This window comes from Emys orbicularis, chromosome 1 (genome assembly GCF_028017835.1).
Source record: "Emys orbicularis isolate rEmyOrb1 chromosome 1, rEmyOrb1.hap1, whole genome shotgun sequence".
Lineage (NCBI taxonomy): Eukaryota > Metazoa > Chordata > Testudines > Emydidae > Emys > Emys orbicularis.
The window spans coordinates 98,539,733-98,679,863 of NC_088683.1; the positions used below are offsets into that span (position 1 = coordinate 98,539,733).

Sequence of the window (140,131 nt, forward strand, 5' to 3'; positions counted from 1 at the left end):
CATCTCAAGGTATTTATGTGCCAGATATGCTAAACATTCGTATGCCCCTTCATGCTTCAGCCACCATTCCAGAGGACACACTTCCATGCTGATGATACTTGTTAAAAAAATAATGCATGAATTAATTTTGTGACTGAACGTCTTGGGAGAGAATTTTATGTCTCCTGCTCTGTTTTAGCCACATTCCGCGATATATTTAATGTTCTAGCAATCTCGGATGATGACCCAGCACATGTTGTTGTTCGTTTTAAGAACACTTTCACTGCAGATTTGACAAAACACAAAGAGGATACCAATATGAGAGATCTTAAAAATAGCTACAGCAGTCCACCCAAGGTTTAAGAATCTGAAGTGCCGTCCAAAATCTGAGAGGGACGAGGTATGGAGCATGCTTTCAGAAGTCTTAACAGAACAACACTCAGATGTGGAAACTACAGAACCCAGACCACCAAAAAACTAAACCAACCTTCTGCTCGTGGCATCTGACTCAGATGATGAAAATGAACATGCATCGGTCTGCATTGCTTTGGACTGTTATCAGCATTGACACGTCCTCTGGAATGGTGATTGAAGCATGAAGGGACACATGACTCTTAGTGCATCTGGCATGTAAATACCTTGCAACGCCGGGTACAACAGTGCCATGCGAACACCTGTTCTCATTTTCACATTGTAAATAATAAGTAGGCAGCAGTATCTGTTGATGGAGGCAGCCAATGGGTAGCAGCAAAGAAAGCCAAGGTATGGTAAATGGATTCTCAGTTCTAATGTTTCCTCTCTCTGCATCCTGTGCAGCTTGACATGCAATGGCTGAGGAAGGCCTCTTTGCCTTTATGTGTGGCGCATTACCAGGAGATCTCAGTAACGTTTCTTTGGAAACTCATTTAATGGTAGTAACTAACAGTGTGAGGGAAGGAAGCTGTCAAAGGCTCAACCCCTCTGGGATGGAGTGAGGGGTCCTACGGCACATTTTGGGGGGAATGTCCACAGGTGCTCCAGGAAAAAACAGCCCAGCCCACCTCCTACACTCATTATTTTCCTAAATGTGAGCCAATTCACCCCTATATTCACACTCTATATACCATTGTAATTGTTGTAGAAAATATGCTGTGAGAGGTATCATCTGAAGACTAATAACTTGCTGGTTAATAATATCCTGGTGAAATGTATGTGGCAGCACTATATGTAAAGTTATGGATATAAACACACTTCAGTCATGATTTCAGTTTACCAGACAAGTCTGGGGAGGGGGTAAACCTGTTTTGCAGAGACAAATGACAAGCTGGTGCCTCTAGCCAGCTGTCATCGAAGCTGATGTGCAATCACCTATCAAATGGTCAGTCGTTGGCAAGGAAGTGGGGCAGCAACAAACAGATCTGCATCTTCACAAACAGCAGCATGGAATCTCTTTCATCGCCTGACTCCTGGTCTCTAGCACCACAGCAGGAATGAACTTTATCTAGGGGTAACCCTCAGAAAAATGCATTTCAAAGGGTGACTGAAGTTAAATGAGGGGTAAAACACCCCCAGTTATGTCTCCCTAGCCATCTCTCTCTTTCCTTTACCTAAGAAGAATATGGACTATGGGAGCTGAAACTTGGTCAGTAATATTGCTGGAAAGCTGTGGTAGAAATTTTATCTTGAAAAGGTCTAGTTTGTTTTTAGCGCTTAACTCTCTCTTTTTCTCTTGTAACCATTTCTGACTCTTAATTCCTTATTTTTGTACTCATTTAAAATCTGTTTCTTTGTAGATAAATATACGTGTTTTAGTCTTTAATCAAAATTAATCCAGTGTTGTGAACTGTGTGGGTAACTCCGTTAGGGGTAACAGACCTAATATATCCAGACTGTCCAGGAGAGGGCTGGGGAAAATCCAGTAGTGGGAGTACATTGAAATAATCCTGCAAGTAGTAACCAAGGTGGCTGGTAACCAGTATGTGACTGGTGGTTTGCAGATAGGCTGTTGGGATCAGGGCTGCTGGACCTAGGGTGACCAGGTGTCTGGTTTTGGTCTGGAACACCCAGTTGAAAAGGAATCCTGACGGCTCTGGTCAGCACCGCTGACTGGGCCATTGAATGTCCAGTTTGTAGCGCCACAGCGGGACTGGCAGGCTCCCTACTAGCGCCATGCCACGGCTCCCAGGTCCAGAAGCAGCCGGCGTGTCTGGCTCCTAGCCTTAGGGGCTGCCAGGGGGGCCGCATGCTGCCTTGCCTTCAGGCGCAGCTCCCATTGTCTGGGTCAGGGCAGGGGAGGAACTAGCACCACTCGCGAGCACTCAGCAGGCGGCTATTGAGAGGTCGCGTGGCACGTGCATCTCCCACTGCTGCCCGGCCTTCTTCTCCTCGCGCTCCTCGTGTGGCTGGGCTCGAGCTGCGGGGCGCGCCCTGCTGTGAACCACGGTCTGTTGCCCCATCGCCGGCACCCAGGAGTTGGAGGTATGTGTATCCCCATCTCTAAGTGCTGGAAATGGAGCTGCACCCCCATCCCCCTCACTGCATCCCTCCCTGTCCCAACCCCACGTCATTGCATCCCTCCCCATCCCAACCCCCCCGCTCCTCCATTCCTCTCACTGCATCCCTCGCTGTCCCACCCCCTGCCCTCTCCATCCCCCATCATTGCATCCATCCCATCCTGCCCCCCACACCTACCCATCCCAGCCCTGTACCCCTTGCAGCACTCTCCCTCATACCTCTGCACTCCCATTATGTCCCTATACACCCCTGTGCCCCCCCCACATCCTCATGCACCTGTAACCTTTTGCCTCCCCCAGCATCCTCATTTATCCCTCACACCCTCACCCTGCTCTTGTCCTTGGCCTCTTTCCCTCCCCATCCTCTCCCCTCCAGCCCACCCCTCCTCCCTTCCTGGCTGGGTGATGTGGGCAACCCCTGGAAAAGTGTATGAAAAAGTCTCTGTGCAGGCAAGTGTGTGCATACATGTATTGTGTGTGTAAGAGACAGGGCCATCCTTAGGCATATGCAGCTGCGTAGGGCACCATGAAACTTGGGGCACCAAATTTCATGGTGCCCTAGGCAGCTGTACGCTGCATACGCGGCAGCACCAGCCCTGGTGACTAGCCCTATCCCTCCGCCGCCCCTCCCACCCCTGCAAGGGGAAGGGCCATCCCTAGGGGGTGTGGGTCCCTGGACAACTCCCTCCGCTCTGCCTCTTACCCTTCCCCCCTGCTCCGCCCCTGGCCCGCCCCCATTCCGCCTCTTCCCCAGCGACCCCACACTCACGGGCAGGGGCGGGAAGTGGAGCAACCCGGCCCCAGCCCGCTCTACTCCGCCAGCTCCCAGCAGCGGTGCTCCACTTCCCCCCGCCGGTGAGCAAGAGGAAAGGATCGCCCCCCGCACTCACTGGTGGCAGGAAGCAGAGAGACGCGGCCCCAGTCCGCTCCGCTTCCCTTGCCTCGGCCCCAGCCATGTCACTTGGGTTAGGGAAAGGAACGCCCCCGGCTCTCACTGGCGGCGGGAAGTGGAGTGCCACAGCTGGGAGCTGACGGAGTAGAGTGGGCTGGGCTCCGCTTCCCGCCACTGCTGGTGAATATGGGGGATTCCTTCCCCCAAGCCCCTTCCCTAGAGCGACACGGCTGGGGCTGGGGTGAGGGAAGCGGAGCAGGCTGCTCCTGGACCCCCTCTAATCCTCTGGGGCTGTGGGGCCCCCAAATGTTGCCCCCCACAGCTCCTGTCTCCCCGACCGTGGGGGGGGGCCTGGGGCCCCCTGCAGCCCCCCCAAATGGCTAGGGATGGCCCTGGTAAAAGACTCTCTCTCTTTGTGTAGGGAGGTGTATGTGTGTATACCTCTGTGAATAAAATTTGCAGCCTAACTCTGACTTTTATTCCTTTTGCTGGCTTGCACACACAAAAATTGATGACATAAAATGTGTGTATTCATTTCATAACAAGTTTTTAAAAGAGAAGGGAACGCTAAAAGAAATGTGTTATTTCTTAAAAAGTGAATGTTGCTGACTAGTAATTGCAGAAGAGCCAATGTAACCTACATTTCTCCCCACCTTTGTCTAGCCACATTATAAACTCTTTGTTGTAAACTCTCTCTTTTGATGTGGAGCCCTGATCGTAGTTGGGGTCTCTAGGCACTAAACAACAACTGTAATAATAAATAATGTGGAAGTATGTGTGTTAGTGCATGCTTAGATGCATACACACATGTATTCGTGTGTATCAGCATGTAGGTGTGAGAGTCAGTTTCTACAGATTTATTTTGAGAGGTATGTGGACAAGTGTGTGTTGCTGTAGTTGTGCTCTGTGGATTTGTATTTGGGCTTCGGCAGTGGGTCTTTAATAAACCCATTGCAGCTGTGATAATGTGTAGTCCTAATTCCACATGTACAATTACAATAACTTTAGTGAACAAAAAACATGGAGCTGGTTACAAAAAATGGGAGGAAGGGAAGGAAAGAATTATAAAAACCTGTGTGAATTTTGTTTTTTAAATTACTGTTTTTGACTATTTTGCTGACCGCTCTAGCGTCCTGTAACAAATAAAACCTGGTATCAGAGGGGTAGCCGTGTTAGTCTGGATCTGTAAAAAGCAACAGAGGGTCCTGTGGCACTTTTAAGACTAACAGATGTTAGTCTTAGAAATAAAACCTGAACTTAGCATAATACATCTGTCAAAAATAATAATATCCATTGAGGTGAAAATGAGCACCTGAGAGATGGTGGGGGAAAGCAAGCACCTGAGGGAGGGGGAATGTAGGGGGGGCCTCAGTCAGGGGTGGGGCCTCAGGGAGGGGGTGGGGCAGTGGGCAGGGCAAGGGTGTTTGGCTTTCTGGAATTAGAAAGGTGGCAACCCTAGCTGGACCAGCGCTGTGGCTGTATCGGGAGGCTCAGGGTGTGATCTGCAGCCTGTGAGGAGCTGGGGTGGGTACAGCAGCAACGCAGTGTGAGGCTCCCCTGGGTGGCAGGGTAGGGGTGACCTGGCCCAGCTGCTCATGGGTCTGGGTTAAACGCTGCACTAAATAAAGAAGGTGGATTCCCTCACTCGTCCTGTGAGTGTGAACACAAACCCTTCCTGCCGCTGTTTCACCACCATCAGGGAAGGTAGGGGCCCCATTTATAAGGGACCATGGCAGAGCACCCCCCAACCTCACACAGCTACTGCTGCTCCCGCCAGCTGGGTGCTGCAGGGGGATAGTGCAGGAGAAGGGGGCGCTGCCCCTTTAAGAGCCCCTGGGTGGGGAGGTGGGGAAGAGAGCGAGGGAAAGAGGCGCTGCCCCTTTAAGGGCGCGCTGGTTATGTCATCCTTTCGCTCCTCCTCCCGGGCTGGGCGGGACCTCGCGCTCTCTCTGCGCTTGCGCCGCGTTGCCTCCCCGCGAGACCCGGCTCCCACCTTTCCCGGATCGCGGCGCAGACACAGGCACAGGCACCGCCACCGGGCAGCGCCAGGAGCGGCCGGGCAGCCGGGGACCCACCAGGGGCGCGCGGCCGCGGCATGGGCTCGTGAGGGCCCCTCCCCTCCCCTGAGCGAGTGGGACAGAGCGGCCCCGGGGGGAGAGCCCGGCCCCGCCGCACGGTGAGACTGGGCGCTGCGGGCGGGTCGCGACGCGGGCAGGCACGGGGCTGGCACGGCGCCGTGGCGCTGGCTGATATGGCGCTGGCACGGTGCGGTGGCGCTGGCTGGCATGGCACAGAGGCGCTGGCACAGAGCGGTGGCGCCGGCTGGTATGGCACAGTGGCACTGGCCGGCACAGAGCGGTTGTGCTGGCTGGTATGGCACGGTGGCACTGGCCGGCACAGAGCGGTGGCGCTGGCTGGTATGGCACGGTGGCACTGGCCGGCACGGAGCGGTTGTGCTGGCTGGTATGGCACGGTGGCGCTGGCCGGCACGGAGCGGTGGCGCTGGCTGGTATGGCACGGTGGCACTGGCCGGCACAGAGCGGTTGTGCTGGCTGGTATGGCACGGTGGCACTGGCCGGCACGGAGCGGTGGCGCTGGCTGGTATGGCACGGTGGCGCTGGCCGGCACGGAGCGGTTGTGCTGGCTGGTATGGCACGGTGGCACTGGCCGGCACAGAGCGGTGGCGCTGGCTGGTATGGCACGGTGGCACTGGCCGGCACAGAGGGGTTGTGCTGGCTGGTATGGCACAGAGGCTCTGGCACAGAGCGGTGGCGCTGGCCGGCACGGAGCGGTGGCGCCGGCTGGTATGGCACGGTGGCGCTGGCCGGCACGGAGCGGTGGCGCCGGCTGGTATGGCACGGTGGCGCTGGCCGGCACGGAGCGGTGGCGCCGGCTGGTATGGCACGGTGGCGCTGGCCGGCACGGAGCGGTGGCGCCGGCTGGTATGGCACGGTGGCGCTGGCCGGCACGGAGCGGTGGCGCCGGCTGGTATGGCACGGTGGCGCTGGCCGGCACGGAGCGGTTGTGCCGGCTGGTATGGCACGGTGGCGCTGGCCGGCACGGAGCAGTGGTGGTGGTTGGCATTGAACGGCCTGGTGCTGAGTGGTGCTGGCTGGCACGATATGGCACTGGATAGCACGGTGCTGGGCGCTAGGCTGTGGCATGGTACTGGGCAGTATAGTATAATACTGATTGGTGTGGTGCTGGGCTCTGCGGCATGGTACTTATTGGCACGGTGTAGAGTGGTGTTGCGTGGCACAATATGGTGCTGGCTAGTAAGCTTCTGGGGAGTACAGTGTGGTACTGATTGGCACAGTGCAGTGGTGCTGGGTGGCATAGCATGGTGTGGTCTGTATAGTACTGATTGGCATGGTGCTGGGTGGCATGATGTGATGCTGGATAGTATGGTGCAGGATGGCATGGTACAGAACGGTTCATGTGAAGTGGTGCTGTGTGGTATGATGTGATGCTGGATACTAAGGTGCTAGGCGGTGTGGTGTGGTGCTGGGGGGCACAGTGTGGTACTGATTGGTATGGCGCAGGGTGCTGAGTTGCAAAATGTGATGCTGGATACTAGGGGTGGTACTGGGTTGGCCCTGAGTGGTAGCGATTGGCTCATGGGGTGACCCATGGCATGGTGAAGGGTGACACTGAATTACATAGCATGGTGCTGTGTGGCACAGCTTGGTTCTGAACTGCACTGAGTGGTATATAGAGGCACGGAGCAGTGTGACATGACAATGCTGAGTGGTCTGTGGAAAACGATGTAAACTGTATTATTAGTCAGGTGTATGTTTATCTGATGAGTTGTAGATTTAGGTGTGTATTTAGAACAATAAGGGGGCTGTGTATGTGCAGCGTGTATGTATGTAGCTTATGTAATGCACACTATACAGCGTGAGATGTGCTTGTGGCATATGGGGGTGATATACAATGTGACAAACACTGAAGAATGCCTTGTATGTGTGCTGTCTGATCTATAGCATGCAGCGAGAGAAACAGTAGTATGGACCTATGGTAATGGTACTCCTGTTACCTGTTTAAATTAACCAATCTAGTGGAGCACTACTATGTTCTTAGACTTTGGTTGCTATGTAAGATGAAATTCAGTGCTGGCAGATGCAAGGTGATGTACTTGGGAAGGAATAATTTTGAAAAACTCATGGGTTAACTGTAACTCAGGAAAAGGAGCTGAGCATTGTGGACAGCTCCATAAAAACTTCTAGTATGCATGAAGGAAAACTGGGTGGGAAGAAGGGGAGCTGGGATAACTAAGGAAAACATTGAAAATGTAGTGCTGGTATAAATCCATATACGTGATCATATGGAATACTAACAAAAGGACACAGTAAAAATAGAGGGGACTCAGAGAGGAGCAATGAAAATGATGTGTGTGGAGCTGGCTGGAAAAATCAAAACACTCTGTGGAGACGGTTCAGTTTCACCAAATTTTCTGCCAGTTGGCCTGTCCAGCTACTCTGCAACTTGCCTAGGAGTGTGGGGAGCCTGGGCTTTCCAGGGACTATTGGAGCTGCTGGAGCTGCCTGCCACGCAGACTGCTACAGGGCTGGGACTTCTTTCCCTTTTGCAGAGAATTTTGAAATTTTTGGTTCCTAATCAGAATGAAACCAAATTTCAAGATACCAGTCCTCTGTGAAATGGAATTACCTTTCTCCACCCAGTTCTTCTTTGTTGGTTTAGTAAAGCACTTAACTAGCTATGCTAGTCTTAAACCAATGGCCTTTTGAGTTCTGTGATTGGGGGCCTTATTCTTCTTTCATTTCATGTCCTCATTTTAAATAGTTTTATATTCACACTGATGGATATGGAGATGGGCCCTTTTCTTTACCTGCATGCTCCTCTTAGTAGAGGTGTCTGTTTCTATTCCCCGCAGTTCAAAGGAAGTCACAAAGCTCTTGCTAGTGACAGAAATGGCTGGTAGGATAAATGAATTTTATTTAGCATTTTTATTGCTATTTAGCACTAGCTTAGTTCAGGATCCCACTGTGCTAGGTGCTGCACAAACACAGCAAGAGAGAGAGTCCCTGCCCAGAAGCGTATACAGTCTAAATAAACAAGACTGGTGAGAGGGAGTATCCCCATTTTACAGATGGGAAACTAACGTACAGCAGGGTAAGGGCTTGTCTATATGAACAGTTAGTGCATGGCAAGCTGGGGTGTAAATCTACCTCATGCTGGCCTGCCATACATTGACTGACTGCATGAACCCTGCTGCTGAACACTGAAAGTTCTCTAGTGCGCTTTGATCTACTCCAGTTTCCATACGCAGCTTGTGAAAATATTTTTTGGCAGAGGCTTCCTGCCTGCACTCCCCCACAGTAGTAGCTCCTGTCCCGCAGGGCTGGGTCCAACTCCCCGTTTCAACCCATTGGCTCTCACTGCTCACAAGTTTTGAAAGAGCCTAACACAGTGTCACTTGACATACAATGGCTTACTGACAATAGGCCTTTTCCGGGTTTTTTTTAAGGAATCTGTTTCACTTAAAGTTAGGACATTTAACTGCTGAATGTGAAGCCGCTGGAATGAGAATCAGTACCTCCAAGTCAGAGGTCTTGATCCTCTCCCGGAAGAAAGTGGACTGTTCTCTCCAGGTGAGTGGGGAGCAGGTGCCCTTAGTGGAATAGTTCAAGTATCTAGGGGTCTTGTTCACGAGGAAGCGGGAGACTGACTGGCGGATTGGTGCGGTGGCAGCAATGATGCAGGCGCTGTACCGATCTGTGGTGGTGAAGTGGGAGCTCTCAGACGAAGCTCTGTGTTTACAGGCCAATCTATGTCCCCATCCTCACCTATGGTCATGAACTTTTGGTAATGACCAAAAGGATGAGATTGCAGGTACAAACGGTGGAAATGAGGTTTCTCCACCGGGTGGCTGGGCTTATTCTCCGCGACAGGGTGAGGGGCTCGGTTATTCGAGAGAGCCTGGAGTAGAGCCGGTACTCCTCCAGCTTGAGAGGAGCCAGCTGAAGTCGTTCTGGCACCTGATAAGGAGGCTTCCTTTGGAACGCTACCGGGCATGTCCCACTGGGAGAAGGCCCCGAGGCTGACCCAGGACACGCTGGAGGGGTTATATCTCCCGGCTGGCCTGGGAACACTTGGGAATCCCCCAGGAGGAGCTGGAACCTGTTGCGGATGTAAGGGAGGTCTGTTCCTTCCTACTCTCCATGCTGTTGCTGTGACCCTCACCAGGAAAAGTGGTATAAAGAAGAAGACCTTTAAAAAAGTGAAATATGAATGCTGCTTTTCCACTCCCGCCACCCTTCAGCTCTTTTCTGACTGTTCTATGAATGTTCCATATCACTGAGAAACCTGAGGCTATGAAGCACTACAACTACATATTTCTCTTGTCTGAGGCTTCAGGTTGGTCTGTGCAAGCATGGATTATATAGCATCACCTCCATTGAGTAATTGTACTTTGCTGCTATGCTATAGAATGGGGTGGCCAAACTTACTGAGCCTTTGAGCTGCATGCAACAGTCTTCAGAAGTTCGAAACCCAGGATGCATCTGCTGGGGCTCGGAGCTTCAGCGCCGTGGGAGGCGCCTGGTGGGACTCCGGGCTTCAGCCCTGCTCCTGCTGAAGCCCCAAGCCCTGGCAGGTTTGCCCTGTGGGGCAGAAGCCCTGAGACCCCCCCCTCCCTGGTGGGCAGAGGCCCCTACCCCACCACCCTTGTGCAAAGCAGAGGTCCCAAGCTCCCCCTCCCCCATCTGGTAGGTGGAGAATGTGGGGGACATGGGGAGCTCTGTGAGCTGCATTTTAACAGTAAAAGAGTCGCATGTGTCTTGGGAGCCACAGTTTGGCCACCCCTGCTATAGAAGCTTCCTTGTGCATATGAACATTACTGACTACTCTTGTAACAAAGCTTCTGTGTGTAATTGTACATGGAGGTTTAGAAACTAAAGCCTCTTTGCCTTTTGAGGGCTATAGTGACTGCACTCTGATATCAGCGTCTTGAAGTTCTGGGTGTTCTAGGGAGCAGTGTTCTGCTGTCTTGTCCACCCATCAGTTTTACCTTTTTCTGTTGACTTTAGGTGCTACATCTCATCTCTCTTCTCTCATGACCCCTGTGCTGGAAAAGCAGCTTCCTGCCAAAGCACTTGGGACTTGGTTAAAGTAATCTGAAACTGATTATAGTCCTAACATAGTTTAAACAAAATATTTAGCTAAAATAGCCATTAAAACATAACAGCAGTTGTGACTAAAAACCATCACTTAGTAAAGCTTTTCCAGTTATAGTCTAAAAATGGGGAGGGAGAGATTGAGGCCCATATCTAGATGCTGCATGTTCCACGCCCTGAAGGTCATTGCAGCATGAACTCAGTCAGTTTAAGCAATGATAGTGGGACTTATGAAAAGTGAGCAGCGTTTCAGAACACCCACCAGTATCAGTTGGGATGAGGTTCAAGGAGAAGATCTTGTTTGGTCTCTCAGGGTGTTTTTGTTTGTTTGTTCTTTGTTATAGTGCAAGTGAAGTGGCTGAGTAGGCAACGGAGCAACCTGTATCCAGGGATGATGCATTGTGCGGACAAGTCCCTGAGAACCTCACTGCAGCTGGGCATGACAATGCCTTTATATAACCCCTGAGGTGCATAATTTACAGTAAACTTGAAAGGGGGAATAACTAACACATTCTGCCTGCAGCATCAAATGTTCTTTAAGCCACACAATGGGTGGTGCTGGATTTTTATTCTCCCTTCCTCTCCCCATCCTCCCACTCAAGGTTGTCACTGAGCAGTGACAGCAGCAATATGTGAGGGATCAGGAGTGTGGTATGTAAGACATGGAAGGTAGTTGTCCCACTCTGCTTGGCACTGGGAGGCCTCAGTGGAGTACTGTGTCCAGTTCTGAACGCCACACTTTAGGAAAGATGTGAGCAAATTGCAGAGAATTCAGAGGAGAGCAACAAAAATGATAAAAGGTTTAGAAAACCTGATCTATGAAGAAAGGTTAAAAAAACTGGACACATTCAGTCTTGACAAGAAGGCTGAGGGAGGGGGGGAACCTGATAAGTCTTCAAATATGTTAAGAGCTGTTATAAAAAGGACAGGATAAGTTGTTCTTCATATCCACAGAAGGTATTAATAGAAACAGTTGGCTTAATATTCATCAGAGTGGATAAAAATCAATTTTTTAAATTATAATTTTTTCTGTTTTAAAAGTAGACCTGTTTAAAATGAATAAAAATGAGGAGGGAAGGAATGAGATCTCTTAGTTTTAAAAGTTTGAAGGATAGCCTAAGTAATTTAGGAGACTGTCTCATTTTCAAGAGACATAGGTAAGTAGGAACTTAAACTCCAGTCAGTTTCTATGAAAATTCTCCCATGATGACCTGGAATAATCAGTTTAATTCACGGACTACAGTTAATCCCTCTGTTCCTGTAATAAATCATTTATTAGTAAATGTGGAACATGTTTTGATAAGAGAAGTGTATGTATCCAAAACATTTAAGGTTGTTTCATTTAATAAAAATAAACAAATTAAATACTGTAACATATAATATTTAATTAAATTCCAGTTACCTTCCTAATGCAGCTTGACACAAGTCATGAGCAAAAGTTATCTAGTAAATAAGCAATATATCATTCACTATTTTCTAACATACTAAAATGTACCATTAATAAGAATCTGAAAATATTAAAACTACACATTTATTTAAACAATTATATATAGTTAACCCTTCGAGATAGCAAACAGATCTACAAAATCTAGTTAAAAGGTTCTATTTAGTGTAAATCAAATGTTTTAAGGGTTATATCAACCAATGAAAATGCACCTTTCTTAGAAAATGAGTACAAATGGAAAAGTTTATTAAAATTTATTTTAACTTGAGGCTTGCCTCTTGGTGATTTAAATCAGTCCACCCTGGCAATAAGGGAGAGGTAGGTTAAATATTAGGAAAAACTTTCCAACTATAAGGATAGGTAAGTACTGGAAGAGGTTACCAAGGGAGGTTGTGGAATCTTCGTCACTGGAGGTTTTTAAGAACAGGTTAGACAAACACCTGTAAGGGATGGTCTAGGTTTACTTGGTCCTGCCTCAGCCTGTGGGGGTGAGACGGGGGAAGGTGGAATAGATGACCTCTCAGGGTCCCTTTCTATGATCAGCCAGTAGGAACTGCTGTATAATAGAGGGTGACCAAGAGCAGGGAGTGATGGGGTCATTGTCTCGCCTTCCTGATTCCAAGCTAGAGACTCCCCTCCTCCTGGGGATGTTGTGGTTATAGCATCCCCACCTGGATTTGGTGGCAAAGGGCAGTCTCCAGAGTTTAGGAATGAATGAATAATTACAGTGTGTTGTCTAGAGTTGCAGTAAAGCCTTAAGAAGGAGAAGGGGCTGACCAACATCCTAAGGACTGATGCCCCCCACGCCACTTGTGGGGTTTTAAAAACATGAAATTAGCACTATTAGAAGCTGCTGAGTTGATTGCTCAAGAGTCTACAGTAGCAGTTGTCTGTTTATCCACAGCACAGGCAGCAGTAATGTAAGCTGCGCCCATGTTGCCCCCAGCCAGTGTACCTCAAGTGGCTCTGGATGAACCATCTCCTATGACAGATGAGGCAGGTGTTTCTGACTCCATGGCTCATCCAGTCCTTGTTGATTCTATATGCCTTTGTCAACAAGGGTATTAGTTAATGCTAATTGTGAGAGTTGTTTAGACTTGTGGCCACTTGCCCTGCTACATTCGCTCAGACTATAAATGGCAATAACTTTATATGGAATTTTAGGCTGAAATTTATATGGAATTTTAGGCTGAAATTTTCAAATGTGACTTGAAACTTTGTCAACTTTGTAACTTTAGGTAGTCACTTAAATTCCTGTTTAGGTGCATTCATCAAAGGGGGTCTGATCAGGCAGCCATGTTTGAAAATGTTGGACTATAAATGGCAATAACTTTATATGGAATTTTAGGCTGAAATTTATATGGAATTTTAGGCTGAAATTTTCAAATGTGACTTGAAACTTTGTCAACTTTGTAACTTTAGGTAGTCACTTAAATTCCTGTTTAGGTGCATTCATCAAAGGGGGTCTGATCAGGCAGCCATGTTTGAAAATGTTGGTCTTACATTTTTTTAAATGTCTCCCACTCCCCCCTCCCCCCCCTTTCGCAGTATATAGTTTCTGAGGCTAGCAAATGCATTATTATTGCTTAAGTCTGGCATAGTGGGGGATGTAGAATTGCTTTGGAATATATCACTATATCTATTGGTGACTGTCAGCTTGAAAAACAATATCTTTGACTTTTTCACAGATCTGCAACCTTTCTAGTCTGCCATGCTGTGGCTGGCAGGAAAGATTAAATTGCTTCTAGCCACTCAGACAGCGCAAGTTGCCCTGGGAAGGAGGGGTTGGGCCTAGGACTTTTTGTTGAATGTTTGGCTGAGATTGGCCCACTGGTGCTGTCTTTTTCTGTTATCCTTGTTGAGATATGAGAATAGTTTCTGCCTTCAAGAGTTGCTTTCTGTTTTTGAACGTCTAAACTTAAGTATTTAAAGGATGACATCCTACAGTGACGGGCCACTGGCTTATCTTTTAACTAGCTAAAGTGTGACACCGACACATCTAGCCTTGTTCATCTCTAAGGGGAAAGAACTCCCTGTCCAAGAGCCCAGGGAGTCCTGATTTTGCTATTAGAAACTAACATCTATTATAATACAACTTGATCTTTTTCATTGTTCTTGATCAAGTGAGGGAGAGACGGAGGGGGGGGGGGAACAGGACTGAAGAAATTGATGGAGCCCGGTGTTCCCGGGAATTACCAAGGGCATGTACTCTGAGCCCTATTGTCCTAAAGTCCTCAAGAACAACCACCTCAAATGCTGTATTAGAAATAACAAGAACAAGATAATTTTATGATCAGTAATAACGTTTGTAGCTGTGTGTGTGCTAAGAAAAGGGCATTTGAATTTATTTGTAGGGATGTTTATAGCATATATCACTGTAGTATCTGAGCACCTTTGCATCAGGGAATCTCATGCCACAGAAGTCAGACGGGGTGTTCCTGCCCCTGCTCTCCTCCATGTACATCACTACACAGTTGACTAGGTGCATAATGAGGTGTCTAGCTTGTTCTGAGGCATCGGAAGCTGTTTGCTAAAATGATGGCTGGATCTCCTACGGCAGATCCAGTGTGGCAATTGGAGTAAACGCCTGCTCCAGTATGAAAAAGTTACTGCCTTGTGCAACTTGATGTGTGGCTGCCACTAGTTGCATGCTACTGAACGTTTTCACTTTTGCTAGCGTACTGGCCTGTTTAAATGCTGTTGACCGTTTTATTCAACCCTCTTCACAGTCCCTTCATCTTGCTTCTCAGAAATGAATGGGAGCAATGTGGAAGGGGATATGATGCAAGTGAAAGGGAATCTGGATTAAGTTCCTGTCACATCTTTTGTTTGTGAGAATTTGGAAAATTGAACAGAAACCTCCTGTCATGTTTTGTAAATACTCATTTCAAACACCACCCTCTTGAATTCAGTCTTCCCACCTGCTATCATGGAACCTCTACTTTGTTGTCTCCTTGTGGGGGGGAGGACAGGACTGGAGTGTATATGTGGGTTGGGTCTGGGAGGATATCCCCACCACACAAATGTGGTTTTTATCCCATTTGAAAAGAGGGACTGGAAGGCTGCGGGTATCCCCTCCTCCTCCTCTTCCTCTCTTGTTTCCTGTCTCCTTCCAAAAAAGGGACTGGTTGTGGGATGCTGACCTATTATAATGTGGGTCAGTCCACCAAAAAAAAAAGGCAGGGAGAGAGACAACAGAAATTAATAGAGCAGAAAAAACTCTGTGGGAGGATGAGAGTGCGGCTTCGGGTAAAAGGGATTTATTGTCGATCCTGAGTTTCTGAGGTGGGGGTAGTGGGAGCTCTTTTTCAGCATGACTTTGTGTATTTGATTAGTAAGAAGTGGGGGGAGATTAATAGCAGAAAGGGTAATTGAGGTACGACCAATAGGATGGGCAAAGGGGAGAGGACTTTGGTGTGTTAGGTGGAGGGAGGGAGGATTTGCTTGTTCTGAGTTTGATTAATTGAAATCAGGAAAGAAATTGTCACTCTGTGGAAGATTAAGTTGTTTGTGTACAATGAACTCTGTTTATGTGCATAGTCATGGGATCATCCCCTGAATGTGCACTTAGTGGGAATAATGCCACTACCTGAAGTCTGGCATTTAGAGGACTGAACGGTTGTATGTTCTATCTGCTAAGGTTAATGTTTTGCTCATTCGTCTCACCCTTACAGGAAAAAATAGTCATGTTCCAACCATGTTTTTTCTGTCTTTTGTTTTACTGTATGTACTGATAGCTGTTTAGAAAGGAAATGATGAATGGACAGAATCTCATGAGAATTCAGACTGTTCAGTCCTCCAGAGGGATAACAATGTAAAAAGCCACATTTGGACAGCTATTTGTTATGCAGTTAGGAACCACAGAATTCTAATATGTTTATGCAAGTTATTTATTTAAGTACATCTGCTTGGATGGAGTTCAATGTGTATGTTCGGACACTTGTGAATTACAAAGCATGTGAAATAGATGATGTGGTATGACTCTTTTATTGGCCTGAGGTTAGGATGGCTTTATTTCTTGTGAGTGGTGAATCAGTGAATGAGTTACATGGATCATCCCAATCAAACTTTTGTACCATGCGATCAAGTAGTCTGCCTAGACCATATATTTAACGGACACTGTTTTAGAGAGTTTTAAATAATATTATTGAGACTGTCTTGTATCTCACCACTTGTAAAGCCAGGTGCCTTTGTTGTGAGTCCAATTGTACAGGACTCAGAGGGAGAAAAATTAAAACTAGTACCGTAATAAGTTTAAAACTCTCTTGATTTCTTCTGCTACCTATTTGGCTGACTCTGGGCTTGTCTACATGGGACATCTGGTCAGCCTAGGTCTATTACAGGAGTGGGAGGGCGCAGTTCTGTGGCCTGCAACGTGCAGGAGGTCAGACTAGATCAGGGGTTCTCAAACTGGGGGTTGCGAGGTTATTACATGGGTGGGGTCATGAGCTGTCAACCTCCACCCCAAACCCCGCTTTGCCTCCAGGATTTATAATGGTGTTAAATATATAAAAAAGTGTGTTTAATTTATAAATGGGGGTCGCACTCAAAGGCTTGCTGTGTGAAAGGGGTCACCAGTAAAAAAAAATTTGAGAACCACTGGACTAGATGATCATGATAGTCCCTTCTGACCTTGAAGTCTATGAGGGTGAATCTACAATGCACTAGCTTGCCTTGCAGTAAACGTCCCATGTTGACACTGCTACAGCACAGTGAAAATCCCGGACGTTACTGCGTGGCAAGCAGGTATATTCACACCTTGGTTAGCAACACAGGAACTTGCCATGTAGACAAGGCCTCCACCTATGAAATGTACACACAGCTAGTTTGTATTAAAACATCCTCTTGTTGATACATTGTCCTCCCTCCTTCCGGTCTGCTCATTTGTCTGATCCACTGATTTATGTCTTGTCTTTTTAAAGTCTAAGCTGTTTGGGCCAAAGGCTGCCATTTACTATGTATTTGTACAATACGTAGCACAATGAGGCCCTGATACCCTTGGGCAACTCTAGGCACTACTATAATGAAAATAAAAATTATTTTAGGTAACTTTTAGAAGTTATTTATATAAAAACAATCTTTTTAAAGTCCAAATTCAGAGGATCATCCAGAGGTAAAAGTGGATTTGTGTGACCCACTGGCAGGGTAGATTTAAAAAAAAATTTTTTTTTTAATTTTGTGTTTTCTTTTTTAAAATAAACCTGTTTAAAATGAAATCTGAATTTAATATAAAATATATTAAGGCTAAACTTAATCTCTTAAAAAATGCTGAATCCATAAGCCTTCATCAAAAACTGAGTTAAAGGCTGTTTTTCTGTATAAAGAAAGAATCGGGGGAGGGATGCAACTAACTTTTGAGGTCAAGCGTTATACGTTTGGCACAGTAGGTCAAGCTATGTATTAAGGGTTCATTTTGTTTAATAAAAATAAATTTTGTATGTTGTTGTGTGTTTAAATTCTAGCTACCATCCTAATGCAGCTTGACACAAATCACGAGCAAAAATGATCTAGTAAATAAGCAATGCATCATTCACCATTTTCTAACATACTAAAATGTGCAGTTAATAAGAATCTGAAAATATTAAGCTGGATAATTGCTCAAATGTGTACAGTTAATGTATCCTCCTAGGTAGCAGAAAGGTGTACCATCTCTTGGGTAAAAGCTGTATTTAACTGTAAATCAACATGCTTTAACAGTTATATCAACTAATAAGAATGCACCTTTTAAAGTAACGAAGTACAAATGGCAAAGTTTATTAAAATTGATGATTTAAGTCAAGCCTTTCCACTTGGTAATTTTTAAATCAGTGATTTAAATCACCCTGATGTTAATCAATTCACCCTGCCCATTGGGAAGCTGTAAAGCGCCCTTTTCCAGTGATCAAAAGCTCTCAGTTTTAGGCTAATTGCAAGAATTCAGACCTTAGACTGGTTGCTGGTGGTGGACTGAGTGTTGTCTCTCCTGGGCCTCTGACCAGGGTAATTTTAGGGAGAAATCCCGCTAGCAGGGGAAGGAGAGAAGGAAGGAAACCTTTTTTGTGGTTGGTTAATTTAAACAAAAATTAAATATGATGGTGGTTTGAAGCTGCTTAGAAGTTTGGAATGCGGTGGAAATGGATTAGTGGGCAGAGGACAGGTGAGACAAGTGCATGAGAGGTTCTGTTTGTCCCATGTGCTTGTGAGTGTATATGCAGACATGCCCAAATTTATAATATGGGCAAGATTGAAATGTGGAATTTGACCCACAAGGAATCCCATATGGGGTTTCCAGGATGATAATATTGATGGGGTGGGAGTATCTTGTTAGATCAAGTTTCACTTGCCAGAAGGAGGCTTAGCTGGTACGATTCCCTTCTCAGGCTAGCTTTGAGTATCGCTCCTTGCTCCCTCAGCTCTTTGAGGGGAAATGCTTTAACCTCAGCTGAGACGATCTATTTTAAAAACACAGATTGCATTTGCAGATGGCAAAGAGCCACATATAATTCCCTGTTCCCTTTTTCCTAATTACTTCAGGGGCAAAGCTAGCTCTCCATGGTGATCAGAATCCGGCTACTCTTGGTACAAACTGGGTCCAGTTCAGAGCAGGGCAAATGGGACATAGATCCGAAGACAGAGTTAAGTTCTGCAGGACCCTGTGCATGCCTGGTTGGTTTGAGGAAGTCTGCTGGGTGACGTGTGTCTGAGCTCAGATTCCCCTTTCCTGTTGCACTTGTTTTGCTAGGCTGCTGCGCCAGAAGTGTGCTTTGTGTAATGAATGCAGTGCGATACACATAGATACCCCTTTTAGTTAACTGTTTTGAATTCTAAATGTGCTTTTGGTGAAAGATGCTGGTTTGACGGTGTTGGAGTGAAGGCCCCCCTGTTTCCAGAAGTGGTACGGGATTGACAGTAGCAAAGTGTACATGTTCCTAAGCCCTGACATGTTATCATGCTGTAAAATCCTAGTGTAGTCGAGGACGGGTAGTTTTACCTCAGTGTAGTTAGTCAAAGTCAACCCTTGAGCAACAAAAATGATAAAAGGTTTAAAAAAACAGACCTAGTTAAAAAAAACAAAACTGGGCATGTGTAGTCTTGAGAAAAGACGACTTGGGGGGCGGGAGGGGAGACCTGATGAGTCTTCAACTATGTTAAGGGATATTATAAATACCATGGGGATCAATTGTTCTCTCTGTCTACTGAAGGCAGAATTAATGGGCTTAATCTGCAGCAAGAAAGCTTTAGGTTAGATATTAGGAAAAACTTTTATTATAAAGGCAGATAAGCTCTGGAACAGGCTTCCAAGGGAGGTTGTGGAATTGCCATCACTGGAGGTTGTTAAGAACAGGTTGGACAAACACCTGACAGGGATGGTCTAGGTTCACTTGGTTCTACCTGAGCACAGGGGGCTGAATTTGATCACCTCTTAAGATCCCTTCTACCCTTATATTTACACACACACACAGGATTTACCTTGGTTAGCTGCATGCAGGTAAAACTACACTGCATTGTTTCCAGTAGGATTTTACAGTGAGAGAGTGATGAAAACCCACTTTTTTTTTCCCTGTAGTGAACGCATAGCCAGATATTCCCAAACTGACTTCATGTAGATGTTGGATGATAATTTCAGCCACTACCAATATGGTTTATATCTAAACCAGTGCCTGAGAAGTGAAATGGTTCCTATCCCATTGTAAAGAATAACTTAGTGGGCAGAGGGCAATGGTGTCCAGGAGAGAACATCCTACTCCTTCCCCTCCCCCGTCTCCCTTCCGCTGCTTTTGATATCCCCTGGATACAGTTATGTGGCAGAGAGTCTCAGGGTACGTCTTCACTACCCGCCGTATCGGCGGGTAGCAATCGATTTATCCGGGATCGATATATCGCGTCTCGTTAAGACGCGATATATCGATCCCCGAACACGCTCACCGTCGACTCCGGAACTCCACCAGAGCGAGCGGCGGTAGCGCAGTTGACGGGGGAGCCGCGGCCGTCGATCCCGCGCTGTGTGGACCCCAGGTAATTCGATCCAAGATACTTCGACTTCAGCTACGCTATTTGCGTAGCTGAAGTTGCGTATCTTGGATCGATTTCCCCCCCCCCCCCAGTGTAGACCAGCCCTCAGAGCAGTTGTCTGAAGAATCCTGTATGAGGGTTAGGAATTATAGATTACAGTACATCCCTTTCAGACTGAGGCCTACACACCCACCTAGATGAATTCTTGTTAAAGAAATGGGATTTTCCATTCACCAGGAAATGTACATGGTTTTTCTATAGTGTACTTCACACATTGTATTGCAAAGACCCTTTCCAGGGAGAGTGTAGTTGTGAATTGAAAATGGAGAAGGTTTTAAGGTGAGATTTAAAGAGAGGAAGTAACCTGGAGGCAGGAAATGGGGGAGAATTCCTGATAGGTGGACCAGAATATGCGAGAGCAAATCTGCCCCCCTTTACCCCAGAGAGAGGGAGAGTTACAGAAGGATGGGCAGAGAAGAGAAGGCAAGACTGGAGCAGAAGACTGAGCAGACTTAAGGAATAGTTCCAAAGTTAAGATTGCCCCCTTGTGTGTGTATATATTACAATTAAGTCTTGAATTACACGATCACCTCCTACTTCTCAAATAACACAATATAATAAACAATTCTTGCTACAAGCAAAGATGTACGTGTCAGACTGATAGTGGTTTTCTCATTCTTTTCTATTCATGCTAATGTCATTGTAACAATGAGATGGGCAAACTACAGCCCATGGGACCATCCTGCCCGGCCGGCTCACCCCCAGCCCCTCCCCTGCTGTCCCCCATCCTGACCCGGTCTCTGTGCTGCGTGCTGGCAGCGGCGGCATGGCCCGGCGCCAGCACTCCAGGCAGCGCGGTAAGGGCGCAGGGAGCGGGGGGGTTGGATAAGAGGGCAGGGGAGTTTGGGGTGGTGGTCAGGGGGCAAGGGTGTGGATAGGGGGCAGGGAACAGGGGGTTGAATGGGGGCAGGGGTCCCGGGGGGGGGGGCAGTCAGGAAAGCAGGGGGCAGGATGGGAAGGCAGGGGGCAGTCAGGGGCAGGGGTTCTGGGGGCAGTCGGGACAGGGAGAAGGGGTGGTTGGATGGGGCAGGGATCCTGGGGGGGCTGTCAGGAATGAGAGGAGGGGTTGGATGGGGTGGCGGAGGTACGGGGGCAGTCAGGGGACAGGGGGGGTTGGATGGGGCAGGAGTCCCGGGGGGGCAGATAAGAGGTGGGGGCTGGGCCACGACCCCCTCCCCTAACCAGCCCTCCATACAATTGATGAAACCCAATCTGGCCCTTAGGCCAAAAACTTTGCCCGCCCCTGCTCTATACCTTTATCCTGTCTAACTTAGTAAACGTCTTCCCTCTAAATTATGTATTCTATTAATTTTGCAAGATCCATATGCTATGTTTTCTTCTCAACCAGCAGCACAGCCTTCCTTTGGTGCATTTCAGTAGAGAGAAAGTTAACTGTGAAGCTACCTTACCTGCAAATTTTGGTGACCTATATATGCTATCAACACTGCACTATTTCTTAATCTGTAGTCAGTTCTCAGACTTACTGCACACTTTTCATATAAATGACTTTCCTGGACTCTGGTATGCAGTAGAACACACTACTCCAAAATGTTACATGTGTTTAAGGTTGTAGGGAAAAAATGAATATTACAAAATACCATTTGAAAAATGGTAACTAATCCTATAATTAGACTGTGCAGTAATGTATAATCACAAGGGGGCAGTATTAAGATTGCACATACAGCTTCAACTTGAGCATTTTCCTGACCTTTTGAGTGCTTAACTATACAACCTTTATATTCTGTTATAATAGGAAATTTGAAGGGGGGTGGGGAGAGAGATTTTCACTTACTAGGCCTTTGAAATTCTGCTGGCTTGCAAAAAATTGTAAGACGTGTGTTGCAGATCACAGAATTTATACAGTTTGGTTAGATAATAGAAACCCCTGCCCCCATTCTTGCATGCCTCACAAGGTCCACAATAGAGAAGCCCATGCCCTTTAGGAGCGCTGTAGTTTGGAAAGGTGCTTAGCATCTTCTTCATCTGCAGAGGCCCTGAGGTGCATTGGAGCAAGGATCCCTACTTTGCAACTAATGAAGTCCAAAGACCCTCCCTTGACACTTGCATGGCTTACAAGGTCTGCAAGGGTGGCAGTGGTTCTTATTGTGGTCCTAGTTTTTTGCAATTGTCCTTTTACACTAGGTGAATGTCTGAACTTCCACACTGTGGCTAACACGAGCTCAGCTGGGTCAGCATTAGCAGTGTTGGAATCCCTAGAATGGATGTGTTTAAGGCTGCCAATGTGCTTTTTAGCACCATTTTGGTTAAACTTGATCCCTGCAGGGGACGTGCGGGGGGGGGGGGTCGCGCGCAATTAAAACCCTATCTGTACTAAGATTCCCAGTGTTGCTAGTACTGGTGCAGCTGCAGTGTTAGTTAGGGTGGTAAGTTTCTTAGCATAGACTGCGCTGGTGTGCAGGAGCCCTCTTTTGACCCCTTCGCCTCTTACAAGATCTGCGGAAGTACTTCTCATGAGCCCCCTCAGTCCCTACAGCTTTGCAATATCATGGCTGACGGGACTGTTCATGGAGTTAACCGTGGATGCAGCTGCCATGAACCCTTTCTAGATAGACACCTTATGAGCTTTGTAGAAATATCTATTGCTTGTCTTAATATGGGCTTGTCAAAGGCTTAGAACACTGTCAAATCAAAACCAGTTTCCTCCAGAATCAGCAAACGTCCTGCTGCTTAATGAGGACAGCTTCCATCCAAGTTTGTGTTCAAACCTTCAGCCATTTTTTCCTGCAGGGTTGTTTGAATAAAAAGTCACAAGGATTTTTTTTTTTTAAATATAATGGGAAAAGTATGTTCTCATGCGCAAAAATAGCTGAACTGTTTTCCCTCATACTTTTTTTTATTATTAAAATCACCCTTGGGTAGTGACCAAGCATAGAAAACTTCAGTCTGAAAGGGGAATGTTTCAGAAAAAGTGCAGCAACTGGAAGAAGGAAAAAAAATTCCAATCCTTCTGCAGATCCATGTACTACGTTTTCTTCTCAGTGTTCAGTGCATTTCATTAGAGAGATTAATAAATTAAAGTTCCTTCAAATTTTGGTTACCTATATTCATGAATAAACTAGGTAAAAGGAACCCCCAGCTATTTTCCCCCAATTTACCTTTTGTTTTCCTTCTCCTTGCAAAGTGAGAAGAAAGCAGGTAGAATTATTTCCATAGGTAACAGGAACATTATTGGTCACACATGCAAGCCTCTGATTTGGAAGCAGCGTGGCCTTAGCAATGCGACTCTAGGAGTATGTGCATTTGGCATGTGTACACGCACTCCAAGTGGTGTTGGTAATTAATAAAGGACACTTGCCTTTGGAGTTGGTGCTGAACAAGTTCCCCTCTGCATTACCAGGTGTTGGGCTGCTTGTGGTGCTGTTTCAGATGAGATGTAAATCTAAGGCTCTGGCCATTCAGTGTAAAAGGACTCAGACACCTCTCTCAAGGGTTGGGGTGTTTACTGGGGTGTCCTGGCCACATTCCAGTCTGGGCAATTTAAATTCTGCCTACCTGAATTCTTCTGTAGTGCCAGATGGATACAGTATTCTTCACTTCCTGCCTAAACTGTTTTGTAGGAGGAGGGTGGTGGTGTTTGTGCTGTTAAATAGCTGCTGGGTTTCACCCTAGAGCTGGCTGTGAGTGATCCTTATATGTCCTTACCTAACCATCTCACAGGGTGCTATGAATGCTTAACTGAGTTCTGTTTGGACAGCATTCTAAGATCCCATGTGAAAAGCATGGTATAAATGCAGAATGTTCTTACCTTTGCGTCCATTCGGTTGAGATTAATCTCTGCCTTTTTGTGTATCCCCTTTGGGTTTGACAGGGCTCAGCGTGGAGGCAGCTCTGTATTAACCCTGGTGGAACTGCTTCCCAAAAGGCAAAATGATAGTGGTGACTGGAGTCATGTCAGAGCCCGAGCTGGGTTCCCCTGCCACCACCCCAGTTGCAGCCCCAAACTTCTCCTGGATGTCTGAGGACGGCAGCCCCACGGCTATGGAGCAGCCAATATTCCTAATGACCACTGCTGCTCAGGCCATCTCAGGTTTCTTTGTGTGGACAGCTTTGCTCATCACCTGCCATCAGGTAAGAATCTCGGTGTTTGATCCCTGTAACTCTGTCTGCCCCCCCCCCAACTGGGTGAATACACATGGTGTGAGGGGTGTCTCTGCCAGCTGTGGGGTTTTTTTTAGAATCATTCCTGCTGTTATCACTAGCTCAGTTTATGACTTTCACCCCTCCACTTTGAGGAGTCACTGTGTGAGCTAATCTTGCATCTTGGCAATTAATTATCTAGGCTAGCAAATTATTCACCAGCTATAACTCAGTAAAGGTAACTGTGCTCAGTACTGCACAAAACTGTACCAAGGGAATGTTTGAGAGGGGTTCTTTTGCTTCAGGTGGATCCAGGGGGTTGGTAGAAGGGCAATGAGAGTTGTGGAGATGTCTACTCCGCGTTGCTTAATGATCAGCTCTGTTCCCTGAGAGCTAATACATAAGGAGGAAGCAGCAAGAGAAACAGAACTCCACCTCCCTGGAGAGGAGCAGTGTTTGTGTGTGTTTGGGGAAGAGAAACATGCGAGTCTGAGACTTGGTGCAGATGGCACCATTCTGTACCTAAGAATGCAGTGGCCAGGTACCTGCCTATACAATGTCTCATCTTTCCCTTTGTCTTCAGGCTTGTAATAATCAAACTTTTGCCTAGCAAGGAGCCCCAGATCACAGGCAGGTGAGGAAAGGGAGGGCATTATAAAGGATGTAGAGGATCAAACACCTTTCTGCCTGGCTCTCAGTAGCGGAGGCACAAGGGGATAGCCATACCAGGTAAGGCCATTAGCCCATTCAGTCTGGTCTCCTGCTTTTAACATCAGCTAATACCTGTTGTCACAGTTACTGGGCTAGCTGCAAATCTGTCCCCTTTCTGGTCTGAGTGCACCTCTTCAGGTCTTAGGCCTCATGCCTTATTTCTCCTGGGGAGGAATTCTGCAGCTTTCCTACTCTTAGGCCTACCATTATTGCCTAGCAGGTCTCATGGAGTTCTGGCACCTGCAGTTCTTCACTTGGTGAGTCTGTGACCAGTCAGCATCTTAAAGCGAAGGTACTGTTTATTTTAACAACAAAAAAATTAGAGAACAAGGATTTAAACACTAACAGTCTACATACATCTCTTACCTACTGGCCTGCCACCCCCTGAGGGCCATCTAGGCAGGCCTAACTTCTTCAGACCCCTACAGCAGTTTGTCAGGAGTCTTAGTCTGTTTCCCCTGAAACTCCTCCCCTTTCTTGAGAGTGTTCCTTTTTAAACCTGCCAGAGTCCTGTCAATCTTCAATGTTCTGCAGGCCTTTTCCTCTCCTGGTTCAGGCCAGTTTTGTATGGTTACTTGGAGAGGAGCCAAAATCTTCAAAGCAAGTAGTCCTGGCATTGTCCCTTAACACCTCTCAAGTGTTTGCAGAGAGGTGGCTTATCCCGAGCTGCTGTTTTCCTTCCTGCCTGTTTTTCTGACAGCCTCTATTGTGTTAAGCCAATATAATCATACAGAAAACACCCCAGTTACCAGACCACCATATGGTCTTTATAAGTTATTACAGAGCTGCTCCCAATCCATCACACCTGTTCTTTCAGAGGAATGTGAACACCCACTTCCCCTTCAATAATACAGTTGGCCTGTTGAGTAGTGCTAGAAGTGGAGGTGGGGGCATGTGATGGGGGCTCTACTCACCACTGGATAGTGCCACCTCCTGGCATCTCTAGAGATTAGCTCAGTCACGCCCTTCCAGCAATTACACCCCATCCATTTCTCCTCTGCAGCTCCTCTCTTGCTCCCAGGAGCCACAGCTGTCCTCTTCCTGACTCAGCCCTCCAGTCAGGTCACTATTGTGGTTTCCCCTCCACAGGGGAAGTGTATCAAGGTTCCTGCTGTCCAGCAGGCTTAGGCAGTCTTCTGCTTCACTGCCTCATTGTGCCACTACTGCAATGGCTGGCAGGGAACCCCAGCCCACCCTCTGCTCCAGGTTCCTGCCCAGGGACCCTCTACCCAGCAGCCAAGGTCCATTCCCCGAGCCATTTCCATACCTCTTTGCCCTCCCCACTCCTCTGGGTTTGCTAGTCTCTTCACTTCCTCCTCCTAAGGAGTAACTGTGGGCAACTCATCTCTGCAACTACTCAAACACATCTCCCAGGGAATGACTGTAGCCGTCTCCCTGCTGCCTCTTTTGTCTCCATTTTCCTGTCTTTTGTAGGAACCCTGCCTGTCTCTCGCAGGTGAGCTTCTCTCTAATTAGCTGCCTCCAGCCTAAAGCTCCCCCTCCTTTGCTGCCTAATTAGCTGATTGGGCCCATCTGGTCCAATTTGGCTCTTGCAGGGCCAGTGTGGGGTGCACATCCCATCACAGGGCAGAATATGTAGGTGATGAGATTGTGCCATGATTTATGAGGCTTAATTACCCTCTATTCTTAGCTGGCCATTTTGTAGTTATGTCAGCTGTTAGTTCATTAAATGATCAGCCGTTTATTGTTTTAAATCATCCAGCCAGCAGTGCCTGCCTTGATGACCTTCCGTGCCAGTGAATTCCACTAGCTGAATTCTGCTACGGAAAGGAGTAGCAGGAAATGTTTGTTTTGCTTTTTCTCCTTTTCTTTCTGGGGCAACGCCTGGCCAACTTATCTCATCCAGTATTCTCTGGGTTCCAGCACAAGTCCAATCCAACATCCTCTTCTCTAATGTAGTCGTCATGTGGACTGTAACACAGTGGGAAATACATGCCCTGAAATGTGTCAACCTGTGTTCCTTACCTCTGTGTTGTTGGATTCCAGAGAGCTGAGTAGGAGTTGGAAAATGACAGTGTATTGCAGAGGCAAATAGTCTAGGGAGGTTTGAAAAGAGATTAGTCACTGATGAATAAGAGTAACACCTGTAGTGCCACTAGCTTAGGTAACAATAAGTGCTATCAGCCTCCTGCTTCAGGGTGCACATTGATCACCTGCTGGAAGTAGGGAAAAATTCTTCCCCTGGTACAGCATTGCATAGCTAGGGTTTTCTGCTGTTCTGTACTGCAGCGGTTCTCAAACTTTAGCAACCCAAGGAACCCCATTTTGATTTTAAAAATTTTGGGGACCCTCTCCAGCCTCACCTCCCCACTCAGCCCTGGCCACGCCCCCTTCCCTGAGGCCCTACCCCTTCTTTGGGGTCCCGCTCACTCCATCCCCCCTCCTTCCATCGCTCACTTGCTCTCCCCTACCGTCACTCACTTTCACCATGCTGGGGCAGGGGGTTGGGGTACAGGAGGGGGTGTGGCTCTGGGAGGGAGTTTGGGTGCAGGAGGGGGTGAGGGGTGCAGGCTCTGGGCGGGAGTTTGGGTGCAGGAGGGGGCTCAGGGTGCGGGCTCTGGGAGGGAGTTTGGGTGCAGGAGGGGGTGAGGGGTGCGGGCTCTGGGAGGGAGTTTGGGTGCGGGAGGGGGCCTGGGGTGCAGGCTCTGGGCGGAAATTTGGGTGCGGGCTCTGGTCTGGGAAAGGGGATTGGGGTGCAGGAGGGAGTGAGGGGTGTGAGGCGGCACTTACCTTGGGTGGCTCCTGAAAGCAACCAGCACATCTCTCTCTGGCAGCGGCTCCTAGGTGGGCGGGGGGGTGGTGGCAAGGGGTCTCCGCGCGCTGCCCCTGCCCGCAGGCACCGCCCCCACCGCTCCCATTGGCCGCAGTTCCTGGCCAATGGGAACTGCAGAGTTGGCATTCCAGGCAGGGGCAGTGCGCAGAGACCCCTTGCCCCGGAGGGACGTGCCGGCTGCTTCCAGGAGTATTGCGGAGCTGGGGCAGGTAGGGAGCCTGCCTTAGCCCTGCTGCACAGCTGGACTTTTACCGTGCAGGAGGCGCTGGGAGGGAGGGAGAGGAGTGGAGGGAGGGGAAGGAGTTGATCGGTGAGGCCCGCGGACCCCCTGGGGTACCGTCAGGGACCCCAGTTTGAGAAACGCTGCTCTTCAGAATCCAGTGTTGCTAAATGTCAGAGGCAGGGGACTGGGTTGAATGTGTCATTGGTCTGTCATATGGCATTTCCTGCCTGACATGCTCTTGTGATCGTGCACACAGTGAAAGGCTCTAGTTACATCCCTGTAACTCTGAGAGGGAAACCTGGAGACGCTCAGTGTCCCTGGGGGTGGGTAGGTATTATGTATTATTTGCATGATCATAGCGCCTAGGAGCCCCAGCCCTGGACCAGGATCCCACTGTGCCAGGCGCTGTGCAAACACAGCACAAAGAGATGGTCCCTGCCCCAAGGAGCTTACACTCTAAGTATAAGATGCGAGACGGTAGTACAAGAAACAATGAGACAATGTTGGTCAGTATGACAGGCTGTGGTCTTAGCACACCAGCTGTCTCACCATCAAGTATTTTATAGGTATCATAGCAGAGGAGAGTTTTGAGGAAGGATTTGAAGGTGGATAACAAGGTAGCTTGGTGAATGTTCACGGGCAGCTTCTGCCAAGTGTGAGGTGCACAAAGGTGCTTGTTTCAGAATTTAACAAGTGGGGGATGGAGGCTGGCGACATGGGCTGACGGCAGGCGAGAGCTGACCTTTTGATACTGAATGAGAGATGATAGGTGGGGTCGGGATAGGTCATAAAGAGCCTCGAAAGTGAATACAAATAGCTTATGTTTGATATGGTAGAAAAGAGAGGGAGCCAGTGGAGGGATTCAGGGAGAGGGGTGACGTGGTCCAAGTGACGAGCTAGGAAAATGATCTTTGCAGCAGCATTCTGAATGGATGAACAGGGGAAGATTGCATTTGTCAAGGCCAGAGAAAAGGATGTTGCAGTGATTATGAGAACGTGGAGGAGTTGTAGCCATGTGGACAGATAAGAGAGGCCGTGTCTGAGATGTTATGCAGAAAGAATCTGCATGATTTAGACCTAGCCTGGATGTGAGGATGTTGGTCTGAGAGAGGTCTGAGTCAAAGATGACAGACACCCAAGTTATGGGCTCAAGTGATGGACAGGATGGTAGTGGTGTCTGCAGTCGTCCAAAAAGGAGGTAGCAAGGAGGGATTGGGGGTGAAGATGAAGAACTCTCTTTTAGCCCTGTTGAGTTTAAACTGGCAGTTAGACTTCCATGAGGAGAGAAGCTGAGATAGGTCTGGAATAGAGAGGTAGATCTATGAATCATCTGTATGAAGGTGTTAGTTCAGTTTGAGTTTGCGGGTGAGATTGCTTATAGACAAGGTGTAAAGGGAGAAGATATGGGAACCAAGGACAGCGTCCTGTGGAATCCTCACAGAAAGCTGGAAGGGGGGATGAGGAGGAGACACTGAAGGAGAAATTAGAGAGGTAGGAGGAGAACCAGGAGGGGGGCAAGGAAGGGACACCATTTCAAGAAGAGAGTGGTTGACTGTTGAAGGTGCCTGACAGGTTAAGGAGAATAAGGATGCTGTACTGGTTTTGAGCTTTGGCTAGGAAGAGGTCTTTAAAGACTTTGGTGAAATCAGTTGAGTGCAAGGGGTGGGAGCCACGTTGGAGAGGGTCTGATATGGAATGGGAGGAGAGGAATTTGAAGGAGTGTAACTGGATTGTAAGAAGAAAAAATCATGCCAGTTGGTTGTGTGTGTTCTGGTTTTTGTTGTTTAAATTAAAACTACGTGTAAAAGACTTTGCCTCTGAAGAACATGTTCCCTGCTGGTTCAACCAAACCTGTGTTCATTGACCATCAGGACATGCTGTCAGACCTTTTTCTTTATGCAGGCTTTTGCCTGGAGTCCTTTACTTGTCCTGGCCATTAAGGAAGGTTGATTGTATATTTCAAGTTGACAAATTCAGTGTTGCCATACTGGGTGTATATTTTTTGGTAAAGGTGAACTTTGTTGTTAGAAGATGATTATTCTGGGGGAGAATTTTTTTTAAGGGTGTGACAGTTTAATTTTGAGATGATTAATGAACCCCCTGATTTTTGGAGGGAGTGGGTAGAATTGTGACATCATAGTTGTCTTAGCCCATGTTCCTGGGTAACTAGAGAATTTGCAGTTCTATTGGTTATCAGGCTGCACAAGTTTTATGACTTTATTGTGCTGTAGAGAGTCCGATTTCAGAGCTGTGAATTATACTGCTCTGGTAGGGAGGGCAAGAGGCTGGCATTTTATGGCTTTATGTTAAAGCAATAGTATGACTCTTGCCAGCAGGCAGTGGGGTTTGGGGCTTCTCCATCTACTTAAAACCTATATGAAGGAATTTTCTGGGGTTCTTTCATGAAAAAATCACGGGGAAGTATATAAAACTGCTCAGAGGTAAAGAGGGCCTTAACCATGGTGACAGCCTGATGTGCTCAGTCCTATACAGCTGAGGAAAAGAGGAGGTTGCAGGGTTGGAAATCTTAAGTGCCTGAAAGGAGATAGTCCATCCCAAGACTCTGCTATCTGGGAATTAAATATGAACAAGAGAACGTGAGGCCACACTTGGTGTTAATGAGCAAAAAATAATAAAAATGAATTTAATCCCATCTCATTAGAAACTGGACTGCAGCCCCCAATTCACTTCACACAGGCCACTGCGAGTGGCCATAAGAAAGTAACAGTTTTTTATCCCTGCTGTCTTAAGGCCGCGTTAGATCACCTGCTCCAGTGAGGAGTTCTGTGTTCCATTCTCTGTCCCCCGTGGCCATCCAGTCCCACCCTTTCCTCTGTTTGATTGTCACTGATCCTGTTCTCCATCTTCCCCCTTTCAGATCTACATGCATCTGCGCTGTTATAGCTGCCCCAATGAGCAGCGCTACATTGTCCGGATCCTCTTCATTGTGCCCATTTACGCCTTCGACTCATGGCTCAGCCTCCTTTTCTTCACCAATGACCAGTACTATGTTTACTTTGGCACTGTGCGGGACTGCTACGAAGGTAAGGCGGGGATGGCGGAGCATGGGGGCTTTCTGTTACAGACTGGAGCGCAGGGACTGGTCCTGCATGTGGACAGGAAGTGTGGAGGGGGCGTACTTCTGTCATATGGCTATGATTTGTACTGCTATCGAACTAGAACCATGGTTTGAAGCCTGGCTTAGTGACTGGGGAACAATGTCTTCTGTCCTCCTGGCTGCTGTAGGAGTGACAGTGTATATTGGGATTGCCCTAGGATACGGTTTAGAAAGACACAAAGCTTCTGAAGAGATTTTCTCACATGGCAGACTTGTATTCATTCTTTCAGAGGAGGTGTAAAACGGAAGGTCTGAACGCCCATCGATGTTAAAGATCCCAAAGGTCTCCCCAACACCTGAGCAGACTTCAGGCTGGCCAATTGTATTCTGCCCCTCCTCACATGGCCCCTAAATCCCCATTGCAGTTTCTGTTGGCAATGTTACTCTCTTCCCATCCTGTAACTGTTTGCATCATTTCCCTGGCACAGAATGGCTGCTGCATTCCACTACAGTAGCCACTGTGGTTCGGTGGTGTGTGTGAGAGAGAGCTGTAATGTGCTTTGGGATCCTACGGGCAGAAAGGTGTGAGGATCAATAGCTGTTATTTATTGCACTTTTCTAATAATGTGACCCACCCGGCTAGGAAAGGAAAACTCACCCTTGAGGCATATGAGAAAGAAACAGTCAGTCTCTGAAATAAACACTTCTAAAATCTACCCCCTCACCCCATTCAAAAAAGGAGCCTCTCCCCCCTAGCCCCACCACAGCACCCTGGGAGAGGCTGTACTCTGTGGCAGAATATCCTGTTGGACCACTATTATTGTGTGTCTGTCCTGACTAAACTGCACCTTGTTTGTAGGGTTTGTTGTTAGTGAGATCTGTGTTGCAGGGAGAGAGGCCCCTGGGTGTGTCAACAAGTTAATCTGCTCAAGGGACCAGTGACAATGCACTAAGATACAATAGCAGATGGCAAACTCATGCACACAATCCAGAGGACATTTTTTCTCTCCCTGTGTTTGTGTGTAAAGGCCTAGCAGGAAGCCTGCTACTCTGAGAAACTCCTCTCCTAGCAACGGCTATTATCCCCTCCGCCTTGCCTAGGGAGTTTGCAAACATCGCAACATCTGCTCAAGGGGTCAGCCTGCGTTCCAAAGTTCACCCGCTTGGCCCGCTTGTTGTGCTGTGTGGAGGTGCGTCCCCTGCCCCTGTGTATTCTCTGAACAGTTTCAAAACTATGCCCAGGAAAAGCAGGAGAGGGTGGGAGGGAGATCTTTCTCGCGTTCAGTGGAGATTTTTACTCTTGGGGAATAGCTCCACTTGAAAACAATAAAAACAATAAAAATAGTAACGAATAAAAAAATCCATCACTAAACTTGGAATCTGTGTTGTACCAATCATGGGTGGTTCTCTGTCCGCCGGGGGGGTGCCACCCAGGGCAGATGGATGGGCTGGGGCTCCCCACAGCAGCCCAGACTGACCTGCACTGGTCCAGGCTCCAGGGGCACTGCCCCCCACAGTTGCTGCTCCCCAAGTGCCAGAGGGCTCTGTCCGCCCCAGAGCTGGTTCCCCTACCTGGGAGGCTCTTGCCGCCTGCAAACAGCCTGCACCGCAGACTGCCCAGCTCTGGCTTCTGGTCTGCCCGGAGGGGGGAACTGTGCTGGGGGGAGGGGGGGGAGGAGAAGGGGCGGGGCCACAGAGAGAGGCGGAACCTCATGGCAAGGAAGAGGCTGGCACCACCCCCGCCATTCACGTGGCTGTTTTCAGTTGGCAATATAGTGTAGGTGTCAGCGGAGGTGAGTCTTGAAGAGGGGAGAGCATTCCTCATGTAAGGGGTGATCCAGAAGAAGCAGCAAATGTACTGCATGGGGGATGCATCCTGGTGGGTGATGTAAAGCCCTTACTCATCTCCCCAGTTAGTGAAAAATATTACACCTTTCTGTGGAGAATAATAGGCAGACTGCAGGTTCTAATTTTTGCCATAAACTGTGAAACAAAGTTTCAGTCACCAGATCACCCCTCCATTTCTTTGGGTCTCCCTGTGGGGAGCAGGGGGAGTGCCCGCAGTCAGATCACATAGGAGAGACTGTTTGCTCATCAGCTGTCCTAAGCTAAGCAGGGTAGGGCCTCATTTGTAAGGCTAAGATTTTGTCATGGATATTTTAGTAAAAATCACGGATGGGTCACGGGTAAGAAAGAAAAATTCACAGAAGCCCGTGACCTGTCCCTGACTTTTACTAAAAAATATCCATGACAAAATGTGAAGCCACTGGGCAGCTGTGGAGGCTGGCTGGGATCTCTGGGGGCCCCCACCACTCATGGGGGCTCAGAGCTCCAGGGTCCCCCTGCCGTCTGCGGTGGCAGGGAGCTGTGGGGTCCCCCCAGCCACCGGGGGCTGAAGTCATGAAGGGCTTTGGAAGTCACAGATTCCGTGATTTCCGTGACTTCTGTAACAAAATCGTAGCCTTGGTTTAGAGACCTCAAAGGTGAGTGGAGGGTGCGGAAAGAAGTGAGATGGATGATTCATTAGGGATGTTTTTCCATGTGAGTGAGTACTAGGCTAATGCCCCAGAATAGTCCTAAGGAGCGCTGTGAGTCAGGGAAGGGCATCTTACAGAGGAGATGTAAAACAGAGGCCTTGACCAGAGTGGTGGGGGCTAAAAGTCCCATGGCACTTTTGGGAAGAGTAGGGGCATTAGCCTTGGTGCCCTGCCGGGTTTCGACGCAGCGTGCCATGTAACTGCTGAAGCAGGAGGAGGAGTGCACCCTGTAAAAACAGTCTGGGATTCTCAGAATGAAAGGCGCTGCACAGATTGTCATTACTGCTGGTTTTGCTTCTCCCCTGCACCCCAGCTGCTTGTCCCCGTTCAGTGGGCGTCATGATTTTGATCTGGTTAATCTGTCTTTGCAGCCTTTGTAATCTACAACTTCCTCAGCCTCTGCTATGAGTACCTTGGGGGGGAGAGCTCCATCATGTCTGAGATCAGAGGGAAATCTATCGAGTGAGTACTCCAAGTCTATTTACAGCACTCTCGCCCATCCTTCCCTGGGGGCTTCTGTATCACAGGATTTGTTTTAACCCCTGCCACTGGAAACTGTGTGGTGCAATAAGTGTACCCTGGAACTGGATCGGATGATACCACCTAGCTCATTACACACAGGACTCAAACGGATTTACAAGCATCCACTCACGCTCGATGAGGCCATTCAGATCATCACATGTGAACTGAGCCTACCTATGTAGAGCTTTCATGTTCACCTGGCTCCCCTGTAGTTTCTTCTCCCCTCCCCCCAGTATGTGTTTCCTTTCCCTAGCCTATGCTGGTTGTGGCTGCCTGCTCTCCTTTTCTAGCGCCAGACCATGCTAGCCAACAACTTCCCTGCCAAAAATCGGTTTTGGGGGGCAGAGATAGGAGTGCAAGACCACACCTCTGTTCATGTCTGCATCTCTGAAGGAGACTAAGGCTGTTGTCGCTATGGTGATGACTAATTAGGCCTGGTGAAAGCAAGAATCTTATATTTTCATGGGGAGGAGATGGGCAGGCAAGGGCCTGCATCTCATTGCTTGCCATATCCTGAGCTCTGCCCTCTGACTTCTCTTTCTCTGGCTGTCCTGCTGTGTTGCATTTTCAGGTCCAGTTGCATGTATGGGACTTGCTGCCTGTGGGGGAAGACGTATTCCATCGGATTCCTGAGGTTCTGCAAACAGGTACGGGCTGAAGAAAGCTGGTCTGTGTGCAAGAAGCAGGAGAGGAGGCAGTAATGCCTGGCCCATGGAGTTTCTGAGATGAGGGCTCCTTTGGACCAACCTCTGTTCAGTGGATTTATGAGATCGAGCTGAGAAAGGCACGTAGCTTGGTGGGCGAGAATAAATCTGTTATCATGTTGTAATAGCGCTGAAGCAGATATACCATGTTGCTCTGCCCACCCAAAAACTAGAAAGGCGGTTAGCAAGGGAAATGACCTGTCTTCTCTACAGGATCTACTCCAAACCCCAGGAGTCCCTAGGAACTGATGTTTGTTTCCTCTTCCCCTCCTGGGATGGGCAGGTCCCAGATCCCCTATGAGAACTTGGTGCCTTCTTGGGTCCCAGACACCCCCAGTAGTTGTGTAAGTGTCTCTTGAGGTCCCAGCTTTGCCAGTGTGGTTAGGAGTGGGAGTATGGAGTCTGATCATCGTGACACACCACTTTGCAGGAGGAACTTCTCCAGCATATTGCTCACTCGGGGGGCGGGTGCATGATGAAGTGGGTATGTCAGGAAGAGAGAGAAATCTAAATGACGACAAATCCGTGTCATGTGTTCGGTCATGGGGTCCAGGAGGCTGTCACTGCTGACTGCCACAAGGTAGCAGTAAAGGTAGAGATTTGCTAAGCTACTGAGAGTGACATGCAGGATCTCTCTGTAGATAGTGACTGAAACAGGTTTGGTTAGATTGGGGCGTTGCTTTCATTCTCTGAAAAAGGGCCGAATTCCATTTTTAATTATAGCCTTTGGGTCTCATTATGAATTTAGGCCCATTTGCTGCCCTTACTCTGCACCAGAGCTCCATCTGAGCTCAATGAAAAGTTTGCATTGAGATAAAGAGTGAAAACCGCCTGACTATCGCATTCAGCATTACTCCCTGGGAAGCGTAGTGACCTTTAGGACTGTGGCTATTTCTTCGTTCCTTATCCTCCTTTATTTGTTTCTCTCCCTCTTGCCTGCCTTTATGTATTTCCATTCTTCCCTCTGTTTTTTCCTTCCCTAAGGAACTCCTAATTCCTTCCTCACCTGGGCTTCACTCCCACCCCCTTCTCCATTTCCCCCCCCTTACAATTATGAGCAATGAAATAGCTAATGTTGACATTTAAAGTGTCGTCAGCTGGCTTTCGAGTAACACCCCAGTGAGATTAACAGGGCATAGGGTGGTTCACCCCTCTCAGCGCTGTTGTTTCAGACCATCTGCAGACTTAGGCCGACATCACTACGTGGGTAACACTCAGTTCATATTTGGAAGGTTTTCTTCTCAACCAGGAGGAATAGCAACTTTTTGTTTTGGTTTAATGAAGGCTGAAATTCTGCGAACTCTGAGTATGTTGTGCAGGTTCCACAAATCGATCAAGCGGGCTGAGGGTTTGACAATTCTGTCTTAGATGGATATTTTTCTAGGCTCCCTCACTTCCCTGCATCGTGGTGACCATTCTTCCAGATGCAACTGCCCTTTGCAAACTTCTAGCACCGCTTTCTAGCCTGCCAGAGGGATGTGAGGCACTTCCCTCTCACTCCATGGAAGTTGGGCTGACAGCAGTTCAATGGGCAATCTGTGGCACCAAGCCCAGCCTCTGGGACCTCCTTGGGATTCCAGCACTGGGGAGCAGGAAAGCTTCCAGGGCCACCTGACTGCCCAGTTTATCTCCACGATGACCCACTGAGGGAAACCCTGTTAAAAGGAACACCTTGGCCATCCTCGGCCCCACCCTGAGCCTGTCTGGTAGTGGTGTCACCCTGTCGGGTCTCATCAGCCTTGTTAGTGCTGAAGGTCTCTTCAGCAAGCAACTATCCTTCCCCTCCCCTCTCTTGAACTGGGCTGTTCTCAGACAGGCGTCTGCTGTATCCGTCTGTATTGGCCATGTGTATCTTGGGCACTCAGGGTACATCTACGCTGCAATAAAAGACCCGTGGCACAGATGCAGCTGACTCGGGTTCGTGGGGCTTGGGCTGTGGGGCTAAAAACTGCAGTGTAGTCATTTGGGCTGGAGCCCAGGCTCTGAGACCCACCCCCCTTGTGGAGTTTGAGCCTGGGCTCCAGCCTGAGTCCAAATGTCTACACTGCAATTTTTAGCACCGCAGCCTGAGTCCTGTTAGTCTAAGTCAATTGACCTGGCCTCTGAGACTTGGTGCTGTGGATTTTCTGTTGCATTGTAGATCCCCTCAGAGGCCACAGCGGCGGGTGTGGTCTAAAAGCCTGGGCAGACACTTATCTCCACAGCAGGGTATTACGCAGAGGTTCTTTCCCGACTTGTGCCCAGTGACCTTCATGATGTCTGGGTCATGTGCCCTCAGTGCATTTCCCATATGTCTTAATGCTTTCTTCCCCAGGAAGTGCCTAAAAACAAAAGTGTGTGGTTTGGATTGCAGGGAAATAGTTAAACAATCCTTGGACTGGAGGGAGAGGAAGCTCAGAGTTGTTGTTTACCAATTAGCTTGACCTTATTCAATTCTCATCTTGGTGACTCACCTACTGGCTTGTGTTGGATTTTGTATCTCCTTGAAGTCTTATGACCACTAGCAAATTGTGTCTTACCAACAGCAACCTTCCCTTTGGTTTTACCTTCCTTCTACCCCCCTCAGCACCTTGCAAAACTCTTACCTGATCTGCTTTAGGGAGACTCCAGTTAAAATTTTAGGGTCTTCCCCCTCTCCCCCCACCTCTGACCTTTATGAAGTTCAGCTTCGTCTCTCTCCCCGAAGTTAAATGTTTCTTACTGCTGAGGTTTGGGGTGGGAGGGAATCGTGAGGGGGTGGAGGTTGAGGCCATGCTCAGTGCTGGGACACATGATGGAGCAGACAGAACTGCTCTCAAGTCCTAGAGAGCCTCCAGGGCGATTCTCCCTTCCAGACTGACTCTAAGCTCATGCAAGTGAAAGCAGAACGGATCTAACCTAGCTAGGCGTTTAGACAGCACTCGTCACTGTGGTATCTGAAACCACCTTACGCGGTTTCATTTGCCGAGATATCCCTTTCTAAGAAGAGTCTGGAGTTGTTTCCTCTTTTCTCCCATGTAAGGTGACCACCTGCATTGCAAGCAGACAGAGAATATGGTGATGAAAAATATGGACCAGAGTCCTTTCTTCCCCTCCCCACCCGTATCCCAGGACACCATTCCATAACATTTTGTTCATTATACAGAATTGTGTGTGTACCATGCCCCAGGGTAGGATCATGTGTGGTTATTGCCTGGAAACATGCATTTTATCTGATCAGACGTTTCTCAATAGCTCCTCACTGGACTTGGTCACAGAACATTAGGCCCCAGTTAAAGACCTTCACTTAAAATACAGGATGGGTGGTCTCCCTACCTCTACTGCAACCCAGCATCTGAACCGACTGTCATTGAGCAGTCTCTTGCCACCTCCAGCCCAGGGGTGGGCTTCGCCTCTTGTGGTGGAGGAGGGGCAGCCAGATGGACGCACACGATATGAATCTTTCTCATCTTTTACTCCCAGATAACTGCAGTTAAGGAACAGTGGGACCAGTGTAATTGTTAGGACTGGAACCACACTATGCTGTTGAACTGCTCTGATGGTGACTGATACATGGTATTGGTTGCCCCTGGATCAAAGCCTGTGTGTGTGTGTATATGGCACTTGTTCTTTCTCCTTCTCCATCTCATTCCTCTTTCCCTTAGGCCACCCTGCAGTTCTGTGTGGTGAAGCCCCTTATGGCGATCAGCACAGTCATCCTCCAGGCCTTTGGCAAGTACCGGGACGGTGACTTCGAGTAAGCAAACTGTTTAGTGTCATGGGATTTCTCCAGCAAGCAAGCCTCTCATAGGCCTGATGTTCCATGCGTTTGTGAAGGAAAGGGCCTGGCTGCCTGGGGTCTGAGTGACTGCACAGAGTCCTGGTGGGGAGAGGGAGTGTGGAGAAAGGGGGCTCTTGGGCTGTGCATGAGAAGAGGGAGGGCGGCGTGGAGGGGAAAGGAGGCATGTGAGAGCGGAGCCGATGGGTTTCATGTTACCTCAGGGAAGGGGTTGAGTGGGGGTGCCAGAGGGGAAAGGAATGTTGTACCCTTGTCTCGAAGAGGCGAGGGATGGAGGATATTTGTGAGCTGCAGAGGGTTTGTGTTTCCTCTCATTTCAGTGTCACCCGCGGCTACCTCTATGTGACGATCATCTACAATATTTCAGTCAGCCTGGCGCTCTACGCGCTCTTCCTCTTCTACTTTGCCACACGCGAGCTGCTCAGCCCCTACAGCCCTGTTCTCAAGTTCTTCATGGTCAAGTCCGTCATCTTCCTGTCCTTCTGGCAAGGTGAGGCACCTCCTCTCCCTAGCCTGCAGATCTCATTAGGGAGGCTCCGGGGAAGTAAAAGCTGATGGAACAAGTGTTGAGTAGCCACCAAGTCTCTCTCTTGTGATCCTTTAGTACGTGGTTGTTCATCCCAGGAGAAGCTCTCTCCCCCTTTGTCATCTTTATTCCTCCCCCACTGTCTTTGACACACACCTGCCTCACAAACCAGCTGCTTGTTTCATGGTGGCCTTGGGCAGCTCTGCCAGTGGCAAGATGCAGCTGGCATGAGTTTATTTGCATACTGCAATTGTATTGTTTAAAGTGACAAACCTGAAATGATGGGTCTCTTTTAAAGATTATCAACAAATCTTCAGTCACAAGCTCATATACCTTTTTGCTAAATGACACATCAACTGAAACACATGTAATGTAGCTGCAAAACCCCCAATGGATCAGGGCAAGATACATAGATATAAGGAACTACTCCATCAGAACAAACTAATAGTCTGTGTAGTCCACTATATTGCTATGGCATTAGCAACGTTGTCACATGCTACAGAGAAAGTAGAAAACTCAAATTCATGTACTTGCCCAATACTTGTGCGATTCATTTATACGTTGTGATTAGAAAAATGTTCCTATTTAAGTGCTATCTGTGCTCAAATTTGTTGCTATTTAATTTCACAAGATGCTGCTTTTCCCTTGTACTACAAAATAGGATGCAGGGGCGGCTCCAACTTTTTTGCCGCCCCAAGCACGGCAGGCAGGCTGCCTTCAGTGGCATGCCTGCGGGAGGTCCCCGGTCCCGCGGCTTTGGCGTACCCGCCACCAAATTGCCGCCGAATCCGCGGGACTGGCGGACCTCCCGCAGGCATGCCGCCAAAGGCAGCCTGACTGCCACCCTCGCAGGGACCGGCAGGGCGCCCCCCGCAGTTGCCACCCCAGGCACGCGCTTGGAACGCTGGTGCCTGGAGCCGCCGCTGACCGGATGAATGGGAGCATCCAGCTAACTTCCTGTAGCAGTCATTTTGTTAAACGAGTTTGCCTGGACATGTGCACAGACAATTGGCCATGCTCATTCTGTGGGGAGTTGTGAGGTCAACCTTTTTTTCCCCCTCACTTGTGTTTGAATCTGTTGCCCTGCTTAGGGATGCTGCTGGCTATTCTTGAGAAGTGTGGTGCCATTCCCAAGATCCATTCGGCCAACGTGTCTGTGGGCGAAGGTACTGTGGCCGCCGGCTACCAGGACTTCATCATCTGCGTGGAGATGTTCTTCGCAGCCCTTGCCCTGCGCCATGCCTTCACCTATAAGGTCTATGCAGACAAGCGACTTGACGCACAAGGTACAGGAGCCAGCCTCCATGGGAGGGCATGCGTACACTTTGGTGTAGCTGGTTTATTGGGTCCTAGGCTCCCAATCTGGATACTCAGGAAAGCGTTCTCTCTCCACTTACATTTGCACAGACACTGTGTGCAAGGGCCCTACAGGGCAGAACACAGTTTGATTTTCAATGTTTCCTTTTCAATTCCCCAGTACTCCACCCAGAACAGCTCGCTACAGACTTCAGGCCTGTAAGAATTAGTCTCCTGTCAGAGGATGGCATAGTGGCCTCTTTCCTGTGTCCCTCTGTGGGGGAACACCACATGTTCAGGTTGGGCAGCAGACACAAGGGAGTCGGGGGAGAGGTCTGAGGAAGCTCCTGTTTCCCTCAAACTGAGGGAGATGGAAGTGTGTGCCCTTGGCATGAGGGAGGGGGATCTTCCTGCAGCGGCATTCTGAGGACAGAAGGGTCAGAGACCCTGCTCTTGGGAAAAGGAAGAGCATCAGCAGAGGGACTTGGAAGCTGGCCAGTGAAGAGAGGATGTTCTTGTGCCCACCACTGTACCAGTCTGTCATGGTGTTTTTCCCTCCTTCCCTAAATAAAGGGGTGTGGCTTCCTTCCCTTTAGAGATGGGATCCGCATCATGCACAGATGGCATGTGAAGGTCATGGCACGACCACTCCATCCCAGCAAGCCTAAAGGCTCTGGAAGGACAGGTCACTCCAACAATAGGGGGCTTTGCAGTGGAAATTAGAGGGATCCTGCCCTCCCTCAGCCGTAGAGTCTGCATGTGTTAAATGGATGGTTAAATTGCTACTCAGCACTGCGGGGATGTTTTGGTGGCGGGTCTGAGAATAACTTGCTTGTTCAGCCTGTTATTTCCCATCTCTCTCTCTCTCTCTCTTTCCTTTCTTTCTTTGTCTCCCTTGCTTTGGCTACTGGTTTCTGACGCAGCCGTTCCATCGTATGGGCCATATGGTAGGTGCTGTGTTCTCTGTGTATTCTTCAGTCGCTCTTAACCAGGATACTGTCCAGACTGGTTTCCCACTTCCTAACCCTTCCCTACGAAGCACTAGCTGGCAGATTCCTGCTGCCATCCCGTGTGTGGAACTTGCCTTCCTCAATGCAGCTTCTCGAGAGTTCCCGTATCGTAGGTCGCCTAACAGGGCAGTGGCATAACTTCATAGCCTGGAGTGCCTTTGGTGGGGCTAGCAGGTTGAGAGTCTTATCAGTCGCGTTGAAACACTTAATTGTTTTAGGTCTAGCTAAAACCATGGGCCGTATGAAGAACGCCATGTGCTCTGTACACAGGTCTAAGGGTGGGAGTGGGGCCGTGTATATTGAAGCAATCAGCCTCACCTGTGAGACAGTCCCCCTTTTATCGCCAAAAATAAGCAGCATGCTTTGATGGTTTGGGGAGTTCATCCTTTGGAGCAGGGAGCAAATTCAGAAGCTCATGTGGGTACTGATGCCCCTGGCAGTTCAGAGAGGAATGGGATTCGTAGCATTCCAAGATAGGAGGCTCTGTACCTCTCTGTCTTGCACCCTGTAATTTCCCCACATCCGTCAGGCCTGACTGACTCCCATATGGAGTTGGCCCAGCTGCAGCATCCATCACTGCTGCTGTGTGAGACACACACACACATCCCTAGCCCCATGCAGAGGGCCCGTCTCTGTTGCTTTCTCCCTCCCTTCCTTCCTCGCTTCCCATCTCCCTTCTCTTTGTAAACGTTTTCTGCCGCCCATCACAGTGGTGAACCCCTCAGTCCTGTCTGCAGCCACTGTCCTTCCTAATGAATGCAAGCCCCATATTTCCCCCGAATTCCTAGAACCTTCCTCTTGCTCTTTTGTGCCTTCTCCAAATCCCTTACAGAAATGCTTCTCAATCTGTGCCTTGCGATCACACACCCTACCAGCCAGGGTGAGGATGCAGGGTGGGATTGTCAGCAATTTGTGTGCAGCCCATTCCTACTGCATGTCTCCAGTCTGCTGTTTTGAAGTGGAATTGCTTGGCCAGTTGTGACCAATCCTCTTCCAAATGCTGGGGGTGTGCCCCTGAAAGCTTGTACTATTTTTACGGCACTTCTTTTGAAGCCATTTGAAGGCAGCCTGTGAAAAAGGTGCTAGGGTGTCCGGGGCTGTGGGTCACTGTGTGAAAATTCCCTTCTCTGATTTTTAAGGCTTTGTCTTTCTCACTGCGCTCTCCCACCTTGCCTGGCAGGTCGCTGCGCCCCCATGAAGAGCATCTCCAGCAGCCTCAAGGAGACCATGAACCCTCATGACATCGTCCAAGACGCTATCCACAACTTCTCCCCCGCCTACCAGCAGTACACCCAGCAGTCAACGCTGGAGCATGGCCCACCCTGGCGCAATGGCAGCCACATCATTTCGCGCTCCCACAGCTGCTCGGGTGCCCGGGACAATGAGAAGACCCTTCTGCTGAGCTCCGACGACGAGTTCTAAGAGAGGCCCCCTCCCCAGAGTTCCTCCCTGAGGCCAATGGCTGTAACAACCCCAGCGCAGCCTGGAACCTTTCTTTTATTTATTGAACCAGAATCAGAAGTCATGTCACTTCCTGAATGGTGCTCAGTGCAGAATTGGGCACTTCCCAGTAGCTTTTGTGGGTGTGAGTGTCATGACTCGGGGAGGGCGGGGGCTGGCTGGGATTTCATTCTCTCAAACCATTTTCTAAAGCAAAGATCAACTGGACCAGGTTTTTTCCCCTTCACAAATAACCATTTATAAAGCATCAAACACACGTGGTGAAGGGGAAGCAGAGCCCTAGGAAAGAGTGGACCCTGTTTTGTTTTCTTTTTTGTGGCGTGTGGGGAGGGGTGTGAGGTCATATCCTCCCACCACCGGGCAAGCTTTGTGGAACATGATTGGCTGGAATAAGAAGTGGCCAAAAAAGCTTGCTTTCTAGCTGAACAACTAAATTACTTTGTGCTCCATTTTCCGTAGTAGTTGATGAGGACACAACCTGCCCCACTTGTTCCCCTCTCTACCAGCTCCTCAATATTAATTTCTCTGTACCCTTTGGGCAGTGTGATAGAGACACACTTGTATGAATTCCTGATGACCTTATCAGACCATCAGTCCTATCTGCTTCTCTGTTCTCTGTGGCCACAGTTGGAGGCCTCAGAAGGGAACCCCTCCCATCCCCCAGTTCACCTGATTATGCAATATTGTACTTTAGAGGTGTGGGTGGAGAGAGAGATTTCCTCCTGACCCCCACTGGTGATCGAGTAAAGTCCTGCAGGGTGGGCTGATTTGAACCATTTTTTCCCTTTGTGGGTGAGGGGTTTTATGATTGCATGGATGGTCAGCTTCCCGTCTCTCTCCTGCATTATAGGAGCAGGATTCCTCCTTGGAGTGTCTGGCTGTCCCTACTAGTGAGTCTTAGCACCAGCCATAATCAGTAACTGAAGTTAAATACTTGTGGTTAGAAGTTAATATATATTCATTTGCAGAATTCTGGCCCTTCATTTCCTCCTCTTGGATTTCTGTGCAGTGGGGACATTTTAACTCTGAACAGTCTCTCTCTTAGATACCCCATCTCTCCCTTCCAGAGCTGTATCTTCCAGTGAAATTTCAGAACATGCACCTTCCCCATTCTTCTTACAGATAGCCTTCTGCCAATCTTGTCCATTGATTTGCCTTGTGAATTGAAGGCATGTTGCTGCTAGGATGGGATGTTAAATACTCCCTCCTCATCTTCCTCTTTGTTGTTCAGGGCTTAACTGGGCTGGTTGGAGCTGTTTACACATTGCGGCCAGTCTGTCATGCATCTGGGTTGTCCCAGGATCCCCCCCCCCAGGGTGGAGCTGCCACTGCACATGCTATAATCCCTGTCGTAACTGATGCAGTAAAGGCTTGAGCCAAAGGCCACTGAAGTCAATGATCAGAGGGGTAGCCGTGTTAGTCTGGATCTGTAAAAAGCAACAAAGTGTCCTGTGGCACCTTACAGACTAACAGACGTATTGGAGCATAAGCTTTCGTGGGTGAATACCCACTTCGTCAGACATGTCTGACGAAGTGGGTATTCACCCACGAAAGCTTATGCTCCAATACGTCTGTTAGTCTGTAAGGTGCCACAGGACACTTTGTTGCTGAAGTCAATGAGGTTCTTTCCATTAACTTCAGTGGGCTGTGAATCTGGCCTTAGAGGCCCAGCAGAGTGAGGATAAAAAGTCCCCCGGAAGAACCAAAAATCTTGTCAGGCACCAAGAAATGCATCTTATTGGACTTCCCTGCTGTTGTGGTTACATGTGCCTGCATTAAAACAACCCACTGAAAGGGAACTGAAACCAGGAGGTTAACATTAAGCTGCTGCTTTCCTCCCAGCTGGGCCTCTGTTCATTCCTTCCCCCATCGCTAGGACCGGTTCTAAGCTGCTATTATGGCTTAAGGCCCCTTGGCTAGTTGGGGTCAGCAAGCTCTGTCACGGTGTGTCTAGCCCCTCAGCTGGAGAGGCCTGATGGGAGGAGCTAGGGCTTGACTTCTTTTGCATGTGGCTTCCCTTTCTTGTCTGTGCCTTAATTTTCACAAGCAAAGATCCCGGCAGCAGCAGCACCCTCAGAAATGACCTATTCAGAGGCCTGTCTGGTTGGGGAAGAATGGATGGGGGCTGGAGGCGAGCCCATTTCTCCTTGGGATGTCAATGCGGGGTGTTTTGCGCTCCACTTTTTGCTATTGAGAATATACTAGAGGAGAGGTGGGTCTGTTCAGTGCAACACCTTCCGCTCCCCTACCTCAAAGCTGCCAAAGGGTCTGGGGACAATGGGAGGTGGGTGGGTGGGTTCTCTGAGGGGGTGGGAGATGGGAGCAGGAGGTCTAAAAACAAATGGGCTTCTGTAATTACTGGGTTCCCCATACCCTTTAGTCCCATGCAATATAGTGTGCTTTTTTTTTTTTTTTTTAAATCAGTCATTGCTAAACTGAAACAAAACACCCACTAATTATCAGGCCTTTCTCCACCTGCAATCCTATTGCGATGCAGGGCTGAAGTTCACATGGGCCTTCCTTCCAACAACCTTCGTTTCACAACCACCCCTCGTCTCTCTCATTCCTTATTTTATATTAACTCTTTTGGGCGCACAGGTCCCCTCCTCTGTTTCTGTGGGGCTGTCCGGTCCCAGTATTTCCAGCTGCCACGTGTCCCCAACCCCCCATCCCATTTTAATTTATTTGTGGGGAGTCTCCTGATGTCCCTCCCTTGGGTCAAGGGAGATAGCTGAAGTTTGGAGTGGCCTGGAGCGGTGCCCTTGACCCTGAGATGTTCCAGCTTTGGGGACGGGTGGTTTTTTATTTTGTTTTATTTTAAAGCGGATGCTGCATATGCTGTGTGTAGGATCTGGATATTCTTGAAGCTTCCTGTGCTTAGTGGTTTCAAGTAGAACCCTTTTGTCACTAGCCACCTTTGGAGAAACAAAGAAATCTGGTAGACACTAGAACCGCATCACAGCCAGCTGCCATATATCTGTTTTTAGCACCATACAAAAACCTCTCTACAAAGCTTGCTGCTCTCCTTCAAGACGGGCAAGTGCCAGAATGTGACAATGACTGGCTGGCTAATAAGAAACAAATACTCAATAAAACTCAGTGCTGGAGGTCTAGGCTAATGGTAGCCCAGAACCCTAGCACCCAGGCCAGTCCCACCAGTAGGCCCTCAATGCTGCCCTCTCCCTCTTCTGCTCTCTCTCTCTCTTCCCTTTTTTACCATGTAACATACCCATGGAATTTGTTTATTATTTTTCCATATAGAGTAGTTCTTTGTATATAAATGACTGGAAAAAAATGTATGATAAATAAGACAGAGTCACCTAGTTTTGTACTTATCGTGTATAACTGATGTGAGCTCAGCAACAAGCCGCTCTCTATTTTGGTCTTTGTGATGTTATACTCTGCAGAAACAAGCAAATGCAATGACAAATAAAAATATATAGATAATATAGATTGTACTTAAACTGCCTCTGCCTCATGGTGTGTGGGGTCCCCCCCCATCCTCCCCTTCATTCCCTGTCCTGATCGTGTGACCTCTTTTTGCCCCTCGCAGGGGCCCGAGCCCCTCAGGCCATGTCTACGCTACTGCTTTTGTTGGTATAACTTGTCACTCTGGGGTTGTGGGGAAAAACACACCCCGGGCGACATAAGTTACACTGATAGACGCACCAGTGTGGACAGCGCTATGGCGACAGGAGAACTGCTCCCACTGACATAGCTACCGCCACTCGTGGAAGTAATTGTATTATGTCAACGGGAGAGCTCTCTCCCGCCGGCATAGAGTGGCTACACAAGCGATCTTGCATCAGTACAGCTGTAAGTTCTCTGATGTAGACATGGCCTCAGTCAGTAGTTCCTATTCTGTCAGTCTCCTTTGCAAGACAAAAGCTCTTCACTACTGTCTGCATCCATCCATCTCCGCTTCCTCCTGGCAGCACTCAGATGTGATGGGGATGTGTGTGTCTAAACACAAGTGCTGAAGAGTAGCAGTACCTCAGCAAGCTGAGCCACAGGGCTGGATGGCAGAAGACCTGCTTTCTATTCCTGGCTCTGCCACTGAGACTGGTGGTTCCTTGGGCAAATTGTTTGGAACAAAAATGGACCCTAATTTTGGGTGCCCAATGTGAGACAGGTAGAATCTGATTTTCAGAGATCCTGAGCACCCACAAGTCCTATTTAAGGCATTGGGGGCTGCAGGAGGTGAGCCCTTCTGAGAATCATGCTGCCAGGGCCTGGCACCCAAAATTAGTGGACATGTCAGCATGGATTTGTTAAGAACAAATCATGTCAAACCAACCTAATAGCTTTCTTTGACAGGGTAATGAGCCTTTTGGATAGTGGGGAAGTGGTAGATGTGGTATATCTTGACTTTAGTAAGGCTTTTGGTACTGTCTCGTATGACCTTCTCATAAACAAACTAGGGGAAATACAACCTAGATAGAGCTGCTATAAGGTGGGTGCATAACTGATTGAACAACCGTTCCCAGGGAGTAGTTATCAGTGGTTCACAGTCAAGCTGGAAGGGCATATCAAGTGGGGTCCCGCAGGGATCGGTCCTGGGTCCGGTTCTGTTCAATATCTTCATCAATGATTTAGATAGTGGCATAGAGAGTACACTTAAAAAGTTTGCAGACAATACCAAGCTGGGAGGGGTTGTAAGTGCTTTGGAGAATAGGATTAAAATTCAAAATGACCTGGACAAACTGGAGAAATGATCTGAAGTAAATAGGTTGAAATTCAATAAGGACAAATGCAACGTACTCCATTTAGGAAGGAACAATCAATTGCACACATACAAAATGGGAAATGACTGCCTAGGAAGAAGTACTGTGGAAAGGGATCTGGGGGCCATAGTGGATCACAAGCTAAATATGAGTGAACAGTGTAACACTATTGCAAAAAAAAGTAAACGTGGGATGTATTAGCAGGAGTGTTGTAAGCAAGACACAAGAAATAATTCTTCTGCTGTACTCCACACTGATTAGGCTTCAACTGGAGTATTGTGTCCAAGGAAAGATGTGGACAAATTGGAGAAAGTCCAGAGAAGAGCAACAAAAATGATTAAAGGTCTAGAAAACATGACCTATGAGGGAAGATTGAAAAAAACTGGGTTTGTTTAGTCTGGAGAAGAGAAGACTGAGGGGATGTGATAACAGTTTTCAAGTACATAAAAGGTTGTTAAAAGGAGGAGGGTGAAAAATTGTTCTCTTTAATCTCTGAGGATAGGACAAGAAGCAATTGGCTTAACCTGCAGCAAGAGAGGTGTAGGTTGGACATTAGGAAAAACTTCCTAACTATCAGGGTGGTTAAGCACTAGAATAAATTGCCCAGGGAGACTGTGAAATCTCTGTCATTGGAGATTTTTAAGAGCGGGTTAGACAAACGCCTGTCAGGGATGGTCTAGATAATACTTTTAGTCCTGCCATGAGTTCAGGGGACTGGATTAGATGACCTCTCGAGGTTCCTTCCAGTCCTACACTTCTATGTAGAAAAGTAGGCCTTAACCTTTCTATGCCTCCATTTCCCTGTTCGTACAATGGGATGATAATGCTAAATGCTTTGAGATTATCTGTTTATGGGAAAAGGGAAATATAATTGCAAAGTACCCCAAGTGCACTCTGGTTATAGGCTTACTGTTGTATTTTTGCCATGCGCTTCTAGCCAGCATGAAATTGGTGATAAATGTGGTAGTTGTGTTACAGGGACCCCCTCTCTACTTCGTATGGACGCATCCCCAAAGAAACAGGATGCTACTTATTGGAGAAGCCCCAACCAATAGTGAGACTACACTAGAGGAGGGATCCTGGTAGGCTGGTGGAGGCTGAGAACATGAATTCTGGCAGGAGTGCACTAGAGGCTGCTGCAGTAGGAAGCAGATGGAGACTGGATGTCAAATGCAGAAGAGGTGTGTGGATTCAACATTGCCTGGAGGCTGGGAACTTACCTGTGCACATTGCAAAGCTCTGTAGTACTCCCTCCCACCTGGGCTCTGGCGAGCAGAAGTCATCACATGTTTGTCCATGTAGGTTAAGAGGATCCTTGTTTTCCTGTGGTGATGGCAGCTCTGTGGAATGTGGAGCGGGTGGGACCAACTACCAAGCAGTCATTGACCTCTAGGTAACATTCCTGGAATTCTATCATGCACCTGCTTTTCCTGCTGTATTCTGCATTCCTGCCACAGGGGCCTCCTGGCTCCTTGTAGGTTCCCCATCAGGAAGGACCCTCCCCCCCCCCCCCCCCGCCCTTTAACTTAATTAGTAAGGCAGTGTGGTCTCCTGGCTGCAAGGCTCCTGTGTAGGCAGCAGAATGGACCCACAGTGTTTCCCTCCCTGCAGCCCCCATGACCCTATGTACACCAGCCAATGGTCTCAGAATCCAGATCCTTCCACCTCAAAAACCACTGAAAGTTGTTACGACCTAATTGTATTTTCCAGAGGCCGCCTAGCTGCAATCCGGCTCCAGCCCATTCCTAGCAGGATGAGAACCCTGGCAGCCCTTGGCACTAATTGCCCCCTTCACTGGCAATCTCAGCAGGAAGGCAAGGGCGTTGAATGGGGCAAGAAGACCAGATTGTCATCTTGCCCCTAGGGGTGGCTGCTGCAGGGCAAGGCTGAATAGGGTCACCACCCTTGAAATGCCAAAAAAAAAAAGGCACCCCCTCCCCCCCCACACACACAAGGCAAGCCTGCCACAACCCCAGTCCCCAAGGCAACTCTGCAACACCCCTCCACACCCCACTTCAACTGCCACTTACAGTGTGTAGAGCAGTGGTTCTCAACCTATTTATCATTGTGGGCCGCTGGGCCGCAGGTTGAGAACCACAGCGCACCCCTCCCCCCACAGATGGATCCCTATGCCCAGCGCCTCCCGCCCAGAGACCCCTCCACAGAGTAGGGCCAGGCGTGGAGCCCTGGGCACGGCAGCAGGGACCCAGAGCCTCTGTGTGGGGCTGGATGGCAGCCTGGAGCTTGACCCCACGGGGCCAGGCAGCAGCTCCGACCCCATGGGGCAGCCCCCTGACCCAGCGGGGCTGGCTGGCAGCTCCAGACCCCACAGGGCCAACCGACAGCCCCAGACCTTGGACCCCGCAGGGCTGGCCGGCAGCCCCGGGACCCCGCCACACTGGGCGGTCAGGCAGCTGGGAACCCACACCCGCCACACGGCCTGGTGGGCTTTAGCACACAGCTGGGCCGCAGCTTTGTGCTAATTGGGCCGCATGGGGGTCGCGGGTTGAGAACTGCTGGTCTAGAAAGATTTATAACATACCAGTCTCCTCACTCTCGCATGACTCAAACCCTCTCTTGCACACACATGCAGTGTGCTTGCGTGTTGATGGGCAGACAGCTGCTGTAGTTTCACCAGTATTGATCTGTTATGACTTAAACTGCAGAAGTGGGAACACTGCAGCATCTTTAGCCAGACACAGAAACTTTTAACATTAGCTATCCCAGTGTATTGTGATGATAATGCAAAGCTGTAGACCCACATTTAAAAAAAAAAAAAAAAAAGGCAGATTCAATTATTTTTCTGGGAAATGGCAAATCCATTAAAAAAAAAAAAAATGACCAGGCTGGTTAAATACCAGCCAGGTGGTCACCTTAGGGCTGAGACATGTTGTCTAGGCACTGTGTGCATTCGTGTTGCTGCCTCCCATGTTGGACCAGTCCTGTATATAAAAGCGAAGTCCACCTTGAGGCCTATCACTCTGACACTGCCACTAGGATCCATATTCACTAGTATCTACAACCCCAAGTGTTTTAAAAGACCTCAGACCCCCAAATCATGTGATTACACAGAACATGAGTTCTTTTTCGTCAACTTCCAGGTTCTGAGCACTTCAGATGCAGCTGGTTCATGTACTGAACCTTTTCTGGCCAACCGGCAGAGCTAGTAACTTACTTCTTTACTTAAAAAGATATTTTCCATGCAAGCTCTTGACTCCAACAAGTGGGGCTTTGAGAAAAATAGCCAACTGAGAGCACCACAAGAGTTGGCAATAGTTATTCAGTTTGATAAGCCCAGAGATCTGTTTTACAACTTAATAAACTCACACCCTCTCTGTGGAAAAAAACTTGCTTTATTTGTAAAGTTACAAAATACAGAGGAGTTGGGTAGATCACTTACTGTACGTCAGAAAATAAATACCTTTTTTTTGCTCTATATAAGTATAAGATAAAATGTGATTTGCATATATAAAATATAAAGTACGGCTCTGTACCAACATCCTGGCTGTGCCGAGAGGCGGAATGGCAAAGAGGACGTGAAAATAACTTACATTCGTGCAATAAATAAACCAAAGGTGGGGAAGGGGAAGGGAGAGGCTAACCATGGAACCTCCCACAAAGTACACGGAGGGGGAAGTTTGGCCGCACTGCTCTGGAGCTGCCTGCGGCACTGTGGTGGGTGGCAGGGCAAGCTGTAGGGACAACCAACCAGATGTGGGGGAAATGAAGGGGTTAATTCTCTAACCTAACAGATGCCTAATGGTGACTGCCCGGTATTACCTTTACTGACCCCTATGCTGTCCGTATTTATTTATGGATCCATCTCCCTCCTGTGCCCAAGCTCCTATTTCAATGATACTGGAAAAGGTGCCTGTGACTGGTAGGGAGCGGGGAACTATCCCCTGCTCCCTGAGCCACCACCTGGGCTCTCCACCTTCCCGCTTTCCCTCAGCTAGTGGGTTGAGCCAGCCTGGTTCAAGGGAAAGGGCACTGAACTGGGAGTCAGGAGACCTGGCTTGTCAATTCCCAGCTGTGCCCCCAACCTGCTGGGCAACCTTGGGCTAGTCACTTCCCTCCCTCCCCCCACCCCCCAGAAGGTATGCTCTTGGGGGCAGGAGCCCGCTCTCCCTCTGTTTGTACAGTGCCTAGCACAACAGGGTGCCAGTCTCAGTGGGGATGTCCAGGTGCTACTGTCATGTAACTAGTAATTTTATCTCCACTACAGCTGTGTTTATTTCCTTCCTGCTGGCTTTTTGAAGAGTCCCACCATGCCATGGAGGAAATGTCACCATTAGAAGGAAAGGGTGTGAGCATGTGTGTAAGTCGAGATAAAAGGACACTGCTCTCTTCCCCCTGCTCCCCCCGCCCCCCAAATAAAATTCCATCTTTGAAGCTAAAGAATCAAACGTGAGCGTCCAACCCATTTCAGCTGGTTACCGGCTCCATCTGCCTTTTCAGGCTGTGCTGGTTTTTGTATGAATGGATCCAGCCCAGCAAAAACCAGATTGATACTACAACTTCCTTCTGCGTGGCTTATCTCTGCAGCTCATTTGGCAATTGTGCCAGCTCCCAGTTACACAACCAGGGCCGCACCGAAACGTGCTGTGCCTCCTTTGTTCTTTTCAGATCTTCTAAATTCTGTGGTCACAAAATGTGATTGAAACAGTCTCTCCTCCCTCCAGTATTTCAAACATAGTCCTGCTGCTACTTTATCCAACTGCCTCACTTGCTTTGTTCCTCTTTCTAGTGTCTCTACTCTCCCTCTCTTTCCTTCTTTTTTTCTCATCCTGGTCACTCTCTCAAAACCAATTCCCTGCCATGCAGGAGATCTTGGAAATTTAGCCCTGCTGCTAAATTTAAATTCACCCCTGCAGGTGAGTCTTTGTATTTCTAGTGTGCTCATCACCCTGATGTCTAGCCCAGATCTGAGTTAGAATGGCCAGGAGCGGAGTCAGCCCTGACACGTGCTACAGAGAGCCTGTTGTCTCTCCATCACTCCCACGCTTGTCCTCTCTTTTTCCTCCCCCTCTCCATTAAACTGCAACCTCTCTTTCCCCCAGCACTACCCTGGCTCCCCTTAATGCCCAGTCCCTGGAAGACAGACTTAACTCAGCTAGCAGAGCCTCTGCCATTTGCTCTCAATAGCAGTTGTTTCGGGGCCTTCCTGAAAAGGTGTGGCAGCTTAGGGAAGTGAAGACCCCCGAAATGCAACTGATAAGGGGGCAGGGAGGGTTTCAGTTTATCTCCCTCGGGGGAGGCCACAACAGAAAATCTGGACTAGAGGGGCCAGAGTTAGGGAGAGAGGGCAGCAGGGTTTTGGCAACTCCTGGCTATTCTCTGGACAGGTATCCCATCCCCTGCTCTGTGCTTGACAAAGTAGAATAGGTCCTTGGCCTGGCTCCTGATTCTCTTCTCCCCCCCCCCCATCCCCCTTATCTCACAGATCTTGGCATCAGTGGAGCTGTACCCCTACCAATAACAAATGGGAAGGGTCTCTGAGCCCCTTGGGTAAATACGGGGGGAGGGGCACCGATGGGCAGGAGAAGCTAAGAGGAAACTTTTTATAACAGTACACAATTGTTCGGGGAGGGAATATTTCAGCTAGGAGATTCCTGTCGGAACATTTTCACCCAGCTTGACAAGTTAATGGGGGGAGAGGGGGGTGCGGATGGAGGGCTGAACCACCGCTTGGTTCAAGGTGGGGAGAAATCGAGGGACCACTTGTTTTAAGGTCTTCAGGTCAATTCTGTCTCCTGCAGGGGTTGTGGGAGAAGCCAGGGCAGCCGCTGTCCATTCTGGGTAAAGAGCTGGGCCCAGCCATGGAGGGAGGACGCAGTTCGTGCGGGGGTTGGGCGGGCACTAGGAGTATGTGGCCTGGTTGGTGCCGGATTTGACGATGGTGATGACGCTGGCGGTGGCCACCTTGGCGGCAGAGCCATGGGCAGCGACTGTACGGGCAAAGCCCTGCAGCGCCTCGTACTTGCCCCGCAGGGCGTCCAGCTCCAGGCGCATGGCAGCGTTCTCGCGGGCCAGCTTGTCCACCTCCCGCTCCAGCTCCGTCTTCTGCTTCTGCAGTTCCTCCTTCTGGCACACCCGCTTGACCCGGCAGCTGGCCGCGTAGCCGCGGTTCTTCAGCGTGCGCCGGCGCTGCTTCAGCCGCGCCACCTCCTCCTTGGAGAGGCCCCGCAGGTGGTGATTCAGTTCCCGCACCGACAGCCCCATCAGCTCCTCGTCCGACAGGTGGGGCGTGTTCTCCCCCAGCTCGCGCTTGATCTGGCCAAGAGAGGACAGTGGGTGAGCAAAGAGTGCATTGGAGAGAGGAGGAAGGGGGGTGGGGGAACAGAAGAGAGTACAAGGTGGGCAGGGGTGCCGGAAGGGGGGGTCCAGGGGGCCATGGTCCCATCACGTTTAAAAGTGGGAGGGCTATGCACTCCCCCTTTTTACTGGCTGTAAGGGTGAGCGATGGGGGGTCGGGATCTTGAGGGGAAGAGAGGCAGTGCAGGAGCGAGGCCTTGGGGGAAGTCACGGTGTGGGGGTGGGGCTTCGGGGAGAAGGGATGACGTGAGGGTGGGGTCTGGGGGAGAAGGGGCGGCGCGAGCATGGGCCTCGGGAAGAAGGGGTGGTGTGAGGGGTGGGGCCAGGGTTCAGGTGCCAGTGGCCCCCCCCACTTTAAGGGCACTTCCACCACTCCTGAGGGTGGGAGAGAGGAATGGGGAAGGGCAGGATGGGGGAGCAGGGAGAGAGGAGGTGATGCCGGCTGTGCTCTTTGGTGCGAACTCACTCCTACCTTCAGGGCCTTGCTTGATAAGCTGTCTGCAGACATTGTCTCCTGCAGTCGTGCTCCCCAAACGAGGACCCTGCAAACAAGCCAGAGGCAACATGTCACTCCCCTCCATCCCTGTTCATTTCACGCCTCTGGCTCCGTTAGTGGGAGGAGGGGGGAAGGCAGCCTGGCCCTACAAATCCCCCCCCCCCATCCCTTCTTTGCTCCCCAGCATTTCTTGCCCCAGCCCCATAAGCCTGGAACATAAATCACTTGGTCTCTTCCCTGAGGACATGTTCACGGGGGTGTGGGTGCACCCTCTGTCCCGCTAGAGAGATGGGGGTCAGGGGAGCGCAGAGACCCAGCACTGAATGAATCAGTCATTTCATTTTAAAAGCAAAACATTCCAAAATTCCTTCCCCTCCCTTATTTCCCCCAAATGACCAGCAGCAGCAGGCAGAACCCAGGGCTCCCCACCTATCTCCCAATGCAGGTTATAGACAGGTTCCCCGCTGCCCCCCACCGTCCGTCCTGAAATAGATGGGCCCGGCCCCTGCCTTCACCAGGAACTGCAGGAGGGCAAGAACTTTCCTGACTGAGAGGAAACATGGTGGGGAGGCAGCTGGTGTGTGTGTCACTGAAATGTCCGTGCCTGGAAAGGACGGCTAAAGGGAAAGTAAAAGCAACACAGGCAGCAGCAGGACCAGAAATCAGTAGGGAGGCCGGGGAAAGGGGTGTTTGACTGGTAGGGCTGTGGCGTGACCCAGGAAACTGCCCGGGGGCTCTGCTCTTCCAGGCCCCCCTCTCACCTGCAGGCACCTGGCCTGCCCTGTCTGGCTCAGTGGGCCTCGGCAGAGATTAAACTCCCTCCCTTGATCTCGGGTTGGGAAGCAGAGCTTTGTTGACAGATTACAGAGCCCTACAGACAAGCGTAGGAGAGGGAGGGATGGGGGCGACAGGCAAGAGGCAGATGGATGCAGGCAGGTTTTTTTGGGGGGTGGGAGTGCAGGCATAAGAGAAGGGATCCACTGGGGGAGCTGTGCGTGTTGCTGTGGCCCAGGCCCCCACAAAACCGAAGAGCAGGGAGGGGAGCGGGGTTCAGCAGTGACGCCGCTGGGGCATCTACGTGTGCAGGGGGTTGTGCTCCCCCTCCCCCACTCTCTCTGGGGACCACAGACAGGTGCCCAGGGCTGGAGGGGTGGGGAAAGGGGATTCCACTGAAGTCAATGGGAGCTGCCAGGGCCCAGCCCCACTGAAAGGTCAAGCACACGGGGGCTTAAGCCGGGGACCCAAAATTAATATCTGAGCCTGGCCTGGAGGAGTGGGGAAGAGCAGGTGGCCATTCGAAACTTACAAACTTGTCTGAAATACCCCAGTCCTGTGCCCTAGAGTTAGAGGATTTGAGAGGAGTCCCTGTCACAAGCAGCGCAAAGGGTTCCTTCGGCCTCCCCTGCCCCCCTCAAAAGCCATTCAGGGTGCACGTGTCTGTCTGAGCCACCTCTCCCTCAGAATCCCACCGGGGCTGAGCTGAGCCACGGGTCTTTCCCTCGGGATGTGAGACAGACAGGCCAGCAGCAGAGGGAAGGAGTCACTCGCTTTGCTCTGCTGAGACGTGCCCAGACATGATACTCGATTGAGCCCACGAGCTGGGGTAAGCCAGGCTCATGGAGAACACTCTTCACAAGGGCCCAACACTGGAGGCGGGAGGGGACTGAGGCACGTCCCTTTCACTCCTGAACCCCAACCAGAGCCCTGGCAGCAAGCAGGATGTCACCCCCGGGGTTCATGTAGATGCCACAGGGGATGGAGGAGGCAGGTCTGAGCTAGGAATAACTGCCAGGGCAAATTAGGAATGGGGCAGCTCCCTCCTGGGCTGACCTGACTGCCCTGTGGCAGGCAGGGACCTCTTCTGGGGACCAGAGTGAGTCTGTGACCCACCACCCCACACGCCCCCTGTGAGGATACAAATACAGGCGACTCCTGCCAATGCGCTCACGTAGGCCTGCATGCAGAAACACCACCCAGACTTCCACCTGGCTGAGCGGTATCATTCTCGTTACCTGCCCTAAACTGCCGCAGAGCAGCCACCTTCCATCTCATGGGGGGGCAGAGCGAGCCCTGTCTAGAAAGCCATTTGGGATAGAAGGCACTAGAAATACGGACACTATTTTTGTCCCACCTACATGCACGTGGGTCTAATACACAACAAGGATGTGCCCAGATGTACCTGCACAACCATGCACAAGTTTGCTACCTGCCTTGCCTGTGAAACGTGAGCAAAGCCATGAAGCCGGGGCTCTGACAAAGCCCATTCAAACACACACCAAAAGAAACGAAACAGTGTCAGTGCCAGGAGTCACCTCACTTCACGGAAACACCACATGCTTTCTGCCCCACTCTCCCATGTTGGGGGCTGACGCAGAACAGGTAGGTGGCAAAGACTCCTCTGCTCTGTGGCTGAGTGAATCAAATGTCTGGAGAGTCCCAGAGGAGGAGGAGCAGGAGTGAGGGAAGCAGCAGGAGTGTGGGAGGGAGAAAAGCCATCTCACTGTGATTCAGCACAGAGAGCAGCAAGGTCACCAAGGCTATACATGCCCCATTCTCGGTAATTCTCCCACTGCAGCAGGGTGGCAGGGAGGGGAAGGGTTGCAAGGCTGAAATGTGACCATGATTATCATGAAACAGCAGCCATAGAGCGCTGTGAATTCACCCAGCAAGATGTGTTCTCTGTCCCCATGAGCTTCCAGTGTAAGCAAGACAGGACAGGGCTGACAGACCAGGTAAGGGAGGGTGTGAGGGCTAGTGATAAGAGAAAGAGGAGGTGTTGGAAGAGGTGGCCTTGAAGGCAGAGAGATGCTGCCTGATGGTTGAGAAGAGGCAGACTGCTCCAACCGCAGGGAGCAGAACAAGGGAAGGTGAGATACAAGAGCATGAGAAAGAGCCCTAAGGAAGAGAGAGTTGGGAGAAGTATAGGGAGTGAGGGAGAAGGAGGGGGAAATGAGAGCAGAGTTGGAAGCAGGGGGTGGAATATGCAGGGCCCTGGATGTGTGGGTGAGGAGCTGGCATCGGATACAATAAGAGAGACACTAAAAAGGGGGGTCATGGATGGGGTGACATGGTCAGAGCAATGGGAGAGGTGGATGACCTGAACAGTGCAATATTTGATTGGCTGGAGGGGGCGGGGGCTGTTAGAGGCAGAGAGGCCAAACTGTAAGAGGTTACACTAACTAAGACAAAAAAATCAGATCCTCATGTAACCTGAGTTCATTGCAGCTGAGTACAGAAATGCTTGTCTGGGCTCAGTCTGCCATTGTCATAGGTGAAAGGACTTTAATTCAAATTCACAAGAATAGTCACTTGAGACGCGCAGCTTGAGATGCCCACTGTCAGAGACAGGAGACTGTGGAGTTGGAAACTGGGGTAGGACTTCCCTGATCTGGCGAAGATGGAATCAGAGACGGGGAGCAGGCCCCCACCCTTGGTTACCAGAGTCTGTGCAGAGTCAGTCTTCTGCTACTTTAAGAAGCGTGGGTGAGATGTTAAAGCTAAGATACCTCGTGCACAAATGTCAGGAAATTCAATTGTCGGGGTCCCCCAGTGGCATTAACTCAGCTACATTGTGCCTCACATGCTAATGCAGAACATTAAACACCATGTTTAGCTAATCAGTGTTTTTCAGTCCCTGTTTTTTCCCACGTGTTGGAATGACTATAAACTACCTCCAGTCCGCCCTGCTTTAGGGGTGTGATTTAACACACACAAGGGACAGGGAATTCAGACCTAGTCCTCCAAGGTACTTAGCTGCCAAACTCCCATGCTTCAACGTTTGTGGTTCCAACAGCAACCCCACTTAGCTGGACGCTGCTCCTATTGAACTCAGGGGCAAAACTTCCATTGATTCCACTGGGAACAGGATTGGGCTCACTGTATTGATTCATGCCCAGCATTGTAGCATGTAGCTCCATTGGACTTAGATTAAGGGGGAAAAAAAAAAAAAGGTTTCCCCCCCATAGAGGAGGAGAAGTAGCTTCTTCTCTTCCCTTACTACCATTTGGAGGTGGCAGGAGGGTTGCAATTCTGTGATTTGATGGGGGGAGAGAAGCGAGCTGGCCTGGCAGCTAAAGGTGCCTTGATACATGGGTGTGCTAAAAATAGGCAGATACGCTGGTTGACACTGAGTGGGAGGAGGTAGCAATGGTGGCAAGTGTGTGGGCATGGGGTAAAACTATTGCTAGTAGCATCTAATTCTAGCAGTAATTCCCCATTGGGACAGTGCGTTAGGCTGTCCCAGTAGGGGAAAACTGGACCTTTTCCTCTCACTCTGCACCAGGTTTTGAAGGGTGAGCAGTAGCTGCACCTGAAGAGAGGCATCTGCCTGGAGAAACCTCCATTCAGTGTTGTGGGAGAGGGAGAACTCCAAAGGGAATCCCTCCGCAACCTAGCTCAGTAGAGGCAGATCCCAGCAATGTTGATTATGTTGGGTGTTAAGCGGCGTCCCAAACACTGGAGGAGGGTGGAGATACCAGTGTATGACCTGTGGGTGGTAGAGGGGGTATGTGAGGTTCAGAAGAGGAACTAATGAGTGTAGTGAAGTGGGAGGGTGTGAATGCCTTAACTGCTATTTCCTTGCTTTTTATGGCTTGCATTAGCAGGATTCACAGCCTAGCAACCTTACCTCCGAGTATTTGTGTGGGATCTGATATAATAGTTGTCATATGATAATGAGTCGCTTAATTCTAACATTGAACATGAAGAAAGTATTAACCCTAAGCTACTCTCTCTGCTTCCCTATAGAATTTCTGCCTCGAACTTTCCCCTGCCCTTCCTGCCTGGCTTCCTGCTATAGATTTAAAGAAACAGTACACACATCTCACAAGTATGATCTATGCTTAATGTATACTCAGTGGTAGTCATTAAAAATTCAGCATTTGCCCACAAGTCATCACATGTTGGCATGTGACCGTGTCATTCCAACCCCCCCCCCCCCCCCCCCGATACCCTTAGAATAAGAAATAAGCCTGATACTTGTATGGCATCTGCTGGCAAATTTAACTAGCGCCTGTTATCCCTAGAACTCAAAGTGCTCTGTAAATTCATTTCCAAGCTATGCTGTTTACACAGGGATCACTTCACCTGCCACTGAAATGCAGCCACCTCTGGGCTGAAACTCAGCAGCTGCTCAACAGTGCACAGCAATACTACACAATAATTCAGGACAGAAGGTAAAGGAAGAAGAATATTTATCCAACCGAAACCTCAAAGGGAATTTAGAGGCTAAATTTTGCAACTGTTGCATAGCTAACACTACCACTGAAGTCAATGGGAGCTCAAGATGAAGCAAAGAACACAAGATGGGGTCCTCGTAGTTTACCCCAGGTGGCATTTGGCTGTGATTGTGTACCTCTGAGGTACAAAAAAATGGGATATCTGGGATGATCCTGAGCCCATAAAACTGGACAGTTGGCAGTGTGTACTGAGCACCCATACAGATTTCCCAGGACAACTACCTTAAAAAAGGGATCATCCTGAGAAAATCTGGACAGACGGCAATCCTAGATTTGGCCAGGATAGAAGGGCTAACATCTCTAGTCTTATTAAATGTGCCAGCGGATTCTCAATAGATCAGGGCCTTGGTTGTACCTCTCTTTCACTCACATACACACATGCCCCACACACAGTTAATTTGCGCCATGAGTAACTTCTCTGTTATTGAGAGATTTCCTGCCTTCACAGCTGTCTAAGCTCAGCAATGGGTGTGTATAAAACAGCTATGAATGCACCCTCACAGAGACACTCCGTGCTTTTGAACACTTGATCCTCTCCATTGCTCCTCGCCCCCCCCCCCCCCCACGCTTCTCTGAAGATAAACCCCTTATATCCAAAACTGATAAAACCATGTCCTTCACCAGACACACTCTCGCCCGCCTTGATTTCAGCTGACATCAACCCTCCCTTTAGCTGTACACACGCACTCCTAAAATAAACACGCCACAGAGAAGAGCTGTATCATTCAGGCTTTTTATCCTTCTCTGGGTAGGGAGGGCACAAGGAAAACAAAAAGCCCACACTGGTGGGATACACACATACACAGCCAGCAACATAAACACACCACCCCAAGCTCTCTGAAGTCTGTAAACACCCCTCTCTGAAGTCTGTAAACACCCCTCCTATGGAGGGGTGGGAAAGAAATAAGTGGAGAGTTCTCACTTACTGCGCGGTGTTCCTTGGTTCGAGTCTTTGTTGCTGCTCTCCTCCCTTCTTTATCCCCTTGGAGATCCTTTTTCTTAATGGTTTTGCTCTGTAACCTGCTTGTTTGAAGTTGTTGTCTGGAGAGGAGCTGGGCTCTGGGCTGAGATCTGCTGAGTTGTAATATGAGTTTCCTGGAATTACTCACTCACAGGATTCTTTTCATTCATAAAAACACAGTCATGCGATGACATCATTGTTTCCCCTCCCTCCCTCCCCATCTTAGCGAAGGGCACAGCACAGGCATTGGAAGCGACAGGAAGCTGCCATCTTGGTGCTGGGCATTAATCTTAAAGGGCCAAGTACGTTTGTTCTTGTATGTATTAATAACAATTATGACTCTTGGCATTAATAATTAATAATGATATGTGTACTTTTATAGGGAGAGATGATTTTGTTGTTGTTAAAGCATAGCACTGGGAATCAGAAGGTGTAGGTGGTAGTCCTGGCTTTGTCACTTGGGCAATATTACCTCACCCACCTTGTCTCTCTAATATCCTGGGACCAGCAGGGCTGCAACTGCACCGCATACAACAATGGAAGATATGGAATGTTACCATCCGAAATGGCAACTCTACAACATGAAGAAAAAGAAAGCAAAACTTAACAGCATTACCTCACCCATCTTGTCGCACTTGGGCAAACCATTTAGTCTCTCATGTTTCCCCTTTGTGAACTGGGGATATTGATCATTCCCCTCCCTCCCAGACTTCTTGTAAGGCTAAATTAATTAACCTGGGCAAAGTGCATTGATATCCTTGGGTGGAAAGCATTGTAGCTGTGGGCAGTATTATTATTGTGTTATTAATAGTGTCTTGCATCTGAGGACTTCAAAGCACTCATGATTAGGAATGTTTTAAATAGCTTCTTTTAAAATGTTGGATGAGTTTATATTAAAAGTGGAGAGGAAGGGGAACCATTGTTGTTTGGTGGTGGGGTTGTTGTTTTTTTCTGAAGAAAGTATTTTTAATTAGAGGCAGGTGTAATCCATACCAAAAAAATGGAAGTGTTCACCCATCCTCTTCTGGAGTGGTTATATCAATATGTTGTGAGTGTTGAGAGACACATCATATAGGGGTGACATGTCTAAGATTACTATAAAAAGGAGTTTCCTACTGCCTCCAACAGCAGGCCTTCCCGCTACCATTCAGTGCACCAGTCATGGGGTCTGGTCACACGACTCTCCTGAAATGTACTGAGCAGTTGCAATTTTCCAACATCTGGCCTGCTGCCTCCAAGTTTAGAGGACAATGAATGAATCTCTTTGCATTTATTTGGGGTCTTGTCGTGTTACATTGGGCAGGGATAAACATTGCAACACAGCATTTAGTTCTGCATGGACGAATACAGAAAGGAAGGACCTGTAAAGGGGATGATTCCTGGCTAGTTTCAGCCATCAGAACATCATGGTTTAGCTTTTCTCTCCTTTATAAAATTAACCTGTAGTAATGGTTCAACGATGACAATGATGTTACTGAAGCCTTAGACCAGTACTGCAGGGTAATATAGTGTTTTTTTTCCCCGGGCTTCCTATCATCTCTTCCAGAAACTCGGTCATATGGGTTACATAGCTAGTGATTTCTGTGCCACAGGACATAGCATTTGCTGAGACTCCTTTGCATTCATGCCGGTATCAGTCCTTGGGGAAAAAAGAGGGACTAAATTTGCCATCCTTCCCCGCATTCTAGGATAGTCCTGCCGTTCATGGGTCCGGTTTTGCCAACTCCAAATGATAAAAAATCACAAGTCAGGCTCACCAAAAATCATGAGATTGGTTTTAAAATCATGAGATTATGTAAAAATAATAGATTTGGTGTTATTTTTATTTGCCTTCCGCTTTTTGAGTATTTAGGGCAGTGGCTCTCAATCTCTCTAGACTACTGTACTCCTGAAGTGGGGTCTGATTTGTCTTGCGCACCCCCAAGTTTCACCTCTCTTAAAAACTACTTGCTCACAAAATCAGACATAAAAATACAAAAGTGTCACAGCCACTATTACTGAAAAAGTGCTGACTTTCTCATTTGTACCATATAATTATAAAATAAATCAATTGGAATATAAATATTGTACTTACATTTCAGTGTATAGGATACAGAGCAGTATATACAAGTCACTGTATGAAATTTTAGTTTGTACTGACATCATTAGTGATTTTTATGTAGTCTGTTGTAAAACTAGGCAACTGTCTAGATGAGTTGATGTAGCGCTGGAAGACCTCTGTGCATCCCCAGGGGTACCCGTATCACTGGTTGAGAACCACTGCTTTAGCAGGCATTGGAGTCACATTTTGAAGCTTTCTCCACAGCCACGAGGGCTAGAAATTTACTTTTTCTTTCAGAATGAAGGCTGAAATCATCACATATCCACGTGACTCCAGGGGCTGGGGTGTTAAGGAAAACAGTAATTATCATGAGACTCATGACAAAATCATGAGAGTTGGCAACACTGTAAAAAGTGTCTTTTTGACTTCAGCCTGGACATCATGTTGTTGCACAGTGACTAGAGCTCTTCATCTCTTGTTATTTTCAAATCAAGACTGGATGCCTCTCTGGAAGATATACGTTAGTCAGATACCTGTTACTAGGCTCAGTACAGGGGTGACTGGGTGACATTTTATGGCTTGTGATCTACAAGAGGTCAGACTAGATGATCTAATGACCCATCTTCTGGCCTTAAAATCTATAACTTTAGGAAAGGTAATTGAAATATTTTACTTAACGCCCCCCCCCCCCCCCCGCGCCCTTTTTTTTTCAAGAGCAGGGGCTTTTGGCTCAGCAGGAGCATTTTAATTGTGGTTGACAAAATACAAAACCTGAAAGACGTTCAGTAGAAAGGTCTGTCTGTGGTAGGAAGGTTCGTTTTTCAGGTTCTGGGTGTTTTAAGACGGAAGCAGTTTCTGACACTGGACTTTTTTTTACCCAAAACTGAAACATTTTCACAGAAAAATGTAGGGAAATAAAAAACAGATTTGCAAAACGTCCCGGGGAGAATTGATTGTCCTTTCCCGCCCCCGCCCAGCTCGAAGCATGAGGCTGGCCACGAGGCTGGTCTCATGCTTCGAGCTGGGCAGGAAAGGACAATTAATTCTTTCTGGGATGTTTTGCAACGAGGGTGCAGGGCCAGGGGTGCTGTGCAGCCCCCAGAGCCATGCAGTGGCACTTGTCCAATCAGAGAAATCAGGGGTGGCCCAGAGCAGGAGGTTGGTCTCCCCCCAGCACAGAATCTAGAGCCCTCCCCCTGCCACTGAACGGGAGAGTCATGACGGCTCAGTGGAAATGGGGGAACGTTTTCAGGTCACTGTCTCTTTAAGGGGGGGTGGGTGTGAGGAAGTCCTCTGCCCCTCACAAAGATGCCTGTCACGCTACCATCAGTCTTTGCCTTTACTTCCGCCCCGCTCAAACATGGCCGCCGGCGGAACTACACTACTATAGACAGGGCGTTCAAAAACAAAAGTCATCCGGGCCCCAGCTCCTGCCCCTTCCCCCGCCCAGATCGGATGGCGCCTGTGATTGGCCAGGGGGCGGGGCGGGGCGGGAGAGTGAGGAGCGAGCGCTGTGGTTGGCGAAGAGGGGATCACGTGACGTTGCAGTCCTTTTTGGTGACGACTGTCGGGCGGGTAGCAGTGAGCGGTGGGTAAGTGACTCGGGCGATAAGCGAGTCTGGGGGCGGGGCACGGGCCTGGGCTTCCCGCTAAGGATTGTGGGGGCCCGAGGTGCAGTGGGCTGGGCGGTGGCGGCAGCAGTAGCAGCAGCAGCCCGAGCACGCGGGAGGTCCGGGCTCGAGGTCTGTCGGTTCCGCGGGCCGGGGCGCGCGCCCGCCAAACCCTGCCGGGGGCGGGGGTGCCCAGTCAGTGGTGCCGTGCAGGGAGCTGGGCTCAGCGCCGCCCCGTTCCCACTGCACCCCCCGGGCCTGCTCTCTGGCGCTGGTTCCCCCGGGCTGGCACTGCCAGGCGGGCGGCTCCCCACCCCAGCCCGTGGCACGACGCCACAGATCCCTGCTTGGATCCCTGCGCGCCCCACGTGGGGCTGCCTCCTTCCCTGCCTGGCGGAGGGGAATGAAGCGCTGACCCCGCTCTGGCCAGGGCAGGCGTGGGGCCGAGTGGCCCTGCGAAGGGGGAATTTCCAGCCTCAGCTGGAAGGATGGCGCAGGTGCAGTGCAGGGCCTCGACACGAGATCAAACTGCAGCGAGGCCAGTGGGCGTCTTTGGGGCACAGCGAAAACCCCACATGCCCTTCCTGGAAACGAATGACAGAGACTAGAGGGAAGTCAGCTGTTAGTAAAGGAACAAAAGAGCCACAGCTTCATATTTGCTTTCCTCTTTGGTGTGAGTGTGTGTGTGTTGAACTGGTTTTCTGTTCCTCTTTTTGCATATAGTTCATTTCCTATATCTTTTCTTTGGATGGGTGGGGATAAAAGATAAACAACCTGCATAAGGTGGTCTATCTTGTGCTTATGCTCTGTTTCCTTCTCTCCATTCAGCATTTTTCCTCTTTTCTAGAATTGAATACAAAAAAGAGATCTCTCGCTAGCAGAAATTCCTCTGCTCCCCCTCTATCTCTCGTTTTTCACCAACTTGGAAGTGGTTGGGGTTTGTTTGAGATTTCTTTTGGGAGTGTGGTGAAATGCTGTGTTAGATACCCTGTGTCAAATTTCCCTTGTCCTGCTATTTGTTTTGTAGATCCTGTTTTTAGGCTGTTAGGTTTCCCCAAAAAGTTATGTGCATAGGAGCTGAACTCACCTGGCTAACTTCCCCCTCTTGCTGGAAAGGGATGACCATTGTCTAATGGTTACAGCAGAGGTCTGGGGGCCCTGCCTACACTAAGGAAGTTTTTAAATATGTCCCTTCATTGCTAACACCAGTTCAGCTCCATCTGTATTAGGAACCCTAGTGTAGATGGGCTACCCCCGCTGTAAGCACTCTGTCAATTCCACCTGCTTTGGACATTCTCCAACCAAAGGCATAAAATCCTCCATCACTCCTTTCAGCTGTTCTTTCTGCCAGCCTGCGAGGTTCTGGGACCCAGTCTTCTCCCTGAGCTGGCATTTGTATTGGGGCTAAGATGTTTTTAGTCTAAATTATATACATAGTAGAAACTAGCTGGTCTTTTTTCTTGCTTTTAGGTTTGGATTTTTTCTGACCATTCAGTTCTCTCTGCTTTGGTAGATGGAGGAAGATGTCAGGGTTCAGGGATCCCTTCCCTGACAAATTACACGGTGAATAGCCACAGTCTGTATAATGCAAGAGAGATAAGGCGTCCTCTGATCCAGGATGCTTTTTGTTTGAGAAGAAGGGGCCTGTGAAACTCCAATCTTGTCCCTTTGCCAGTTATTTTAGAATTGGTTTTGCCCTGGATTGATTTAAGGTTCTCCTGGGATGTAAACAAAATTCACTTGGCTGTTGTCTCTGCTTTCCACATGCCGGTGCAACCCGTCTTGGTCCCTTGTCATCCTTTAGGGAACAGTATATTAAAGAGTTGATGAATCTGCATGTTCAGATCATAACTTGAAAATTCATGGGATTGAACTCTATCCTCCTCAGGTCCTTTAGAGCCTCACAGAACCTGATTTTTCTTGCATTTATCATTTTATGGCTATAACGTGTGTGAAGAAAGTTACAGAACTGCAGGCTTTGATGTCATCCTTATACAAATTTTCAGAAGGATGAAGTAGTCCTAAGCCAGCCTCCCAAACTGTTGTGTGGTGGTCTGATTTTTATTTAAATCAGGTAATTTCTATGCCAATATTCTTCCTAAACCCTGTGACCTTCTGGGTTTAGCTTGGCTGCACACAGTGGATGTGAAGAGAGGCCATTGTTTCATTGTCAGGGCAAAGTCTTTTAGGAAATCCTCAAGATTGAGGGTGGGTGGGTAGCTGGCCATTCCTTTCAGTTTAGAGGTGATCTAAGCAGACCAGATTCAGTTCTCAGGCTATGTCCTTGCTGAATTCCTTCTGTACCAGAAGGACTTAACACCCCTTCTGCTGGAGTCTAGCAGCGACTGCAGCATCTATTCCTCACATGCAGACCGTTAGGCTCTAGGTAGCAGCCTTCCAGCTCGACTCATACCTCTTCTAAGCGCTATATTCTTGATACCGATTTGTGATCAGATTGAATGCTGCACACAGGAGAGGAGTGTTTCAGTCTCTCTTCAGTAAGGAGCACACCTCAGTTCTCTTCAAGTGGATGTGTGAGGAAGCAGGATCTGTAAAGAAAAAAATAATGGCTTGTCTTCATCTACAGCAGTGCAGCTGCAGTGCTTTAGTGAAGACGCTCTTGCACCGATGGGAGAGCTTATCTTGGTGGCATTAATCCATCTCCCTGAGAGGCAGTAGCTATGTTGGCGGGACAAGCTCTCCCACTGATACAGCTCTGTCTACACGGGGGTTAGGTTGGTATAGTGTCGCTCAGGGCTGTGGATTTTTCGCATCCCTAAGCAAAGTCGTTAGATATAGATCTGTAATGTAGACCTGGCCTAAGTTTACTTACAGAAGAAACTTTTGTCCACGTAATGTACTGTCTTAGTAGATCCATATTGACTCTCTCTCCTCCCTACTTCAGAGATTTAAATTAAAGATTTAACAGACACTATGTGTCCGTGTCAATACATACCAATATTTCAAAGCGGCATGTGGTGGAAGAGTGGGGAGCTTGGTGGGGACCAAGGATATTTTATAATCAGGGCTGTGGGCAGAGGAGCAAGGCTATGTATAGCAGGGAGAGTAGCTGGGCCATGCATGGAGAGAATGGGGAACATGGCTATGGTGGACTGCAGCTGTGGGGGCCACCAGGCCAACTGACTCAGGACAGTGCGTGGGCATGAGGGCTCTGGAAGGGGATGTATCAAGGTCGACAGCTGTCTGTATGACTATCCGCATTCATGTAGACTTTAAAAACCTGGCAACTTCCTTAAAAAACAGTTAAGGTTGTTCAAGTGACTTCCATAAATATAACCATATAACCAAAAGCCAGCAAATGCCTAGTTAAGTCTTCAGCCATCTCATCTGACCTACAGCCATGATTTCACCTTCTCTCCTCTGCCTCACCCTCAATATGATCTATTTGCCTCTTCCAACTTCCTCTTCTGCGCAAAATATGCAACTTTTAACTCCATACACGAGCAGCTGTTACAACACATTAGCAGACAGGCTTCCTCATTTCATCACCTAAATTAAGTCTACTACAGATGTTAGACAGTAACTTCCCAAAATGATGAACGCTGTACAAACAGCTTGCACTTAAAAAAACAAATAATTCTCCCCATTAACAATCATACAACAGGACACACTTCAACATAACAGTCAACTTCAAATCTAGGCCACGCCCATGGCCATCTACTTCCACACAACACTAATTTTATACTCCAAACATCTGTTTCATACCACTTCACGTGGTCCAAGTTAAAAATGGCATGTTTAGGCTTTACTGCCATGAGTAGTTCCACTGGTAGTAAAGTTAAGGCAGTATGTTTGCAGGATTGGGGTCTTAGTATGGAGGTTGAGGGAGGCGACAGAAGTGATGTCGGTGAGGTAATGTGAATAAGGCAAAATCATGGCCGTAGTTTGCAAGGGATGGCTGAGGACTTAGCTAAGAGCTTCAACTCCTTTTATGGTTGTTTTATGTCTAAGGTACTGCATTGGGACTCAGGAGATCTGGATTTGATTCCTGGCTCTGCCACAGACTCCCTGTGTGACCTTGGGCAAGTCACTTTAACTTGTCTGCAGCTCAGTTCCCCATCTGTAAAATTGAGGTAATAGGCTTGGCCTTTCTCCCACTCCTTGTCTATGTAGATGGTAAGCTCTTTGGGACAAGGCCCATCTCATAGTACAGCACCCAACACAATGGGACCGGGACTCTGACCCTGACTGAGGCTGAAATTTCAGGGCCAGGCAGTGCCTGCTAGAAATCTGTTCAGCTGATATGTGGGGACCAACTCTTCACCCTTCACTCTGCATTGCATACCTTTCTGAGGGAGGATAGGGATGGCATATCTTGTCTCATGGAATACATGAAGAGTCAATGGACTTGTATTGAGGCAATGTGTTGGGGGTAGGGACTGGGAAGCTGGGGGTTAAGGTCACTGAATGGAAGTCTCATGGCTTTGCCAGATATGGGGGAAGGTACTGACCTAGGCTGAATTTGGACTCTGATTTCTTCCAGGGTGAGGGAAGCGGACAGTTGATTTCCCCAAAAGATGCAGTTTTTTGGCCGACTTGTAAACACCATCAACAGTGTCAGCAACCTGTTTTCAAACCCTTACCGGGTGAAGGAGGTGCACCTGTCAGAGTATGTGGCTCTCACACGCCTGAGAGAGGACGACAGGGTGATCCTGTACAAGAACAAAAACTCTCGCTCCTGGGACTGCTTGCTGGTGAACTCCCAGAGTCATCTGGTCGCCTTTCGGTGAGTGACAGACGACCCTTTCCTCTTCTAGTTATGTTTTGGAGCCAGAGTGGAGATTTTCTGAGAACAGGGAGAGTGGCAGCATGGGGAATGGAAACGTCTTTCTGGCTGAAGGTGCTGTCACTGGGGACAGGATGCCCAACCGGGTGAGGAGTCCTTAAGAGTGAATGCAAGCGGGAGGAGAAATGCCTAGCACTAGGGTGTGGACAATCAATGTGTCTCCCTGGTGCTAGGAGGGTTGGCTTTTGGCCTCTGTCGAGGGGAGCTGGGCTGCATTCTCATTCCCTTTATTCTTCTCCAGGCTCTTCCAGTTAGACAATGAGACGGAAGCCGTTGAGTGCTTTGAGCAGTATGCCAGGCGGCTGCGCCCCTTCTACGAGAGCTCACCACAACCCCTGCAGCTGGAGGTCCTCCAGCAACTGAGCGACTGTTTCCGTAACCACCCCCATTGGTCCCTGGCGCATGTGGCAGTGGAGACAGAGCTTCCGGGGAGTTTCCGACACAATCGCATCCTAAGGCAAGGGCTGAGGAGCTCTCTTGAAGGAGTATCACTAGGAGTTAGCTCAGGGCAGGAGTGCACTTCAGGCCCATGCTTTCAAGGTCAAGCACCTAAATCCATATTCCAGCCCCTAAATAAATAAAAGTAGGCTGCTTGTTGGAAGAGCTTGGCTCCTGCAACTTCCATTGATCTCACATTGGCAGATAGTGGCCTAAATGCCTAGCTTGGTCAAATGATGGGTGTGATAACGGCTTACATAAGAACAGCCACACTGGGTCAGACCAAAGGTCCATCTAGACCAGTATCCTGTCTGCCAACAGTGGCCAATGCCAGATGCCTCAGAGGGAATTAATAGAACAGGTTTATCGAGTGATCTGTCGCCCATTCCCAGCTTCTGGCAAACAGAGGCTAGGGACACCATCCCTGCCCATCCTGGCTAATAGCTATCGATGGACCTATCCTCCATGAACTTATCTAGTTCTTTTTTGAACTCTGTTATAGTCTTGGCCTTCACAACATCCTCTGGCAAAGAGTTCCACAGGTTGACTCTGCGTTGTGTGAAGAAATACTTCCTTTTGTTTGTTTTAAACCTGCTGCTCACCCATTATTGAAGGGTATAAATTTAACACTCACCATGGGAGTTGCTAGCAGGCTTTGAGCTCATTACCTTCAGCACCAACCTCCTGCATTTGAGCTGAAGGAGTAAATCTACTAGCCGGTAGCAGTAGTAAGGCTGTTATATAATCTATGTGGACCAGCCACTAGAGGGGGTTGCAGTACGCTGTGCAGGCATGTTACATAAGCAACAAGAAGGGAGAGGAATTGTCTTTCTGGATAATAAAGTGCTGGAGATCACTTTGGCCTAGATGCCCCATTCCCTTTCAGCATTGATCTGGGGAAACATTCAGTGTGGACAAGGGGAATTAAGAACTGGATAGCTCAGGGACTGAGGGGTTAATGTAGGAGCTTTCTCCTCTCGGTCATTGGGTACAATCTAGCAGAGGATGCTGCACATCAGGAGCAAGGAATGTTAGCAGTGCTATTTGGTGGTTCCAGTACTGGAATAGCAGGAGGCACTAGATGGCAGGAATGAGTGCTTTGGCAGGGATGTGAGTGGAGGAAGCTTGCACTGCACTTCCCCATGGTCTTCCATGGGCTGTCAGCCCCTTGCTTTCATAAACACCAAGTACATGAAACAATTAGTTCTAACACAGTAATTTAGGGAATCTGACGCAAACCTCTAGGAGGGTGTTGTACTGAATGTCCTCTCTCAGGGCAGGGACCCTCCTGTTTACTCTCTTGTGTTTCAGCTGTGTGAACAGCACAGAATGCGAGGATGGCTGTACCCCACTGCAGCTCGCCTGCCGGAAGGGAAACATGGAGTGTCTGTGTGAGCTGGTGGAGTGCCATGCCCGGCTGGATGTCACCGACAAAAATGGGGAGACAGTCTTTCACTATGCTGTCCGAGGGAGTAACCCTGAGATCATAAAGGTGAGGGGGAAGCAGCGGGCTTTACAGCTGGCTGCTGGGTACTCTTCCTACTGTGGGGGGGGAGGGATAGCTCAGTGGTTTGAGCATTGGCCTGCTAAACCCAGGGTTGTCAGTTCAATCCTTGAGGGGGCCACTTAGAGATCTGGGGCAAAATCAGTACTTGGTCCTGCTAGTGAAGGCAGGGGGCTGGACTTGATGACCTTTCAAGGTCCCTTCCAGTTCTAGGAGATAGGAACCCAGTGCTCTACGTCTGGAGGCGATAGAAACAAGGCTTTCCACATTTGGAGGAGAAAAAGCCAGATAGATCTGCTGCTGCAGGAGGGTGCAAATCTTTGGCTTGATCTCACCCCCCCCCCCCCCCCCCCACTTCAGGGACTTTGCTGTCTGTGTGACTGCAGAGTTCTCCAGGACTGAACTCTAAAGCCCAGAGTGCTCTGAGACAAGAGTAAAAACAGGATGAGGTGCAAAACAGGATGAGGTGCATCAAAAAAGACTATATTTATTTGCATCTACTTCTGGCCTTAGGCCAGAGTTCCCTTTCTTGCTTCCATGGCGCCTATAGCAAGGGAAGACCAAACCAAGTTTCTCATGGCCTTTCATGGTGGCTGAGGGTCAAAGGCTAGCTTGACCAATTCCCCTCATTCTTCAGAGTCATAGAATCATAGAATAGCAGGGTTGGAAGGGACCTCAGGAGGTCATCTAGTCCAACCCCCTGCTCAAAGTCTGCAGAGTCCGTCCTTAAACCTGCCTCCCCTTGATTCAGGTGACATGACTGTCGGAGCTGTGTGTGGACAGAGTCTGACCAAACCACGATTCCTCTGGGTCCTTGTTTAATTGCTATGGTATGTTGGCCAGACTGGCTTGACAATCTAGACCCTTATGGACTGAGTCAATGTGGTTCCTTCCTGCTGATCTGAAGGGTTAGTGAGTACAATGTGTTTACACAGGCTAAGATTAAGGATTTTGGTCCTGAGGTTTTGGTTGTGCCCATAACTACCCTCTGGATTTGGTCTGAGTATAGACCTGAGGGCTACAGATGTGCTTCCGTTGTTGCTCTGTGGGATGACTGCCTGCTGTCCATAGACAAGTGCTGTCTCTGCATTGTGCCCGGGCCTGTATCTTGATGGAGAAGGAGACAGGACACTGACAGGTGGCATTGGAGACCTTTTTTGCTGGCTGTTCTCTATTCTTATACCATCCAGGAAGAGCAGGGCTCAGAGTGATAGGTGGCCGAACCCTTGGATGGAGCTGTGTGTGTTTCTGGTCTGTGGTTACTTTGAGGTGGGTTTTGGGAAAAGAGGCTGATTCTTTGCGAGAAGAGGTTCTGGAGTCGAGTGGGGGCAGACTGAGTTCTCAGTGCAATTTGCAGTCCAGAAATGTTCTGCTGGGCTTGACTTTGCTGCCTCTGTCACAGAGGAGAGGGAGGAGCTTTGCCTCCTTCACAGCCCTGACCTAGGTTTGTAGAAATTCCTCAGGGCCAAGTCTGGCTGTATCTGATCGCATCTGGTCTGATCTGACCAGCACCACTTGAGTTTTCTTCCTCCTGGCTTTCTCTTTCTATGGCAGGTCATTGGTGATCTGTGTGGGGTGAGAGAAGGTGCTTCAGTGCTGATATTTCTGTGGCCATAGCCAGATAGCCTTGCAGCACTTCACCATTTCTCCTACTTCTTGGCTTTTGGATTGGGTAGTTTTCTAGATGTTGGTCTTGGACTTTGGAGGAGTCCGAGAGAGTTTGGGGACAGACCATAGGGGTTTTCTTGACTTGTGACAAGGAAGGTGGGATGAGGAGGCCTCGCCACATCTAGGGTGTTGGACCTTTAAGGTACCCTAAAAACAATCCTAATTTAACGGGGCAGCCTCTCCATGTTACTATAATAATAGCAGCTTAATGAGTTTGCCCTGAGATTTGAAACTGGATTGACCTCCCCCAGGATGCTGTTTACCCTTTGCATCAGCAAGAACAGGGAAATTAAACTGTCCAGATTCACTTTCTGCCTCTCTGGTGGGTTTGGGTTTCCTGCAGAGTGCGGGTGGGGGGGGGTGAGAAGGGGGTGTCAGTTTAACAAACAAACCAGCAACACTGTTCTGTTTGACATTTCCAAAACCAAAGTCTTGAAAACATTTCTATTTTCTTTATACTTTAAGCAGGATCTGGATTCAGGCTCTAACCTAAGCTTGAGCCAAAGGGGAGAGCACAAGGTGAAGTAATAGACTTCCCAGTTGGACAAACAAGGAGAGTTTAAATAACCACCAGGATGGACTTGTGGGGTGGTCCTAGGGTAGGGGGTGGGGACAAGCTTTGCCATTTATGATGAGTCAGATACTGTCCCCAGGAGCAGTCCTCAGAGCCTGGAGAGAGAGAGATTTTTGCTGTTCAATTTCTTTTCAGCTCCTGGGCAAAAAGCCATCTGTTGGCTTGAACCACCTGAGCAATCAGGGGCAGACGCCTCTGCACCTAGCCTGCCAGCTGGGCAAAGAGGATGTGGTTCTCGCTCTACTGAAATGCCATGCCAAGTGCAACGTCATGGGGACGCTGGGCTACCCCATTCACACTGCCGTGAAGTACTCCCAGAAGGGGTAAGTGTTCATCTGTCTTGTTGGAAACAGAGCGCTGGAAGGGCCCCACCTACAGGCTTGGAGCCCATGTGCTCCTCCCTGGGTGCCTGCTCACCCTGCTGAGAACAATGTCAGGGTATCACTGACTGGCATAGACTCGCCTGCCCTTTCCCAGTGCTTGCCTATCTTGCTGGGATAGGAGTGACAGCAGGATAGTGCTCGCTGGCTGAGACTCTGCCTAGTACCCGTTCGCCTTGCTTGGAATGGAACTCCGTGGTTGATGCCTGGCTAGCATGCCCCTTCCTAGTGCTCACTTGCCTCTCTGAGATTAGGCACTCTTAAGACACCACATGCTCAGATCCTGTGTGCCCACTACCATTGTGGGTTTGCCTGTGAGGATGGGCCAGCCCCAGAATGTCACCCGCTAGCACTAATGCTCTGTTCCCTCCCAGTGTCCATTTGCCTCGCTAGCAGGGCGTGATCCAACAGCCTGGATTCCAGGTATCTTCTCCCGGTGCCTGCTATCCTCTCTGCTAGTGTGGCCCTAGTAGCATGTTGACTCTTAGCCCCTCCTCTGTCTAAGAGCAGGGAGCACTGGATGCTTTGCTGTTCAGGGGCCTGCCCAGGTCACAGAGCATCCCCGGTGGGGTGGAGGGAGAGAGGGCTGTTAACCCACAGTTCCCCAGCGTGGGCTCTCAAGGATGTGCCGACACCTGCATGTTGTTGGCAGGCTGGGGTCTTTGTCCCCATCCATGACCGTTCCCTTTCCATGCCTCCATCTCATTTCCTCCCGAAGGTGTGTGCAGGCCCTTCTTGAAGTGGATGTCAATCAAGTTCAGTTCAAGGACCCCCGCTACGGAGCAGCTGTGCTCCACTGGGCCAAAAACGCTGAGGTAAGCAGAGCTGATGCCAGGCAGAGAGGCAAACTGACAGGCATACCAGCGCGCCACGCAGTCACACTGGACCACTTCTTCTCATTTGAAATTCTGCTCTGCTCCTCCCCCCGTTAATTCCCCCAGCTGGAAACATTCACCTTCCTGCATGTTGCTGCGTGTGTGACTCCGTTTAGAGCACAGTAACCCAGCAGGCCACCCAAAAGTCAGTCGCTGGTCACCCACGACTCAGATGCTCAGGTAGAGCAGCCTCTTTCCCCAGGCCACTTCCCACAGTACTGGTTGAGAGAATCAGTGCCATCCACTGTGAGGGGAGAGAGCTGTGGACCCTCACAGTGAAGTGGGCAGATCCTGGTACTGGGTATCCATGGTTATCGGACTGCCAGCTTTCTCTCCTTCGCTCTCTTTCTGATGGAGGACTAGTGCTGCCTCTAAAACAAGGTCACCTCTGGGGTGGAACATGGCAGCCATTCTGGGCCATCAACATTATATAGCAGTTTCTAAGGCAGGAAACAGAAGAATAACTTCTCACTGAAGGGAAATTTTAGCTAGACACGTTATAATCACCCAGAGAGGAAATTGGCCTGCCCACTAGGACTAATACCCCGAATTCTTGTGAAAAATGCCAGGGGAGCTGGCATAACGCCCCCCTGATGCCATACCAGGGCACTGATTCAGGCCTAGTTTAGAGAGGAGAGTGCCTCTTGTTGAATTGCCAGCACTTCTTTCTCCAGCATCTGGGTTCTCTTTGGATGTCTCCCAGTCAAGTAGTGAACAGGCTTGAAACTGCCTAGCTCATAAGGTGGGACAGTGGACATGAACAGGGGGATTTTGGCAAAATCTACACAGAATCTTCCCTCAAATGTGCCAAGGATTTTAGCCCAAATGGGATCACGTTTTTCATTTAGCTCTGGCTCTGCTTGGCCCCATTCCTGTGTTTCGTTTTAAGACACAAGCGAGACACTCAGAAGCATGTCATTAAAGTGAAGAGCTGTTTTGGTATCAAGTGTTAGAGAAACCTCACAAGTTCCTCCTTGTCACAATACAGATGCCCAGGGCTTTGTAGCTGACACTTAACTGTTAGGCCTTGTCTACACTAGTCTTTGTTTCTTCTCCCCATTGCTATCGTCAGCTGCTCCAGCACTCACTGCCTGGCATGTTCTACCTAAGGAAGAACAGGGTAGTTTGCCCACCCACGCTGTTGCTCTGAAGCTATCACGCTTCCTTGTTGCCTTCTCTCCCTCTCTCCCTATGGCTTTGGGACACAGATGACCCGGATGCTGATTGAGTATGGCTGTGACGTGAATTCTGTCAGCAAGACGGCAGACATGGCTTTGCACATCATGGTCAAGCGGGGGCGCTTTGACAGTGCCATGGTGCTGCTGACGCATGGGGCTCTCACTAATGCCAAGGGGCAGGATGGCAACACCCCGTTGCACCTGGCCATGAAGGTGAGTTTCTCCCAGGCTGCAGGTTCTGCACTTCCAAGGGGATTTGATGGAGACCTTTTCTTCCAGGCCAGGGCATGAAAAGAACACCATGGAGCAGGCCCCCCACCATTCTTTTTTATGAGAGAGGGGTTAGTATGCACAACTACTCTCCTCCATTTTTCTAGCTGGGTTCAATCGGTCCAGCTGTCCTGGTGCCCACACCAGGAACATCACAGGCCCTGGCCCTCAAGTGATGTGAAGGAGATGAATTCATCAGGATGCTCTTAATTAGCAGGAGCACCCAAGGATGAGAGCAACAGGGCCCAGCAAAGTAGGCGGTGGCAGGCGGATAAAGGGAGAGTTGCCTATGACAAGAGATTTCTTCCCTCTTACAGCAAGACCACCTGGAGACGATCAAGGCCCTCATTGTGTTTGGAGCAGATGTTGAGATCCCCAATGAGTTTGGAGAGACCCCAGGGCTGGTGGCCGCCAGGACTAGCAAAGGTGAGCCGCGCGCAGAAGAGGGGAAGAAGGGAGCAGGAGGTAGAAGTGGAAAGCCTGATACTGCCCCTCTCCAAGCCATGCTATCAGATGCTGCAGGGGCACGATGGGGAGAGGCAGGGCAACTGAACCACCAAGGTGCAGTCCCCCCGTCCTCGAGCACACTGAGTGTGCAGCGTCTACCCCATAAAGCAGCTGTGAAATGCAGAGTTGAGGGATCCCAACAAAGCACAAGCCCTGAAGTCTGGTTGTGGAAGGATGCACGAAGTATGATCCCTACTTCACTTCCCATCCCTCAGTTACTGTACACACAGGACTGGCTTGCTGGGGTGTATGGAATGACCCTGTGATCTGTGTATTGATTTTCTTTTTAATATGTGCGACTCCCCCACCTCACAAGGTCCTAACCGGAAGGTGCTCTTAGGCCTGCTGCAAACGGTAGGGACGGAACGCTGCCACCCACCTAGCCCCGAATCCCCCCACATGGCATCCGCAGCATCACCACCGCTGTCCACCTCCCCGGAAAGACCACCGCTCCCACGGAACAACGGCCACAGTTTAGGTAAAGCCCTCCCTGGCCCTGTCTCTCACTCTCTCCTTCTCTCTCTTCACAGTCTTCTCTGAGAGCTTCTCTCTGGATTGTCCTGCACTTTTGTGGCTCCGTCCCCTCTCCCAGCTCTCATTGCCTTTAGTAGCTGTCAGCCTGCTCCCGTTCTTCCCAGGATCAGGTCTACCCTTCTCTTATTTTCCCCAGTAAAACTCTATAGGTCTGTTTGGATTCTTGGATACATCCCTGTAGTGCACCAGCCCAAGGAGGAGTATTTTTGGGTGACTGGCCACACACTCTTGGAATAAATCTGGGACCTATGTCTGTCCCCATATGCTGTGACACCCACCTCCATCCAGCTGGAGAGGCAGAAAAGAAAGCTCAGCTGAAATTTGTCTTGAGTTTTCCATTCTTTGTTGGTGATGGGGCATCCTGGCTGTGGGGGAGAGGTGGGGAGGAATGAGACATGGGAGTGTCTGGGGCCCAGATCCTGAAGGCTGAAAGCTAGTGGAGGGAAAGGCTGAGGCCTAGGGATAGATGAATGTGGAAAATGAATTCCCTTCTCACCCCAGCAGAGGGGCTTCTCTCTAAGCCAGTGATAGGGTCTCATTGGTAGGATGGAGCAATGGGTGTGATAGAAGGACAAAAAAGGAGGAATTACTTACCTGTAATTCTGTTGCTCTGAAGAAATGGCCACCCTGGATTCTCACTCCAAGCTTAGCACCATTCCTGTATGGTGTCTCTAGAGAAAATGGATTCATCTCACCCCAGCAGGTGTCTGTACCTCCAGGAGTAGTACAAGGAGGGAAATCCAGGGCTGAATTCCTCTCTTCTCTCAGGAGTGGTGGAGGTCTGGGTGTGTCCTTCCAGGATTAGTCTTCTGATATATTGACAGAACAGGGCTGTTTTTATCAGGGACCTGAGTGTGTGCTGAGAAACCTCATCCAGTGCTGAGATTCCTCCAGAGATTCACTGCTTCCTCCTACCCGCTGGCAATAATGTATTTTTTCTCCTCCCCTGTTTTCCGTTTGGTTTCACAGGCTGGCACCTCATCTGGGCCATATTGCCCCCCCGTCCCCTCCCAGGTTGTGGCCTGGGATACAGCTGCAGATGGGTAATGGGGAGGCTCCCAGACCTCCATGTCTGGTTATCTCCCAGGATTAAATCTAGGTTTCTTTCTCATTTCCTGCGGCTGCTGGGACCTGTCTCCTCTCTGTCTTACTCTGGTGGTCCATCTGCTCCTCTGCATCTTTATTTGAAAGCTCTCTGGCTGCCTGCTCTCCGGGATTTGAGTTCTGATCCTATTTGGCATGGAGTCTAAGGAAGGGGTGAATTGGTGGCACTGCATGCAGTGACTTGTCTGCTCAAGGGAGGAGGGACAAAGAACTTGTTTGATAGGGGTGGGAACTTGAAGTTCTTAGTGTTGATATAACACGGTGCAAGGCCTTTGTTGGAGGGGTGGAATGTGTCCGTGTCAGTAACCAGCTACCGGGGGACAGGACAGAGAAGGCGGAGCGATGAGTAAGGACTTGGCTTGTTGCAATAGAGAACCCACTAACCGTATAACTTTGCTAAATAGTGACTTGAGGCGATGTGACAAGTATCTGTCCCTCAGGAGTGCTAGAAGGGCCTAAATAGCAGGGAAATGTCGCTTGGATAAAACAGCAAAACTTTGGCTGGCTGTTATGAAGTATTTCCTGATGTTGAGGTCTGTGTAAGTGAGAGAGAATCTCTCAAGGGAAGTGGTGGAAGCCTCATTGTTTGGGATGTTGAAGCACTGGAGATTGTACTGCAGGGAGCAGGTCTGCGCTGGCAGGGAAGGGACAGACACGAAAGATCTTTTCCGCCACCGAGCTCTTTGAGATCAGGGACAGAAGGGTGGGAAAGGGAACTAGAGGGATAGGGTAGAAGATTAGAGGGCAGTGGGGGAGCTCTAGGGATGCAGGAGACCCCAGAGGAAATATTCGCACCCCAGGTGAAGCGAAGGCCCTGTTCATGCATATTCCTCTCCTCCCTCTACGACACTAAATGTGTGTCTCTCTCTCCCACTGTCTGTCTGTGCCTCTCTAGGTTATGAGAGCATCATCCATATTTCCACCGCACTTGGCCACTTGCTGAAGACGCCGGATGTCGTGGACTCTGCCAGCGATGCAAAGAGAACGTAAGCGAGGAGCGGAGCTCATGAGACAACTGCATGGCTCGAATACGGGGACAGGGGGGAGTGACTTTCTCCTCCCACCGTGATGCGAGGCGCCCTCATTTCTGGAACAAGCCAGAGTTCCATGCGGGGGCGCATGTGTGTGTGAGGTTCTCTGCTCTCATTATCATTGACTAAAGTCCCATGCGCGGCACGCCCATGTGTGACCCCTCTCCCCCTGCTAGTGCCCAGAGTCACGCGTTGGTCTACACCCCTAATGGAACCCAACCTGGGTGATTAAAATCGGCCCCTCTGCCCCCACCATCACCCATTTAATGCTGTTGAGCAGCTAATGCAGGCTTTAGCCCAGCCCGACACACTGACTTGATGGCTGCAAAGCTCTGCGTCAATTGCTGCACCGGTTTGGCAGCATCATGATGCATGTGATGCATCCATCTTGTGTGGGGTAGGGAGGGGATGCACAAAGATGGCATGACGTGCAGGGGGAGTGTTGGTGGGGAAGGTGTGTGATTGGAGAGCAAGTAGCAGGGTCCTGGGCGGAGGAGGGAAATAAGGAAACTGTCCTCAGCAAATCAAAGGGGTGGCCAGTCCTGCTTATGCTTTGTTGCTTCGAAAGGAATATTGTATTAAAACAAGCTGTACTGGTGAGAAGGAATCTGAATGGCTGGCGACAGTCACAGCTGTGGTGGGGCCTGGTGGAAGGGCAATGGAAGGCTTGGGAGCTATACCCATTTGTTTCAAAATCTGTACTTAAACACACCCGGCAGGAAGGACTTCATCAATGAATCCCCGTCTTCAAGGGAAATAGCTCCCACCAAGAGGATGGGTTATACCAGAGCCCTGCCCAACTTGGGAGCCATAACTCAGGGCATCGGGAGAAGTTACACTGCATGCCCAGGCCAGAGCCCTGCCCAACTTGGGAGCCATAACTCAGGGCATCGGGAGAAGTTACACTGCATGCCCAGGCCTCTCAGGCCAGAGGAGAGGAGCAGGTCCCTGTCATTCTTGAGGGGCTGAAGGCCTTTTCCTCCTCCTGGTTCTTATGAGATGTGCGTAGATCTGATATCACCAAGGCTCGAGGACTCTGGCATTGAGCTGGCCCTAAATTCTGTAGCAAGGCCCCTGGTTTCCATGGCACTCTGGGGCAGCAGATTGGGAATTGTGTGGTAGCTTCTGGTAAGAGTGTGAGGGGGGAGGGATTGTTGAATTAAATAGGAATGGGATTAAGATGCTGGGCCCCCAGTGTAATTCATTTGAATATTAAATTCCCTCTATTTTACAATGCATCTAAATGTAAAAGGCCAGGTCCTCAGCTGGTGTAAATCAGCGTAGGTCCATTGAAGGGGATGACATCCTGTGTCCTACAAGAATGCACTGTTGCCCCTAACAACACATAACTGCTGATCATTGAAGTGGGTGGGGTGACACCAGTTTACACCATCTGGAGGTCCTTTCGCTACCAAGGTGTTGCTGTCTTTTGTTTGTCATGGCAACATGTAACTGCATTGTGGGGGATGTTTCAGGGGAAACGTAGGGGTTTTGATGGCTGGGATAGATGGAGATTTTAGTGCCTGAGAGATGTTTGAATTTGTGGGAAAGGCACATTAGCTGGGTGTTTCTGCTAAAATGATCAGCCGTGAAATCGTTCACAATGTTGACAGAGCAGTGATGTGTTCTTTTGGGATATAAGACCGTGCTACATCTGGAGACAGGAAGGCGGCTCTCCACAGTGTAGTTTCTTTTGTCTGTGTGAGGCTGCTGATCTCAGATCCAATATCCCACACCTTGTGGAAAGACCTTGTTTAGCCTGGGCAACTCCCCCTGATTTCCCAGTGGACGGTATCTGAAAAGAGAGTGTTCAGGAAACTGGCGATAGGTGAGGTCTGGGAGCTGCTTATAGTGATGGATGGCTGCTTTGGAACCTGAAAGGGAAAAGAGGATGTTTGAGGATGGTTTGGCAACTGAGAAATCAGTTGGGTGCTTTTGGGGTTGCAGGAGGGTTTAGCAATTGGGAGGAGAGCTGGGACACTTGAGGGGCTGCAGGGAGGTACTGGGAGAGAGGTTGGGGCATTGGAGTGGGGGTTCAGGGTGCTTGAGAGGAGGCCAGTTTATAGAGGAACGTCAATCCTGTCTGCTGCGCTGAGCATACGTATGTTCTAATGCATAACCTAGCCCCCATCTTCCTGTTCTCCTGGTCCCTCTCTAGGTACGATCGCCTCCTGTGTCTGGATGGAGGGGGCATCCGGGGCCTGGTGCTCATCCAGCTTCTCATTGCTATTGAGAAGGCTGCTGGCCGGCCAATCAGTGAGCTCTTTGACTGGATCGCAGGGACCAGCACAGGAGGGATCCTGGCACTGGCCCTTGTACATGGTAAGGGACGACTGGGGTGGCAGCACCGACCCACAGGCACTGCCATTGCTAAGCCTGGGTCAGAATGGTTCCTCGGTGTGTGGAGAGCAGGGCGGGCAGGAAAGGTGGGGGCTGCAGCTCTGTGAGCCCGTCACTCTGGGAGGTTGCTACCAGCTGAAAGGGAAATGGGATTTATTAACAAACAAACGCCAGAACTCTGATCGGTGTTTGCTCCTCCTGGGAAATGGTCTGACCTGCTGTTTGGAATTTGGGAAGTCACACAGCAAACAGGCAGTGTTTTTGGCAACCAGGTGTTCCTGGTCTTCTTCCCACCAAGGGTCTATGACCAGATTCATTAGCTCTTTGTTATTGTTTGGAGAATCCTGAGGAGTCAACTCTGAACTTGCCCTCCTCCCTCAGAGGCTTTCCGATAGCCTACTGCAGAGGATTAGGCACATGGCTCCCACTCCAGGTAGACACTGCAGAGGCTGTGTGTGATGCCGCCAGATCCCCCCTGACCCTGGGGAATTCGAGCTCTGATCCCCTGGGTCTGGCTGGTTCTGCTTTTCCGTCTGCCTCCCACTGCTGGTTACAGCTAATGCCGTTCTGTGTCTCAGGGAAGCCGGTGGACTACATGCGCTGCCTGTACTTCCGCATGAAGAATGAGGTGTTCCGAGGGTCACGGCCATACGAGTCGGAGCCCCTGAATGAGTTCCTGAAGAGGGAATTTGGAGAGCACACCAAAATGACAGACGTCCAGAAACCCAAGTGGGTCACAGCTGGGGCTGCACTTGCTGAGATTGTTCACTCCCCTCCTTTTGGCAGGCTCCGTGGTGAGGCGTTCAGCCAGGCCATGGACCAGATCAGGAAGCGGAGGTTGATTCAGAGGCTGATGATGCCTAACCAAATTTGTTTCAACACTAATCTTTGTTTCTCATTTCATTTCCCACAGGGTCATAGTAACAGGGACCCTGTGTGACCGGCAACCTGCTGAGCTCCACCTCTTCCGGAATTACAAGGCGCCAGCGACGAAAAACAAGCCTGATGTCAAGACAACAGACCCCTTCAGACCACTGACCAAACCAGAAGGTAAATGCTTCCACGCACCAGAGTCCACTGGTCCAAGTGACTGGCAGAGAAGAGGACCTTATCAGAGAGAGAGAGATTCTTGCCCCATCTCCCCTCTCTCTGTGAAGAATGGTACATCCCAATAGTGGATTACCCATCATAAGAGCAGAATGGTATGTCCCGGCAGTGGGTTATTCTCTACTTTAACAATCCTTAGAGCTTGGTCCTAGTGGAAGTTTCTTAGTGTCCCCTCTCACCTGTCCTGCCTTGACTGTTCCTGCTTTCCTGCAGCAATAAGCTGTAGCATGCTGGCCTAGCCACCTGGGGATATGTTCTGCCACTCTGCAAATTCAGCAGCCACTCTCCCTGGCTCTGCGGGAGAAGAGTGGTGCAGAAGGGCCACCGGATTTTTGGAAAGGGGTCAGGAGGACGCACCTTCCTGCATCTATGTACGGAGGCGATGCGTGGGGGTGGGGGCAGGTGGGGTCATGTGCCCCCCCAGATTTCTGCCTTCCATTTAGCAACATCCAGAGGGGCTGCTGCAGACTCTGCCCCACAGGGCAGTGGGGGTGGGCAAGGCCTAGGTTGCCTCTCACAGGGACACCCAGCAGGGAGGAGGCAAAGACTCCCCCTGGTGGCGACACTCACCATATGTCTGTGCAGCGCAGGGAGGGAGGAAGCAGCAGGGTGTGTGGCTGTGGGCTGAGCCCCTCCTTCCTCTCTGCCCCCCCACTACATGGGGCTGTTTCTCCTTCCTTGCCGCTGGCGTCCCAGCGCTTCCCCATGTCTGCTTTGCAGACTGCCCTGTGACGAACGCTCCAGGCCTGTTCCCAGGGCAGAGGCCACTCTCCCGCTCCTATAGCAGGGCTCTGCCCAGGGGAAACTGCTCCCCTCGCACAGCAGTGAGGCTTGCCCTGCCGTCCATTTAGAAACAGCTTGTAGATCCAGAGGTGATGCGTGGGCTGGTCACGTGCCTCCTCCCGCCAGAACCTTTAAATTGTGGCCCCCCCGCCTCCCAGTTATGTGTTGCCTCTGTCTATGGGGATGGGTTCCAAAGGGATATCTCCATCCCTCCTGGGTTAGCGAATGGATCTATTACATACAATGGGCAAATTCATCCCCAACGTAACCCTGCTGGCTTCAATGGAGTCCCAGCAGGGATGAATTTGGCCCAGTATCTTTAAAGGAGGCTTGAATGGTGGTGGTGGGGGAGATGGGTGGGAGGATATTGCAGGGCCGTCATTTACACAAGCAATGATTCTCCAGTGAATCCAGGCAAAGCCCTCAGTGTTATGAAGAAAGAGGGCAGAGCTAACTGGCGGAGGGGGCCTCTGGAATTACAGATCTTTTCCCCTCCTCCCAAAATCTACTCTGTCTTGCCTCACCATTCAGCAGTGTGTCTGTCTGTCCGTGGTGACACAAGAAGTCAGTCAGTCCTATGCGCTGTCTCATGTTTTCACAGACCAGCTTGTGTGGCGGGCTGCCCGCTGCAGTGGTGCCGCCCCAACGTACTTCCGACCAATCGGGCGTTTTTTGGATGGCGGGCTGCTGGCCAATAACCCCACCCTGGATGCCATGACCGAGATCCATGAGTACAACAAGTCCCTAAGCCAGAAGGTGAGGGTAAATCCTAGGGCTTTAATTACTACCTGGAGGATTTCTCCGACATGACGTTACAATGGGGTTTGGTTTGTAAATGACTCCTCCCTGGGAAGGGGGCTGTAACTGGTGGCTCTCTGAGACCAGAGCCCTGTATTTAGCCACCGACCAGGTAGTGCATCCTAAACAACGGCACTGCAAGCTCCCCGGATCTCCCCAGCACAGTGCTCCAACCTGGCTGTTGGAGGAGGATCAGCTCATTCTGTCTGTGGCTCTTTCAGTTCTTAGCCTCTCTGAGGAAGCAACAGATAGGGCCAGTTCATGCTAATGTGGCGATGGCTTTTTGTGTGATGCTGACGGCTGTGCTCTAGGCACAAAGCCAAGATTCCCCCCCAGTTATTTCCACATGGGACGTTCAACAGAGGTTGATGACTGTCAGTCACTTCTGACATGGGGCTGGATTGGCAGTGAAGACTTAGAGGGGGGAATGGAGAGGGTTCTGGTTCAGGATGGGCGAGGCATGTGTCTAAGTTATTGTGCAGGAGGGGTGGGGAATGTGGGGTGATCTTATGTAATCCTCAATCTCTTGATCCATACAGGTCCCCAGTATTATCAGCTCAAGGATCTGGGCAATGAAATGGGGACAGCAACTTATGAATATCCCCCCCCATTCTGTTTGTGTATTTTTGGGGGGTAATACTGTGGATTCATGCTGACAAAAATTGGTTTCTCCATCCTCCAAAGGGGCAGAGCCAGCAGGTGCGGAAATTGGGAGTGGTGGTCTCCCTTGGGACGGGGAGGCCTCCGCAGGTCCCGGTGAGCTCCGTGGATGTCTTCCGCCCCTCCAACCCTTGGGAGCTGGCCAAGACAGTCTTTGGGGCCAAAGAGCTGGGCAAGATGGTGGTGGATTGTGTGAGTAATGGGGGGTGGGGTGGATGGGATGAAGCTGTGGAGTGGCGCGGGGGGGACACCTGAGGTGGTTTCTGATGCTAAATCGTACTATTTTTAAAAAGAAAAGATGCTCAGTTGGGGCATACCAGGCTGTTACCCTTTAAATTCCAGCGAGGATGTGGGGATCACCTGTGACATCTATTCAGAGAGCTCCATGAACCACTCCCCAACCTACAGAGCTCAATAACAAGAGTCTTACTCCCTAGCAAGGTGTCTACAATCACTTCCTATCCCAGCTGCCGTCATTCCTCCTCTTAGAGCCTCCTTAAATCCCTCGTTCTCTAAACTTTGGAGAGTCCAAATTGCTGCAGCAAAAACCTCTCTCATGCTTTAGAAAGTGGGTTGAATAGTGACATGGGAATTGTTACACCGTGCCCGTGATACCCAGAACTGTGAGCCACTGTGTTACCCCTCTGCCTTAGCAAGAGCGAGAGCTTTGCTGCTGCTCAGCCCTGTGTGCGTCAGCTCCCTGACACACCAGCCTGACTGCCTGACCAGCAAACTCGTCTAAACTCGATCAGTCAAAGCCTTGCCTTGCAGGTAACAATCAGTGAACCCGAGTCCCCCAGAGCCATCTCCCTGCAGTGTCCGGCCCCTCTCACTGGACAATCTCAGACATTACTAAATTCGCTCCTTCCATGGGGACAGAGCACACATCAGCCTGTTAGATTAGCTGAAGACTCACACTTCTCTTTAATCCACACTGCGCTGAGATGGTTTTTTTAATAGAACAAGAAGAGATTTATTAACAAAGAACAGATACAAAGCAAAAGAAAGAGATGGGTGGTTCCAAACAAAAAAACCCCACGCAAGTTGCAATCTTTGCCTGCGCCATTTTCTTTCTCACATCAAGTTACCAGCATCCCCAGCCCTCCACACTATGGGACCCAACTTTTACAGCCTCGAAGGGTGCTGTACCTTAGATCCCCTCAGAGATGGATCACTAAAAAGGTCTCTGCTCCCCTTATATTACGCAAAGTCTATTGTCTCTGCCTTGAGAGCCAGGAAGGCTTCCTGGGGTTTCTGTCCCCCACCGTGATTGTTAAATGATCTTCTCCTCACTTGTTTAGCTTGATGGCTTTGTTTACCTTATATGTAAAGATACTTGCATTGTCCTCTGCCTGTAACCGAGCTTGTCACGTGGGTTCCGGTGTCTAAGGCAGGCTGAGTTTATACACTGCCGCCCAAACACATTTCAAGATAATATTTCCAGCACGTGTCTATAACTCTTTTACACCCCGTACATACATCATGTGGTGACTTTCGGGACCTGCTTGTCACCAGTTTACATATGATACCTTCCATGACACCTTTTACATACATATTATGACAGTGTGCTGGGGCAATGAGTATGTCAGGCCTTATGGGAGTTACAGTATGGGTGGTCCTCTGTCAGTTGGCATTGAGGGGGTCACAGGAAAGCCGGAATGTTAGGGGTGAGATGGTCTGAGGTGGCCCAGCCTAAAGAATTCTTCTTCCTATTTGGCACTTGTATCCTTCAAATACATGTAGATTTGCAAAGGGATTAGGTGGATTATCTCTGGGAGCGAATGAGAAGGCAGGGTAACCAGCAGGGGGCAGAGTGGTGTAAGTATCAAACAGTCTGTCAGTTAATCCTGAGGAGCGTTTGTGTGTGGGTTATGGAGCTGTGTTAATAACACCATAGCTGAGAGTATAAAACACTCCTTTATAAACCTGATTTTTTGACACCAGCCAGCATAACCTTGTCAAACAAGCTGCTTTCTGCCAGAAATTTTATATGTACTGTCTCTTGGCAGAGGTGATCTTGTGTGTAGAAAGTTTGTGGTTGACCAGGTTAGCCTCTCCAAGTGATGGGACACAGAGGACCTAATTTTCAAATTAGGCTCCACAATTTTGTGCATGCAAAAATGGGTACAATATACTTATGGGTGCAAAATTCCAGGTGCAGAATTGGAGGCCTGGTTTAAAAACAAAGCCCTGAAAAACGGGGTATTTTGCTTTTAGAAAAATCTTCTGTATTGCCATCATGATCATTCATCAACATAAACAAATTAAGGAAATTCCTAAATAACAACAATTATAGTAGAGAGAAGATTGGATATGTGTCTGACTCACTCACTCACTCACTCACACTCTCTCTCTCTCTCTCTCTCTCTCTCTCTTTAAACAAAAGGAGCTTGGAATATTTTTGTTCACAAAAGCTGAATGCTTGAAAGGAAAATTTGGAGTTAAGGTTCCCCAAATAACCTTAACTTTGACCCCTCCTTGGCTCTTCTCAGCCTTATACCCACAGACCAGAAAACCTCTGTGGAGTTTGTATTTGCCATGAGCTCTGCATTTCAGGTCTCATTTGAAAGCTGCCCCAGCATAACTCATAGGGCTTGTAGTGAATGCAACCCCTGCTGGCATTGTGTTCCTGGAGCAGAAGCCAGGATATAAACAGAATCCGAGAGATTTCACGGCTCAGAACCCAGAGCCCCAAACTAGAATCACCGCCAAAGCCCCTTTTTCCACTTTTGTCTGCACACAAAACTGTGGAGGCCTGGGACACCGAAAGGATTAGAAGAGAGAGCTCAGCCCCATGGGGAGCTGCAGCAGGGCCTGTAGAAAAGCTCCCCTACATCATTTGGTGGGTAAGTTTCCAAAATGTCGTTTTCTCTCCCTCGGAGGCCTGTACAGTGGGACTCGGTGCCAAGGGAGCCTGACTTTACAAGCAGAGGGATACAAGCGTTTAGGTTGATTTCAGTGACCTAAGAGTGGGCATGTTTCCCCCTGCAGTGCACTGATGCGGATGGCCCGGCCGTGGACCGTGCCAGGGCGTGGTGTGAGATGACAGACACGCGCTATTTCCGGTATGAGCTTTTCTTGGCTGGTGCCCTTCCCCTCTCTCGGTGCTGGGCCATCTGTTTGGTTGTCTCTTCACATTGTTTTCCCCCTCTCTCAAGACCTGAGTGTGGCATGTGTCCCCATCCCCAGGCATCATGTGGTGCTGCATTTGATGCTTGTGTCCCCATCCCTGCCTGTCCCTTGTGTTGTTGCCCCCCTATCTTCCCCAGTCCCACCTGGTGACATCTCGATATCCGCAGGTTCAGCCCACCGCTGCACTCTGACGTGATGCTGGATGAGGTGAATGATGCGATCCTAGTGAACGCACTCTGGGATACTCAGCTCTACATCTGCCAAAAGCAGGAGCAGTTCAAGCAGCTGGTGCAGGAGCTCCTCACCCGATGACTCTCTGGAAGACTCGAAGGCACCAGTGCCCAATCCCGACAGTAGTGACTTAGGAAGTGGGCAAGGAGCAACAGCCTTTGTAGAAGGGCTGGACTAGGGATTGTCCTTGCCATCAGACTGAGACGTTGGTGAGAAGAATTCAGGGATCAGAGATATTAAATATGAAGCAGTACCCCCCCCCCCCGTATCCCCTCCACACACGTGGTGGCAGCTGGGAATTTACAACTGGTATGGAGGCCTGAGTCCCCTGTCCTCGGAGTGCAGTCTCTGGTACTCCCCCAGGTATGGGCGTGTTCCCTAAATCACCCTGCCCTGAATCTATCTGACAGAGCAAGGGCAGACCTCACACTGCTTCCCACCTCCTGAGCAGACCTGTTCCCAAGGTTACCTTACAGAAGATCTCCCTTCCCCTAGAATATCTGTGGTGCTGGCCCTTCCCACCCTGGATAGCACATTGAAAGTGATGCAAAGGCAAACTTTTGAGAACTAGTTTATCCACTCTTGCAAGTGTGTGTGTTGTGAAGGGAACTGGAGTCGATACCCCATGTGGTCTGGGCGGAGAAGGGGCCAGGAAGAGGGTAAAGTCCCTGCAGTAGTTTTGGATCCAAAGTATTGTGATTGTTCTTTTGTGATCCGTTATCAGCCTTGGGGTGAGGGATGAGGGAAGATCTTCCCTTGATCTGTTATAGCCTGTGACTGCTCCCCTTTCCCTTTCTATTGCTTCAGTGCCCTTTTTTCCCCACTCAGTGGCTCCTCCCATCTCTCCTTCCAGTGTCCCTCCCAGTTCCCAACAGCTTGTGGTCACTAGGGTGGTGTGAGCAGACCTGAGGGGAAGGGGATGAGGCTTCCGGGTTTCAGATGAATGTTTCCTGCTGCCTGGCCTGTGCTGATAGCTCACTCATGGGCTGAGAAGTGGAAACCCCTCCCCTCCCTTCCCTTCCAGGGGTCACGTGATGAGGAGCAAAATTCTTGCTTCAGCCATGGAACAAAGATTAAACCAAATTTATTGGGGGCCATTTATTGGCTGATAACACAGAATAAAAAGATAACTATGATTTAAATGCTGTATTCTCTGATCATTTCCCACTGAGGAATCTGACCCTTGGGATTAGATGGATTTCCACTATTCCATTCTCCCCCTCCCCAGCTCTTCCTCCTGTGTTGGGAATTCCAATGCGCTCTTAAAAGGCACTCATTGGTTCTGCGTTTTGTTTAGTTTTTGATAGAGGTGAATTTATTTGCCTGTAGGAACTGTTTGGAGTTCACGGTTCGTCGGGTCATTTCCCACGTTCTTACGCTCTGTTTTTTAAATCTCACATTTTTTGCCTCGCAAAACAAACTAACCAGTTGTGGTGGTGTTGCAAAGAGAGGGTTCGATGTGAGACTTACAAGGTGTGAAATAAAGGGAGGTTTGAGTCCATTTGATCCTCATAAGCTTTGTATTTCCATAGTGTCTTCTATCCTGCAAGATCCCAAAGGGCTTTGGGTCTGATTCTAATCCCACTTACACCAGTGTAATTCCACTGATTGCAGCGAAGTCACTCTTCATTTACACCAATGTGTATATGAGCAGAATCCTGCCCTCTATCTGTATGAAGGGATCAGTCACAAGTGAAGTGCAGCCTCTTCTCGGGTGGAATGTAATGGCTGTTTAACAATGCACAGCGACATCACACAGCTGTCTGGGTGTTTTGGGCAAGCAGGCTGTAACCCAGTTGGAACTGGGTCAGGAGAAGAGAGGATCCACCAAAGTGCATTGGAATCTAATGATCGTGAGGCATCGGGGTGTTAATTCTGCTGCATCTCATCCAAAATATTAGCACCTGTAAAGAGAGGGGCTTCCCCCACCTCGGAGAGCTGTGCTGGGCCTGGGGTCTGTTTGATATGTTGTGGGCAGAGGTGTGGTGTCCTGGAGTAGGGATGCCAACCAGACCAGGTTGCATGCATGAGGGAGTTAAAAGAAGCCCACTAGTGGGGCTTGGTGGTGCAGGTTGAGCAAATTCTGTTTCCCTAAGAGTTGGGAAGGGATGTGATTGTGACTCTTCTTGGGGCACGCAGGGCTGTTGGCAGCAGCCTCCAATGCGGGGAGTCTTTGCCTGAGCCAGCTGGGTGTTAGTTTCCTAACACAACCAGCCTGTCAGCCACTCAGGCGCTCTCCTCTGGGCTGCATGGGCCCTGCAGGTTGACTATGAAGGCACCCCAGCCTCTAGCCTTCAAAGTGTCCTCCTGTGGTGTCCAGCCCCTTATCACTGGATACCCCCAGAAATCCCAGGCTCTCCATTCCCAAGGGAAGAGTGTACCCCAGTTTAGCAGTTTTACCTTAGCTCACTACTCCCCTATCACACAGCACTTGTGTTCAATTATAGTAAAACAAGAGGGCATTTATTTAAGAACAAATAGAGATTCAATAGAAACAAGTTTGTGATGGAAACAAATGGCTCCATACAAAACAAAATCATGAAATGTGAAGTAGGGCCTACACTTATTCATAGTTACCTTCCCCATCTAGTCAAGTAGATTCTCAGCCCAAAGTTCAGGCATTTGCTGCCCCCAAGGAGCTAGGATCCCGTCTTTCACAAAGCACCCCCACTCATCAAGGTACCTCCTCAGTGAATGGGTGCAGAGTGTCTCTCTCCACCCTGTGATATCCTCAATCAGTCTTTTGTCCTTATTCACAGACAGGGCGATTCCCTCGCTGTCCTGCCATCCTTTCCACTGCCAATGCCAAGTGGTTTCAGTGTTTATACTTTGCTGGTTTTTCATTGACTTTTCTGGGTTGGTGCAAAGGGGGACAACTGAGCAATACAGGGTGACAACTTCCTCCCACTTGAATGGGCCATCACTGAGGCACATCATTTCTTGGTGATTCACTTTCACTCCAAGGCCATAAGGGCGTGATTTTCAATATAGCTACATTCTTCCTTAAACGTCCCTCGTACACACATCTCACAATGATTATGAGTATCGATAAGTTACAAGCTTTCAGTGGAGACCTCACATGCTACCCTTTGTGGATAATGACCATGAAAGTGGTGTGTTGGGTGTAGTGAGTTTGTAAGGTCTGAGACAGGAGGTAGTTGTAAAGAACAGTGAACCCTTTCCCCATTGGCACCTGTGTCACAGTGGTGAGGCACAATGAAGATGGCTGGACCTGCACATGATGGTATGGGGGGGCGAGCTGTATACTGAAACCTACAATAAATAATTAAAGGAGAAGGTCACATGACCCTCATGGCTGTCACAGGGTTCCTCTCTCCTCGGTGTCTGGTTACATTCAAGGATCAAGTTCTAGCATCCTGACTGGTGAATTATTAAACCTCCTTGTGGCGTTCTCATCCCTTCACACTGGACATGTTTCTTCCTGGTGTCCTGCTGTGCCAGGTAGAGAGTGTCTCAACCCATCTAGGTCCTTGCAATTGGATTCTCAGGAGAGTTTTGAGGACAACTCGTCCTCTCCCCACCAACTTCTCGATCTCTGGGAACCCCTCACCTCCCTGCAAAAGGCTGGTGAGATGGAGCAGTCCTACAGATCCACAATCTCCATCTACAAGGTGAGCTGTTACCTCCCTGCAGGCTGTGGAGTGAAAGGGCTGTTCCCAATTGGCGAGAGACGCATGGGGTTGGGGGATCCTTCACAAAGGATTTAAAAGCACAAGAGAAACGGAGTGTTCTAGGGGGGAGATTAAATTAAGATTAATTTATTTAATTGGCTTTGAAAATCTGTGGGCCATATCCTCAGCTGGAGTAAAGTGGTGTAGTTCCAAGGCTGTATGAATCCTGGTCTGGTGTGAGAACAGAGTGATGGCCGAAGGGGGGTGTGGTGTAATTCAGCGCAGAACCCGGCAGTGCTGGGGCTAACCTCTGGGCATTCTGGTGTATTAAGGCAGAACACCTTTCCCAGTGAATCTCTGCTATGGGAGAGCTAGAGAGGCTCAGCTGGGGGGGCTGTCCCAGGAGGGAGGGAGGGAGGGAGCCAAGAGGGTAAAGCAGGAAAGAAACAGGCTGAAACTGAGCAGGATTTTGGCTGATCTTAGGAATCCTTTCCGGACAGTGAGGATCTACTGGACTGTGGAATATTCTCCCAGGGAAATGGTGGAAGCCCCATTGCTTGGAACCTGTAAAGCTAGACTGATCAAAGCCCTGGAGAATACACTGTGGGGAGTCATTCTGCCTTGGCAATGGAGGGGTGAATTACGTGTTACCTAATAGGAAAGGCCTGTCTCTAACACCTATATTCTGGGGGGGGCACCTGTATTGAAGGTGTCCAGGGGAGGCATGTGATAGAAATTGGCCAGAGAGCTCCCCTGCGTGTGCTCTGCATGACTGGTGTGAAAATCTGTGTATGTCTGAAGAGACACCAAGGATTAGTGAGTGCTGCTGTGTGTCCAGGCCAATTACTGTCTCTCCGTGAATGCACATTGTTACAGGTGTTTTTCTAGTTACAGGTGTACATTTGCCTGTGCGCACACAGCATGAGACCTGCTTATAATTGGCATCTTATAGTGAATTTTGGGGAAGAAAAAACCCCTTTCAACAGCAGAGAGTTCCAGTCAATGTAGACAAGTGTTAAAACTCTCAGGCGAATCAAACATGCCCAGACACTAGTTTCTCTGACCGCAAGTTGAGGGTAGATTAGTGGCTGTGCAGCTCCCTGTCTGAGTGACCAGACCGATCTGACTGGTCTCCGATGTACAGATCAAATTATACAATGCACCTTTTTGGTAAAGATGCTGCCCGGATCGGAGCTCTTTCTAAAAGAATCCTGCGCACAACCATGCCCAGCTGGGCTGGAGTGTGCAAGTGAGGGTACTTCCTTTCTGTGCTGGGCTTGTCTCCTTAATTTTGTGCAGTGCTTAGATCCCACGTTCGAATTTCCAGACTGCTGCCCCTGCGTGGCGTGTAATAAGGGGTTCTGTGCACACTGCCCACCTTCAGTTAATACAGTAAATAGACGTACGAGGCTGGGTTAAGACTGCGCCATACCTTGACTCTATCAACCTATGGGGCCCTGATGCTCATGACATGGTTGCCAGGAAGTGATGCCCACCCCTGAGGGTGGAAAGAAACCTACTAGGTTCTGGGTGCGGGTAGTAGCACTTGGGGAAGTTCAGAGGGAAGGGTGATCTCCTGATCACCTCACCCCAATGTTTACTCTCTGCTGGAAGAGAAGATGCAAGAACGGGACCTCCCCAGTGAGAAGGGTGCCTGAGCCTGAAACCAGAGACTGGTGGGATGGGTAGGCCGCAGCTCTGTCGGATGAATCACATAAGGAGGGCACAGGCCTCATCCCAGGCCCCGGGGCATGGAGGAGGATCGCATTAACTTGTTGTGTTCTTTCACCCCTCTCCCCAACTTGGATGGATGATAGAGCATCTTGGAGCAGTTTAACCCTGCCCTGGAGAACCTGGTCTACCTGGGCAATAACTACTTACGTGCTTTCCATGGTGAGTGCTGTCTCGACTCCCGCCTGTGCTTAGTGTGGGGACAGCTTGGATTGTGTCCATGGGCATCACCCTCGATTGGCAGGTGGGGGGCGTCAGTCTGTGCTCCTGGGGCTGTTCTGAGCTTGTGGGTAGGCAGGAGAATAGGTGATGAGGACGGGAGATGGCAAAGAAGGGAAGAGTTGAAGAAAAGGGGCAGAGGATAAGGATGGAGCACGGTTATTTAGGGAAGCTTTAATCCAGCTGCCCTCTCTCCTTGTATTTCTGCAGCACTGTCTGAGGCTGCTGAAGTCTATTTCAAGGCAATACAGAAGATTGGGGAGCAAGCCCTGCAGAGCTCCACCTCGCAAATGCTGGGTAAGTTTCTCCTACTGACTGTCTCTGGGAGGTGGGTCAATTTGAAATGTTGACCTCCTCTCCAGCCCAGCCCATCCCATCCCTTCCCCGCCCCAGTGCTCCCATCGCACCAGAGGCATGAGGAACGAAGGACCGCACTGGGAAAGGAGCCTGAGTCTCCTGCATGACCACGCCCGTCGCTAACCCCCAGATGCGCTAGGCCTGGTCTGTGTAGCACTCCCAGCCCCCAATGATCCCAAGGCCTGAAAGCCAGGCTTCATATGTGGCTTTGCAGAGCACTAACCCCCGCAGAGCACTAGGCCCAGCCTCCCCGTGTCCCACCCGCCTCAGAGACGGAAGCCCGGACCTCCTGCTGTACATGGTAGAGCAGAGCACGGAGCTCTGGGGATCGCACAGCCAGGGGCTTTGCCATGGAATCCAGCCCTGGCTGCAGAATTCTGATCCAAGCGTCCCGGCTTTCATTTCACACAAACAATGTTCCGTGTCGTCACGGCGGTGAGGGAAACTCTGACTATATGAACCAACCGTAACGGACGCTGTGCTGCCTTCATGAGTCTGCAGCCAGCCTGAAGCGAGAACTCAGAGAGACAGGAGGCAGCCCCCATTCACCTGGGTTAGCTCTGAAACCTAAAGATGGCAATTTAACTATTTCACTGCTGATCAGGTTAGCAAAAAGATCCAGCTAATGTGCTTATCTCCCAGTCCTCAACTGCCTCCCAGGCCTTCCTCAGATCCCCAGTCGCTTCCTACTCAGCAGCCCGTCACTCCTCACTACCCCCATCCATCGCAACTTATTCATACAAAAATCTGTGGCACATCTCAAACAGAAACATGGGGACAATGTAAACGAAATGGAATGTAATATCAAAATAAGCCACATAGTGGCGAGCACCACTAAGTGCGCAGGCGTATTTAATTCTGCATTCGTTGCAAACGGATATTTAATGTAGATAAAGCTGTCACCAAATTTTTGGCCTGCTGCCGCAGTGTCGTGCAGAATCCAGGGTCCTTGGGGCAGACAGTCGATGTGACTTGCTGTGAAGTACACAACGGCTTGCCCTGGGGCACAGATCCCAGCCTTCCAACCCCTTGCTAACTCCACTATGCAAGAGACTGGAAGACCGGGAGCTGGTACCACAGTTTCCCATGGCGCGCTAAGCCACTAGCCCTCAGGTGTGGTTTATAACGTGCATATTCTGATGGTAATCAGTGAAATTATAGAAAGGGATTGAGCAGCTGTTATAGAATGAAGCGGATTGGCTGAAACCCTCTCCTCACACCTTGGACCCAGCCCCAGCAGACAGCTAATGCATAGCGATAGTAGTTGGACTTTTGCACCAAGATAACGCTGTGCCGGTCATGTAACAGTGGCGATTAGTGCTAATGGCCCCTTTGTTTTAACTCTCTGGGAGAGAATGATACACGCAAGGAGGAAGGTCTGACTATGATACTTTGATCTCTTTTCTTGAAGGTCAAATTTTGATGCAGATGTCTGACACCCACAGGCATATGAACTCTGACCTGGAAGTAGTGGTGAGTATCTTGCCGTGGCCCATCTGTACTGGGAGCAGCCCTTAGCTGTATGCTGGGCCTAATGGAGCTGTGTTTTATGGAGCTGCAGTGGCTAGATGCCATCTGTTGTTTCCATACCAAGAGTTTGGGGTGGTTTGCTCCCAGTTTGTGGTGAGCAGAACTGGGGGAGGGGTTAGGGTTGCCAACTTTCTACATGCACAAAACTGAACACTCTTGCCCTGCCCCTCCTTTGAGGCCCTGCCCCTTTTCTGAGCGCCCCCCCCTCTTCCCCCCCGTCGCTCACTCTCCCCACCCTCACTCGCTCATTTTCACCGGGCTGGGGCAGGGGATTGGGTGCGGGGTGGGGGTGTGAGAGCTCTGGCTGTGGGTGTGGGGCCGGGGATGAGGGATTTGAGGTGTAGGAGGGGGCTCCAGGCTGGGACCGAGGGGTTCGGAGGGTGGGAGGGTGATCAGGGCTGGGGTTGGGGCAGGGGGTTGGGGTGTGAGGGTGGGTGAGGGCTCTGGCTGAGGGTGAAGACTCTGGGGTGGGGCTGGGGATGAGGGGTTTGGGGTGCAGGAGGGTTTTCCGGACTGGGATTGAGGGGTTCGGAGGACGGGAGTGAGCTCCAGGCTGGGGCAGGGGGTTGGGGTGTGGGAGGGGGTGCAGGCTGCGGCTGGGAGTGTGGGCTCTGGGTTGGGGCTGTGAATGAGAGGTTTGGGGGGCAGGAGGAGGATCAGGGCTGGGGCAGGGAGTTGGGACACGGGAGGGGATCAGGGGTGCAGGCTCTGGGTGGCACTGACCTCAAGCAGCTCCCAGAAGCAGCAGCATGTCCCCTCTCCAGCTCCTACGTGGAGGTGCAGCCAGGCAGCTCTGCGTGCTGCCCCGTCCGCAAGTGCCGCTCCCATTGGCTGTGGTTCCCAGACAATGGGAGCTGCAGAGCCGGCGCATAGGAGCTGGATGGGAGAAATGCCGCTGCTTCCGGGAGCCGCGTGGAGCCACAGCAGGTAGGGAGCCTGCCTTAGCCCCCCTGCGCTGCCGACCAGACTTTTAACGGCCCGGTCAGCGGTGCTGACCAGAGCTGCCAGGGTCCCTTTTCAACCGGGCGTGCCGGTCGTAAACCGGACACCTGGCAACCCTAGGAGGGGGATGTAATCTAAGCAGCATCCAGTTCCGACGTGCCAATATTTCCCTCTCACCCCCTCCCCCGCCCCCAGTTGTGCTGTTGGGGGTGGGGGTAGAGAAGGGGAGGACTAGTGAAAAACGAGGATGTTAACCCTTTCCCGGCTGTGCGGTTGTTATTGATATGACAGCAGTGTCTAGAGGTCCCAACTGACATGGAGAGACAGCCTTCGCCCCAGAGAGCTTTCCGTCTGATTAGACAAGACAAAGAGTGGGAGGAAAAGCAGTATCGGCTCTGTCTGCAGATGTCTGGCCAAGCGTGTCCACCAGGAGTCAGGACAGGGGGGGTTTCTCCTGGGCACTCCCTAACTCTCCCGTTTCGGGTCCCCTCACCTCCCAGCTGTCAGCAGTGCCCAGTAATACCAGCTGCTAGGGGCGGTTTCTAACGACTTCTCTGCCTCGTCTAGGCTCAGACATTCCACGGCGACCTGCTGCAGCACATGGAAAAAAACACCAAGCTGGACATGCAGTTCATCAACGTGAGCCCCAGCCCTTCCCTGTCCCTCCTGAGCTCTTTGCAGGCTTCCCTCTCCCCAACCCCTAAGCAGGGTGCTGGACCTCTCTCCCCACACCCTCACTGCGCCCCTCCCTCCTTTGAGTCCCTTAGCGCAGCTCAGGCTTTCACCCTCTTGCTGGTTTAGATCATTGTTTCATCCCTGAGGCGTTTCCAAGGATATTCCAGGCTTTCCCTGGGGCAGGGGTTGGGAAGTGTCTCTCGCCACCTGGAGAAAAAGAGACTTTCCTTCTGCCTAGCTGCCATGTCCTCATGGGCTGACTTGGCCAGCTCTCCTTCGTGGTAGCTAGGATTCACTGGGCTCCTAAGTCCCATTTTCAAAAGAGATTTAGGCCCATTGACTTTCAATGAGATTTAGGCTCCTAAGTCCCCTCTGTGCTTTAGAAAAAGTTCCTTATAGTCTCTGGTCTCCTTCTGTGCTCCCGGCAGGACAGCCATCAGCGGTATGAACTGGAGTACCGGCACAGGGCTGCCAACCTGGAGAAGTGCATGTCGGAGCTGTGGAGGATGGAGAGGACTCGAGACAAAAACGTCTGGGAAATGAAGGTGGGAAATTAAGTGGAGGCAAGGATGGCCCTGAGACGCGGGAGAGTCTGGAATGAGGAGAGTGGTCATTGCAAGCTGATGCTGATGATGCCTCCAGAGCCCAAGATAGTTTATAGCTTGTCTCTCCCTTAGTTAGAACACAAGGGGGTGTTCCCTGGATTGCAAAAGGCAGCAAGTTGACACACAGATAGGAGACATACTTTTCCACACAGGGTACCGTTAATCTGTGGAACTCCCTCCTGCAGGATGTTTCTGAGGCAAACTGTGTGGAAAGACTAAAATAAGATTAGGGGCCAGATCCCTATAAATGTTGTGTGCTGCTTCAGCATAGCAAAGGGGTTATAAAGGCTGATGACCCAGCCAGCTGAGGGAAACCCTGGGTTTATTCCCCCAAATACTGCTTTGTGCAGACCCAGGGTGCTGCATTGACATCAATCCCTTCTCCTCTTGTCCACCCAGGACAACGTGAGGCGCTTGCACTCGGAAATGCAGGCATTTGTGTCTGAGAGCCAGAGGGCTGCCGAGCTGGAGGAGAAGCGTCGCTACCGCTTCCTGGCTGAAAAGCACCAGCTGCTCTCCAGCACCTTCCTCCAGGTCTACAGCAGGGTAAGGAGGGGGTATGGCCTGAGGTTGCGGGGAGGGACATAGCCATAGCCACTTAGTCCTGCCCTGAGTGCAAGGGACTGGACTAGAAGACCTCTTGAGGTCCCTTCCAGTCCTACGTTTCAATGTTTCTATGTGGGGATGTGTACCTTACAATCCTTGTCTCAGAAAAATTTCTTACCTAAAGCAGCTTTTCCGCATCACCTACCCACATGGTGGGGGATCCACCGTTCGAAGATACAGAGAGCGCTGCATCTTTGTCCACTAAGTGATGGTTCATAAGGGGCCCTTTTGCTTCTCTTTTATACCCCTCAAAGTTCATTTTCTTTTTCTTAAGAGTTAGGACTACCCGCTGGGGTTCAGACTGTGGTATCCTGCAGCATGCCGATGACAAGCTATTTCCTCATCCTCCTGATAACTGGTGTTTACCTCAGAGACAAATTGTCTCTGGCATCATCATGCTCAATTGACATCATAGACCCAGGCAAGCAGGCAAATCAACATTCCTTTGTCTAGGACAAACATGTTTATGAGGTCTGCCCCCAAAACATATTTCTGGCACACGTACATAGCTCTTTACATACCGCCCATCACTCGATGATATTCTTGACCGGTGTGTCACCAGCTTTCAGCTGATACTTCACACAACACTCGTCACAGATAAATACTGTGATGGCAATGAGTTAGGGGTAGTGAGTGTGTCAGGCCTGATGGGAGTTACAGAATAGTTGGCCCTCTGCCAATCAGCATTGAGGGGCTTGTAGAGTGGCCAGGGTGTCTCACCTGCCTCACCCTGCTGGTGGCAATGAGGACAGTGCACTTGGGTACAGGCTGTAGCTTGTTTTGGGTCCCCACTCTTTAATTCCCCCTTTCCCCCTCACAGCTGGTCTGCTCCCATTCTCCTCCGATCTCTCCCCTCTATCTCTCCCCAGGCCTGGGGCATCATCCAGAGCAAGGTGCCAAAGTGGAAGGAGCAATTGGAGGCCAGCCGCAATCCAAGCAGCAGACACTCCCCGAGCCTGCTCAGTGCCTCCCATGGCCAGGGGTATCCGTCAGGCCGCCTGACCCCCAGCCACCTCGACATGGTGAGAAAAATGCCAACAAATGATCTCTCCAGTAACGGGGGTGCCTGGGATGGCCTCTCCCAGGGCAGCGATCCCATAACAGAGGGTCAGCCCAGCTTTTTCCCAGGGTCTGTTATTTTTTTGGGGTGGGAGGCAATCCCATGTGTATCCCATTAATCTGTACCTCCAGGGTCTCACCTGATTGTCCTCCCTTGGTGGCATTAGCTATCCAAGACGAGGTGTGGGGGGCGGGCGGGGAGAGATTGTGTGTGTGTGTAGGAGTGTTGGGGGTGGGGAGGGATACACTCCCTTAGGGACCAGGCTTCTCTCGAAGAGGAATCTCTTCTGTGGTGCTCACGCTCACCTTCATTTCCTTCCAACAGCCTCAGAGGCCTCTGGGAGATTTTGGCTCAGCCATGACTGGACGTAATTCAAGCCCCTTCCTCCAGGAGCCTGCAGAACTTCTTAGACCCTCTCCTCAGCCAGAGCCAACCAGGAGAGGCCTGCAGAAGACTTCATCTGCTGGTAAGACTGGGTAGATGGGGGCAGTGGTGTGGGGCTAGTTGTACCTTATGTGAGCAGGTACAGGCTGGATTTGGGAGGGACAAAGCTGCCCATAATGCATTTGTCCCAGGGTGCACTTGGGCACCTGTTCTATGCAAGGGCGAGAGGGCAGGGTACATGGAGGGTGGGAGTGAAGCCCACGAGTGAATGAACAGGGACCCAAACAGGCAGGGTCAGGGCTCCATTAGGGAAGCTGTGTGAGTGGGATAGGGAAGCCCAGGTCTGAATGGACAATGGAAGCGTCTCACTCCATCAGCGGTGGGTCCCTCCCAGCCAGGCTGGGGTCTTGCAGGGGGAGTCTAAGGTTGAAAGAAGCCCTCTGAAACCCCTCACGCCTTGGCTGCTCCTGGCAGGCTCGCTCTCCGCCGGCCAGCGCTCGCGCTCCAGCTCCTTCGGGGAGCGGGCAGGAGGAGGCGGCAGCGTGTTGAGAGTCCAGGCAATTGTGCCCCACTCTGCTGGCGCCAACCGCACCTTGCTAGGGTTCAACTTCGGGGACGTCATCACGGTGCTGATCCCAGAGGCGCAGAACGGCTGGCTGTACGGCAAGCTAGAGGGATCATCCACGTAAGTGCGCTCAGCCTGTCTCCGTGGTGCTGGGCTGGAGGGGGGATCTTGGCGAAGGCAGAAGCCAGCTGTGAAGAGCTGGGCTCCAAGGATTAATGCCCTGCTCTCAAGCCTTCCTGCTTAAAAAAGCAATGCCAGTCTCAGTCTAGCCGAGGGGTTTCTCACTTACACGGGCAGCAGCTACTGCTATGGCACAGTGACAGTTACCGAAAGGCACAACTGGTGCCATCCCTGGCCTGGTATCCGATATGGGGCATAGGTTACTGGCAACGTGGGGCAGGGTGTGGGTTGGAATTTGTGGGGTGCCTGCTTGCCATATAGTTCTTACCCAGATGCTGCCTTTCTATTTGAGGTTCATTAGTCCCAGCTGTGTCTACCTTTGGAGCAGGGGAGTTTCCAGGAGAGAGTCCCAGGGGATTCGCCAAAACTGTCCTCGCTTTCTGGGGTCGGCTTGTCTCTGTCCAAAAAAGTGTCCAATATGAGCCCACTCCCAGCGGTGCGGGGGGAGCTCTCCCAGGAAAACCCAGGTGCTGGTGGCTTAGTAAATGGTGCTCTTTCCTCTAAGTCGTCCCTGAACAAAGGCCCTGACCTGGTGCTGGGGGGGGGGGTCCACGTGCTGCTAGAAGTGCTGTTCTTTCAGCTCAGACACAAGGCAAAGGGCTCGGTGACTGGTGGCCATTTTAAGATCCCATCACGGCCCTCCATGCAATGAGCGTGTTCGCCCCAGTGCCCTGGCCAGACTCCACCACGGGTAACGGAAAGCTAAGAAACGTGTTGCTGCAAAGGCTCATTGTCCCCTCTGTCTCCGGGGCCTTAGGAGCGGCTGGTTTCCCGAAGCTTTCATAAAGCCCCTGGGGGGAGTAAGAGACCCGGAGGAACCACCCACCAGGTAATGGGAGCTGCTGAAGTGTATGTTTGTACGTCATTCACGCAAGCGTGTGCCTGGGTGACGCAGTGTCCTGTGTGGAGCTGCCCATCGAGGCTACGGCTCTTGGGCATGCTCAGGAACTTGTCTGAGGGCCATTGGCACCCTTGGACGTGGCTTTTCTCAATGAAACTGTGACGTGTTGCTCCCATTATGGCACAATATTTCCAGGGGCCTTTAAATCTCTAGTTAGGTAAATCCTAGGGGTACATATTCCCTGTGTCAGTGGGTCTCAAACTTTCGTACTGGTGACCCCTTTCACACAGCAAGCCTCTGAGTGCGACCCCCCTTATCAATTAAATACACAATTTTATATATTTAACACCATTATAAATGCTGGAGGAAAAGCAGGGTTTGGGGTGGAGGCTGACAGCTCATGACCCCCCCCATGTAATAACCTCGCGACCTCCTGAGGGGTCCCGACCCCCAGTTTGAGAACCCCTGCCCTATGGCAACCTCTTGGAAGGGATTCCCAGGGGACACATTCCCAGACCACATGTGCTGTATGGAGAGATCCCAGAGCACTCTTCCCCAGAGCTGGATTCTGGCCTTTTCTTCTTGGAATCTCTCCTTTCCCCTCTTGCTCAGGTCCTTCCCGCTGCGGAGCAGTCACAGCATGGATGGCCTGGATTGCCCCAGTGTCCCGTCAGCAGGAAATTACCGACACAACGCTGCCCTGCCCCAGTCACCAAGCCCTTCTCCAGCCTCACTTGGTGCTGGCAGCCGCCGGAGCAGCTTGGCTAGTGCTGCCGCTCCTTCAGATTCCAAGGTGAGTGGGCACAGTGCTATTCTAACCTGAGCTAAGGCAGTGAGAGGGGATCTGTGGGCTAGGGTGTGTCCCTCAACCAACACTGACCTTCGCTTTCATGTCCTTTCTAATTGAGGATAGTTAACAGGTTACCAAGGGAGGTTGTGGAATCTCCGTCACTGGAGGTTTTTAAGAACAGGCTGGACAAACACCTGTCAGGGATGGTCTAGGTTTAGTCAGTGTCTCAGCGCAGGGAGCTGGACTTGGTGACCTCTCAAGGTCCCTTCCAGCCCTACATTTCTGTGATGCCATGATACACACCTGCTCCAACCAGGCTTAGTGGGAAGGGAAGGGTCATCCTGACCTCACTGCGTCACAGATTTCATCCATCTCGCCCATGCTTCTGGGCCTCTTTAGTGCTGCTCCTGGCCATCCATGAATCCACCCTAGCTGATCTCAGCTACTCTGCTGGGCACGGGCTACTTTACAGCTGCTCCCCTCCATCCCTTTGAACCTCCCTGCAGAATGAAGTCATCTTCAGCACAGCTCCTGTCCATCCGTCCCTAGCAAACTCTGTGCCCTATCCCGTGGGAGAGCCCTGGCCCCTGTGCTCCTCTCACTTCTTCCCTTTATTACCCAGCAGGGGCCCTTCAGTTTACTCCTCTTCTCCATGACATCCCAGCCTGATTTCTGGTGGCTCCGGGGCAGCAGCTCTTTCTGCTAAAAGTAGGACCATGAGTGATGGAGCTAGGCTGGGGACCAGCTGACAGAGATGCCATCCTTCTTTCCTTGAAAGGGCTAGGGATAGCTCTTTTGGGTGCCTCTTCTAAAGGCAGCTGAGGATGGGGAAGGGTGAATAAAAGCCTGGGAGCAGAGGGCCTGCATTCAGGTCTCAGCAAGGTGGGGAATAGAATACAGAGGCTTTCACTTGAGATCTTAGGTTCCAATTTGGACCCAGAATGGGGTAAGAAGGCAGGGTGAAGGGCAGAAGTGTGTTTGGATGCCACAGGGGATTGGGGGATGGGATACGGAGTCTGTCCTCTCTAGGTGATTGGTTCCAATCCCAAGCTGGAGGGATCTGGATGGTTCAAGGGATTGAGAAATGGAATATGTAGCTTTTCACCTCTGGGTCTGTGGTTCTGGTGAAGCCCCAGTCTGCCTGGCTCAGGGGACTGGGATGGTCCTTCCACTCCGCGTCTTTGGGGCGCTTCGGCAGCGGGTCCTTCACTCGCTCCAGGACTCGCCGCCGAAGCGCCCCGAAGACGCGGCACGGAAGGACATCCTACCCCCTAAAAGTCACTGGTTCCAAACCAGCCCCAGCCTGGGAAACTGGACACCTCAGGGGATCGAGGAATGGGAGCTTTTCTCCTCTGACTCTGACCCAGCCATAGGTCAGCAGTCAATGAAAGTCATTCCCAGCTGATGGCTGTGGAGCGAGCTGTGTGAAATGAGTTGGGGTCTTAATCTAGTACCTAGTGGGGCAGATATTTGCATCACAAGCCCCAGCATCACCAGTTATCACTCCCTTCGGAGGCTCGGCAGATACCAGGATGAAATGGGCTGTAGCAACTGAACTCTTCTTTCTTCCCAGGGTTGGTCCCTCCAGGGCAGCCCAGAGGCGCAATTTGGGGCAGTATATGTTGGGATCTTGCTGTAAAGCTGTATCTGAATGTTATATGAGTAGGGGCCTACCAAATTCATGGTCCATTTTGGTCAATTTCACAGTCATAGGATTTTAAAAATAGTAAATTTCATGATTTCAGCTATTTACATCTGAAATGTCAGGTGTTGTAATTGTAGGGGTCCTGATCCAAAAAGGAGTTGTGGGGGGGTCACAAGGTTATTGGGTGGGGGTGGTACTGCTACTCCTACCAGGGCCGGCGCTTCCACTAGGCGACCCTAGGTGGTCGCCTAGGGCGGCAGGATTTGGGGGGGCGGCATTTTGCCATCCTCGGCAGCAATTCAGCAGTGGGGGGTCCTTCCACTCCGCATCTTCGGGGCGCTTCGGCAGCGGGTCCTTCACTCGCTCCAGGACCCGCCGCTGAAGCGCCCGAAGACGCGGCACGGAAGGACATCCGCCGCCGAATGCTCAGAGGAGGAGCGCTGCCGCCTAGGGCGGCAAAAACCCTGGCGCCGCTCCTGACTCCTATTTCTCTGCTGCTGCTGCTGGCAGCGGCGCTGCCTTCAGAGCTGGGCAGCTGGAGAGCAGAGGCTGCTGGCCAGGAGTCCAGCTCTGAAGGCAGAGCCGCCACCAGCAGCAGCAGAGAAGTAAGAATGGCCTGGTATGGTATTGCCACCCTTACTTCTGTGCTGCTTCCTTCAGAGCTGGGCCCTCAGTCAGCAGCCGCCATTCTCTGGCGCCCAGCTCTGAAGGCAGCAGCGCAGAAGGAAGGGTGGCATGGTATAGTGTTGCCACTCTTACTTCTGTGCTGCTGTTGGCAGGATGCTGCCTTCAGACCTGGGCTTCCAGCCAACAGCCACTGCTCTTTGGCCACCCAGCTCCGAAGGCAGCACAGAAGTAAGAGTGGCAATGTCAGGACCCCCAATTTGAGAAACGCTGGTCTCCCCTGTGACATCTGTATAGTACAGGGTAAAAGCACATAAAAGACCAGATTTCACGGAGGGGAGACCAAATTTCACAGTCCGTGACACGTTTTTCACGGCTGTGAATTTAGTTAGGGCCCTATATATGAGGCTGTAGGAAGCATGCAGGGGTCGGGAGGTGGTATCCCAGGCCCTCCTGTGATCAGAGGGGGCATCTCTGGCCATGCTGGCCTGTGAATTCTAGTGCCAGTTTTGTTTGTTTGCTCTTTGCTGTGCTCTGCAGATCCTAAACTCCCATGATCAGAAATGCACCCTCCTCCCTGAGAAAGAGAGGGGGGCCTGGGAGCCTGTGGGGGGAGGGACAAAATTCCCTCTTCCGCCTGCACAGAAAGGGGGATATTTGTTCTCTGCAATTCTGCTTTGGTGGGATTTTTCAAAAGCACCTAAGCTATTTAGGAGCCCAAGTCCAATTAATGGGGATTGGAGAATGGGATATGGAGTCTATCATCCCGTTAGTGGGACTTGGGCTCTTTAATTGTTCAGGTGCTTTTGAAAGTCCCACTGCGTGTGTGTTTGTGTGTGTGTCTTTCCCTCCTCCTCTCTTTGTGCCTCTCTCTAACCTGCACAATGTGCTTACTCTCAGCTTTTGACCCTTTGTCTCGTTTCGTTGCAGAAGTCAGCTATGCAGGAGCAGCCCCCAGAGCTCTTCCCCCGGTAAGTGAAGTCTGATATCACTGGTGGTTTTATCTTATTGTTTGGAAAGTCCTGGAGAACTGGGGAGGTGCCTGGAAAAAAGCAAGTGTGGTACCAGTCTTCCAAAAAAGGAAGGAAGGGTGAGCGTGACAATTACTGCCCTGTCAACTGACTCCTATCGCTGTTAAAATAATAGAACAATGAATGAGAGGAGGGTAAAAACAGTCTCTAGCAAGGCCTCCAGGCCTCTCCTAGAGGAACTGGAGTAAGAGCTCCCAGGTTGAGGAGATGATGAATTGGGTCCCTCAGAACTGCCCATTTGGAAGGGTCCAAAGGGAGGGTGTAACTAAGAGCAAATTAGGACAGGAAAGTCAGGCCAGTGAGAGCTGCTGGACTGTCAATTAGTTTCCCAAGGGAAGCGGTATGGAAGCCCCATCATGAGGGGGACACAAACTATTCTGGACAGGTACTAGCAAATGTACCATAGTGAGCAAGCTGCAGCTGCACCAGCCCCAGGGAGATCTGACAGGCTTTCGCCATCTCCTCTCCATCCTCTGAACCTTTCAGAGAATACAAAGTGGGGCGAGCTCTCTAGTGGGGGATGGGATGGGCGACTGGCAGGGCAGGAGGCGACTCTCGGAAACGCTGCCCAATGGTCAAGGTGGATTGAAACAGCAGGGGGGGCTCTTGCTGCCCCAAAGGGCAGGGGGAGAGGAGGAGCCGCATGCCCAAGCCACCTCCCTGTTCTCTTTTATTTGAACCCTTGCCACCGCCCCCCTCCTCCCACAACTCCTCCTCCTTCACTGGCTAATTGCTCATCTTGTGAACGGTGCCAAGGGTAGGGGGGAATGGCCATGCCAGGGTGGAGGAGGGGTTCCTGTCCAGGGAGAGGCTGGGGAGTGGCTCTACCAGGAGGGGGTGAAGAGGAGGGTCCCTCCCAGGGAGAGGGAGGGAATGGCCCTGTCAGGAAGAGGTGAGGGGAGGCAGTCCCATGCAGGGAGGGAAGGGGAGTGGCCCTGTCAGGGGGCATGAGGAGGAGGGTTACCAGGAGAGAGTACGGAGATGTATTATAATTAACTGCATTGATAACTTGCACCTGGTGGCCCCCATCCGAATGAGACCGTTTCCCGCTCTCAGCAGGGAAGCTTTCTACTGTCCCTGCAGCGCGTCCCCACAACATTCTCTGTGACGGGGCCTCTGCCAGGGCCCTATGGCCAGGCGGTGCTGAAACAGCCTTTCCTGAGCCTTTAGTTCTCCTCTTGCCTTTCTCCTTCCAGCGGCACCAACCCGTTTGCCACGGTAAAGCTGCGCCCCACCGTCACCAACGACCGGTCGGCACCCATCATCCGGTGAAAGGGGGCCGTGGAGAGCAGCGGATTCTGGGGGGTTGACAGCAGCAGAGGTGGTAGAAACGCATAGTCCTTTCCCATTCCCGGGCCACTGTGGGATCTCGGGTTGGCGCTAACCTAGTGCACGTTCTCAGGGCGCGCCTCAGTCTTACTCCCTGTGTCTGGCGCACTCCAGCAGTAAATAGATTCCCTGGTTTTCTTTGGCGTTCTCTTTGGATTGACGTGTGTGATGCTGGTCACGCTGAGTGGAAGGTGTCCCCACTGGTGCTGGTAGCATGGGCAGGGGGTTGCTTATACCTAAGCACTGGGAGCTGGAGGAGGGCCCGTCTCTCATTGGTCTGTGCACCTGCGCTGCATGGGGCGATATTGGCAGGGGAAAAGGAGAACCCTACCCAGCCCCTACTCTCTGTTGTAAAGCCAGTGATGGTTATTTGGCCACTGAGCAGATTCCTGACCTACGTTTGGGGTTAGGTCCCTGCATGATGGATCAGACGGTAACTGCACGGCAGGGGTCTTCTCCTCTCAGCTCCTCGCCCCAGGGCCTTGGGCAACTGGCCACTGAGTTTCAAAGAGCTTTGTGGGGAGGATGCCTGCCCGTTCGCAGTGCCCTCTCCTCCACCCTCTTGTTTGGTAGCCCCAGGGTTGGATTAAGATGGGAGGGGAAACCCAGCTGCGCAGCCTTGTGTTTGATTCTGTACATAATAACAATAATATATTTTTAAAATAAAATGGAAACACAACTTCCCCGTGTGTCCTGGTTCCTCTGACCGTCCTTCCTGTCTGCCTCCCCGAGGGGATGCCAGGGGCAGGTGTGCACCAGGGAAACTAAGACCTGGGAAAACTTAGCCTTGGGTAGGTCTACACAGTAAGTGGCAGCCTGTGGCAGTCTCAGAACCTGGGCTTGTGGGGCTCGCACTACGGCTCTAAAAATAGCTGCATAGACCTTCAGGCTTGGCGTGGAAGCCTAGGAAGCTGGGTCGGCATCAGAGCCTGAGGCGCAATAGCAACCTGGCTGTGTAGACATACTCTGCCTTGCTAATACGTGTGGCTCTAGTGGCTAAACCACCTAGACAAATCTCTGAGTCTGCTGCCTCCACCCGCCTAAGGGACCGGGAGTTTGCTCCTCAGCCTTGCTATGGCCCCTTGGTGCTGGGTAAAACAGTGTGTAAGCGGGGGAATGGTCCCGCTATTGTGGGGAACTTTCCTGGTTTTTGCACTACCCCGGTGAAGTGGGCTAGCGAAAGGATCTGAGTCCTCGCTCCCACTTCCTTTACCCAGAGGCCTCCCTGCCCTTGAGGACTCCCCTTCCACTCTCCTGTCTGGCAGAGTCCTCGTAAACCCCGACAAGGCTGGGCCCAGGATTCCTGGGGGGCTCAACCCCCAACCCTGCTGTGGTCACCAAGGACAGGGGCTAGGGTATCCCCACTCCGGGGTACTCTCTCTGCACTGGGCACCTCCCTGACCCACTGATCATTTCATACAATTTAAAGCAAATACAAGTTGTTTAATTAACAATTAATTTTAAAAAAGAATAAGGAAAAATGGGAAAGGTTAAAGGAAAACACATCACCCTGCTCTGTGGCAGGGAACATCACAAACAGTGTCTCTGGAACGTCAGGGCAGTTCACAGTCTGTTCCTTGTAGGTCCCAGGCTCCTTCTCAGGCCCTGGCTGGGCTGCAGAGATGCTGCGGGTTGGAGACTTGCTCTGGCGGTGGCCACACGCTCTCAAGCTCTAGGTGGCAGGACCCTTTTTCCCAGCGTCGCCCCTGCCCTGACAGGGTTACGATCCCCCTCCAAGTCTGGCCTGCAGAGCCTCTTGGCTGAGGCGTCTCCCTGTGCTGGGCCCACTGCCCAGGGTCCCCCTCCTCTCCGCACCCAGCTCCGGTCTGCTCCAGCCCCAGCTCCAGCTCCACTCTGCCTCAGCACGGCTGCCGCTGCTGCTGCTCTGCCTTCAGCTCCCTGGCTCTGGTTGCTACAGCTCTGCCCCCAGCACAGGTCGGCTCTGCAGGCTGCTTCTGTGACTCTGCTCCCAGCTCTGACCTGCTTCCTGGATGCTTGTCTAGCCCCTCTGGCTCTGGTTGCTGCAGCTCTCCTCCCAGGGCAGCTCTGCTCTCTCTGGGCTGTGCTCTGGCTTCTGGGCTGCAGCTCTGCTTCCAGCAACTTAGCTCGGGCCCCTGCTCTCTCCTTAGCTCGGCCCCACTCTGTCTGACCCAGGCAATTCCAGTTCACACGGAGGATGGGACCCCCCTGGCCTCCTGACTCTCTGATTAGCCTGCCCACCCTGTCAATCAGGCTGATCTGGAGCATTGGCCTCTCCCCATTGTTCCTGGGGACTGTCAGTCTCAGGCTCCTGATTTGCCATCGACCCTTCCCCTTTTAGTGCTGGGAGCTAGCCAACCAAAACACCCCCACTGAATGTTAGTAAGGGGGCAACAGTCCCCTTACATTCCCTCTTGCTAAAATACTGCCACATCCACAATATTCACACCGGTACATCCGGGCCCCATAGTAACAACATATACCCATATCATTTTATATCAACAACCCATTAGCAATTATCAAAAGAACATTTAACATATTTAACATTCCACATCTACTTCTTAATACCATACATAACAATATTCATTAAAACACTACATAGAACCAATAACATACTTATCTCTAAGTCTAACAGGAAGTACACCCTTATTAGCCCTCTGGGACCTTCTTAAGACTGGCGGTTCGTTACCCATATTTTCTATTTTCCTATCCTCGGGTAATACTGGGTCAGTTTGAAGGATCTGGCCATTCTTGTTAGGGTTTGGGTTTGCCCCACTCTGTCCCCCTCTGTATTCAGTTTGTGGGACTAGAACCATTTCCCAATTGGTTTCAGCCTCCTCGGGGTGTACTGATCTACGCCTCCTATGGTCCCTGTCTGGACTAAGAGTGCAATGTTTCAACTGGTCCCTATGTACTACTCTCTCAGGACCTCCTCGTTCAGGCTGGTTAGCGAACACTGGCAGTTCGGGATTGTTGTGGGTGAGCACAGTGGGCGGATTTGGCTTCCATTTGTCCTGTATTTTATTACATCTCCAGCATCTACGGCTACGAACTGGTACACAGTCACCAGATCTGATGAGAGCCCCACTGGACTTGCTGTCATAAGTCCTTTTCCTACTTTGGGCTGTGTCTTTAGTTGTACTGAGAGCAACTTTCCAGGCTGTCTTCAGCCTGTCATGGTGACCTTTGACCTGGTCATCATAATTGGTCACCTCATCCTTAGAAAAGACTTCTTGATGCTTCTCTGGCAACGCCCTTATGTTAGCCACATGTGCAGGAATCAGCCCTTGGCGTGCCGCTTGAACTGGAACTGGCAGTCTCCCATCACATCTTTCTTGAAGAAAGGTAACTCGTCCTCCCTTCTCCCTCGTCACTTGCAGCTCATTTCCTGGTACACAGCAGTGTTCGTCAAGGATCTTCCCTCTCCAAGGAAGAATAATGGTCTTCCGTTCTCTGCCCACTTTAACATTTCCCATGTGCCTTGTGGGGCCCAGGGAATGACTCTGCCTCTCCGCTCGAGCCAGTACTCTACTCAGCGCAGCATTCTTCGTAGAGTGCTCCTGACAGTTCATCCCCCTGGTTCCTTCTCCTGGTAAGAGTAGCTCCTTCAGCTCACTAATGATGTTCATTCCTAGAATCCCTGGGACTCCTTCTCCAATATGGCTCCCTTTTGAGGCTTTGTCTTTCAGGATGAAGATGCATTTTCCTGGCAGTGTCTGGCCCATATACTCTGTCTGCTTCAAGGCACCCCACCACTGGGATTGCCAGTCCATTAACAGCTGTTAGACGTACAAACCGTGTGCTGTGCATGGTCAGGTCCTTGTCCTTCAAATATTTTTGAAAATGCGACTCAGTAATGGTGGTGACTTCTGAGCCAGTATCTAACAAACATCTGGTCTTCACCCCTGCTATACATACTTCAGCAGTTAGACAATCTCCAAATGCTCGCTTACAGAAGTCGCTAGATATGCTGGCACTGCCCACGTTCCTCTCAACACTGTATGCAGAGGGATTTTCCACGAAGGACAGGCCTAGGAATCCTTCTGCCACTGCTTGGCCTTCTACTGTAGATGGACCACTTGCTCCTGGTGCCCCATTGGTTTCGAGTGCCTGGGACTCTGTTCTCCTTCTCAGTGGACATTCTCGGCTAGTATGTCCTGGCCTTTCACAAGTGTAACAAACGTATCTTCCCAGCTCGTCCTTCAGTGGGGCTCTTCGGGATCCTGGTGCCCTTGGATACTTTGGCATACTAATGGGATTTTTTTCTTTCATCAACTCGGTCATCACTTTCAGCATCTCCCCCTGTTGGACCGCCAGTTTTTGGACAGCTTCACTTAAGCTTTCCAATGTTAGCTCTGTTTGGGGCAGGGCCTTTTCCCCAGCAGCTGCATTCACTAGGCCCCCACTTCGTGTATGGGGGTTAGGCTTGGCCGCCTCTGCCACAGGAACTTCCTCTTCTTCTGACCACATAATGGCAGCCTGCATGAGTTCATGGAACTTCTTACTGGGCTCTTCTTTAAACCTCCTTTTCATTTCACGTTGGAGGGAGTCGTCACGGAGCCCCAGCACCAACTGCTCTTTCAGAACCGTATCTGGGTCTGGAACTCGCTGAGGGTCTTGCCGCTCCACTTTGCTCATTCTCTCCTGGAGGTCATATGCGTATGCCCGGACAGTTTCACCAGGCTCCTGCTTTCTCTCAAAAAACTCCTTTAGTTGGGTTCCAATAGGTACCTTGTCTCCATACACTTTTAGGAGGAGTTCAAATACCTTTTCCACATCTTTCTTGTCTGCCACTGCCATGAACTTTACTGTGGCCTTGGCCTGGCCCTTGAGGTGCTCCTCTATGAAGTCCACATGATCTTCTTCAGGTACTCTTAGCACACGCAGAGCCGCCTTCACAGACTTGACCCACTCCTCTACTGTAATGTCTCCTGGTCTAGTTGGGAAGCCACCAAACTCCGTGATCTTCCACTCCCATGGGACATAAATAGTAGGGGGTTTCTTAGCTTCTGCTGTCTGTTGTTCTATTACTGCCTTGGCCAGCGATAAGGCTTCTCTCTGTTCAGTTCTAGCTTGTTGTAATGCCTCCGCTTGGTCTGATAATCTGCGCTGAAGTTCAGCAAACTGGGTTCGTAGTTCTTCAATTCCAGCCATGCTAGGGTGCTCAACCAGGCCTGGACCGTGCTACTAGAACTTAACCAGAAAACCAATGGGGTGGACCCTGTGGATAGGATCCTGTTCGTGATGCCAATTATGTAAGCGGGGGAATAGTCCCGCTATTGTGGGGAACTTTCCTGGCTTTTGCACTACCCCGGTGAAGTGGGCTAGCGAAAGGATCTGAGTCCTCGCTCCCATTTCCTTTACCCAGAGGCCTCCCTGCCCTTGAGGACTCCCCTTCCACTCTTCTGTCTGGCAGAGTCCTCGTAAACCCCGACAAGGCTGGGCCCAGGATTCCTGGGGGGCTCGACCCCCAACCCTGCTGTGGTCACCAAGGACAGGGGCTAGGGTATCCCCACTCCGGGGTACTCTCTCTGCACTGGGCACCTCCCTGACCCACTGATCATTTCATACAATTTAAAGCAAATACAAGTTGTTTAATTAACAATTAATTTTAAAAAAGAATAAGGAAAAATGGGAAAGGTTAAAGGAAAACACATCACCCTGCTCTGTGGCAGGGAACATTACAAACAGTGTCTCTGGAACGTCAGGGCAGTTCACAGTCTGTTCCTTGTAGGTCCCAGGCTCCTTCTCAGGCCCTGGCTGTGCTGCAGAGACGCTGTGGGTTGGACTCTGGCGGTGGCCACACGCTCTCAAGCTCTAGGTGGCAGGACCCTTCTTCCCAGCGTTGCCCCTGCCCGGTCGGGGTTATGATCCCCCTCCAAGTCTGGCCTGCAGAGCCTCTTGGCTGAGGCGTCTCCCTGTGCTGGGCCCACTGCCCAGGGTCCCCCTCCTCTCCCCAGCTGCTCACCGCACCCAGCTCCGGACTGCTCCAGCCCCGGCTCCAGCTCCACCACTCTGCCTCAGCACGGCTGCTGCTGCTGCTCTGCCTCCAGCTCCCTGGGCTGCTTGTCTGGCCCCTCTGGCTCTGGTTGCTGCAGCTCTCCTCCCAGGGCAGGTCTGCTCTCTCTGGTCTGTGCTCTGGCTTTGGGGCTGCAGCTCTGCTTCCAGCAACTTAGCTTGGGCCCCTGTTCTCTCCTTAGCTCGGCCCCACTCTGTCTGACCCAGGCAATTCCAGTTCACACGGAGGACGGGACCCCGCTGGCCTCCTGACTCTCTGATTAGCCTGGCCGCCCTGTCAATCAGGCTGATCTGGAGCATTGGCCTCTCCCCATTGTTCCTGGGGACTGTCAGTCTCAGGCTCCTGATTTCCCATCAACCCTTCCCCTTTTAGTGCTGGGAGCTAGCCAACCAAAACACCCCCACTCAGGGCCATAGCAACAAAGAACATGGCCCCCTCCGAACATATGTCCGGGCGGGGCCCCTTACAATGCAGAAACTGGAATGCGGTATTTATTTTGCCACTTTTAGGGGCCCCCTGCCTTGCGGGGCCCCCTCCGGTCGGAGGGTATGGAGGGCGCTCGCTACGCCTCTGCCCCCACTGAATGTTAGTAAGGGGGCAACAGTCCCCTTACAAGTGGAAAAGGTCTCCAAAGCTCTTGCTACCTGGAGCCACTTGCCTGCTTCACTTGGCCTCACCAACTCTCCATCACATTTAAAATCTCTCTTCTCCTGTGCTGCAACCTCACTCAAGTCTCCTTTCCTGCAGCTGTGTTAGAGTTGTGTTTTTAACTTGTACATCCTCCTTGCCCGCTCACCCTGGACATTCTGCTCCTTCCGTGCAGGCAGGCCCTTAAGAGCAGAGTAAGGGTATGTCTACACTTACCGGAGGGTCCGGCGGCAGGCAATCGATGTTCTGGGATCGATTTATCGCGTCTGGTTTAGACGCAATAAATCGATCCCGGATCGATCCCGGAAGTGCTCGCCGTCGACGCCGGTACTCCAGCTCGGCGAGAGGAGTACGCGGCATCGACGGGGGAGCCTCCCTGCCGCGTCTGGACCCGCGGTAAGTTCGGACTAAGGTACTTCGAATTCAGCTACGTTATTAACGTAGCTGAATTTGCGTACCTTAGTCCGAAGTGGGGGGTTAGTGGGGACCAGGCCTAAGAGGTGGGTGAGCTCCTAACCTCACACTGGGTCCTGTGGCACCTTTAAGACTAACAGAAGTATTGGGAGCATAAGCTTTCGTGGGTAAGAACCTCACTTCTTCAGATGGCATCTGAAGAAGTGAGGTTCTTACCCACGAAAGCTTATGCTCCCAATACTTCTGTTAGCCTTAAAGGTGCCACAGGACCCTCTGTTGCTTTTTACAGATTCAGACTAACACGGCTACCCCTCTGATACTTAACCTCACACTGAGCACCTGTAATTTCCTGCCACTAGGGGGCAGCAAAGTTCTGTGTTCCCTTCCCCTAGCTGAGCGCAGGGCGCCGCCCTGCTGAGAGAAGGCCTGGGGGTCTCTGGGAAGCAGGGTGGTGGGGGTTCCTAGAGAAGCCAGTCAGAATACTGAGGAGGGTGGAGTGAGTGGTGCCCACCCAGAGAATGGCAGGGAGGGGGAGGAGGGGTGAGCTCTACCTGTACAGACCATCAGCACCGGGGGATATCTAGATCTGAAGGAACGGGGGTCCCACTAACCCTCTCCCCATCCCTCTCTGCACTGGAATGTGGCACCCCCCTCACTTCCCCCCGTTACCCCTGCACAGAGTTTGGTTCCCCTGGGAGAATCGGTGGCGCCAGCCCCTTGCTCAGGTGTTGAGTTTGAGAGTCACCTTTTAAACCTGCTTTAATGAAAATATGCCTGGCCTCCCCGTCTCTGGCTGGGTCACTGTGGTGTGTAGGGGGAAGGGGGGGGGGTTCCTTCCCCGCACTTGGTGCTTCACGAGGCCTGCACACAAACACAGCATTGTTGTTTTGAGCTCTCCCGGGGCGGGGGAGAGACCTGCTGCGGCTGCTTTAGCCAATTAGCCTTATTAATAGACATTAAAACCCCCCCTCGCAGCTCCCCAAAGCCCCTCCCGCTCCCCTCCCTCCCTGCTCTGTTACCCCTGCCCCCCTGCAGGAATTTAGAGATGGAGGAGGGGGAAGGAAGCTAAGAAGCTTAGTGGATTAAACCGCAGGCCTTTCACTTCTGGGGACCAGGTTGTGCGTGTCTTCAATCCTTTGGCCACACCTGGAATGAGTCTTGCCGGTCTCAGCGGTGATTTCAGGTAGAAAGCAGACTTCTGGTTTTATTATGGTGGCTTAACCCTCCCTTACTCCCACCCCAGCAGCCCCACGCCCCCTCCAATCAGCTGCAGAGGCTGCCTGAATTCTGCCCCCCCCCCACCCCCCGCCCTCCTGGGGGCTTTGCTTTTTGTAATGGTTGGTGACTGTAGGATTTCTCCTGGTGCTCTACGTGCACCGATCTCCCCAGCGCGGCCCCACCATCCTAATGCCAACGGCTCTGCCTGCTGTGGGTGAGTGCTGTTTGGAGTATGCTAGACGGCCAGCCCTGCCCTGCATTCACTTTGCTTTTTTGTGGAGTCTGCAACAAAAGGGAGCCCTGGCCAAACCAGCCCTCCAGCCATATGCCACGAGGAGACGGGAATAACTCATGAGATTTTCCACACTCCTTAAAAGGAGAATTTACCCCAGGCAAGTGGTAAGGAGGCTGTTCAGGAAGGCCTCCATGTTCCTCCCGTCTGTCTGTCTGTCTACTAGCATATGTGGCCCTCAGCATTGAATCCAAGCACCTGCTTGCTACTTCAGAGCATTCCCTGCATGGCCCACTCTCTGCTCTGCTTCCTTTGCTCCATCGTTGCACCGTCTCCACCGCAGCACCTCCATACTCCAGCACTGCACCCTTGTCCTGTCACTGCACCCACCCCCCCACAATGCCCTGCTCTGTCCCTGCATCCTCTGCACCGTTCACTGCAAACACCCCCCCATCCTGCATCCCCTGCTCCGTCACCACACCCGATCCCCCTCCTTAACCACTGCACCCCCTGCCCCATCCTTCTGCTCCCCCTGCTCCAGGACTGCACCTTCCCTGCCCCACCTCCGCACATCCCACTGATAGCACTGCGCATTCACGTTCCAGCTTTGTAAAGCTCCTTGACATTGTTGCCTAGGCTGCTCCATCCTGATGAGCCAAGAGACCAATGTTAAGAGCCTCCCTGCAAAGGAAAGTGAGTGCAGAGGGGAAGCCATAAGGAATCTTTGGGCAGGCTCCCAGCCGTCTCTCTGTGCTGAGCCGTGGGATTACCGGGGCATTCTGGCCCAGGCATGCAGGCTGCTCCATCCCATTGGCTGGGAAAGCTTCTTAAAAATGGAGAGGTCGTTTCTGCTAGATCAGCACCTCTGATGCTTTGCCGACTTTAAAACGTAAGCAGCTGCTGACCCACATCCACAATGTAAACACCTTGGGGCTCAAGCTGCGCTGCACCCAGGGACTCCCAGCGGAGAGGACTTGGGGGGGGGGTGTCTCTGCAGCAGCTGGGGATCACTGCATGACCCCACCAGCAGCAGGTGGTTCAGGAGAGGACAGGAAGCCGTGCAGGATTTTCTGCAATCCAGATTGAAGGGGGGACTTTGCTGTCCAGGAAAAGAGAGCAGGCTGCTGCCAGCATCTGTCATGGAGCTAACCCCGAAAGACACCATCTAAGCTAACGTGCCCCTCCAGGAGCCAAGCAGCGCCACGCGGATCAGCCCCCTGGAACTTGGAGGGAGAACAGGCAGCCGCCGTCCTGTGAGGTTTGTATCCAGATACGCTTTGATTCATTTGGTAGGTTAGTGGGGTGTGCAGGATGTTCTCCTGGTTGCCGCTCAGGCTAATGCTGATCTCGGGGCATAGCCTAGTAATAGGTCAGCCTGTGCCAGGGAAAGCTTATCTAATTCTCATCTGGATGCTCTCTCCCTCTGTGATGTGGATCCGCTGCTCTTGGAGGCTGGGAGTGTGAACCCTGGCACCACGACCCGGAGCAGGGACGCCACTGAGCTGGGACACTAGAGGAGAATGCTGGCACTAGTGTGTGGATCCCATTGACTCCCAGTGCCAGCGTGCTCGAGTTGTGGATCCCACTCTGTTCAGAGGTTGGGTCTGGGACAGCTCCCTAGTGGTGGGATCCTGCTGTGCGTGGAGGGCGATTCTCAGTGCTAGCCCCGGGGGGTGTAGCCCACCCCGCACACAAAGGCTGAGGGTGTGACTCTCACCATTAGTGCACTGTCCTTACCCGTGGGTTTTCTAGCACTGGTGGTGAATCTCACCCTGGCATAACTGAGACGCCAGCACTGAGCTACAAAGGTGACGGGTGCTATGGGGACACCTGAGAATGCAGGTGTGATGCGTTGGGCGTTAGCGTTCGGGATGAAGTCTTTGCCTGCCAATGATCCATCTACTGTAGTGTGTGTTTAAACTGGGAATTGAGTATTTAAAATATCCAAACAAATCTCCCCAGCACTGGAGAAAATAGTTGTGAGCAATGGTGTGCAAGGACCAGACACAGTGTACATCAGTGCATACAACCCCCGTAGCAACGATCAGAACAGCCAGTGTACTTCCGAGCGGGAAACCTACACTCCCCACACCGGTCTCAGAGCCTGGAGTAAATGGCACATCAGACCATGTTTTGCAAATGAGGCATTGTGTGCCAGAGGGCCAAATCGATGCCCTTGCCTAGAAGCTATTGAACACTTAGAGCGAGGAGACGTGTTGTTTATGAACACTGCCTCCCCGCTTCCCAGTAAACCCCTGATCATGGTGCTGGAGCACAGAGGTTTCAACAAGATTGAGAAATGTAAGGATGGGCAGAGGGAATTAACAGCAACAATCTGGGGCAAGTGTCCGTGTGTCTGCGTGGGTGCGTGCATTTGGCAGCAGACACTCTTCACAGAGTTGCATGCATCAGATGATGCCAGTGGTCCAGGTCCAAGACTGATCTGGGAATCTTTGTTCCATTAGAGCATATGCCCTGTAATACAATAGTAACTTGCTTGCTAGTAAGTTGGAGACAGGTTGTGGGCAGAGCGGAGACTGGGGTGTCGCTAAATCAACCTGCCGTGGTGCCGCTGTTTGAAGTGATCATTTGGAGCAGTAAAAGGTTAGAACTGTTGGTGGTTGACAGTAGAATCTGGGTTTACCCTCACTCCGGGCGGTGAATACTTGGCGTGGAAATGCCTTTCCAACAGCCCCTTCCTACTGCTGTCTGTCACTCATTTGCACTGAGTCAGGGGGACTTGGTTTGAAAGGCTCAGATTCTTTTTGGCAGTAGGGTCTAGATAAATAAACACAGCACTGGGGAGTCACAGCTCCTGAGTTCTAATCCTCACTCTGCCGCTGGCTCACTGGGTGGCCTGGGGCGAGTAATTTATCATCTCTGTGCCTGAGTTTCCCCATCTGTAACACGTGTGTGTGTGTGTGTGTATGGGGATGAATATTAATGGGCTAATGTACATGCAGCACTTTGGACACTTAAGGTGCTGTATGAGCGCCAAGTCTTATGTCTGGAATGAGTTTCTCAGTGCTGCTTGGCTGCAGGTAGAGAATGCTAGAGCTGGTGTGGGGGGGGGGGACAGCTGGAGCCCTCTATAAATGGGCTAGAACACCAGGCAGAGCTTGCTGGCCCCTTGCCTGCCCGTTTTCGGAAGCTCACAGCACATGCTGATTCTGCGCATGAGGAGCATTTGGCTAGAACCGTCCAAAGGAGACTCTGCTTAAAACCACCCTGATAGCAAGATCCCACTGGCCATTCATTTCCTGTGCGACAGGTTCCCAACTACTGTTGACTAGGGGGCACTGGGCTAGGCCTTGTGGGAGAGGTGTCAGAAATAGCCTTTCCAGCTTCGCTTCAACAGAGCTTGGCCCAAGGCACTTGCCAATAGCAGTGTGTTGTGGTAGGACAACTGACCATGCTTTCCCAGAACAAGGGTCCTCCTGGTGGGGGAATGGAGACTCTGCTGAGGGCATCTGGGGTCACCAGCCCTGAGCCTACCTGTACGTGCTGAGCCTGGCTCAGAAACCTGATTAGTGACAATTGGCCCAAAGCCAATGGCGCCTTCTCATGCAAATCAGCCTTACAGTGCATTGTGGGTATAGCAGTGTCCCTTACTGTAGGCCCACAGGCAATCTCGCCATTTCGGCTGGTGCGATGCTACATAGTCCTTGCTCAAGTGGTGATTGAAGACACCCCCTGGAGACACCCAGCCCTATTTTTATTGTTAGTTGTGCCATATTGACTTGCTGACAGCCTACACCATAACCAGTTTGGTTGTGAAACACCAGCCCCTCACCCCCTGGGTGGAGCTAGCAACCTCATGAAACTACTGAGGCTGGCTGGTGCTGGAGCTGGGGAAGAAGGGGCTACTCTCCAAACTGGACTCTTGCCCAGTGAAGGTGGTTTACCCTGAATAACATCATTTTGCACTTCTACCTGAGGCTCTCAAAGCACCTTACAAACATGAACACACATAGCACCCCTGTGGCAAAGGGGATGAAAGAGACTCTCTGTTATGCACAGAGAGGGGAGATGACTAGCTCAAGGTCACACACACAGTCTGCAGCAGAGATGGGGATAGAGCTTAGATCTCTTGTTTCCCCATCCTGTGCCTTGTCAGTGAGAACCTCCTTGGCTCATGGCACTCCCCAGATCAGAGTGAAGGCTGGGACTTCCCAGGACTGGCTGAGGCAGGGAATGGAGACATCATCACAGAGTGAACTGTCTGCTCAATGTACTGCAGCCAGTGGCACGGAGTGGGGAGAGGAGGGGAAACCTGCATTGCCAGGAGAGGAAAGCGGAATGGCAAGCTGTGAGCTAAGCCTGGGGAAATCCACCTGTTCCCTGGAACCTATCATACCATGTGCTAGCCACACCCTGGCCAGGAGTGAGAGAGTGCTGTGTTAGCAGTTATAGCCAGAGTGTGTTCGTGCAGAGACATTGGGTGACCAGGAGAGAGGCTGTGGCCTCCCTGTGCTGATGATGTGTGCTCCCGGGGTCCACCATGCTCAGCATTGGGAAGGGCCCGATGGGCGCCCTGGCACAGGCTGCAGAAGTGAGAAAAACAAACCCAGACTGGCCAGTGGGAGCAAAATTCTTGGCCAGCTTAAGGCTTTTGAGAGAAACTCACAAGACAGCCCCTGCCTCTCCCCCCAACTCCCCCTGCCTTTGTTCTGGCCACACCATATAGGTACAGAGCCCTAATCTCTCTGGCATGCAAATACCCTACTGCTCTAGGGTATTAAAAAATCTGTCTCCTCGACAGCTCAAAAAGAGGGTGCATGTGGGGGGGGGGGGATGCGGACTGTCTGCAGTGTGCTTGCAGGGAGCATGCATGGTGTTATATAGCATGTCTAGGCCCCAACCCAAACGAAAGCCCTGTTGTGCTAGGCACTGTGCAAACACAGCTTGAGAGACAGACCCTGAAGAGCTTCCAGCCTAACTAGACAAGGCAGTCAACGAGTGGGAGGGGAGCCAGGCACAGAGGAGAGGTGAGGGGACATGCCCAAGGTCACCCAGCAGGTCAGTGGCAAAGAGCTTGGAATAGCGCCAGGTCTCCTGCCTCCCACTCCAGTGCCTTAGCCACTAGCCCATGCTGCAGCTCCATGTGATGTGGGGGCAGAGGTCAGAGAAGGTGGGAGTAAATACTGGCACAAGTGAACTTAAACACTTCAACAGGCAATGGTGGAGCGCCGGGCGGAAGGCTGGAGCTGCCATTGTAACCATGTGTCCTGTATGCTCTTCTCCTGCAGCTCTTGGAGATCTGTGTCTACTGCACGCTCTCCCCCGCCCCCAACCCCCGCTTGGCTTTGGGTCCCCTCCCCCAAATTAGAAAATGGGGAGGTCTGACCCGGAGGAGGGCCAGCTGCCAGCTTCGGTGAAGCCCCCAGATGGTGGCTGGGGCTGGATAGTGCTGCTGGGCTGCTTTGTGATCACCGGCTTCTCCTACGCCTTTCCTAAGGCCGTGAGCGTCTACTTCAAGGAGCTGATGCATGACTTCCACGTGGGCTACAGCGACACAGCTTGGATCTCGTCCATCATGCTGGCCATGCTGTATGGCACGGGTGAGAATGCTAGCGTGAGCCCGGCCCCCTTCCAACAATCCCCCCACCTTAGCCCTCCCACGCTCAAACACGTACTCGGCACAGAGTGGACGCCTCCTTTGGGTCTTTAACTGTCTCTTTATGCTTCCCAACCCTCCTCTGCACTAAAACCAAATGGGAAGTTGGGGCAGGGTGACAGAGACCTCTAGAGACCTCTGTCCCCAGCACCCCTCCCAGAAGGGGGATGAGCATGTAATGTTGCTGATTTATGCCCCCACGTCCTCCATGCCTCAGACATCCCCTATGTCTCCGCGGGCACCCTGAAGATCTCTTTGCCTGCTCATCAGCTCCATTCCTTGGTCAGCCAGAGGGGGTCCCTCTCTTCCCTTTTGCTGCCCTCACTGAAACTGAGTGTAGCTGTCTCCATGTTACACCGAGTCTCTCCTTGCCCCGTGGAAAGAAGGAATCAAAGCCAGGTCTGCCTTGTGGCAGTGCGGAGCCAGGGCTACTCTGTCTGGACCCTAGAGCTGACGCTCTACCTCCAGAGCAGAGCTGATGGTGAGGGAGGGAGATTTCCTTTGGCCTCAGCATTCTGCATTCACGTGCTGCAGGTGAGTGGAGAAGTCACTCAGTTGTAGCTGCCCTAACTCCTTGTTTTCTCTGGTTCTCACTGGCTGCTTTGCTTCCATTCAGGGCCTGTGAGCAGCATCATGGTGAACCAGTTTGGGTGCCGGCCTGTGATGCTTGTCGGTGGGCTCCTGGCATCTTCCGGTATGATCCTAGCCTCCTTCACCACCAACATTATTGAGCTGTACCTGACAGCTGGCATGCTGACAGGTGAGAGCCCTATGGAGGGGGAGCGCTGCAGCTGTGGGAGTGCACCCATCGGATCCCAGCAGCTTGGGGCTGGGGGTGGGAGGATGACATAGGCAGGGATAGAGACAGAAGGGACATAGATGATGTCTAACTACCATGGTGACTGGAGATATGTATATATGTGAAGGCAGAGAGGGGAGGGAGAGATGGGGGGGGGGTGTTTATAGAGAGGCCCTGTCTGTGCGTCCACTGGATCTGTGTGAGCAAGACACATGCTTAAATGCAGTTCAGGCTGGCAAGCTGCTACCTGAGGGAGACAAGGCAGAGCGAGGAGTTGTGAGGAACACTGGCAGGGATGATGGAGAAATAAAGGGGTCTAAGTCCATGGAAGGATTACATGGCCATAGGGGAGAGAAGTGGAGACTGAGCGAGAAACACACAGCTTCATGACATGGTTTTTTCCCCCCCCTTTGCTCTGGAGAAACAGTTTGGTTGCTAAGGGAAGAGGCTTTTCTCCTTACTGTGGATGTGCTCAGGGAGCCGACGTGGCTGTTGGGAGGACAGCCTGCCATGGCAGCAGCTTTATGGCACTGGCTCTTGAGGCTGGAGGAGGCAAGAGGAGGGGTCCGGGCGGTGACTGAGACTTCTGCCTGCCTCCATCTGGAGCGGCATAGATGGAATCAGAGCTGGCCCAGGGACCTCAGTGTCCAGGACCCTTGTTCTCTGGCTGGCAAAGGCTGAGAGCACTGTGAGGACAATCTGCTCAGAACTCAGTGGCTGGCGGGAGAAGCACCTTAAGGTCTGGCTCATCAATTGATTTAGCAAGATTGGATGGGCTAGAGAGGGAACTCCACACAGCCGTCTTCATACAGAGGCAGAGTCATTGGGGCATGGGGTGGGGGGAAACCACTGAGCTCTGAGGGGGCGCGTGGGAAGAGACACATGCACTAGGAGGAAGAAGAACCCATAATAACAGAAAAAAACCCGCTGGTCCATTAATATTTTCTCTTCTGGATGCAATCTGACAATGGAACAGCCTGAGGTGGGGGTCACAGTGGGACTGATCAAGAGTTTAAAGGGTAATAGCCCAAGTAAGGTGATGGTGGAGCAGTCCTGATACAGGCTCTCAGGGAAGGCCTGCCAGTTAGAATGGGGTAGCCAAAGGCAGGTGGCAGTGGGCGGGTCCCAGTGCAATGTAAGCTCTTTGGGACCTAGCCCTGCCTCTGCCTATGAGTTTCATACAGTAAGTCATGTGGGAGAGTCTAAGACTCGGGAAGAGAATTAAACTACATGATGGAGTCTTTGGGCTAGGTGTGTGCGTGCAGAATCTCTGAGAGGTTTGCATTTGTTGTGGTCCTCTTGTCTCTGTTGTCTCACACCCATTACTCTCTCCATCTTCTCCTTCCCCTACCCCTGCCCACAGGTCTAGGAATGGCTCTGAACTTCCAGCCCTCCCTGATCATGCTGGGCACCTACTTTGACAAACGTAGACCTCTGGCCAATGGGCTTGCTGCAGCTGGGAGCCCTGTCTTCCTCTCTGCCCTCTCTCCGCTGGGGCAGGTCTTGCTTGAGAAGTTTGGCTGGCGAGGAGGATTCCTCATCATGGGGGGTTTGCTGCTCAATTGCTGCACCTGTGGAGCAGTCATGAGGCCTCTCGAGGCAGGCATGAAGCGGAAGATGGAGAGAGTTCAGGACAAATATGAAGCCAAGGAGATGCTGCCCATTGGGGAAAGGGCAGAGGAGGCCATAAGCACCATTGAGGGAGCCAAAAAATCAAAGAAAACCAAGAAGCAGCAGCAGCCCAGGAAAGGGAAGAAGCTATTGGATTTTTCTATCTTCTCCAACCGGGGGTTTGTCATTTACTCCATTGCTAAGTTCATCATGGTCTTGGGTCTCTTTGTGCCCCCCATATTGCTGGTCAACTATGCCAAAGACATAGGAGTGCCAGACACAGAAGCTGCCTTCCTGCTGTCCATCATTGGCTTCATAGACATCTTTGCCCGCCCTTCCTGTGGGATGCTAGCCGGGATGAAGTGGATGCGTCCCCATGTCGCCTACTTATTCAGCTTTGCTATGCTCTTCAATGGCCTGACAGACATCTGCAGCGCCAGGGCTAACACCTACACAACACTGGTCATCTTCTGTATCTTCTTTGGCATCTCCTACGGCATGGTGGGTGCATTGCAGTTTGAGGTGCTCATGGCCATTGTTGGATCCCAGAAGTTCTCCAGTGCCATTGGGCTGGTCCTGCTCATCGAAGCCATTGCTGTGCTCATTGGGCCACCCTCAGCAGGTATGTTTGTGCTTGAGAGAGCTGTCGGTCACCCAGCTGCCCTCCTGGCCTGACACTGGGACTCTTGACCAACAGGGTAACACTAATGGTTAAGTCCTCTCAAGAATTTGGAGGCATCCAGACATTTTAACTGCATATTTCTAGCTCTAACTTTTGATTGGTGGAATGGTATCCGTAGTCATCCAATTGCATCCTAGATATCAGGGCGGGGTGGGGTGGCATCAGTACCTGGCATCTGAAGGGTTCATGAGGCTGCACCTCTTTAATTCCTTGAGGGAGAGGACATCTAAGCAGATAACTGAAGAACTGAAAGGAGTTGAACAGTTCAACTCCTATTTTTAGAGAGGAATGAATGAGGGACTATTTCATTGCCTCTGTTTGCACAAGTGTGGGGAAAAGGTACCCCTGCTTTATTATGTGTGTGTGGGGGTAATACACACTTCGCTCTTTTTTTCTTTTAATCAGTTTTTCACAAAGTATACAAAACACTGAGCTGGTTTTTCATTTAAATTGTCTCTATAAAAAAAAGACCATCTGAAATGAAGAATCTGAGTCCAACCCAATTCACCACAAAACTGATATAACCGGTGTGCTGAGAGATTCTTCTTGTGAATTCTAGTAGTTTTGCTCATAAAAAAATTAGCAGCTACGAGCATTTAGTTAGGGCTACCTATAGTGGGATCTACCCCCAGCGTCCCTTAATCCTGACCAACAGCACCCCCTGCTATTGCTTTGCATGGGTAAGAAGAGAAGGTTATGTTGTTGTTAAAGCCTGGCAAAAACCATTTGTGAACATTAATGTGACTAAAACCAGCAGCTTCTCATTAGTATTCACAGCCCTTCTGCTTTGTTGCTGTGCATATTCATGAGCGTGACTATTTTTGTTTGCAGAAAGCACGAGTCTCATGAATGTTTGTAGCAATACATCCCTGCCAGAATTGTGCACAGGGCTATCTCCAAATCTTTTTTTAGAGAGAAGATTCAAAGTCTTTCCTTCAATAAGGGAGTGGTGCAGGGGTGTTGGAACAATTTGCATAGTGGGGGAGCTGAGAGCCATTGAACCAAACTGTAAACCCTGGATATGATGGAAATCACTTCAAACCAGGGGGTGCGGCAGCACCCCTAGTTCCAGCACCTATGGAGTGGCAATAATATGTAACTACTAGTGAATAGTTTGTTCCCTTGGGAGGGAGTAGCTTGCATAAAGTGTCTGAGGAACGTGACCAGTCCTTGTCAAAGTCTATTAGTGGATAACGTGCAAACAGGAAAACAAGGGCAAATTTACTGAATAATTTATTCGCTGAGGCATCTCTGGTGTATTGTAGGCAAATGCCTACCAGGGCCCAGACTGACATCCCCCTCCCCCTGCTCCTTTCCTTAAGCCAAAATTTGAACCCATAGCTCCAGCCATGACACGGCAGTGCATGAAACACAGCATGAATGAGCTCCTCCCCATGCTGTGCCAACCATAGAATCATAGAATATCAGGGTTGAAAGGGACCTCAGGAGGTCATCTAGTCCAACCCCCTGCTCAAAGCAGGATCAATTCCCAACTAAATCATCCCAGCCAGGGCTTTGTCAAGCCTGACCTTAAAAACCTCTAAGGAAGGAGATTCCACCACCTCCCTAGGTAACCCATTCCAGTGCTTCACTGCCCTCCTAGTGAAATAGTACAGGAGTACTTGTGGCACCTTAGAGACTAACAAATTTATTTGAGCATAAGCTTTCGTGGACTACAGTCCACTTGTCCAAGCTAGACCTCCCACACTGCAACTTAAGACCATTGCTCCTTGTTCTGTCATCTGCCACCACTGAGAACAGCCTAGCTCCATCCTCTTTGGAACCCCCCTTCAGGTAGTTGAAGGCTGCTATCAAATCCCCCCTCACTCTTCTCTTCTGCAGACTAAATAAGCCCAGTTCCCTCAGCCTCTCTTCATAAGTCATGTGTCCTAGCCCCCTAATCATTTCCGTTGGCCTCTGCTGGACTCTCTCCAATTTGTCCACATCCCTTCAGTAGTGGGGGACCAAAACTGGATGCAATACTCGAGGTGTGGCCTCACCAGTAACGAATAGAGGGGAATAGTAACTTCCCTCGATCTGCTGGCAATGATCCTACTAATGCAGCCCAATATGCCGTTGGCCTTCTTGGCAACAAGGGCACACTGCTGACTCATATCCAGCTTCTTGTCCATAGTAAACCCTCAACTAGTACAGAGGCTCCCAAAGTGGGGTCCCCAGCCCCTGTAGGTTACATGGGGATCCATCTCTTGAGCCAGGGTCAGAATGTGCCAGAACAGCATTCCCGCATTTTTGCTGCATGGAGGACACCATTTTGTTCTCCAGATGGCATCCTCCGCACAGCGTGACCTCTCACACACCATGCATAAGTGAGAGCTCACACTGGCCGGGGTGTTCCAGTCACACCAGAAATGATAGGGGTCCGGGACACTTAGTAAGATGCCAAAGGGGTCGTTTGGGAACCACTGCACTAGAGCCTCTGAAGGCAAAAGCAAGGGAGGTTTAGGTTAGACATTAGGAAAATCTTTCTGTCAGGGAGGTTAAGCACTGGATCAAATTACCTAGAGAGGCTGTGGAATCTCTGTCACTGGAGGTTTTTAAGAGCAGGTTGGACAAACACCTGTCAGGGATGGCCTAGATAATACTTAGTCCTGCCTCAGAGCAGGGAACTGGACTTGATGACCTCTTGCGGTTCCTTCCAGTCCTGCACTGATTGTGGGGAGGAAAGGACCAGACCTATGGCTTAATTTGGGTCACTGTGAGAACCCTCACTAACAACAGTAGTACCTGGCTCCTCTTCTCTGATCCAAACAGGAACACGCTTATTTCCCACGGGGAGTAGCAGGCCCAAGCAGGTGGACGCTGGCCCACTTCAGGGAGATTTCTGAAATAGATTGTGAGACAGAGGTAATGATTCATGGGGCTTAATGAAGCAGCTGTGGTGGCAGGGGAAGGGGACATTAGCTCAGCATTGCTGGTGGGCCTGTCAGTATCCAGAGCTTGGTGATATGACAGCCAAAAACGCAAAGGGGGGGGGGAGAAACAGGCCTTTATTGAATATTGTGTGCAGCACTGGAGCAGCTCCTTTCAAGGAAGGAACATGGGAGAAATGGCAATAGAAAGAAAAGGGAAGGAGGAGACCATGAGGGGATCTGAACAGCCTGGAGAGGGAGAGATGCTTTGTCTCCTCTCCATTTATGCACAGAATTTAAGGCCAGAAGGGACAGGTCTAATCTGACCCCCTGTATAACGCTGGCCTGAGAGCCTCACCCAGTTACCCCTGCACTGAGACCAATAACGTATGCTTTAGTCAAACACATCTTCCGGAAAGGCATCCAGTCGTGATTCGAAGAGGGTTACGGTTATTTGGGTAAGTCAATACAGAATGGTGGAGAGGGACAAGGACAATAGTGGGATGAGAGAGGGACCTAGGGTACTGCAGCAATGAAGCTGGGACCATCTTTATATGTTGAGAGCAGTTGTTTGTAAAATAGGATAACCAGGGAATAGCTGTCACCGTGGCAGAATGGAACTGTGGCTAAGCTTATGTGTTCAGCCTATGCCAAGCAGAACAGAATCTAGCCCATGATGCCTGGCAGCTGTAGGGGCCTGATGGTGGGGGAAGCTTGAGTCTGTTGGTAAATGCAGTTGATTTGACTCAAGGGAGCAGAAACAGAGTGGGAAGAAAGTAACAGTGTCACTTTGCTTGCATAACCCTACTTAGCTGCTACTTGGTCTGCAGGTTCGAGGGGATGACAGGGCTTGCTGTGTGTTAAGATTTGCCCCCTACTATTCCCTACTCTTTACCCAGCCTGGAGTCACATATAGGGTCCCACCACACACACAGGACAATCCTGACTTTCACAGAGTTATCCCATGAGCCCTAACTTGTGAGACAATTCAAAGGTCCCCCAATATTGGTTTCAAGCATTATGCCGCAGCATTGCATGTGATTCCATTGCCTCTTCTGAGTCGTCATACTGTGATGATGGGAAGATGGACTGGAGCAGTGTCAGACCACATCAGCACGGTCTCATGATTATTTAACACTTACAGAACAAAGGCAAATTAGTAGCTACAAGCAGTGTCACAGACTCACCTCTTGGAGCACATCCTGTCTGTTTTTCTCAGCCAACACAGAATGGCTTTCTGTTGTATATTGTCCAGGGTTTTGTCCAGTGTAATTCTGAATATCCCAATAAGGCTTCAGTCTCTTTCCTTAGGAAATTATTCCCCAGCCACAGAGAGCTCATTGAGGTGCTGATCTCAGCGACTTCCATGTCATTGGAAAAGACTTGCTGACAGTCTAACAGTAATTATTTCTCATTTGACTATCAGGACGCTTGGTGGATGCATTCAAGAACTACGCAATCATCTTCTACCTGGCTGGCTCAGAGGTTGTACTCTCCTCCCTCTTCCTGGCCATGGCCACCTACTGCTGCCTGAATCAGGGGAAGAAGACACCCCAGCCAGAGAAGACCCCTTCGGTAGGGGGTGGCAGTGATACCGAAGAGGCAGAGTCAGATGCGCAGGAAGTGGAGGATCATGCTGGTGACAACCACCACCTGTCCCACAGCACCAACACTGCTGTCGTCATGGACAGCGATGCGGTGAACCACGTAGCAGAGGACCATAGTGCAGATGGGGCCGAGCAGCCTGCGGATGAGGGGGCAGTGCCAGTCCCAGGTGAATGCAACTCTGGCCAGACAGTGGAGAGAGAGAGATTTTAGCAAGTGAAAAGCCAGGACTAAGAGCCAATGCTAAAGTGTGTGACTGGCCTGGTTTGGAGACAAGTATATGGGGGAAGGAATATGGGTTGGAAGGGGAGAGTGTGCTGGGGAAGAAGGGGGAGCTGCAAGGAACAAGAGACCGATTCCAAGAATAGCAGAATTTTTATATATATAATGTCTGTGTAACAGTATACTGCAAATACACTGATGTATTCAACACAGGCCCAAAGACATTGAAAACCAGCCTCCCCTACAAACTGTCCCTGGGAAATATTTTTAAACAGCAGCAGAGGCAGCCAGAGAACTTTACTTTTCCCTCTACACTATCACCCTAAGACAGAGTTAGGGGCTCTCTATGATCATATCTGATTTACTCAGTCTTCAATGCCTCTCCTAATCTGCTACTGCTGTCAGGACAGACCCCGCTTCGTAGACTGCAGAAGAGGCCACACTATGAACTTGTCTGGAGGGAGGTTGGTTTTGGCTGTCATGGAAGCAGCTGATGGTGTAGGGGAAAAAAGCTAGAGGGCAGCTACAGGAATTGCCATACTTCATGTCAATAATCTCTCTGACCTTGCCTCCAACCACAACCAATGCCTTAGAGAAAGGTATAGCCTTCCCCTTCCTAGGCAATACTAAAAGTGAGGGGAAGGGACTTCATTCTGACCCCAGCTTGAGATTATCTGATGGGGTAGCAGGCCAAAAGCAAGGTGGTTGTGATGCTTCATGGGCAAGGAGGAGGAACTGGGGGAAAAGCTCTAGTTAAAGGCACCAAGCAAGGAAACAGTCAAACTAAATGCCATTAGCTAACACCTGCCCTGACACTAAAAAGTTTTACAGATAGGAATACGAGCAAGGACCCTTCCCCATAGGCTGAATCTGTAAGGTGAGAGTAGATGACATGTGAGGGGGAACAACGCTGAGCAGGAAGAGTTTATCTTCAGGGCCCAGGTAAAAACACACCATGTCCCAAGGGATTATCCCTGTGGCAGCAATGGTACAAGGGGGTGGGGTGTATGTGTGTTTTTTAACTAAAAGAAAACCCCTTATATAAAGGAATCAATGTTCAGGCAGAAGAACAAGCAGCAGCCAGAGGATGCAATGAATGAGGGGGTTTGAGCAAGTAGTAAATCAGGCTTAAGCGATGGATTTCTGGATTCTAAAAGAACAACCTTCACTCGCATGCTTAAACCACACTTAATCCGCTTTAGAACTGGGTCTACTATGACACTCCTAGCCAAAGCCCTTCCTTCCAGTTTCCTGAATTACTTTACCTCAAACACCCCGTGCCAACACCTCAAGGGCCCTATTACAACACCAAGGGATCAGAAGCCACAGAGCTGTACGGCAGGGATCTCAAGGGCTGCAGAACAGGCATTTCACTTCAGGTCACTGGCTTTAATATGAACTAGGGAGTAGTCAGAGACATTACCAACTGCTAGCCCACCTAAACCGAATTTGGTGGGGGAGAGAGAGAAGGTCGCACTCCAGCTGCTACTACACAAGCAGTATTGATTTGCTGCAATAAGGACAGTTTTCAAAGAGAGAGAAGATCTCAATGAGTCAGGGGGCTTGCAACCAAGATGTGGCCCCCTCCATCCAGGACTCAGCTGAGACAGACGGGGGGGCGGGGTGGGGCAAAGAGTACTGTAGCTACCCCCCTCTGTCTGTGTAAGAGGCTCAGCTTGTAACTTGCAACCAGCACTGTATTCACATTAAAATTTATCTAAACTCCCAAACAAATCTGACCATTTTTGGAGCACCAAGATTAGTTAGTTCCTAACTAACTAGAGTATATTCTCTGTGGTTTTGTTCAATCTTGCACTTTTAAGTGACTCAAGAGAAGAAGCCTCCACCATATTTTCTGGGAAACTAATCCAGTCTACATGGACCTCACTGGTAGCAAAGGATTCCCACTATCCAGGCAACATTTTCCTTTATTCAGTTTCATATCATGAAGTCTAGTTATACAACCCTGTGGTCAGAGTCTGTCTCCCAACATAGGCAGCACAAAGCAGTAGCTGGGAATTCCTCTTTTGTCATGGGAACTCAGCAGAAGGGATAGCTACTCCACACTAGCCTCAGCATAGGGGCCCGGCCCGGGAAAGGTTGCCGCTAGAGCACCTCCAGGGGGATATGGGCCGCTGGTTGTAACTTACAACAGCCTTCAGGCTACTCTAAGTCCCAGGAGCAGACCAGTTTCCCCCACCCCCCCAGGGGCCATGAAGATGGTATAGAGCCACCTTTGCCGCTTCCCCTTCCAAGTTGCACTGAACATGGCTTACCATAGCTCAGGACCCGGACTGCACTTGATACTCCTTCTCCAGCAGTTTTCCTATATACATTTGGTCCCTCCAGTTCCTTGCTTACTGTGGTTGCTCTTGTCCAACTCCCATTCAAACAGTGTCAGCCTGGACTCCAGAACCCCTCAGCAGGACAAAGCATGAGGAGTGCTTTTTAAAAGAAAAGTTGGTACCATCGTATTGCACTATAACACTCCAAATGGGATGCTAAGCAGCCTGCCCTGTGATCTCTGCCAGTCAGAATTCAAAGCTTAGGGAGAGAGTGTGTGGCCAGAGCTGGTGAAATGTGGTTTGCTGGAGCTCCATCACTGACATTTTCCATTTCTATAAACTACCTCTTTGACACAGCTGGCAGCCTCTGCTCACAAGGTCAGGACTTACTGTCAGCTCAGGTTTGAGGTGTGGCAGCTGAGTTTGTGGTTAGAACCTAGCACTGGAATAGCAAGGGATGCTGCAGGACAGGATTGAGGTGGACTACTGTGTTCTGCAAGGATATATTCGCCCTCTAAGATGAGCCATAGGACACCCCCTGTGTATAGCCTTATGTAGCATGTACATCACACTTTTCATCTGCAAAGCAAGGTGCAGTGATGGCCACCATAATTCTGTTCAAGGAGTTAATATCCCCCTTAAGACAAAAGGAACATAGCCTTATGCACAACCTTCATGTCCCACCTCAGGGCCAAAATGGAGGGATGAGGAGAAGCGAACAGATCACGAAAAAGCCAGTGAAAAGGGGACGGAAAATAGAAATGTTATGTTTTTCTTTATTAGAGGCATCCATCAGCATATTAAAGCCCATTCAAGTCTTCCAGAGCAGCCTAGCCCTAGCTGGCCTTCTTGAGGCACCCACGGAGAAGATGACAGAGTCCAGAAACAAAACAAGTAAAAAAACATATAAATCATAAATTAATGCCCTTAATAGCCTTGCTCACTGCCAGCTGGTACATGTCATCCTTAGGGAGTGGGGAGAAGTCAAAACCTTCACCCCAACAGATCACTGCCACAAACAGAAAGCCATATATGGAACTGGGACTCCAAAAAGGAGAGAGAAAGGGAAGGGGGGTTGGGAGGAATCCTTACTTCCCCTGATTTTTCCTTTTCCCCTTGCCTTGTGTTGGGGGGGAGGAGCCTTAGCTATGAGTTCCAGCTGGGCTTTCTGGCCCGAAGGCAGCACAAAATGGGAAACTGAATGGTCATGTAGCAACAGGGCAAGCTGTAGGGTGGGGGTGGGGAGGGTGATTTTAATACTCCATGCTCCTTACATCACGTGTCTAAAATAATCTCCATCTGCAGGCACTGTTTTCCCCTCCCCATAAGACTGTGTGTTGTTCGACACACTCTCTGATATAAGGCCATAGCACCTCCTCCCCAGTTTTATAATGATCACACCTCTTGGCACCTATGCACAGGGAGGGGTGCACATGACAAGCTGTGCATCCTCAAGGAGCAAATCTGGTTAAGGCCAACCAGGAGCAAAATGTGAGAGGGGAAATGACCAAGGAAACACATGGACCAGAGTCCCCTGAGCCAGTGTGAATTTCACAAACCTCCTCCCTTTGACTAGTAGAAGGTTCACCTGTTGCCCCTGTACTGATGAAGATGGTTCCTCTCTGATAAAGGCCAGTTCCCTTCTCTTTCTTTGGGGAGGGTGATGCTACACATGGGAAGGGCTCCAGGCAGCCCCCTTTCCTTAAAGGATTTCATCAGTCCCTTGTTGGTTGATGACCTGTTTATATCTACCACTAGTTCTACACCTCAGCTTGCCTGGGTTCTCCTTCTCTTCCATAGGAAACAGTAGCCAAAGCAGGTGGAGAGGGGGCAGATTCCTCTAGCATCCTCACACCTACCTAGAGCCAGCAGGGGCAGTAGAATTGTAAACAACATTTGAAGTGGGAGAGTAGAGAGGCAAAACCCTCTGGTCCCAGGGTAGTCAGCAGTGGAGCGAGTGGTCCTGCTGACTTCAGCATTTTTCCATCTAGTGAGGGCAGATCAGGAGGAGCTGTTCTTGCTGTCCATAGTTATCCCTCTTGAGGTGCTTTTTTTTAGCAGACACAGGCAGCAGAAGAGGAGGGATGTGCTCTTCACACTCAAAAAGGTCCCCTCCACAGGTGGAATCATATGGTGCGGGGAGGGAATTCCTCAAAGGGCTCCCCACAGTAACCCCCTACCTCAGCCTCTGAGTTGGGCAATGGAACACTGGGGAAAGCCATCCAGGCAAAGAGGGAGGGAAGGAGAAAGTGGAGGCTGGAAAGAGTGCAGACTTTGCACCCAAGTCATCCCAACTGCCCCCATCCGAAGCAGAGGAGGAATCCCTGGCTGAGCTTATACAGAAAATCACTGAGGACGAATCACCATGTGAAACAGATTTTATCAGTGTCTAATGTCTTTCCCGCCCGCTGTGTCAGCATATTCAGGCATCATCAATAAGCTTTTCGCCATTTGCTTCCTCCTTCCTCTTGGCCTCTCGCTCTCCTGCTTCCTCTTCCTCCTCTGCCCCATCTGAGAAGACGTCCTTCTGACCATAGCTCAGGGTGGTGCGTGCTAGGTCCACTTCGATGGGAAAGACATCTGCATCCCGGAGCACGGCGTAGCAGTCATCATTGTACTTGGACATGGTGGAGACAAAGCGCTGGAGCTGGAACACGATGTCCTGCACTGCAGAGGGGATGGGTTGGGAGTGTGTCAGTGGGGAATATAGCAGATAGTGTTCTCCCTCTCACATGCACTCTTGCTTTTTCAGTGACCAACCACCATGTCCACACCCAGTTACCCTGGATTTGAGGGGTGTGTACCCCAGAATGTCATCAAGCTAATTGCAACTAATCTGTTCCCCAGGGTTTTCAGAACCCACAGAAGTATCTCTCCCCTCACCCCCAAGGCTGTGATCAAGCCTCCCTCCCCGAGATTAGCCAAATATTCCTATGCAGCAGTCACATTCATGCTCTGTGCACAGCTGTCTCCCAAGCACTCTAACAGAAGGGTCCATGAGGACAAGGGACCCAGACTGGATGAGGTCAGTGAGATGCTGGCAGCAAGGGTTTCTGGGCTAAGATGAGGCAGGACCACAAGGGCAAAGAACCCCTGTCTGGATGAAGCCCATAGGGGCCATGAAGGAGGGCAGTGACACTCACCATGTTTCTGGTCCAGCAGTTCAATCTTCTCCAGCACATCCTTCCTCATCCTGGCAAAGCGTGTGCGTGCCTCCTGGCGGCAGCGTAGGACTAAGCGATACTCATAGTTCCCAGTGCTGACCCTGTAGAGGGGCTCGCCCAGTGCCTGCCAAGGACACCACACCATTTTAGAGACTCCCAAAAGGTCCACCGTGCCAGAGGCTTACTGATGTGATCCCATGAACCTCAGGTCACCATGTGATCCTGCTGCAGCCTTCTTGGGACCATTGAAACACAGCACAGGAACCACTGATGACTAGGAACATGGAGCTAGTCCTAGGCAAGCTACGAGCTGGAGCCCAGAGCCTCCAAATCTACTGTTAAAACGGCCACTTCAAAGACCAAACACATAATAGCAGGGATGAAGAAATGAGCATTACCATGACACAAGGGAATGGGACTTATAGTCCCTTTCAACCTGGAAAGGTGAGAACAGATGGCCAGCTGGTACTGGATTTCTTAGCTGAGTTATTGAGAGAGGCACCAGTACCCAACAAGACTATTGTACATGCAAGCAGGTGCTTGAGAAAATGCAGGTGGGATAGGTAAACTTATGCCAGTTTGTGACGGCTGCCTTCCTGCAAGCTTCACCACTTGCACGTTGCCTCACAAGCAAGCAGCAAGGTTTCTTTTCAAATATATAAAACCCTTGACAGGGCTTTGGAGAGGAGCCCAGAGCTGGAGCACAGAGCAGCTCCGGAGCAGTGGAGCTGCAGGTTTTTGCCTGGAGCTGGAGCACAGCTCCAAAGCCCTGTAGAGGGCAACTCTATCCAGGCATCCGTGTGTTGCCTACCTCTAGTCATGGCACTGGAAGTCAGTAAGGGTGGAACTACTGATTGTCCAACAGCACATGTTTGAGAGAAAAGCGATGGGGTCTGTCAGCACAGGGGACAGCAGATAGTGCTTCCTCCCTACACACATACTTGCTTCTGCCTGTGGGTCTTGAATGTACCCTTAATTCATGTGTGCCAAAGCCCAACCATGGCACCCTGCTGGCCCAGGGGGAGAGATTTTCTTCTCTCATTTAGCAGGATGTATATCATCATCATTAGGTGTTGGGTTACTCAAGTTTTACTAGTTACAAAGGAGGGACCATTGTCTGGTCCTCTGAGCAAAGAACTGGGCACCAAGGAATGCGGAGTTCTAATCTCAGCTCTGATACTGAGTCCATCTCTGACCTTGGACAAGTCCACACCCCCCTTGTATAGTTGGGGAAACTGAGGCATACACAAGGCATCTTTATTTACCTTATAAGTTGTTGGTAAGGATTAAGATTTGTACAGCACTTTGAAGATTCACAAGGCTATATTCAATGCTAGGAATTATTTTCCATGCCAGTTTGAGGATTTTACTGGATTTTTAGAAGTCTTCCAATTATAATTATGAATATTTGTTTAAGTACATTGTCACTAGGAGAGATTCTCCTGAAATTTTCCTTAAACAACTACAATTGCAACTTACAAACAAATTTGCATTAGTGTGGGATGCAGAGTATCTAATACAGGACTTAAGATAAACTGCACATTATACTCAAGTGGAATCCATTAGGATAACACTGTATAGTAATCCTTAACACATACTAGTATTACTAGAAGAGTAGGACACACAATTCAGTGAGCATGCAGTAGAGATGATGACTGGTCCCAATGATTTGTGATGATGGGATGCGTTTCATAAACGGTATCAGTTATATTTTCTGCATAGCATTCAAAGACTTTCAGGTTTGAACACTAACAATTTTAATGTATTATTAGCAGGGCTAATGTATGGCTGTATGCAGGCACATCTGTGTTTGTGGGTTGCATGTGAGGGAGGACAAAATGCTATAGAAATACAACCTGCAATCTGTACTCACAATGCAGCTGTATTCCTCATCATCCATCTCCTTCACTTTCAGGCAGTAAGACTACAAAGGAAGGGTTGAAGAACAGAAAACACCAAGGGTTAAAAACAAAACAAAACACACCACCACACAAAGTACTGTGTGACCAAGTTTCCAGGCAATCAGACATGTAGGGGGTTGTCCCTGCTTCTCAAGACCTTCTCAAATGGTGTGGCCATGGACACTGGGAGAAGCCCAGATGGACCAGATGCAATATTTCAGAAGGAGAATGAACCCCGTTTGGAGAAAGGGGAAGGAGGGTAAGCATGCCCCTCCTAGGAAGCAGGCAGGCAAGCAGGGGAAGGGGCTTGTTATTTATACTACAGTAGCACCCAAAACATCCTGGACCCTGGATAGACATACAGGAAGATTCTGTCCCTCCCTAAAGAACTTACAATTTACTAAAAAGCTCTGTGCTGTGTATGGTTTGGGGCACTACCATAGCAAAAAGTCACCAGGAATAAATAAGAAAGCGATGAAATGATTAAAGGGCTGGAAGGATTGATTTAAGAGGAAAGATTGTCAATTGTCTAGCTTGGCTAAATAATGGCCAACTACAAGTATCTGAAGAGTATTAATGCTGGGGACAGAGAGGAAGCGTTTAGGAGATTCCAAGACGGTAAATTGTGTAGGAGCTCCCTTACAAATAAGGAGGTTAAATTTAACGAAGCAATATGTCATGTGGATATCAGGAAATGTATCTTAATTGTGAGGTCTATTAGGTTACAGAATAGTCTCTCAAGGGAAGTAGCTGAAGCATGTTTCTTGGGTCCTGGAGACTGGAAAAAGTGCTAGAGAAGATAAGGTATGGAATACTCTTGACCGGGAAATAGAGTACATGTGAATGAATAGGTCTTCTCTGCGCCCATGTGCTATGATTCTATGAAACCCAATCTCTCCCAGATGTTAATTAAAAAAAAAAAAAAAAAGAGAAAGAGAGAGAGAACAGCTCACCAAGTACTCAAACTTGACATCCAGGTATTTTTTGATGGTCAGTCTTGTGTCGGGAATGGCTTTGTTCAGGTACGTGTTCAGGTCAGTCAGCATCTGCAGAGAAAACATGTTAGTAAAGTTACAGGGCTAAGGAGGAAAAGGAGCATTAAAAGGGAGCTAAAAGGACTTGATGGCCTGCTGCTATGAGCTAGGGCACCCTCAGTCTCATTCACAGCGAGGCAGGTGTCCATGTCACAGAAGTCACCAGCATGAATGGTACCATTTGTTCCCTTTTGTGGACAGTCTTAGCAGAGAGCTTAAGGACGGAAGGGACTATGTAGATGTAAGTACATTATCAACAGATGTGGAGCCTCCAAAAGGAGAACAGGCATACTGGAGAGTGTGCGTGCAAGTGTGACAGTCTAGTTGGCGGGTGGCCAGAGGGGGAAGTTTGAACAACCATGTTCAAATAACTCTGCAAACTATAGATACATTTACAACATCTACTCTGTCTTAACTGTTTAGACAGTTCCTTTAAAGAAAGTTTCTACAGTGTTATTTCTAATTCTTCCCATCACAATTTTTAAGACCATACCCTCAAAGACAGACTCCTCCATTTCTGGTCTCCTCTCCCACCATTCCCCCCTTTCTCCTGTACGCTGATGCCAATCCCCTCTCCTGTGCTTTGATTCTTTACCGGTTTGATAGTTTTCAGTAGGCGGATCCCAAATTTCTCGATGCTGCGATGGGCATCTGCAAATTTCACAAAGGCTTCACTGGCAGCTGGCTGTGGTTCCCGTACACCAATGACCGAGAAAACATCTCCAAACGCTGAGCAAATTAAAAAATACATACAAATGGAGAAGGGGTTTATCTGGAGAGAAGCCGCCATGTCTGATATTAAAAACCATTCCCACAAGCTAGAATTTGGCCGAGGCAGTGTAACAATCCTATTCTCGCAGAATGCCAGAGGTTCCTTAAAGACCACAAATAGTCAGCGACTCACTTTTATGTCTCATGTGAAAGATGGTACCTATGGCAGCACAGTGCCCATTAACACCATGCTAGGGAACTGTTTCTGAACTGACTCAGAAGGAAGTGCACCACTTCCTCACTCATTCCTACAGTCTCTAGTTTTTGTTGGGGGTCATGGTTCAATTACTGATTAGGCCTGATGCTTCTGAGATCTGATAATATCATAGACATCCACTCCCCCAGCCTAGGGTGGTCAGCCTGCTACAAGTTTGAGGACTGAATTCCTTCCAGTCTGTTTACCTCTGTGTGTCTGGGAGAGTTCAAAGAAAGCTCTAAGGAGACTCTTGGTGTGCTCTGTCATGCCTGTGGTGGGGGAAGAGAGAGAAAAAATACAAATCATCCCACTGACACAGTAGCCTCCCTCCTCCAATCCCAATCGAGATGTCTGACAGAAGAGGGCAATTTACCTTTGTACAGCTCTGCGGTTCTCTCCAGCTCCTCCAGCCTCTTCACCAATCCATCTAGAGGGGAGCAAAGAACCAGAGAACAGTTGGTTATGATGCTGAATCCAGGGGAACATAGGAATGTGAGTGGCTGAAAGGAGAGGGCATTTATTTTACATGAATGGTTGAAAACACCCTCTCCCCACCTCCTCAAAAGTCTGGCTCCTTACCCAACAGGTAAAACTTTAAAAATTAATCCAAACTGGATTCAGAGTTGTATAATTCAACTCACTACCTATTTGAAATTCACTGGATGGGCCCCTGATTTTCACTGTTCTGTTGTGTCCTGTCAACCCAGCTACCAGTTAAAGAGCCCCAGCAATATTATGTCATGGGCTGTGGATGCAATCATGATATACAGTGACCCAGCGTATTTCCCACAGAGGGGGGGCAGCCCTATTTACAACAGTAATAAATGACAAGAAGGCACAATCCTGAGGGAAGAAAGCAGAGCTTGTGTTTAACTATGACAAATTAGAAGGAGGGACGGGGTAACTGCTAGATAATTACTGCACCCCTCAGATGAGAAAGCTGAATGAATATCACAAGAAATGCTCAGGTTCATGCATACCCTACCACTATACTAAGACAGAAGAGGTTGTACATGAAGAAATGCCTGACAGACATTAATACAACATCTTTTATCCAGACATCCCACAGCGCCTGACATATTCATTTATTATTAGGGGATTGGGATTGAACATATGGACAGTCATGAACTCCATGACTATTAGAAGTTGAAGTCTGGGCCACAAGTAATTGGAAACGTTGTTTTCCCTACACTTGTAACCAGGTTTAAAATGTGACCTATAGCCCCAATCTCACAATAATTTAGGCATTCTTAACACACATGAAAAGGTGAATGGAGAATCACTTCATTCACCACTGAAATGCAGCTACATCCAGACTGGAAGGTGGCAGCTGTATAACAGCACAGGACGTACAGAACTGCCATACCCATTTGGGACTGCAGAGGGTATTATGAGGGACATAGCCATTCAGCCAGGGAGACTTTTTTGAATCCAGGTTTATTATGCACACGGGACACTTGCAGGCAGTGTGTTTCACACAGGATTACTATAAGGTGTGACATGACACAACAAAACTGAAACAAATGCCTGTAGTCAGAATACAGTTAAAGAAATGATAGAAAGGACACTAGCAGATAGGAGGGCTGTTGCTTGTTGGTATAATTATTTTGACCTTGCAAAATGATTGTTGTGTCACTGAATGCTGTGAGGTTGCATCGCCATGCAGTCATAACACTGCAATGCTGCACAACAAAAAACACTCAGGAATCTCTCATTGTCCTGCAATCTAAGTACATGAGACTGTGTCTCATGCAAGTATCAGGAGAGGCGCCTGCCCTAGTCAGACCCCTTGCCCCACTAGTACTACTGGGCACCAGCTTAACAAACACTACCCCCCATGGCATTATTGGATACCATCTTAACTGACATTGCCAGTAGCCAAACAGGAAGGTGCCTTTCTCTGGCTGCTTACCATTGCAGAGGATGGCTCGGCTTAGTCCCAAGGCATCTGCTGTACCCGAGCTCATGTTCTCCACCAATCGGTGCTTCACTTTCTTTAACACTACACTCAGCAAAAAGTGTCAAAACTCAGGATCAGGGTAATTTCCACAGTCACAAAGAACACAGTTAACAAAACTCAGGTTTCAGGTACCAAACTGGCTAGATTGAGCCTAACTCAGC

The 140,131-nt window shown here is 50.2% G+C and overlaps 6 protein-coding genes across 7 annotated transcripts in view; 4 read left to right on the top strand and 2 right to left on the bottom strand.

Moving 5' to 3' along the window:
- Positions 1–23,883: 23,883 nt before the first annotated feature.
- Positions 23,884–42,653, top strand: TMEM184B (transmembrane protein 184B). Its single transcript, XM_065417072.1, has 8 exons — positions 23,884–24,084; positions 30,700–30,865; positions 33,788–33,878; positions 34,510–34,585; positions 38,266–38,357; positions 38,720–38,889; positions 40,017–40,211; positions 42,412–42,653. The coding sequence occupies exons 1-8, from the start codon at positions 23,884–23,886 to the stop codon at positions 42,651–42,653; spliced, it is 1,233 nt and encodes a 410-aa protein (XP_065273144.1).
- A 9,204-nt stretch (positions 42,654–51,857) lies between these two features.
- On the bottom strand, positions 51,858–60,523 carry MAFF (MAF bZIP transcription factor F). The gene is made up of 3 exons (XM_065411272.1): positions 60,391–60,523; positions 54,204–54,273; positions 51,858–53,689 (listed from the first exon to the last, which is right to left on the bottom strand). Exons 2-3 carry the CDS (start codon positions 54,237–54,239, stop codon positions 53,276–53,278), a joined length of 450 nt encoding a protein of 149 aa, XP_065267344.1. The 5' UTR covers positions 54,240–54,273; positions 60,391–60,523; the 3' UTR covers positions 51,858–53,275.
- A 3,398-nt stretch (positions 60,524–63,921) lies between these two features.
- Positions 63,922–88,215, top strand: PLA2G6 (phospholipase A2 group VI). Its single transcript, XM_065416255.1, has 17 exons — positions 63,922–64,058; positions 68,653–68,823; positions 69,125–69,340; positions 70,633–70,813; positions 73,203–73,390; positions 74,166–74,262; positions 75,531–75,713; positions 76,088–76,196; positions 76,594–76,755; positions 78,811–78,901; positions 81,105–81,268; positions 81,865–82,015; positions 82,200–82,336; positions 83,778–83,932; positions 84,659–84,826; positions 87,626–87,699; positions 87,934–88,215. Exons 1-17 carry the CDS (start codon positions 63,922–63,924, stop codon positions 88,076–88,078), a joined length of 2,529 nt encoding a protein of 842 aa, XP_065272327.1. The 3' UTR covers positions 88,079–88,215.
- A 3,375-nt stretch (positions 88,216–91,590) lies between these two features.
- On the top strand, positions 91,591–106,686 carry BAIAP2L2 (BAR/IMD domain containing adaptor protein 2 like 2). The gene is made up of 14 exons (XM_065423376.1): positions 91,591–91,629; positions 93,447–93,522; positions 93,790–93,876; positions 95,348–95,409; positions 96,976–97,047; positions 97,512–97,628; positions 98,088–98,234; positions 99,164–99,316; positions 99,679–99,820; positions 100,213–100,423; positions 101,241–101,312; positions 101,937–102,117; positions 105,314–105,354; positions 106,611–106,686. Exons 1-14 carry the CDS (start codon positions 91,591–91,593, stop codon positions 106,684–106,686), a joined length of 1,476 nt encoding a protein of 491 aa, XP_065279448.1.
- Positions 106,687–120,585: 13,899 nt separating this feature from the next.
- SLC16A8 (solute carrier family 16 member 8) lies at positions 120,586–128,650 on the top strand. Its single transcript, XM_065397491.1, has 4 exons — positions 120,586–120,814; positions 121,487–121,630; positions 123,033–123,902; positions 128,259–128,650. The coding sequence occupies exons 1-4, from the start codon at positions 120,586–120,588 to the stop codon at positions 128,648–128,650; spliced, it is 1,635 nt and encodes a 544-aa protein (XP_065253563.1).
- Positions 128,651–133,308: 4,658 nt separating this feature from the next.
- The window catches only part of PICK1 (protein interacting with PRKCA 1), a 12,644-nt gene continuing 5,821 nt past the window's right edge, over positions 133,309–140,131 (bottom strand). For both annotated transcript variants that reach the window (XM_065397493.1, XM_065397492.1), the window contains exons 6-13: positions 139,923–140,012; positions 138,384–138,437; positions 138,217–138,279; positions 137,639–137,772; positions 136,963–137,055; positions 135,982–136,032; positions 134,088–134,232; positions 133,309–133,611 (exon numbers count right to left, since the gene is read on the bottom strand). In XM_065397493.1, coding sequence (XP_065253565.1) covers positions 133,367–133,611; positions 134,088–134,232; positions 135,982–136,032; positions 136,963–137,055; positions 137,639–137,772; positions 138,217–138,279; positions 138,384–138,437; positions 139,923–140,012 — 875 coding nt within the window. In that variant the 3' untranslated portion in view covers positions 133,309–133,366. The remainder of the gene's footprint in view (positions 133,612–134,087; positions 134,233–135,981; positions 136,033–136,962; positions 137,056–137,638; positions 137,773–138,216; positions 138,280–138,383; positions 138,438–139,922; positions 140,013–140,131) is intronic.

Excerpts from the sequence above, each read along its gene's own strand:
- TMEM184B (XM_065417072.1), top strand. The coding sequence starts at position 23,884 with ATGATAGTGGTGACTGGAGTCATGTCAGAGCCCGAGCTGGGTTCCCCT. Across the intron at positions 30,866-33,787 it reads TGTGCGGGACTGCTACGAAG|CCTTTGTAATCTACAACTTC; the intron begins GTAAGGCGGGGA and ends CTGTCTTTGCAG. Across the intron at positions 38,890-40,016 it reads CTTCCTGTCCTTCTGGCAAG|GGATGCTGCTGGCTATTCTT; the intron begins GTGAGGCACCTC and ends TGCCCTGCTTAG.
- MAFF (XM_065411272.1), bottom strand. The coding sequence starts at position 54,239 with ATGTCTGCAGACAGCTTATCAAGCAAGGCCCTGAAG. Across the intron at positions 53,690-54,203 it reads TATCAAGCAAGGCCCTGAAG|ATCAAGCGCGAGCTGGGGGA; the intron begins GTAGGAGTGAGT and ends TCTCTTGGCCAG.
- PLA2G6 (XM_065416255.1), top strand. The coding sequence starts at position 63,922 with ATGGCGCCTGTGATTGGCCAGGGGGCGGGGCGGGGCGGGAGAGTGAGG. Across the intron at positions 70,814-73,202 it reads GTAACCCTGAGATCATAAAG|CTCCTGGGCAAAAAGCCATC; the intron begins GTGAGGGGGAAG and ends ATTTCTTTTCAG. Across the intron at positions 74,263-75,530 it reads ACTGGGCCAAAAACGCTGAG|ATGACCCGGATGCTGATTGA; the intron begins GTAAGCAGAGCT and ends TTTGGGACACAG.
- BAIAP2L2 (XM_065423376.1), top strand. The coding sequence starts at position 91,591 with ATGGAGCAGTCCTACAGATCCACAATCTCCATCTACAAG. Across the intron at positions 100,424-101,240 it reads AAGCTAGAGGGATCATCCAC|GAGCGGCTGGTTTCCCGAAG; the intron begins GTAAGTGCGCTC and ends CCGGGGCCTTAG. Across the intron at positions 105,355-106,610 it reads CCCCCAGAGCTCTTCCCCCG|CGGCACCAACCCGTTTGCCA; the intron begins GTAAGTGAAGTC and ends TTCTCCTTCCAG.
- SLC16A8 (XM_065397491.1), top strand. The coding sequence starts at position 120,586 with ATGGGGAGGTCTGACCCGGAGGAGGGCCAGCTGCCAGCTTCGGTGAAG. Across the intron at positions 120,815-121,486 it reads GGCCATGCTGTATGGCACGG|GGCCTGTGAGCAGCATCATG; the intron begins GTGAGAATGCTA and ends GCTTCCATTCAG. Across the intron at positions 121,631-123,032 it reads GACAGCTGGCATGCTGACAG|GTCTAGGAATGGCTCTGAAC; the intron begins GTGAGAGCCCTA and ends CCCTGCCCACAG.